A 123,150-nucleotide genomic window follows, 5' to 3' on the forward strand; every position below is an offset into this window, starting at 1 on the left:
CAGGATCCCCCCCCAGGAGCCCCTCCCCTACCGATGACGTCTTCCTGGGTCCCGCGTCCTCTCCTCCGAGCCACGCCCCTCCCCCGCCCCCGTACATGCCCCCCCAGCCCTCCATCGAGGAGGCGCGGCAGCAGATGCACTCCCTGCTGGACGATGCCTTCGCCCTGGTGTCTCCCACCTCCCAGGGCAGCACAGCAGGGATCACTCTCCCGGGGGTCAACACCAACCCCCCAGCCTCCAGCCCCCCGGCCCGCGGACCCAGACCCTGGGGTCCCTCCTACCCGGCTCTCGGCCCTTTCCCTGGCATGAGTAGCCAACCCCCAGACTGCCTCTATAAGGTCCAATTGAGTGATTATATCAAATCAGATTGCTTTCATATTGGGCTGTAGAAGATTGTCAGTTGATAACAAAGGGTTCTCCATAAGCTCTAAGCTTTTGCCGGATTGAGTTCTTCTAAGCTGTGTCCAGTCAGGTCTGTCCGTCTCTCTAATCAGGGGAAAGACCTAGAGAAATGGAGCCTCTCTTTTTTCATCTTTATAATAGCCAAAACAATATATGGACAGGTGTAAAGTAGTCCTTAGTATTCACTATCTCCTCCCTTTCTCCAGGTTTTCTCTGCTCTTTCTCAACATGAAACCTCTAGGTTCAGGTCTAATCATGTCCTCTTAGGAAACTAATCAGTTAAGGATTCCTCCATCTGTTGCCCCCCGTGCCGCTGTGACCTCACAACCCCGGTCAGCTCTCCAAAGCGTCTTAAGACTCTAGAGTAATATACCCTGCATATGCTTGATTTGCATTACCTCCTGTCTATGTAAGGCTGGTTTCAAAGAGAGGTAGGGTCATAGAAGTGCTCTGCTGTAGCAGGCTGCTGGAATAATGAGCCCAATAGTGCAGCTTTATTTTTTTTTCTACTTGACATTTATTCAAGGGAAGGGGTCTGTATAAACTACCACTGTGCAAAGACCAATAATCCAGTGCCACAGTTTGTTACACCAAATGCTCGGATTGCAGGACTGCATACACAATATGTCATACTTGTTATAACTAGAATTGCCAAGAGACAAAACATCTATAGAACATTCTCTGATTTAAAATTAATTTTGAAGGGTATGAACTCTCCAGCTGAGCTAAAATGAAATGTGAAATGTTAGGAGATAGCAGTTACATTAGCAGTGCAGGTCTATTTTTTTTTTTTGCTTTATTTGTTCCTCAGATTAGATTAATTTCAATCAGATGACTTGTGTTTGACATGAGTTTATGGAGCCAGCATTATGGCTCTTTTTTTTCAGTACTTTCCAGATGCAACAATGCGTTCCACACTCTAAACAGAAAATAGAAATTATGTTATTTTATACTTTGAGATATTTTTCAGGCGCATTGTAGGACGTGAGGAAAACCTACACCACATATCTATACTATTGGCATTTAAATATTTTATATATATATTAGAGTTATATTCAGATGTTTCAAATTCTAAATGAAATGACTGTCCATATCAGTCGTATTCATTATTTGAAACCCACCCTTACACCCTTATACTCTTAAAATGCATACTCATGCATTTTACAGCTGTGTTTACCCCAGGTGAAAGAGAGAGAGAGACTTAACGGTGAACAGTGGAGCCATAAAATCCATTTGCAGGTTCCGCTTTTGCAGGTTCAGTGCTTTAATATGCTATGAAAGGTCAACTGTAAAAAAAAAAAAAAGGCAGGATATCCAACAAAACCAAAATGCCCAAAAGCGGGTAAAAACAACACCGCCCAAATATGCATAGCAAGAGGTACAGTACTGCTTTGTAAATCATGAGAAATACCGAAGCTCTATTTGCATTATTGCATTTTTGTATCTGCTATATCTCAATACAGTATGTAAACTGTGTCATATTGTTTTGAATGTTTTATAAATTGATTACACCATAGGACTGCAAGTACAGAGTCTCCTGTAGTTTAGGCTTTGTCATTATTTTTACTTCACCTTACTTACAGCTTTCCTGACCCTGTATTTCTCTGTCTCTCCCTGCAGAGGTATAATGAGCTGGGCTTGTCCCCTCCTTCAGTCCAAGGCCTCATACCGAGGTGAGCAGACCAGCCAATGAGAATTGAGTATTCATGTATAAATGAATAAATACTACATCCATTTGCCACTCATTTCTTTATATTGATCAGTACAGCGTGATTCCCACCGCTGCACTGGGGGGAATGTTTTCCTTTAGCTCCATCCAGTGGGCGTCATGAATAATGAAAGGAGAATCATCTTTTTTTTATCGGTTTAATGGATCAGGTCCAAGCAGTGGTCTTTTAACTGGGTGGCAACGGCTTTAGCTCTTCCTATTATTGGTTTGGTTTAAGAGCGCAGGTACAAACACACACGCTGAATAAATGCATGCACTCACACACGCTCACACACACACAAGCCTGTGCACACACGCTGCCAGAAACTTGACCAACTTGCTTCTGGAAGTCCATTCATAGGGAGCCAAGCAACCAAAAGAAACTTGACTGATATAATAACGTTTGTCACCAACATCATCATCATCATCAGCTGTGGATAGCCAGCTAGATTTTTGTACTCGCTTGTGAAAACAGTAAACAGTAAAAAAAATGTATCATGAAAATGTATTCCACCCACTATACAGCTGATGAGAACGGATGAAGAGAAACTTGCAATTTGATAGTTATCACTGTTCCATAATGATTACACTAACATAAATTCAAAACATAATCTGCATAATAATATGATAGAATCAGGTAGATAGAATCATAATAGAATTGTCACTGAATGGGACCAATTTCAAGTCATCATTCATTTATTATCTTGGACCACCTACAAGGTCCTGTAGTGACCCAGTGACCAACGACCCCGTTGCTGGCAATATTGCGCACAGTAACACACACACACACACACACACACACACAAATACATACAAGAATATTCAGCATATTATGTATCGGCATATATAGATATATATATCGGCATATTCAGGACAACATGCAAATTCAGAACTACACATAATCACTCACACACATGCAATATGGTAGGTGTACTGTATCCGTGTACTGTATCAATTCCTTTGAATTTCTCAGGTCCTAGGAGTTGTGTTGATTAAATCACAGCTAAGTACAACTGGGGGCAGAAATGAATTGTCCTGTGTGTTCCAGACAAGGCCATGGCTCTAGCTACCTGCCGCCAGGAGAGCCAGCAGGGCCTGGGGAGCAGCTCCAACCGGACAGCCTGTACTCCAGCAGGGGCCTCTACACCGACGAGCTGCCCTCATCTGCCAGACCGCGACCAGTAGGGGGAACTACAGGTACAGTACCAAACTGCGCAGCAAAGCACACACACACACACACATATACAGATACATAGACAGACGTGGATTGGTTTTCACACCTACCAATACTGTTATATTCACACTGTTGCCCATGGTCTGCATACATCTTATTCATACTTCCACCTCCAACAGTCTCATTTAACGTAATAGCAGCATTTTCATATAAATAAATGTCTGCATTTGTACTCTGCTCTTCTATTTATGATTGATATAACATAACAGTGATTCAGCCTATGCCCAGTTCTGTTCCTCTGGTGCACATGGAGGGATTCATTTAATATTTTCAGCAGCAGCAACAGAGGTTTATTTGGAATAAACAGAAGAAGAACTTGGTAGTATGACCAGTGATAGCCACTATGGCTGAACAGACAAATAAAAGCTACACAAACTCAAACTCATTACAGTACTGGTGACACTGTTTGATTGTGAAGTGATCTCTGGGAAGTGCAGTGCAAAACGCCACAGCAATGACCACTTAGCATGAAAAATGTGGCCAAAATAAAAAAAACAAGAATCTTGAGTATTGCCACTTCAAATTCAGTAATCAAATTAAGTAACCAACTTAGTAATTATCTGTATACAGAGCATTTCTCTGTGGATACAGAGAGTGTCTTAACCCAGAGCGCTCACCTCCACCCCATAAACCTGTCAAACTGAAAGAGCCTTGTCTCTCTGTTGAATTATTAAAGGAGCTGGCGTGAGGCTGCTGCTGCTGTCATGTGACTTACACTAATAGAAATGGATTTTGGCATTTACCATATGGAGCGCAGCGCAGGAGAGACAGAGAGTGCATTTCAGACTGTAGAGATTGCATCAAAGTATATTAGGGGGCCTGCTGAGGATTGAGTGTCAGGTCGCTCTGATGTGATGTATTTGTGTGTGTGTGTGTGTGTGTGTGTGTGTGTGTACATGCGTTCTTGTATGTGCAGGTGCCCAGCTCCATCATCTAACACAGGTGGGCTTGTCCAGCCGGATCAATGGTTACCCAGCAGGGAGCAGGCCGTCCCCAGGCCAGAACGGAGGAGTCGGTTGGAACCACTACCATGACGACAACTTCTCCAGGGTGGGACCTGACCGAGACGCAGTGAGTCCAGCTCCTGAATCAGAGCTGTATATTTGTTGAGACTAAGGTCTTAGAAATGATTCCTATCTGTGTAAACTTGGTGAAATTTATAGATCCTTTGACCCATTTCACCTCTCAAGTTCTCTCCATTCTTTGCATGTTTAGTTTTCTAACTGTCGTGCTGCTCTGATAATCTTTTCTAGTTCTTTCTCACTTTCTAGTTGTATCACTTGCCACTTACAATCTGTTTTCCTTTCCCTTAAACTTTTTTCTTCCTTCTCTCCCTCTTTTCTTCTCCTTCTGTGTCTTCCCACCCTGCCTGGCCTCAGTTCCTGGACTATCCTGACTACTCGTCCTCTATCTTCCAGATGCCCAGGAGTGGTATCAGGGAGCCCTCGGCGCCCCCTGCCCACCTAGACACCCCCGGGCTGGGCTACCCGTCGGCCCCGGAGCCCCTGGATACCTCCCCTCCCACCCACTCCTCTGCCTCCCTGATCAAGGCCATCAGGGAGGAGCTGTTGCGGCTCTCCCAGAAACAGGCAGCTGTGCCCAGTTACCACAGCTGAAGCCTCCAGCCTCCAGCCTCCAGCCCTTAAACCCCCCCCAGCCACCAATCATGCCACTGACCCCGCCTGCCTGCTTCGCCTAACCTAACGATGCTTCCCATGGAAGTCCCTGAGCGTGTACAGGAGAGAAACAGTCCTGCTAAACTGAAATGAAGAGGTGGAGATTTCTAACTGAAGTGGTTAACCTTATATAAAACTGAGTGAACATGACAGGTTGGTTGATACAGTATTCCATGACTGCAGCGTTAATGGAACGGTATCATGGGACTGAGATTTTCTTTTGGTATAGCTTCTGGACTATTCAGAGAGAGAGAATACAGTATCTGATCAACTATTACAACTCAGAGACAAGTCTTATGACACGAAGAACAATATGAAGAGTGTTTGCTGGACCTCTGAGATGAGATGAGATATGACATGAGCTGTCTGAGCTCACTGTCCCGGCCCTGCTTCTGTCTCTGCCCTCCAGCGTGGACCAGGGCAAAATCTCTGCCAAATCCTGGCCACTACGGATCCACATTTTGGAGTTTTGTTTTATTATTTGAGGGTTTTTTTTTGCTGCATTTGCTTTCTTTTGATAACAGTGTCATTTGGACTTGGGTGTGTGTGTAATAACTACCACTGGTTTCATTCTCATGCTGCCTTCACTACACTAATTCTAAACGGAAATAACTACTAAGAGACAAGTCGTTTTTTGAGGCTTTTTTGCAGTATTCACACCTGATGTAAAAAAATGTTCTCATCAATAGTTTTCTTTCTTACATTACCAAACAGATACGTTTCTCTCTTTATCATCATCAGGTGCTACTTTTTTTTCTGCCATGATGAGCCATGCTATGCCTTGACACTGTGATCCAGTTCACCTGACACAATCTACTGTACAAGCCTACAGTAAGGTCATAGTTCACAGCCAGCCAGCCAGCCAGTTCAGACAGTAGGCACAAAGGGGTGTACCATAGAGACTGTAATACTAATAAGCACTACCTATTTGTTCCTTAACCATTGCAGTAGCACAGAGTTAGTCTGAGTTGATATCTTTGCCCCCTTGACTTACATATTTGTTTGTTTGACATCCTGCGTTCAAGCTTTATTCATGTTCAGTAGCTACAGGAGGAGTAGACACAAAGGGAACCAATGGCCTTGAAATGATATTACTGTAATTTTCAAACATGACAAGGGGCAGTTGTTACAGATGCAGGCACAAATGTAAACAAGAGCGAATGGAAAAGTGTTATATATGTGAGAATTATTTACTTGACAATTAGAGTATACTGTATGTACTCAGTATTTGGGTTGTAATTTGATGCACTGTATGCAGCTCAGGTCTTTCAAAGTGAGATTCCTAACGGTCAGATCAATAAAATGAAGGTTTCATAGGTCATGTGGATGAACTGTTGTGTTAATGAGGGAAAGTCATTATTGTTCCCTGGCAGAGACCAGGATGGGCGGTTTAACACTGATCTATCCAATATTGAATATGTATTGAATCATCATCTCTGTTTCATGCAGTATTGAAAGGTTGCTGTTATGTTTTTGCAACACGTTAACACAGAAAGGAAAAAAAAAAGTACTGTATATTTATAGTTTACTACAACTAGTCATGTGTTTTTTACCTTGCCTCATGTTATTATGTTCTCCTTAAATGTGTCTTTGTCATCCCACTGGTTTGAAATCTTTGTAGGTTGCTTCTTTTGACATGACCCTCCCCTGACATATTGTGATGCTTTGGGGCCTGAAGTGATATTTTATTTAAATGAAATAAAAGAGCAAATTATGGATTTTGAAAGCAGGGTTTGAAAACACATTTGTGGAGTGGCTACCAGTGTTATGAGGCGGATTCTGAGAACTAGTTTCCCTACGCAAGCACAAGCTAAACTCATTTGGCAATAAAATGAAACTAACTGCAGATGCTACCACTACATACGAGTTCCCCCTCTGCTCTCCATGTGCCTTTTGGACTCACCTGTACAGATTCCACACTACAGGAGATAGGTAATTAGGAATGAGTATGGACCCACCCTCCTGTGTGGACAGACACACGTATGTCTGTCATGCATCCTGTCTCATACCATCCCACCTGACTAACAGGGTGTCTTCACCAGCCTGATTTACACCAACAACAACTGTGCTAAATAGTTACTAATATAGACAACATCAATGTTCAAATCTGGCTATTGTCTGTTGGTGCTTTTGGGAGGTGAAATAAAGTCAAATCTAAGCAATGGTGATCAAACAATGACACTGTATGGAGTTTTCTGTGCTATATGCAAAGCGGTGGGTTAGTTGCCCGTTGTTCATTTCATCTCTGTGTTCTGTGTTCATGTTTTGTGTTCTCAATCTCACACTGTATGCCTCCATCTGCTGGTTCTGTACTGTAACAACAGCCCATCTGCTTCACTTCATCCTCTGTTGCTTTTTGTTTCTCTTTTTAGTTCAATTCATGTCTGTCTTGTTTTTTTTTGTGACTTTTGTTGGCTGGCCCAACCTTGAGTTTGATCAGTATGTTGCATGTTTAATTATTGTTATTGTATTTCTCACGTCTTGTTTGTTTTGCGCATGCTGTTCTTCCAAAATTCTTGAAATACAAATGAATCTGTCACTTGATGTGTCTTTGATTTTTACGTGCGCAGCTGAAATCTGGATCAGATTTGAGGCGTAGACACTCTCTGTGAACGTGCAGCTGTGCAGACTTTATTGACTGTTACATCAGAAGAGCTCACAATAGTACCAGCATGTTTTAATAAGCCTGTTTCCCCGAGGTGAGACTAACTTTTCCCAATTTGGGTCAAGTGATGAAAACATTTCAAGAATTCATTATGTCATTCATCTAATAGCATCAGTAAAATGCATTGTGCAACAACATGAGAGGTGTTACACCGTCTCATGCTTGGTATTGTACTTACCACTAGCAACCAGAGGGTGGCAGCACATTATAAGAAAACCAAATCCCCTCTACTCGCAACAAAGGCTGCTCTCTTGTTGCAGGTGTCAAGAATAATTCTCGAGTGGATGAGAGAAGGTTGTTTGTATGCACTTCACCTCTAATGGGGAACTATATTAATGTGTTGAATTAATTAATAGGTATGATGAACATTATCCCCCAAGGTATGGTTGTGTAATGTGTAATCAGTGTGAAAACAGGGCTTGTGGGTGCTGAGTTGTCAAACAGGTTTAAATTATCTCTGTAGATACACACAGGAAGAAGACTGATTCTGCTTTGATTAGAGATGCTTTTAATATAAATTGGATATGGTGATACTTTTGTCATCTTGTTACTGGCTACAGCATACAAACTAAATGGAAACAAGCATGTGCACAAGAGTCAAACCCACGCTTTTACCGAGAAGCCAGGCAGCTTTTACCCAGAGGAGATGAATGATTCGCCTCAGTTGTAGTTCACTTCGGTGTCAATCAATGTGATTGACTTCTAGCCTGTTTTGGGTTCAGACTTCCCTGTGTGGTCGAGGCGTTGTTCCTGGACAGGTATTGAGTCCTATCTCCTCCTGTCAGACACTTCTCCCCTCTAATCCCATCACAGGATCTAAAGCCACTGAGTGATGTAGCTAAAGACTCAGCAGACCCGAACGCAACTCAGCAAGTATCAATGCACCCACAGGCTCTAATAGTCAATAATAAGCATTCATGTTTTCACAGCGAATTTGGTCCATATATAGCAGTAATAAATGAGCAAACAAACTGCTATCCATTTGACAAAAAGACTGTGTTGACCCTAAGTGTAGACCTTTAACTCGATCACCTGAAAACTATTGACATCCAATCGCTTGATGACTTCAGCAACTGTTTTTCACCAACTCACACTAACTGATCCTCCTGGGCTGCAACTGTGCCAAGATGGCTGGACATAGCAGGTACTCTCTCTCTCTCTCTCTCTCTCTCTCTCTCTCTCTCTCTCTCTCTCTCTCTCTCTCTCCCTCCCTCTCTCCCAGGGTCTGATCTCCTGCCTCTCCTAAGCTCTTTAAGTCTGGTCTCTTCAAACCGCTCCATGTTCCACTCTGGCGCTTGTGTCCATGCACAGGGGATTACACTGCTGCACTGCCACAGCTATAGACTGAATTCTACATAATCTTGACATGTTGGTCAGCGGCAGTGACCGGAAATATGAGCAGATCCGTACAAAATCTCAGTGATCCTCTTTAATATCAGGTTTTCTCATCCCTCATATGAATTCTACAACTTTAATCTATGTCTTTTATTTATTTATCACAGCCTGCACCCACTAGAACTTTGCAGTCCAAAGATTTTCTTCAGTTTTGATATAGCTACATGTTTCCGTCTTCATACATGCATTTCTGGTTTTGATGGTCATGCATTCCAACGTCTCTCTCCCTCTCTCTCTTACTTTTCCCCTGCAGGACTTAGGAGTGTCCCGTCCTGTCCCATCCCGTCCCATCTGGCTGCCCCTGCACCTACAGCCTGGCCCCTGCTCCTTGTGGGGTCTGACATCCCGCCACCCCTCAGCTACATGTTTCCGTCTTCATACATGCATTTCTGGTTTTGATGGTCATGCATTCCAACGTCTCTCTCCCTCTCTCTCTTACTTTTCCCCTGCAGGACTTAGGAGTGTCCCGTCCTGTCCCATCCCGTCCCATCTGGCTGCCCCTGCACCTACAGCCTGGCCCCTGCTCCTTGTGGGGTCTGACATCCCGCCACCCCTCAACCCCCTCCCTCCCTCCCCACATTAATCCTGTCTGTGTGTTGTCCTGGCCCGGCCTGGCCCGGCCCAGCCCAGCCCAGCTCAGCGCGGGACAACGAGAGCACACCCAGGAGTTAATCTGGATCATGACGGTAATTACTGCCCTGGTGTCCTGCCTGTGTTGGGGGGGGTGAGGAGGGGTGGGGGGGTATTTGAGAGTGGAGTGGAAAAGGCTGGACAGCTCGGGAGAAAGCCGGTGCAATTGTCCGACCGAGGGAGGAGCCTGAGTCCGCTAGGCAGCTCTACCCACTGACCTTGGAGAAAACTGGGAGGGAGGGAGGGAGGGAGGGAGGAGAGAAACAGAGAGGGAGCGAGAGAGAGAGAGAGAGAGAGCAGATACAGGCATTAGCATACTGACTGAGTTCCAGCACTGCAGATCTCTCTGTCTTCTGCTGCTCTTGCTTTTTGCTCTGCGGGTGAAAGACAGAAAGACAGGAGGAGAAGAAGGAGGAGGAGGAGGAGGAGGAGGAGGAGAAGTGTGAAAAAAATCCTCTGGCAGACAAGCCATTCAGACAGAGGAAAGGAGATAGCTGCCTTTTCACTGAGCCTGCCACACTATTCAGCTGTGTGAGTACACCGGTTTTGTTCTCGCAGCTTGTGTGTGATTGTACTGGGTGCTTGCTCTGTGTGTGTGTGTGTTGCTGTATGTGTGTGTCCAGTATGGCAGTGACTCTAATGAGAGTCACGACTTAGGAATTTATGGATGCAATAGGGAGTGTGGCGTGTTTCTCAACTGGGAGGCAGTGTCATTCTGCACTTTGTTTTTGTAACCATGGTGTGTGTACACTTCATATGTTTGTACTGTATTGTGTGTGACTGTATCCCTGTGTGTGCATGGGCTTGTTTGCAGTATAGGAGTGTGTACTGTGTATGTATGTACTGTATGTGTGTGTGTGTGTGTGTGTGTGTGTGTGTGTGTGTGTGTGTGTGTGTGTGCACTTGCTCGCCACAAGTGTTGTTCCTCCAGACTATGTGGCAATTCCCTGTCTTGCCTGTGGCTTGATGACAGTGAATGAGCAGTGAAGTATTTTACGGAGGATGCTGGTTTGTGTGCAATTATGGCGTCCATCACAGCAGTAAACAGTGTTGCAGTGGTGTTACTGTGGGAAGATGTGGTCCTCGCCCTCCTTGTTTACCAGCGTGGCTTTTTTTTTTTTTTTTTTGTATTATGCAACAGTCTGCGTGCTGCACTGTTACAGAGCGTCAGAGTTGCTGCCTGTGAATAAATGGCAGCAGTACAGGTTGGCTAACAGAGACACTGCAGCAGCCGCTCTGCAGCACCCAGCTACAGTATATGGACTCTCTGGCACCGCTGTCACCTTTCGGGCTGTCACCTCACTCATGAAAGACATGAGCATGAGCATTGGCACACACACACACACACACACAGACACACAATCCCACCCTTGAAATTCCATTGCGGCTCGCCGTTTACCCCGACACAAGACTTGTCATTCCAAAGCAAAAGCGACGTCATCCGACCCATTCCCACCCCATCTCTTCTTCTTCTTCTTCTCCTTCACTCCTCTGGACCCCAGATCCAGCCATGATGTCACTGCCCCCCCCCCCCCTCATCATCTCTCCCCTCCTCATCATCTCTCCCCTGCCCCCTCTCCGGCACAGGTTATCTCTGCTCTGTAATTGGGTCATTTTCTCATTCCTCCGCTGGCGTCAGCCAGAGGAGAAAGGTGGTGCAGGGGGGGAAGTTATGAGAGGTTGATTTTTCTGAGCTAATCTGAGTGGAGTAATTGAATAGAGGTGCAGAAACAAAAGGCTCTGAAGGCTGCACGTATTGCAGGGTAACACACATGTGTGTGCCATGTACACACACAAACTTGACACGATAGAGGCGAAGCACGGACCTCCACCTCCTCTGTTTTCACAACAGATGGATCGGCAGTGGGAGAGAGGAGGAGTGAAGGTTAGGGAAGGGTAGAGAAATAAAATGATGGGTTTTTTTTTTGCCAAAGGCTAGAGCTGCTCCACTTACTGCTGCATGACACAGAACAATATTTTCTACTAGGTTAGAAGTATAACCTAGTTGCTATAATTACACTGTGTCATGTCAGGTAACTTGCATATTCCAACTTGTTCGCTGGTGGAAGAGCGCTGTCCTCAAGGTCACAGTGCAGGTTATCTCTCTGCCTCTCTCTCTCTCTCTCTCTCTTTCTCTCTCTCTCTCTCTCCCTCTCTCTCCCCACTCGGCTCTTACTGTATCAGAGGACAGAGTGTGATATTGTGCTGCGCTGTGCTGTGCTGTGCTGTGCTGTGCTGTGAGTAGGAGGCAGCTCTCATGTGATGTTCAAGGGGGAGGTGAATAGCTGTCATTCATAAGAGCTGCCCGCTTGCTCGGCAGCTGCCCTCTGCTCCGGCTTCGGACACTGATCCCGCCTGTCAGCTGCCGCCGCTCTTCTTCTTCTGCAGTCAAAATGTTGTCCCCCCTCGATCAGAGAGGTTAAGACTTGTGACGTGACCGTTCGTACACATTATGCTTGATGAAAAGCAATGAGTTAAGATTGAGGGGGCGGGGGATACAAGGGTATGCCTCTTCCTTGTTGATATAAAAGATGAAATATATAACATCCCACTTCGGAAGCATAGATTCATATAATTCACAGTAATTGCATGGAATTCACAGTCCAAGTGCAAGGGAGTCGGTTTTCCATGTTGTTCAGCTCTTTTTCTCCTGAAGGTTGAGTGTGAAAATGAGTTTTGTTAAACTTGACGAAGCTATACTCCATACCACCGCTGATCCGCTGACAGCATTAATCTCTCTGCTCTGCTGTCCTGCAAACCAGGGATGCTGGACGTTTTCAGGACAGTCAGCAGCAGCAGAATGCAGCCCAGGCAGGAGCAGACACACAACTGGTCATGTGAGTGTGTACATGGGAGCGTTTCAGTGTGTACAGTGGAAGCCATTGTAGAAGCCCCTCCTGCCATCCATTTAGTTTTACAAACAATTCGTCTTGGAGGTGTCTGCTAGTATAACAGCAATGCAGTAATCATCTGCAAGTAGGTGTCAGGACAGAGTGTGTGTGTGTGTGAGTGTGTGTGTATAATGCTTGTACATCTTTTTCTACAAACCCAGTACAGTTAGAGGAGCGTCAACACTGATGTTTTGCCTGTAAACCCTCCGGACGATAATCAGCAGATAATCCTGTTAAGCTATTGTTTCTCTAATGACTTTGTTTTGGTCAGCAGATGGAAGCTGTAGGGGGTATTTCGGGCTGGCTGTACAAAAATAGTCATGTGGATCAATGCTGACCACAGAAGAAACCTGCACAATATTGTTATCACATAAAAAAATAATAATTGTGAATTATTAACATCACATGACCTAAAATGTCAGTTTTGTTAGCCTCAAATCCCAAACAAAGAGGATTGTGTAATTTTCTTCTAACTTGTGCAACTATGGGAAATGCTTTTTTATTGCTGTTACATAAAGTGTCATTACTCTGTTCCCTGTAGACTTACTGTGGACAGGCTATGACCAAACATTGCTCCATAAATAATCTCACAACTACTGGGTCTGTATCTGGTGGAAGCTATCTGTGGAGAACCACACAGCCCACAACAGTTTGGGCAACATTGCCCTGAATATTGCTGGGAGTCAGTTTGAACAATGGTTAGAGACATTTTCAGCAACTCTGCTTTCTTTCTCTCTCTCTCTCTCTCTCTCTCTGTCTCTCTCTCTCTCTCTCTCTCAGAACAAAACCAGAAAACAATGCAATAGCAATAGCAACAACCGGGAACATGGAAAACAAACAAATAAAAATACAATATTAAAAGAGACATATGTGGGAAAAAAAACAAATGAACAAACAAACAAAGTGACTTGTCAAGAATCACTCATTGCCCCTCCTTGTTGTCTCCTTTTGTCCCTCTCTCAAATTCAAATTTAAATTCAAATTCAAATTTAAATGTGCTTTATTGGCATGACAGGACAGAAACCTATGTTACCAAAGCAATATATTATTTCAAATGAGGTAAGATTGCAACATTGACTAATAATTACTTAAACAGTAATCTAACAAATATCAATAATCATATTAACAATATAATCAAAAGCTATTAGTTCAGGTCAATTCTACAATTAAATTCAATTGACAGCAATATTGGAGTTTTTGAAGAGTAAATAGACAGAAATAGAAAAGGAAATGAGTAAATCTGTAACAGACAACACTTTTTCATCATTTATATTTTCTCACGCAGATGATGACATTTACTAACAAACTGAGCTGCTAGTTCTACAGTGTTTGCATTTCCCCCCAATAAATCCTATAGCTTTATTATCTCTGTAAATACAGAGAAAGTTTGAAAACTACTTGGTAGTTGTAAATCTCTGACTCATATCTCTGACTTATATTTTTCACAGTAAAGCAGGAAATCTCTGTTTTTATCTCTCCTGATTGGCAATGGCAGCATATTCTATTTTCTCTGTCCAGCCATCCATAATAATGGATAATCCATCATTTACAGGTTGATATTCTCTTTGTAGGTCATCATAACATTTCAACTCATTGTGTTGTTTAATTTCTTTTTGCCAATTGCAGATATGGTCAATTTTGTAATTGGGATCAATTAGTTTTTAATATTGTTCTCTGGGTGGAGTCTGTGTCCACAACATTATTCAGGGCCAGTTGATGTAAGGGGGTCACTCTCTGGGCAGGAACCCAGGAATGCTCTCTCTCTCTCTCTCTCTCTCTCTCTCTCTCTCTCTCTCTCTCTCTCTCTCTCTCTCTCTCTCTCTCTCTCTCTCTCTCTCTCCCTCCCTCCCTCCCTATTTTTCCTTTTTCCAGACAACTTGCTACCCATTATAAACAAAGCACAAGCCACAACACTCCACTGTAATAAAGAGCTGGGGATCTCAGTCAAGTTTCATTTCCCTCAGGCTCTGTGGGAAAGTGCCGATGCTGAACTAGATTTGCTTTACATGCACAATATGTAAAAAATCCATCCAGTTGAACAATTTGTTGTTGGCTTCCATATTCCTCCTGAGCTGAGAGTTGGAGTTCAGCTAGCTTCATCAGCAGACATCAGCACAATGCAGGCTGCTGTGCTCGGCATATACAAAGGTCAACAAAGAAACAAAAAAAAAACAAGAGAAAACGATAAGAGAGAATTGAACGGTGTCTCTCAGATCATTGTCAGTCTGTGTGTTTATCTACCTGGACTGAGCTGTGTTTTGGACTCAGATCCAACATGGGGAGAGATTACAGTGGTCACTATGGATCGGTGCCTATCTCCTTTCCCTGTAGCTCAGGTCCAACACTTCTCCTTTTAGTGTTTGGCTGATACCGCTGACCTTGTCTCACCCTCTTCTCCTTTGTTGTGTGAAACAGCACAGTTCCAATTTGACTCGGGCCATTTTGAAATCTCAAACCAACGTTGGTGCCAGGCTTACTGAATTATTTTCTGGCATCTGGCAGCCGCGGTGAAAAACTTTAGCCAACATCAACCGGAGTTGCGGTCAAGACCACCTCAGTCGAGTTAACAGCCACGGCACTTGCACTGAAGGAAAACACCGTATTGGTCACACTCCAAACAGAACTGTATGAAAATCCATATCAAATTAAACAGAAAATAAACACATCGCTTCTACATATTGATATACTTTGCTTGCTTTTGCTGTAGTATTTATTCACCCTGTAAACAGATTTCTTCACAAATGACACAACGTCCATGAACTCATTCTGTCAGGAGAGACAGTTATTTTAATGACGGGACCCTAACTCAGTTGTGACCCTTGTTAGACATCTATTTGACTGGAAGAGGGCTTGCACATTTACCCTTGAGCACTGGTGGCTGTTGTGAGCAGGCTGGGAGTGAATGGCATGAGCATCTGCAGCATTCTCAGAAGTCTTGTAGGAATTGACACTTACTTGTTAAGGAGATGCAGAAGGAGAGCGAGACCTTTATGTAACTGTGTTACATCATGTTTGATCAAGGATCACTGTAGCTACTGGAGATGTGTTATGTGTTAGTCTAACCATTGTAAAAGAAAGGAAATAGTGAGAAACCGACACGACAGTTTGCCCTTTTAGAAGAAGAATGGTCTGACCTTTTCTCATGCATGTATGTTCGGCGCACCGCATGTTGAACATATGGGCACCATATGATTATCTGATTACACTATTGACTCCTGTATCTGGTTTCTGCTTAGATGCAATGTCCAAGTTCCACAGATACGGTTTTTGACATGACACCCAAGAAGAAGGATGACACACTCAAGCAAAAACCATTAACCGTGACTGAGTTTATGCAAGGCCTCACGTGAGAATGAATGTGCATAGCAGCAAACAAATTCAAAGTCAACAAAGACAACAGACACCATGCACTGCTAGTTAGGGTTTGTTTTTTTCTCCAAGGCTGTGTCTAATGGACAAAGACACATCTGTTGTCGTTTAGATCGCAGCCGTGACTGTTGTGGTATTTTGCATTATTTGTCTTGGGGAAAGACGGCTCCAATAGATCTCCCTCTTGTCAGATGTGTTGTCTACTGCCCGCTTGTCCTTTGTGCACGCCTCTGCACCCTAACCTGTTTCAGATGTGGGTGAGCACTGATGAGAGGAAGGGCAGAGTGCAGCACATAGTGTAAAGAATACACAGTGTTTTTTGGAGACTGGCCCATTGGTCAGTGTAGGCTAGACTACCTGTTAAGAGAACATAGACAAAATAATCCATGTGTCCCTGTCAGGTGCTCCATGGTAACAATTTAGCATACACTATGTTTAGTGATAATAGGCGACTAGCATTATTTCAAAAATTGGAACTTGTAGCAGCTTGAAGTCTAAAGTAAGTAATCTTGAATGATATGTGGCCAAAAGTGGTAAAATTTTTGAATTAAGAGTTTTGAACTGCCAGAACTACTTTCCATGTTTACATGGGAGGTGAAGGTGGTGTGCAATGGGAGACTATGTATGGCTAAAAATCACAACTCAATGGATGAATACGTCGTTGCTCATCTGAAATAGTTCCAAAATAAACCTGGCTACATCAGCTATATTGAGTTATGTATATTTCAAATTCAATTTAAGAATTATAAATCAACAGGCCAAATAATAAGAACCACTAACAGCTTTATATTACTAAAAGGTCAGTCTTCTTACTCATAATGCTAGTCACCTGCTATCACTCACATACTGTATGCTAACGTGTTAGCATAGAGCACCGGAGTGAATGATCTACCAGGGACACATGGATTATTTTGTCTATGTTCTTATCACTTAATTGACCAACAATCTCCAAAAAACTGGGTGTATTCCTTTACTAGAATATGGTAGAATATGTAACCAAATATGATGAGGAGTGGTAATCTCTCTCGTCCTGTCTGTGTGTGCACATATGCATCACTATGTGCATGTATGCGAGTGCAGGTGGGTATATACTGTATATATGTGTGTGTGTGTGTGTGTGTGTGTGTGTGTGTGTGTGTGTGTGCCAGTGCTCCTGCTCATGTCTTTATGAGTGGGTGAGTGGACTGTGTGTGTTTGTGAATGTGTGAAGTAGGTCAGCAGGGAGTAAAGGCCTAAAGATCAGAGGCTTAGAGGGCAGAGAGGCCGAAAACAGGATGTGCCAGTGTTGCACTTTGAGAGGAGATGAAGGTGTGTGTGTGTGGGGTGGGGGGGGTGGGGGGGTAGGAGTGGCTTACACACCTCAACACATACACAGGCCGAGGGGAGCAGATGTGTGTGTGTATAAATGGGGTGTTGGCATGAGGTCAGACACGGGGTCAGGCATTCATAAATAGACGCAACACACATTTGGACATACAACTCACATACGCACACACACACGCATAGAGGGGAGGTAGTAGGTGGTGCAGTGAGTCCAGACTGGACTGATCCCAGCTCTTTACTGCAGCTGTCTCCCCGGGTTCTCTTCCCCAATCCCACCGGGATCAACTGTCGGACAGGCGGGGGGTGTCAGTTACACAACACCCAGAGTCACCCCACAACGCCCTACGAGGGGTTCCTCACGCAAACACACTTTCAGCAACACTCAATACTCTGATACATATCACTGGTGCTCATACACGGCACAGAGGGAGCCGGATGAAAAGCACCAAGCAATAATATGAGGTTTTTTCTTCTCAAAATCACACACACACTTGACAATCGGTGAGACCTGTAAAAAATGAGAGCATGAGAGAGAGGGAGAAAGAGAGAGAGAGAGAGAGAGAGAGAGAGAGAGAGAGAGCTTGACATGAGTCACCACATAACTATAAAAGTCACGTAAGTAGGCTGCCCAGGCTAATGTCCTCCAACACAAAACCAGTGACCAGGAACTTCGGAGTGAGTTTTGAAAGTGACCAGACTTTTAAAGAGCAAGTAAAGAGGCCAGTGGAGTCCTGCTGCCTAAAATTTAGAACAAAATCAAATATCAAGTTGTTTTCATCCCAATTATGCTCATCTATACTTACAAATATTTGGCCTTATAATGTAATAAGGTCTTATCCCTATCCCCTCTTATCTATACTGGCAGACTGTTGTGAGACAATTGGCCATTCCTCTACTTTTCATGTTTTGGTCTGGGCCAACATAACACGCTAACAGTACTAAATGTCAAAGTGGACTGGTGGACTTCGGTATGAGCTTGGCAGGAGCGGAGGTGTTGCGGGAATGTAGACGGCGATTTGAAGAGTCCCAGCACTGGATTAAAGGAAGTCAGTGTGACAGGGCGGGGAGTCCAGCTGGCCTCTCATGCAGGTTCAGCCCCCGAGGCTCAGCGGGAATAACGTTCATGCCATTTTTCATAATTCACATACTCTATACTTGAACCAGTTGAACTCTCTGTGCCACATGGACTGTGGGATCTTCTTCGCCCTGGATGTGTTCTGTTCAGTGTCTTATTCAGTGTGGCTGGGTGTGGCTGGAGTGTGTTTTTATTCTTGCCTTTCCCTCAGCAGGGAGGAGAGCGGGTTCAGCTCAGGCCACTGCATCAGGCTGTCTGCAGTACCACCGTTTGTCATTTCTCCTTACCTGCTTGTCCCACATCAGTCCTTAAATCTTAACTGGCTGTCTCACTAACTGATTGACTGACTCGCTGGATCTCTATTTTTTGTGTCTGTCTGAAGGTCAGAGAGGAAGAAGAGACGTGGAATTATAAATGATGCAGTAGCGAGACCCATGCGGCCGCAGCGCCCGTAAAAAACAGCCGCGCAGAGACGAGCCGCTGACAGGGGCGCTGTCCGAGAGTGCGCGGTTACCACGGTAACCCCGTTAAATCACGCCGCAACGGGCTGACTGCGGGCCTTGAAGTCGCCCAGCCCGCTGCTCCACACCCTCACTGGATGAGAAAATTATGGGATGCCTGCTCCGGTTGGGATGAGTGTTGTTCTTTTGGGTGACATCCAGCTTGTATACAAGACGCAGGCACTGTAATTATGTTCTCGCGCATTTAATCTAGCTGCGCGCCAGTGTCGCCTCAGTTTGATAGTTAAAGTACAATAAGTTATAGCGCATACTTCAACCGGAAAGCAAAGCTGTTATGTAATTTGGTTTCTCCATGGACTGACACTTACAGTGGATGCTGGAATGACTCACCCTCTTACAAAAGGTATAGTTTTCTTGAGGAGTTATAATAACAGCCGTTCCCTTCCCCTCTCTCAATGATGTGGTTCCCTGAGGAGAGGGGGAACGAGGGAGAGAAAACAAAGACATGAGGTCACAGATCAGAGCTGATGTCATATGAGCGCTGCGTGCCAAACATGATTCACACACATACACACAGACACACACACATATCTTCAAGGGCTCATAAAACCTCAACCCTCGCTCCAGCTGAAACTTACATCCCGGGGATATAACTAGCAAGGCCTTGCTTATGTACCCATACATGCATATATACACATACTGACATGCAAGTGCTGTATATACACATGCACACACATGCAACTGTGCAGCCACAAGCCGAGTTAGCTGCTATTTTCAGATTTAAACCATTTCATTTTGTTTCAATATGGAAAAGCAATAGAAACATGTTCTAAATGAATACCACTGGTACAGTAGACTCATGTGTCTCTGTGAATTGCCCTGGTAATGCCAGAGAGGCTTTTAAATAAGGCACAATTATACATCTTTCTGCATAGACCGGGACAAGTTTAGATTTTTCCATCAGCATGCAACTGCTTAGTTGTTCATTTGTGTCAGATTGCACTGCCAGATTTTGTGTGATTTTGGCCGGTCTGCCTGACTGAGGCTAAACCCTGTCTCTGCCTGTGAGGTTCTCGTATGAAGGGTTTCATTCCAAAGCGCTACACAGTATATACACTGTACATCCTTATACTCTGGATCTGTTACTGCCTGAAATTCATCAGTCGGTATTTCAAAATCATGGACGAGTCAATCCTCAAAGACAATATTTCAAGATGACTCAGAACTATAATTATAACCCATAATGTGCTTTATTTTCAAGCCAGCAATCATTTTGTAAATCAAGTTTTTCAAACTTAATCAATTTCAAATTAGGATATCTAATTTTGGAATGAAACTGTTTTTCCACTTCTTTTTTTTATTTACCATTTGTCCACCATATGGAAAGTAGTCTGATTCCAAGCTCTGGCCTGCACACAGTTACAGCTAAATGCTTGGATCAGAATATAGCTAGCAGATGACTGAACAGCAATACAAGATGTCTCTATGAATCCTGAAGAATCCCCTGATTTAAAGGGAGTAGTGGGCAAGTTGAAGATAATCAGCATGATCAGCAGACACTGAAGAGAGTGGGACTTTTGAAATGTTTCGTGAAAGCAGCCTGACACGAGTGCAGATGATCTCTACGAGGATTTCATGATGTTTGTCTCAGAGCCTCAGCGAGCCGTGGCCGGTGTTTGTGTAGCCTGGCACGTCGGAGCGATCCGAATGTGTGAGAGGCCCCGCAGATCAAAGCCTCAGTATTGTTTCATACCTTTGTGCCTCATGAAGAGCCAAGTCTGCAGAGCCTCAGCGGGCCGAGATGAAGAGCGGACATGACACACACCGTACAAGGCCTCTTCAGCGTGAGGTCATACCTCAGCGCTGGGATTATCAGAATAGCTGGACTCTGACGTGATTTTCTTTTCTCTTTCAGTGTATCCGCAGATCTGTTTTTCATTTTACAATTAGATGCATTTGGCTGCAACCATGTTCACAGTGCGTGTTCATTTTGCTCGCATAGCTTCTCGGCTGCGTAAAGGATCCATGCGTGACAAGTTTACAGGACCTCTCAGCTCTAAACAAGACTATACTGTAATCCTGCCGCCGCACATGTTTTGCAGCCAAAATGCAGATTTTTAGAAATTATTTGTCTTGATTCCAAACATGTTTTCCAACCTATGAACAAGCTTTATACACACTGAATGGAGTGTTTTGGATGTGTCAGTGGTCTTGAATACAGGCTTCAAAATCCCATGCAGTGCTTATGATCGAGACAGAAATCTTGGCAATCGATTCCTTTACAATTCAAGAGCTCTCAATAGCAATTTCACACTTGTTGCCCACTTAGACTTAATTATTTGAAATTGGACATTCCACCCTTTTGATTGGATGAACTTTTGTTTGTGATCCAGAAGGTATTCTAATTTAACACACTTTAGATATCCTTCTAGTAGAATTAGTTAAAATGGTAATCCATGAGTTCCCCTTATTTTTTGATTTTGGCAACATCTTTGGTGATAAGCGGTCATTACTGTGGTGTTTTTGCACTGCAATTCCCAGAGATCACTTGTCAATCAAACAGTGTCACCATTACTGCGATGAAGTTTGAGTTTCTGTAGGTATACTGGTCCTTTTTTGTCTGTTCAGTCCCGGTGGCCATGGTAACCGGCCAGTTCTTCTCTCAGAGATAAGAGAAAGGTGCTATATCGCTATCGTTCAGGCCTACATGACCCTGTCAGATGTTGGTACAGTATCAGCTCTAGGTGACAAGGGCAATGACTTAATTTAGGATTCAAAGAGATGTCAGGAGAGCTTAGAGACTGAGGCTTAAAGCCCGTTAGATCCAGATCTATGGTGGCGATAGAAGCTGCAAACTCACAATATAAGTGCTGGCAGTGGGCTGACTAAAGCACTCTCGCTGTCAGAGCGTCTTGTCAGGGAGTGACAAAGCAGAGCAAAGCGCAGAACAAAAGCACTTCTGTTCCGTTACAAGATAAAGAATTCAATTACTCCTTCTCCCTTTGATACGATTTCTGTTGCAGTCCGCCGCTCGATGTAATGTTTATTCAACACATGGTTTGTGTGGATAATGCTTCTCCTCTGATTCTGTGATTGCCGTGTTTGTTTTATGTGATTGTGGGTGGTATAGTGGCGACAGTAGCTGGAGCTCAGTGTGTGTGTGTGTGTGTGTGTGATGCCTGTGTGCATATTCCTCGGTATGCCAGTAGAGTCCACAGCACAGCACATTGCGCAGCACTATGTACAATAACTAACCGACACAAAACAACACAATGCAGCTCATTGGTGTGTGTGTGTGTGTGTGTGTGTGTGTGTGTGTGTGTGTGTGTCCAGAGGTGGGGACAGGCTAGAGAGATGAGCTCCCTGTTCCCCCAGCCTTTGTCTCCCAGTCTTTCTTTGAAAGCACTCTTTGTGCCAGGCCGAGATCACATGTCACAATATTTGAACAGCTGCAGACGATAGTTGTGTGTTTGCTCTTCTCCATCAGCACAGAGGGCAGAGATCTGGTCTGATAAGACGGAGTGTGAGAATTTGGAGAGGTGAACGGTGGGAGAGATACAGTATATATGTATGTGTGTGTGTGTGTGTGTGTGTGTGTGTGTGTGACAAAAAGATAGAGACAGGCTTAGGGATCTATATCCATCTTCTCTTCCTTTACTGATATGCTATCCAGAAGTCAACATTGTCGTCCTTGTATCATCTGTACATTACAGCACATTACACTATAACCCAGTACATTAAGTACACTACAGTACTACTGTTACATAGTACTGTACATTCCAGTACTCACAAATATACCACCAATAAAGACTTTCCTTTGTATTGACTGATAAGCGTCCTAGATTTATTTCAACAGAGATGTCTAAGAAACTGGCCCTTAGTGTATAACTCATGTCCAGTTGGATAAAGATCGATTTGTTGCCATTAGACACCAGTATTGGATTGTGTTAGAAACCCTGTTTGGAGATTCACTGACAGCTCCATCCAGGTTGTCACTTCACACTAACTCCATTAACCTTAATCTGTCAATATTAGCGCTAGCTGTGGGATGTATATACTTCTACTCACTATATAGCCTGCTGTATTCTTCTTCTTTTTTCTCTTAGTGGAGCACAAATCTATCAGAAATAGTAGTAACACTACACAGTAATATATAATGTGGTGGTAGTGGTGTTGGTTCAATGGTAGGGATACAATCTATTACCTAGGCAGAGAGATGTTGCCTTTCATGCTATCCACTTGCTTTAGATTTTAAATAACTCTCCGCCTGCAGCCACCCACATCTTGCAGACATGTCCTGTTGTGTTACTGACTCTCAGACACTGACTCACCGCCTGAGGGCTGGCAGCAGGAGGCTGCCGCGGACAAGCAGTACAGAGCGAACTGAGAGGGAAAATCATCACCTGAAGGACTACAGGAGCCAAGTCAAGCCTGATTTAGAGGCAGTTTGGTCTGATTGAGATGGTCAAGGGGAATTGTAGATTATAGGAATGATAGAGGCTGCTAAATGTAGATACCGTTCAGAGATAAATGCATTCATCCCAGTCCCTTGTAAGCTACAAGACAGGAGCTGCTGTTGTGGTAGTAGAGGGAGCTCGATATCTGCAACAACAGCAAACATCATTGATAACGGTGGATGTATGTGTGTGTGTGTGTGTGTGAGAGAGAAAGAGAGAGACAGAGAGAAAGAGAAAGAGGGAGAGTTAGAGAGTGTTAGAGTGAAGGAGCTTGTGTGCTGGGGTATTGGGTGTGCATGAAGGTGTGTGTGTGTGTGTCTGTGCCTGCGTGTCCATGTGTGTCTCACTGACACTGGATGTTAAGACAGAGGAGTGTTTGGTTTCTGTCCTTGGGCTGTTTGGGCGCAGGCTGTTTCTGAGCGCTGCTGAGCGTGACTGTCATGGCCACCGTGTGTCAAGTTCAAAAATCGACCGAAACCATGACCTCAGTCTGTTGTGGAATTACTAAGTCAACATTTTGCCGATATGAGATGTAATTGAAATGCGAAATGGGAACGTGAGAGGAAGCCTTGATGTTAAACCAACAGCGCAGTCTGGCTCATGTCAAGTCAAGGTCAAGTTAGTGTCAAGCATTTCTCGTATTTGAAGCAATATCAAAATACCACTTCAGCTCAGCTACTGTCGCGTTATGTGATAAGCTGAAGGTTTGCGGTTGCAGATGGACCAAATCTTATTGCAGACCTCACTGCAGATCTCTGTACTTGCACAGTGATTTGGACTGAGCTCTGAGGTCACGGTGTAAACTGCTGCTGAGCTCTGCATCGTCTCTGTGGCTGTAATGAAAAAGCTTTTGCCCAGGATCGTGTTTACTGACTGCTGATTGCAGCTAGCACTTACTGGCGGGGAATAGCCGCATCGGGCTTATGAGAATACTGCATTTTCATAGCCGCTCCGGAAAGAGAGGGGAGGGAGGGAGGGGGGGAGAGTGGATGGAAAAGGGGGCGATCCTGGGGAGATAGATAGAGAGAGAGAGAGAGAGAGAGAGGACAACTTGGCAGAGGAGAGTGCAATTAAAATTCTGGTCTCATACAGTGTTTGTTGGTAGTTTGTGTGATAAGGGGAACAGCTCCACTTCGTTTCTGCAAAGCCTGCCAGGTAACATCGTGTCACTCATCACACTTGACAGAGCAATCCACAGAAAAATATCTCTTACTTATGAATCATAGAAATTTCCCTCGAGAAAAGCACGTGAAATTGAATGTCATAAGTGTTACTATTACATAACTATACCCATGACATGTGCAGCCTAGAATAAATCCATTATCATAACTAATGAGCTTGACTAATGAAGTTAAAGTACAGCTCATGTAGGTTGGCTGGGTTTCCATTTAGATAGGATTGTGATTTTCACTGGGCTTTTTGCTGCAGATAACGCATGACCCAGAGAACTGAAGTGAACCATCAAGTCAACAGTCATACTGTGTACAACATAACCTACCGGTACGATGTAATGTTGCTTATTAGACCACCTAATGCCGTGGATTTGGATGTAATTATCCATCTCCATGCTCTGTTGTGTCTGGCCTGCTTTTACTCTGCCAAGGTATTAACTTTGGTTTAGAAGGCTTGATTGTTGATCCTATTATATTAAAATTAAGTTATATGACTTAGTCTGAGGTAGGAGCAAATAGTACAGTAGGAAGTCTGACTCAGCTTCAGCATACTTTTCCAGCAATTAGATTGGATGGTTATCTGTCGGAGGTATGTGGGCCTACCAGACGGGGCTCTTTGGCACATTATCTACACAAAATGCAGGACAAATGCTTTCATCCATCTTACTGCTTTTTCCCTTACATCATCTGCACGTATGTGAGAAGACGCCATGTGCTGTAGAACCAGAAAAATGTGTTTGTCAAGTGTGTTTGTATTGTGTATACATACAGTATGTGTATGCATGCTGAACAGTTGAGCAGAGAGACAGGTCTTAACACAGACTGAAACTCCAAACTTTGCTTTAAAACCCCAAAGTTAGAGGCAGCATTGTTGCTTTGTGTCTATATATATTTTATATGTTTCTATACTGTTTGAGTTCTTCACAGTGTTCTGTCTATGTGTGTGTGAGAGTAGGTGGGTGTGCATGAGTGTATACATGTGTGTGTGCGTATTTGTATATGTATGTAGATGTGTATGTGTATTGTGTGTATAGTGCAGTCTCCACCAATTTGCACTCCCCTCCCACCCAGAAATGTGACATCCTTGGCAATATCTCTGGATTCTCATATTGGCCAGGAGGGGAAGGAGATCTGGTTGCCATGGTGACTGCTCATGTTTAAAGCCCTGTTCGTGCCAGTCGGAGGGGAAGTGCAGTGATCTGAGGCAGACTGCCAGCCAGGGATTGGTTAGTTAGGACAGGTCCTAGAAACACTGTGTGCACGAAACCTGGCTTAAATTTCTATAACACAAAGGACAAATTCAGACACACACAGACCAGAATGGCTGAGGGGCGCCTTTGAGTTGCATAATTTGATTTTGCATTGATTTATTATAATTGAAAATGGACTGCTCTTCAGGATATTACACAGTGAGTGGGGGTAAATTGGCTGTCAGTATTCAATGCCCTGCCTGTTTGCTGAGATAGAAAGAGAGAGCCCCCATAAATCTCATATGAGAGAGAGAGAGAGACAGAGAGACAGAGAGAGGGAGAAAGAGATGCTCCTTATTCAATTAGTGTCTGTCCAACCTGTCTTTCTGCCAGCTGAGCTAAGGAGCGAGGGATTCTCCTGATCAACACACTGCAGGCACAACATGTCTCTTTCTCTTGCTGCAGGTTGGAGGAAGATATTAGCGATTCAGTCGTAATGAAAAACTGAATATAATAGTTTCATAAGTATATCATAGACTATATCAAACCTTATCAAAGAATAGCTTCATGACTAGAGCTTCTGCTTTCCTCCAAATCAGCTTCTTTGCACTCGACTATGTTTTGGAAAACAGTGCGGTGCGGAAATGAAGAAGAATAGGAAAGTTTTAGTCGTGGACACCTTCACTGCCTGGCATGGGAACCACTCAAAGCTAATCCAATACAGACATCTTGTTACCTTTAACCCCTTAACACCCCAAGTCATTACAGACGCAGCCATACTTAGACCGGGAGCGACCGCGCTACTTAGGATCAGGTGGGGGTCAGGGACACAGGGTCAGGACCGTGACATTTGACCCTTTCCATTTCTAGGAAAGAGTCGGCTTATAGTCTGCCATGCCAGCGGTTCACGGACACAGTGAATGGCTATAGCCGTGTGAGAAATGTGTCCAGCGTGGCGGCAGCCTGACCGCTGCTGCTGCCTCAGGCCTCACATAGCCTCGCTCTGAGGTCTCCTAAACACATACAGTTATATTTAGACTGGCTCGCACTGACCACAGACACAGCAAGACCTCCACAGATCTGAGATCATTGTCTGCCCTCTCGCTCACTCTCTTTTTGTGTTTTTCCCTTTCCTTCTCTTAGTACCTTTTGTTCCCTGTCTATGATTTGTCTGTCTGACCCCCCACTCCTCTCTCTCTCTCTCTCTCTCTCTCTCTCTCTCTCTCTCTCTCTCTCTGTCCCTCTACCCACCATGCTCAGGGGCAGCCTGGATCAGACTGGAGTTGATTTACGGAGTGTTTTCACAGGGTTAGTCCTCATCGTTCTGGAGGAAATTAAATGTTCAAGTTACAGCACTGGCTGGCTTTGTGTTACTTAAAATACTGATGTGATTCTGGGAAGACCTTCTTCTATATCAGTTGTTGAACTGGAAGTGTTCATTTTATGTGATACATGTATGGTCTTGAACAATTATCTTCTATATAAAGAACAATTACCTTCTATATAAAAGCTCTACATGTTCTGTTTGCCTTAGCGATCTAACAGAGTCTGTCTGTGTCTGTTAATGGTTGGCTTACTGTGAATTCAGGTATTATATTTGCAGTCAAACACCAGTACATGTCCAAGTGAGTGTTTATTTGGTTAAGTGAGACTGTCCACCCATATAGTCTTGAGCAGTGATGAAATGTCTACACCTACAAACCAGCAGATCACAACCAAACCTGTTATCCCACATTGTGCTACTGTGTGTGTGTGTGTGTGTGTGTGTGTGTGTGTGTGTGTGTGTGTGTGTGTGTGCCTGTGTGCCTGTGTGCAGCCTATTGCTTGTTACAGTGTCTGACGGTCACCTTGCATCATGCATTAATCCTCTGGCGTCTCTCCTGTGTCTCTTTAATGGCTAAGCAGTAAGAGACTAGACCAGGATGACCATTAAATTCTCTGTTATTCAGGCTATTTGCCACTGAAATTAAAATTTGTTGCTATTGTCTAATGTTGTGAACAAACACTCTTTAAGCATTACAGTGTAGTATATGGATGTATATGAATTAATATATCAGTGTGGTTACACATTGCAAAAAATGTCCATCTTAACAACTAATTTAGTCTCCTATTCAGTGAACTGCACTGTAAACTGCATTATAAACAGATTAAATACATTTGTTTGTGCTACTATGTGAGTGTTTGCCACTCACATTAACCAGGAAATGGACACATTTACCAGATTCCCCTTGGGAAGTGTCATAGATGTATACATTTACCATTTTCTCCCCATTTACCGTAACACATATTTATAGTTGTCACGTTTCTGTATTTGTGCTGTCGATGCATGAAGTAGTATCCATTCCACTAAGTGTCACATGTTGTAGTGGTGCCCTTGCTCTGCAGTAGTACTCTCTCTCTCTCTCTCTCTCTGTCTCTCTCTCTCTCCCTCTCTCTTCTCCTCTGCAGTCCCAGCAGCCCGGTGCTGTTGAGTGCTGGGCGCTCACTGGCCCGTAACAGGGTCCTGATGGCAGGCTGTGAACATGATGAGATCACCTATTAGTATGACTGCTCCCATCATCTCCCCCCGCCTCTTAATGCTCAGAGGAGGAGGGGCGGGGCAGAGATATGCAAATAAGACTTGACAGACGTGGAAGCGAGCCAGTGACGGGCTCGGATGTTGTTTTCGTTCACCGTGCATCACTGTGATACGCTCCGTGATGTTCCCTATATCTGGGACCCATTAGCTCAGGTCCATGTACTCCTATGACACCTCAGTCCTGACAGAGAGCTGGGTTTACCCTGCATTACCTGGTTTTAACCTACATTCAGCAATAACTGAGATGCACAAATCCTCATGCATATGCAGACACTTATGCAGGCACACACGCATACACAAACACACACACACACACCCACACACACTGTCTATCCTTTTCCTTTGAGTCTAATTAGAACATGTTTATGTCTTTTCAAGTCCCTCTACTCTATGTGAAGCAGTATGGCCAAGAGGACAACACTGGCATACACTCTGGTATACTGCATGAACATGCATAAAACTGGATAACAGAAATAAAACACATTGCTTTCAGTGATTCAAAGCCCCTTTGGCCTTCTCTCGATTCTGTTTTTAGTAACATGGTATGTAGGCGAATACTGTGAAGGGCTGTGATGGTTTCACTTGCTTGACGTGATCCTTTTCACTCAGTATGATGATTCGAGTGGATTGTTGACTCTGCTTGAAATTCCAGTAAATGAGTTTCGGCCCTATATGAAGAGAAAGGAATCAAGCTTGTCATCTGCAGTGGTTGTATTTTTAATTCAGCATTCTCTGTTATGTTCTCTTTGGTAATGTCAACATGAGCGTGGAAACAAGAAGGAGATCAAATATATACTGTATCTTCTCACAGCAAGGATGAAGCCTGTCTGTAAAAAAATGCTATTGTCATAAGTAGGAAGGAATTCATTGTAAAGGCATTGGGAAAGCAACTGGTGGCTTCAGTAAACCTTTTTTAACAATGACTTATATTATGGCAAATGTTTGTGTTAAGAATGAATAACACCTTTGTGTGGCCAGTTTCTGTCGGGGCTGGAGGAACAGATGGCTTTTGTGACATGGGTGCATGTTTTATTAATAAACCCCACATTCCCACTGCCCAGTTATAGCATTAGATGAAAAATGGCTGCATAATGCATGGGCCCGGTCGCCTTTGGAGCACGTTTGAGCTACGTTACTGATTGATTCAGACAGCCAAGGATCCACCAAGAGCCATGGCATTCTGGAAAAAACACATCAGAGAAAACAAGATTGTTGTTTGTTTCTGGGCCTCAGTGGAAATAAGCTTTGGATCCTTTCAGTGCTAACCTTCGTTTTTGTAAAAAACTGTAAATGTAAAAATGTATTATGTGAGTGATGTTGAGACCCTGTCCTTCATTTTTATAAAATACCCAGGAAATTTAGCAGGACATCTGTAGGCTGGTGGAGGGTGTGTGTTTTTCTTTGCTGGTGTGTGTGATTAATGAAGTGCCGAAAGATGGCAGGTCTCTGGATTGTTGTCATTCCCTGTTCAACAGTGCAAAGTGTCCAAATGTCAACATCTGTTTATATCTGTTAGGAAACACTAGCTGAATTTTACACTGTGAGATCAGATTAGTGGTATTCCCCTTTACTCTGACATGCTGACAAGACGTTTTGTGAGTTTCTCAGTATCTGGCGGAGACGTCGCGTCACATCACTTCAGAAAAAAAACATCAAATACTGCTGACAGACTGGACCGATCCCAGACCGTTATAGACCAGTGTCTGTAACATGGATAACTGAGGGAGCAGCCTGGACCGCGATCCCTCGTCATCATTGGGAGCGAGAGTGAAATTGACAGAGACCTACTTTCCCTCAAATGGGGCGTAAAATACTCCAGCTCTCTTTCCGAATTCTTACGTTGCCTCCATGAACACAGAAAGCGTTTTTTTCTCTCTCAGTCACCAGCTAAATGCTGCTTTTATTGCCGCTGCTCTTGGTCCAAGTTTTCCCCTCCACTTTCAAGTCTGTAAAACGCCTGTAAAATGTATAGCAGCAGGGCTCTTATCATTATGCAATTATGGCACTTATGCTGTTCAGCACATGCCTATGACGCTCTGTTGGTTTCTTGATCTTTTCGCTGTGAGTTTTGCAAAAGCTGTTGAACTAAACTTTGCATTATTAGTGTAATCTTCTTATCCAGGAAATTCATTTGGGTCACTTACTTGTTATCAGCAAGGGCAAAAACAGTCAATGTTGTTTTTGTCTATAGCAAACAGAACGTTTGGTTTGTACTACTGAGATATTGATTTCATAACTCTGTGTGTGAGTGTGTGTGTGTGTCTGTGTTCATGTTATAATCTCATTCGCTTTTCCTTTTTACGGTCACAATGACAGATAGTGACAGTGTAGGATATCACACACAGCTAAAGAGTGAATAGCAGCAGCCATGCATCTGTCCGCTTTCTGCAGCGCTATAAATAGCCCCTGCTGCCCCAGTAGGAGAGGCTGTGCTGTGGTAGGCCAGCAGGTCAAGCTGCCACATATGGGAGCTCTGGTATGTCTTATAACTGTTGTGTTATTCCTGTATCCCCGGGCCTCTGGCAGCTTAGAGAGCCGGAGCACATTTTAGTGGGTGGCGCACAGCAGCAGCAGCATCGCAGAGGAGAGCAAAATACAGTGGGAGACAGCTGAGGCAGAGCCAAGCTGTAGATATCTGATCAGCACGTCAGTCAGTCATTCAGTCAGTCAGTCAGTCATTCAGTCAGTCAGTCAGTCAGTGAGTTAGTCAATCATTCAAGTAGAATCAGTGTTTCCTTGACTGTCTAGTAGCTTCTCTTAGGCCTCAGTGACCCAACTCAACCCCACCTTAAAAAAGATGCCCATTGTGTCTGTGTGTGCTTGCAGGCAGCCTGAGTGAGGAGGATCCCTCCCTTTGTGAACCAGTGGGCGTGTGACATCATCTCTGGGAGGCTCCCGCCACCCACCCCCTCCGTCCCTCCTCCCCGCTTCCCCGTGTCTGACCAATCAGCGCCCAGGCAGAGCCGGTCACGTGGGAACCCCCAACCCCCCCCGCCCCACCCCTGAGTCCCGGTTGCCATGACAACGAGCACTGGTCCAGGCAGCATCTTGCTGTGGTGAGAAGGGGGGAAGAAGTAGGAGGGAGGAGAGAAAGACAGAGAGAGGGAAAAGGGAGGGAGAGGACAGACAGAAAGAAGAGAACAAATCCCAGCTAGTGGAACACCTTGGCTGTTTCAGCTGCTGCCTGTCTTCCCTCCACAGTAAGTACTATGGCTTTTTTTTTATCCTCTTTCATCATCATCACCAACACAGGAGAATGAATGAATGAATGCTTGATGCACGCCATTGTCATCGGTGTTTGATAATGCGATACGGCAGATGTGTCTTTGAAGATTTCAGGGATGACATCACGCCTCGCATAATTCTTTTGTTATGTTGGGAATGTGTGCAGCCCGCCTCACCTTAGGTAGACAATCCTTTGTCTGCACGCATCAGTCAGCTTCCACTGATCCAGAGTGAATAGGTGTTGACAAACCCCACCGGTGAACAGAGGAGTGGTGGAAACCGCGGTGTTCAGTGTAATTAGGGGCAGTTTCATAACGCGGAGAAACTCTCTCTGATGTGCTGTGAACGCTGCTCTTCTCCTTCTCTAATCTCCTATCAGCCCTGTTTTTTACTCCTCCGCCAAGTCTCTCTCTCCCTTTTTCTCTCTCGCTCTCGGTTGACATCCCGTGTCCCCCTGTGGTTTGTTTAATTAGCGAAACCTTCCAATCCAACTAGGTCAGCTTGTTCTGATTGGAGGCCTCAAATGTGGAATGTCCTTGTGATGATGGAAACCGTGCGCTTTCCTGAATACGAGTAAAACTGTTGTTGTTTTGACCTAGCTTCGGTTTGAACCTACTGCAATAGCATGAGATATGAAAGATCATGGTGCAATGTTAACGTTTTCATGTTCAGTTCATGAGAAAGAGTTGTTTTTCATTTTACACTTAACCTTAATTGCAGAAATATCTTCCTTTTTTTAACACAGTACTTTATAGACACTTTCACCCCTGAACGGACCAATTGTCTTACCCTGTTAAAGGTAACACATGTAATGAATAAGGATTTTTTTGTTTGCCTGGTAAGTTACAAGACATTATAGTGCCATTATGCACTTACACAGTCATGCAGCAGCACAGGACCCCAATTCACTGTACTGTGCAGGAGGAAGTCAGAAGGTTAATGTTTTTTCACCGCCCTAAAAGAAAGCATTACCAAGGCTTCTGTTTTTACTGAACATGTGGGAGAAGGTATATGGCCTGGAGCCCATATTCCACCCCGGCCCTTAATCAGATAATCCTCATAATAAGCATTTAATAGAGGAAATAGTTGTTTGGAGGTACACTAATGATTATTTAGTTTCCTACCAAACACAGTCTTTGTCTGTGCGCCATACAGCACTGTACTTATTCAAGGCAAATGACATTTGACTGTGGAACCAAAGGTGCATGACCCATTCATGATAACCTGGGTAGTGGCTGGTATTAAATTCCACAGATACCCACGTATCTCTCTCGTATCTTTTACAAACATGCAGGCTTGGAAGTCTGGAACAGATATTTTGTGCTCTATGGCACAGCACTTCTGACATCAGTTGTCGAGTGATATACGGTCTGCTATCATGTAACACTAGCAGCAGACTTAACTATTTCACTGCTGTTGTAAAAGTGTAGCGGTAGCAGTGGATGAAACCGATCCTTCCACAAGGCTGAATTCAAGTTGAAGTTCACGGAGTATCTTTTACAAATAGATTACAAATAGCTTGTGTCTCTGTGTGCTCTCCAAAGCAGCCGCAGCAGCCTATCTGTCCGGTGACAGGAGGTGACAGGAAGGTGTCCGCCTTGCTGGATGCTGGAGAGGGAGAGACAGACCCTGTAATGTGCAGAGAGCTGATAGTGGCGGAGAGCGGTTCCTCCTCCCAGCACACCTAACAACATTCAGCATGCGGCCTGAACACTCACCAGAGAGCAGATAAAACCCTATTTCTGACCAGAGTGTCCGAGCTTTATCTCAAGTGGTCACAATTGGACGATGCGGTGTTTCGCTAGCTTGCGGTTCAGTTGTTAGAAAAAGCACATTTGCTGCTGCTGTGACTTTGATAGTTGAATGGGCTTTAAGAAGGGCGTGCATGTCGTTGACCTTTCCCTCTAAACAGCCAAGACACTTGGGATAATTATTAGTGCTATTGTTATTGGGTTATTTAGATTTACAGTCTGGTTTGCTGTGCTGCTGGAGCGTAGGTTTACTCTTGATATGCTTGTTCTAAGCAGCATGAGGAGGAGTCTTGGATTGTGATCTGATTCAAAAAGGACAAAGGAGTCTATATCAGTGACAATGTGGATTTCTGTCTGTTGGCAGCAGCTACAGACTCTCTGTGCTACTGTTTCCATGTGATGTCTTGCCATACGAAAATGATTGTGCGAAGCCTATAATTTTCCCAAGTTGTAATCTTAAGACATTCTCCACAAAGTCAGACTTCAGCCCCTGTAAAACCGCTGCACAGTGCATGTCTAGACTTTGTTAGAAGACAAAGAAATTATGGGAATTCAACAGGAATGATATTTTTCAAGATTTTCTCCATGTATCAGACATGTAGACAGACACATGTGCAGACACAACAGACTCGCTGAGACTGAGAAATTATATCTTAGAATCTATTCATCTTCTTATGTCACACAACCATGTGGAAGAATTATGCCCCCTTCAAGTGCTCCTCGTACTTCTTACTACTGAAGCCATATAAACGCTGTGTCATGTGTTTGACTGCTTTTTGTCCATTACTCTGATAACTCAGGTGAAGTATTTGAGGTCAACCAGGAAGCAAGTTAACAACTATGTAAAACTTTGGGAGAGCATCTGCCCAGAATGCATTGTGATCTTTTTGTAATATCATGTAAATGAACCAACATGAAGTATATAACAAGCAGTATATAAGTGTAAGTAAACAAACAATAATGAGATAATTTTATCTTATTTATGAAATTAACTAACTGCATCATTAGATAGTCATTGGTCTGTGTAATTATTATTATTAATAATTATGATTAATTATTAGGTCTTATACATTTATCCATTTCAAATACACTCATGTTAAGATGTCAAAAAATGAAAGGGGGCTAAATGGAGGCTGTAACAAAAGCAGTTTTTAGATGGCAGTTTTATTTTACACATCAAGTGGCACAGTGCTATTTTGCAGATGTGACAGAATGAAGAAAAAAAACACATCTGCCATGCCTAGTTGATATTTCAATTAATCTAGAAGCCAAAAGTTGTATATTTGTTCCACTAGACATAAGTGTGCGTGAGTGCATGTACTAGAAAATGAATGCCAAATAATTACACATAATATTAAATTGAATACATCACTTTTAAAATCAGTTGTTGACATTGCATCCATCCGCCTCCTAAACGTTACATCTCGGCAACTCGGGTTCTTTCCCAGTCGTTATGTACAGCGCTCTAAATGTATGAAGTTGTGATATTTCCGATAGCACCTGAAGGCAGCATTACCTCCCCTGCCGCTGCGCCTACTGCAACGTCACGTTGGAAGAGACCAATCGGATTAAACTGAGTTGAAACACGCTCGCTCACTCCAAGGAGCGGCGGGGGTTTCTCTCTTTAGAGCTGTAAAATAATCCAATTATACTGCGAATGTGACATCGTTTCGTCCCAACTGGACAACATACGATGCTATACTGTTTATATAACGACGAGTCTCGATGAAATGAGAGACGCTGTAACGTTTGGGTAGCGTGTTGTTATTTATAGACTCGGTTGCGGTCCCCTCCGTACCGTCGACAAGGCTTCGACCGATCCCTCTCTGTCAGTTTCAAGTTGCGCCTTCTCTGCTGTGTGGCTGCCTCGTCTGGCCTTAACAAGCATTACCCGCTAAATAATAGGCCAGTGAATGCTGTGAATTTTTAGGGGGGAAACCTGCATTTACAAATGGATTCATCCTCGTGCTACACGGATGGATTATAAACACACGCTTCAAAGGTAAGAGGAGATATTCGTCCCGACCGCTTGCTAAACATGGTGCATTTTTTTTCTCTCTCTCTGGGATCCACGGACTGCACCTCTGCACGTTTGGGAATGTCACGCTTTGGTGATTTTCATTGGGCAGCTAACGACTCAACAACATTATCTTACATTAATTCCGACTGTAATATCTACAGATAGCATGTGCAATTCTCTAATGGTGCATCAGTGGCCATCTGTCAACCTTGCTTTTTTGGTGCAATATAGCAGCCTAGTCCAGTCGGGTCTAGTGTGGATAGTATCCTGCGGAATGCAGTGGATAGTGTTTATTTGCTCCCGATGGATTTTGCTCTTTCCTCATCTTGAACGAAATAATATAGTATACAAAGCTGGATTCCAGGAGATATGTGTTTATTGTATTGGCTAATAACCGAACTGACACATGTTATATGATATATTTTATATGAAACGCTTAGATATCTGCCTCTGTGACTCAGGTTGACATTTGAGCTTGTGAACTTGTTGGACTTGTGACAGTATGGCATTAATAACACAATAAGGAATTAACCGGCAAGGATAGGCTAATTACATAGTGTTTGGTCAGGCTCTTAAGGAAGAATGGCTATTGTTATTGTGGTTTTTGTGGTTTGGAGTAAGAACTGTGATGTTGCTGAGGGTACACATGTTGTGTAAGCCTAATTTAGATTTCCTTCTGTTTTTATATTTAGATGTTTACATATATTTATTGCTAAATAATGTAGCCTCAAATGTGGTTGCTCTTGCACTAGCAGTTCTAATAACAAGTGATAGCTGGAGCCACTTCAGTACATTATGTTTCTCCTTTTATAGCCAGTTCTGCTCCAGTGTCTGTTGGAAGTGAAAGAAGGTATCCAGCTGAAATTGTCTAATGGCTTCATAATTTACTTTGTGTAAACTACCTCACCTCTGTATTTTGAGTGTCTGTTTCTGTCTGTAGTGTCATGGAGAAGAGAAGTGATATGCTTTGGTAATTTTGCAGCTTATTTTCACTGTCAGAGCTCAGAGTCCCAAACTGAATTATGCAAATCTTCAAGGCAAACAAGTAGACTCCCATTGATGTTGCTGCTGTTAAGAGTTTGAGGGTTGCACTGATCTACTGAGCCACACTGATATGTGTACAACAAAGTTAGACCAACACCTGTTAGACCAGGAATTTTTCATACTGTGCCAGATATGCGGCTGTCATCTTTTGTTACTAATGTCCCTCTTGTCAGACCTGTCCTGTGCGCCTCAGTTATATTTGCTTTTATGGATGTTTTTGGTGTCAGTGTTGACTGACTGCACACCGACGGTCAACAGCAATACCATATGACAATACCAGCTGACCCAGATTTGGCCATACATCAACACACAGTAACAAGAGGCAGCCTGCGGCTAGATGGACCAGTCGGGTCCTGACCTGACAGGCGCTTCCCCTGGACAAAGACTCTTACCCTGTCTTTGCGGAATGATGGAGCATTTGTTATATTGATTGGTGATATTGAACTCTTGTCTTGTCTTGTTTGTTGCATTTTATCTGGTTTCTTTTTCGGCCGTAATGGCTCCAACGATGCTAGACTTTGTCTTGGCAACTTCTCTGGGGTCACTGGCTATAGCTGGGCAGGCAGACGTTTGTCGGGATGTGCTGCTCCGCTGCAGCTCCCTGTGTTATCATAACTCAGTTCCCCTCCCAAGAGATCAGGATGTGGAGCAGAGGAGGAGGAGGATGTTTGCTGGCTGGCTGACTCAGCACAAACACACAGATAACTGGAGAAGGTGGAAGAAGCTAGCTCAGACTAGGGCTGGGCAATATATCAATATTATGTCGATATTGTGATATGAGACTAGATATCGTCTTAGATTTTGGATATCGTAATATCGTGATATGGCATAAGTGTTGTCTTTTCCTGGTTTTAAAGGCTGCATTACAGTAAAGTGATGTAATTTTCTGAACTTACCAGACTGTTCTAGCTGTTCTATTAGGCTATTTGCCTTTACCCACTTAGTCATTATATCCACATTACTGATGATTATTTATCAAAAATCTCATTGTGTAAATATTTAGTGAAAGCACCAATAGTCAACCCTACAATATTGTCGCAGTATCGATATCGAGGTATTTGTTCAAAAAAAATGTGTCCATATCACCCAGCCCTACTTACAACTGAACATTTAGCCCACTTTGTAGAAAATACCGAGATATCATTTTTGGTCCATATCGCCCAGCCCTAGCTCAGACTTGCATATAATGTAACCTCTGGTCTACAACCCCCCTGCATGGATTGGAGAGCACAGTATAGGTGCAAGAACAATGACACTTCAATCCTATGTTTTGTAGATCTGTGGAGATGGGTTGGTCAGGCTCATGATGAAATGAAAAATGACTTTTTCACCTTGTTAGCTAATTCTCCATATCATACACTTATCAAACAATAAATGCCTCCCCAAAATACCCAAAAATTATTTTGTAGTATTTTTATATCAAAATCACATTGCTTTACTTGGTTACTTCATGCTGTACCAGAAGGACCGTACCAGAATACTCACAGATTTTTCCCCCAGATTTTCTGCCTCTCCCATCATAAAAAACCTGGAACCTGGAACACAACTTTCAAAGTGAAATGGGTGGCAACATGATTTTTGGGTGCTCACCCCTGAAAACACTTTACTTTTCCTAAGACACCATGGTTGCGATCCTGTCGGCTAGAATTTATTAATTTTGAAGAATCTGCAAATTGTGATAGTTCAAGATCATGTGCAAAGCACTGAGGTTTCATCCAGGTTTGTTATGCCCACTTTTGAACAGTCACTCCCTATGTTATGTCCCACCCAACATCCTGTTTCAACTGGAAATACGTTTAATTACACAAGACACCATCGAAATGCATGAACTCATGCACCATTGTGAATGTATTGAAACTGTCCTGCTTGGAATTAACAGTTTTGATGCTGGATGCACCAGTGTCATCCTCTTCATTTTGTGCCATGGAGGGTAGTGTGTGGATGAGTGCAGGGAATAGGTGAGGCGGACTGAGTCACTCTGACCCCTCACTGAGCCGTCTCTCAGAGGAAGAGAGGGAGAGAGTGAGTTCCTGTCTAGCTCTGACCCCCCATGGCCCTACAAAGTGCCCTGGATTTGGAAACACCGCCAGATGAAAGGAAAGAGGGAAGGAAGTCCTCTGAAGTCAGCTCCTGCTGTGTCACGAACAGCTGGATGTATCCCAACTGTCAGGTTTTGCCCAGAGGTCTGTTGCTGCGGTTGACTCATCAGAAGTGCGCTGGCCCCTGTGCTGTCAAACCAGCTTCGGCAGACATAATGGGCCGCACATTGGGAGAGCAGGTCCAGTCCGCTGTCTGTGTGCCCTTAAAAGGAGACATGTCTGTAATTGGATGCTCACGGTATGCTGTTAACCGTTTGAGGTTTATGTTCTGCAGCAATCAATTACTGTAAGGAATTCAATATATTGAGCCAACCGTCATGCTGGCTTTTCAAACGTTTCCTTGTCTGAATGAGGTCATGATGGTTAGCCTATTCCATAGTGCTGAGTCAGCCCTCTCCTGGGACCCCTGGAAAAGTAGGCTCTCACACACTGTAAAACCCAGCTATGTTTTTAATAGAATGATAATAACTTATAAAGAGAAATGGCAATACATCTTCAGCTAAACAGCCTCGCAGATGCAACAACATTAAGGTTATTATGTGTTTATTTTCAGAATAAAATGCAGCCCAAGACTGTAAAGTATAAACCCAGGACCTGGCCTTCAGAAGGTCAATCCAAACCGCTTTCACAAATCTCTGAGGTCCTGTGAGGGCATGGCTCTAGTTAAAGCTATGGGAGCAGATAAGGTGATACCCGCTACATTCTCCTTCCTGCCTGCCAAATACATGCAATAAAGTCTTGAATTTAGAAACATGACATTATGTCAAATGGGTGTGGAGAGCTGTTAACAAATGCATTGGCTTGAAGTTGTGTCTAAAGCACAGTAAGTGGTCATAGTCCATTCGCTGTGCCGATTTCCTCCAGCCACAGATTAAAGATTTAGTAGGAACTGCTTGGCTGTTTCTTATACCTTGCAGGTCAGAAGTGGGTCAGTGTGACAGCTGCATTCCACAGGCCAGTCAAATGAGGCTGTTTACATTTAGCCAGCCTACTGACCCTTGATCACTACTGTCGAGCTGCGCAATCTAATTTTTCACCTCTGTGCAGGATGAAATTATCTAGTATTAATACAAGCTTCAAAACACAGGTCTACATAGTTGTTGTTTCCAGGTCTCACACACAGCATATTAGTTGGCATGCTGGGTAGTTAATCAAGTGATTCATGAACTGCATGCATGATATCTTTCATATCTCTATTTCACCAGAAAACTCCACTCCCATGTGCACGTAGCACACTGTATTCTTATGACTCCAGGCCAATAACTTTGTGGAATGGAACTGGCTCTACTGGAATGTGTTGCCTAAGTCAGTTTCATGATGCTGAGGGCTACCTATGTTGGTACTTGGCAGACAGAGGGACATCTAAAATGACCTCTGGAATGGCCGTCATTAGTCACTGCCAACCTGGAATCCACTACTGCACTGGTGAGCTAAAGTTAAGTGTCCTTTCTCCTCTGAAACGCATCCTCACCTGTTGAAATCTAAACTATGCCAGACCCTGTAGTCTGGGATCCACATGATTAATAAACCATGTCTCTGTCCTCTAAGAGACTAGAAAGCAATAACACCCAAGGGTGTTGCTACCCAGCGCTGGGCTGATGTAGCCTGATAGATTGAGGCCATGCTGTTACTTTTCAGGTCTTATTCTGCCACAGCTTTATGTTCCCAAACCTGCATTTGCCATGTTTTTTCTTGCTAACAGCTTGTCCTTTTTAGCTATCAGGCATCAGGAAGCGTCTTAACAGCTGCTGTGCCTATAGCTCCCAACCTTCCTCCAAAGTCAGGACCTTTCACTGTAGTAAACCCTTCATCCCCCCAGAGATCACATCATATTTCACATTCACTCTCTGGTTGTGTTTGAAGGAGCCCCGGGGCCTTGTTATCTTCTTATCTCGACAAGAGGCAAATTCTTCTCTGGCAGTCTTGACGGAGAGACAAGCCCACTAAAAGTTCATTCCCAGAAGAAAGTGAAAAAGCTTACAGTAGGCTTGTCTCTCCCATCCTTTCTTTTGTCAGGGTGGGGTTGCTGGGCTGTCTCGGGGATGGCCAGCGCCAGGCCACAGCGACCCTGACACACATCAAAGCTCACGCTCAGGGGGGCACTTCCAAATGACCCACGCTTCCTTAGCAGCTGATGCTACGAGCAATAGAGGTCTAGTCTAAGCCTAATTACTAGGTTATTAGCATCATTAAAGTGTTATTGCTTAGGTGATTAGGAAAGTAAAACTGTTCCTGAATGTTGTTTTATAATATGCCTGTTTAGCGAGGCATATAGATAGAAATACAGTTTCAATCCAGTGGGAAAGGGGTTCCCTCCATTGCTGTTAATAAGTCCACATGGTTCCCAGCTTTGAAAGTTTGTGGATTTTAAAAATGTATAATAAGGATTTAAATGTTTTTTGAGAAGGAATGGGTGGTCTTAATTAAAGTATAGCACTAAATTCATCAATATGCCCTCAGCCCTCTGGATCCCCCCCCCAAAAAAAACAGAAAACCCAATGATGGCTATCTGCGCTGTTATACTGTAGCAGTTAAAAGCACATTAAAATGATTTATTTCAACATCATTTCTTGACTTCTTGAACAATATCATGTCTTATCCCAAAAGATGCCAATTTTGAGTCCATAAATGTTACCAAGTAAGACCTTAAAAGTCATTGAATAGTCCTTGAATTTGTGTCCAACCCTGAGTGCACTTTCTGTCACCTCCAACTCAGGCTGTCATAGCTTATTTTGAGAAATTAAATGAAACGTATAACATTATACAAGTGTTGTCTTTGATAGGCTACATCTTTCTACTTCTGTTGTCAGACAACTCCATGACTGTAAAATGTGACTTTATTCAGGATCACAAACAGGAATTATGTTGCTTAGTTGTGACGTCAGAAAGACAACATAACAGTGGCCAAGCTAACATTACCACTCGGTAACATTGTGTGGGTTGTTGTCTGCTTTGTGCAGCCAATTGTGCCAGAGTTGCTGTGCACCGTTCTGCACTGGATTTTAACATTGGCATTAGTGGGACGTCTCCTTTCATGGAGTGTCTGCTTTTCCCTCCTTTCTGGTCACGTTCTTCCCCCCTATTTGTATTTATTTATTGAAACATGACTTGTACCCAAATACTTTTCACCTACTGTTTAAACGTAGTCTGTGCTGCACCTGCCCAACAATTAATTTGTCTAGCGCCTGCAGCTTGTAAAATGTGACAGGGATTAAAGTGTAATTCGGGAGGAATCTGTTTTCATGCTTTCTCCGGTAAAGCTATCAGCATGTTTCATGGCTCTGTGTGGGTGTTTGGTTACCTTCCTACTGGATTAGTCTGCGGCTCTGCGCAGTTCACACAGGAAGGCCTGTCTTCCTACGGTCCTGGGTGTGCTGGACTGTTTAGTGGAGCTGGCAGGAGGGAGATGAAATGATTGAGCAATGCGAGGCTGGAAAGCAACCACTCTTGCATATTCTCACGCTATTATCTGTTGGATCCTATGTGCACAATCCCGGATTTGAATTCTGGGTGTATTCACTTGTTTTATTGACAGGGTTTGACTTGCAGATGGAAAATAAGCCTTTTGGAACGTTCTCAACTTATCACAACTCAAAACACAGGTGTGGTTTACTTCAGTTTTAACAAAAGTTACATTTCAGTGACCAAAGCGAACAAAAATTTGCCAGTTGTTACAATTATGAGTTTTAGTTGTGTCTGCTTCTCACTGACTAACCCTAATATCAAGCAAAGTATAGTCTTAGCTTTGCCTGCATGTTTACACCTACTCTCCTCCTATGCATCCTGGGCTTCACCCTAGTCGTTGGTTTGGTTAGAATACAACCTACTCAAGTGCAAGAGGCCCTCGGGGTTGTTAGGTTGCTGCAGCTGCTTTCCTGCGGCCTGGCAGACTGTCACAAGTCAATCTTTGGGTTGTTTGAGCCCTGGAGAAAGGTTAAGGCAACTGCAGCGGTAGGTAGGTGGGTAGTCGGTGTAATGGAGCAGAGCGGACTCCTGGTAGCTCATTCTGTCCGTTCCCCCCGTCTCACGATCTCCATACATCCGCCACTTGTTTACCATCTGAGCTGCTCACAGGCCCCACCCTCGCACTGGGATTAGAGAAAGCAAAGTGTGTGTGTGTGTGACAGGATTATGGCTGGTGCTGGCTGTGTCTAACTGTTGCATGTTCCATCTAAGCTTTTCTAAGCAGCCATTGATTCTTTGTTCTTGTCAAGCACTAAAGGGTTTTGACCCGGAGCCGCAATGGTTTGTCTGAGGCATTGATGTTCATAAATTTGGATTTAATACATCTAGTAAATGTTGATCTGAGCTTTTTACATAGCAGACTACTTCAGAGACATCATTCCTTTGGCAGTGTTGCAATGTTCCTGTAATCAGTTTGTTATCCTCAACTTTATTCTTGGTCTTTCATTTCTTGCTTGAATTAACTGTGAATGTCAGAATATAATTAGCTTTTTTCTTTGTTTTTGCACTTTTGTAACCGTTGACAACAGCTAACACCTGTAAATCCATATCTGACATCAAGACAGGAGATGGATGACAGTAAGAATAGACTGCGAATCAAAACATAGACAGAGTAGGAATATCACAACCAGTGAAGGCTTACCAGAACCTCTCAGTTCAACCCCACAAAGGAATCATAAAATGTCACACAGCAGTGGGAATATGAAGTTCACCTCTCAGCCTTTCGTAGGTAATTTTCAGCCTGGCGGTTATATTCAGCAGCCATCCAAACGGTCTGGAATTCTGTCTGTTTGCCGAGGCTCTTCGAAGTTTAAACATTGGCTTTGTAATTAATATGGGGGGGGGGGGGGGGGGGCTGACACGGTGAGCAGAGCTGTACTGTAGTTTCCCATGGCCTGCCAGAATAAGAAACATACCATGGAACTGGCCTACATGCATTGTACATGTTATCCAGTTATGAGCCACTAAAGTTAGTTATTTTAAGTCTTGGCCCAGCTGTTTATATTCCTGTCCATCATGTGTCTTAAAGTGAAGAGAGATGAAGGAATCAATTTGAACATATTTTCTTTGTTATGAAAAAATGGGAATCCACTGAGATTGGCATGTCAGGTATTGTTGGAGGTGAATCAGTTGCTGGTGTTGTAATATAATTCCTGTCTAGAGCTCCATATATTATTTTCTTTTCTTTTTGCTATTTGCTTTCTGCATGGTTACATAAAACAGATGGGTCACAGATGAAAAGGTGCTGTAGCATGCTGCCCTGTCTGAAGGCATCCTCTCCTTCTTTCTGTCCTTCATTCTTTCACCTCCTCTCCTCCTCCAGCCTCCATTCCGCAACGGTCATGACTAAGCCGAGGAAACTAGTCTCTGTTGGCGATGTTTGCACACCGCTCTCAGATTGCACTTCCTAGTTTCCTGGGAAGGATAGATCTGAGTATATGAGTAACTGGATACATGCCACCATCTCACTGCGCTCTGGTATGAAATATGCAAATGAATGACGGAGATAGCCAAATGGCAAAATCCCTGGAAGCTTGTAGCCAAATCAGTGGATTTGAATGGGCGATGCCATTGATAACAGAACGCAGGGATAGCTGTGTTTTACTGTAATCCCACATTTTCCTCAATCTCTCTCATGCTTGTTTTCATGGCTGCATAGCTGCGGTGCCTGGTCTAGTTTTGTTATGAAAGGCATGAAGGTAGACGAAGTGACGTCGGAGCTGGGATTTGAGAGGTTTCCTAAATCAAATAGCTCTGGCAAGTGCTGGCAGGCCGTTCTAATCGACCATGTTGGACACTCATAAACAAACGGTCCGGGCGAAGGCTCAGATTACCCCGCAGGCATTACTAATAGAAATTTGATAAGAGAGACCCTTTGTTGTCGCTAAATATTCCCCTGAGTAGTCTGAGAGAGAGATTTTGAGTTACTCTAGGCTAATTCTTTCACTGGCTGTGCTATTTGTACTTTGTAACCAATCCATTTGAAATCCCCTGTCATGGTTGGAATGAGTTTGATATAGGCCAGTAAATTCAGGAATGTAATAGTGCTCAAATTCAGTTAAGCCTTCTCTCTGTTGGACAGAATTGGAGGGTGCACATTGGCAGCAGAACTAAGCAGGACCAGTATTAATCAAGCATCTTGGAGCAGGACTGCCTCCGATCTGCAGTCACTTTAGACTTTCAGATTACATAATGTGAGAAGGTCAAGTGTAGCCGGTCATGGTCTCTTTCTTGGTTAGCTTTTCTATTTAGGCCCAACTCTAGCCATACATTTATGTACTGCACAATAAATAACACAATCCATAATTTAACAGGCTAACTAATCTTGAACAGATACCTGGAAAGTGGCTTGTACTGTGAGAAGGTGTAATCATCATTTACATTTTTACTTGTTGAGAGTTGAGATGTAAAGGCCAATAAATACCTGAAATATATTTTAAAATTGGCTGAACTAGCCTACATTAAGCAGTAAGCATGCCGAGCAGTAAAGAGGAATGCATCCTTGTTTCTGCTTTACTGGGCAGCATGCAGTGGAGTAACAGGAAAGATTGGGGAAGGGGGGGGGAGCGGGGCGAGGTTGATGACACATGGCACAAGTGATGAGCTGGTCTCCAAAACAGGATGCTGCATGCACATGGTGTACGTCTTGGTTCACTGAATCCCAGAACACCGTAAAAGTGATAAATTTGACTGGGTGCATGTCTCGATGTTATTCCAGTGGGCTGAGTATTAATTTGTCAGGCAGTGATTTTTCTGTGTAGTGTTTAAGTGAGGGCAACGTGAAATTCATATATTTGGCTCAAAGGCTCTCGGTTGCTGCCGCTGTCAGAAATCCGTATTGGTCGTGGGAATTAAAGCGAACGGCCCGGCGGCACGGTGTAGCCTAATTGTCAGAAACAGAAGCGATTCAAAAGACAGATGGCTCGGAGACGGGCTTTGCCAGAAGCAAGTTTAGTTTCAGTCAACAAATGTTTGCATGCTCACTGTGCTCCGAGGCTTTGTCTGCTGAAATCCCTTTGAATAGACAGACAACTGTCTCCACTCCTGGAGGGGAATTTGTGAAGATGAATAGGACAGGAGACCGCTCTCCCTGTGAAGAGCTCAGCATAGTGGTTTCGACAGGCTCACAATGGCAATATTTGGCCAATAACTGAAAAGAGAGAATAATACAGTCATTCATCCACGTTGTTGACTTCATATCTTTGTGTGATCAGATAATTATACTTGCACCAGTTTCTGATCCGCCGGTTAAGATGAACACGTTTCCTCCAGGAATGTTTATAGACTTGATTCTTGATAACTCTCCCATGTGATATTGTCACACTGCTGCTGTTGTAACAGACTTTATATGGGGCCAGAGTTTGACCAGAGGCTCCACAACCCCCATCTGTGAGGAACGACTTCGTAATAAGCCTAGTGTTTGTTTACAGCTATGGTTCATAGACTGACATGGTGAAGATGAAGGAATTGTCTGGGCAATTATCACCGATTGTGAATGGATCAGTTGCCCTCATAAGGCCAAGTATCAACCTTTCAATCACTAAGAAGAACAGAGGTGATGCTGTGACAATGTGATGACCACTGCCTGACTGCTTGTTGAAAGAGAGAGAGGGAGGGAGGGAGAGAAGTCTGTTATCCAACAGAAAGGATACTGTACGACATCATAACATCGCTGTGCATCTGTTCAGACAGCAGAGTGTGTGTTGGTGGTTCCTGTTTCTGCAACGGTCTCGGCCTCTGGAGGCTTCCCACCAGCTGCAGAGTTCACAGAGTCAACACACTTCTGTCTTGGAAAGAAGCGGGAGCGGAAGGAAAACGGAATGGGGAAAATAGTAGGAAGCAATTAAATTATGCAGGATTTCGAGGAAACTAATATTTTTATTGACTGAACTAACTTGATTTTGGTTTGCTGTTCTGTTAGATTGTATTGATTTCTGAATTTGCCTAGCTTTGGCCTGTGTATTCATTTACAACGGTAGTGAACTTTACCCTATTTCTAGCCTAAATAATGTGTACATAATGACCAGTGGAACAGAAGATACAGAAAGAGGAGATAACAACTCTGTCCAACCGTCCTCTTAGTACAATCTATTTACAGCCCACAGGCAGGCCCTGAATGCACCACACCTGCCACTGCATTGCACCGCAATTAGCTGCACAGTCATACTGTAATGTAGCCCTCTCCGGTGATTATCATAAATGAGTATGAAGGGAACATTAAGGTGATCAATAACTGTCAGCCATAAAGACAATGCAGCAGTCATTTGAAGGCAAACAGGAAGGAATGAGCTGTCAAATCCAACTACTGTTACAGGCATTTAGGATGGGGGAATTGGGCGGTCTAGGACAATAACAGGGCTACAGTTTAGAAGGACTAAATGTTCTGTTTGTACGTCCATTATTCTGAAGATATCCACCGCTCGGAGAGACTGATCACATTGCATCCTGTCCTCCCACCTCCTCTCTGCCAAGTCTCCTGATGGATGAAAGGAGGAGACGGGGCCGGGATATTACTTTCATCTCTAGGGTGCCCTCTGAACATCACTCATCCAAGAGCCTGAGACCCAGGACAAAGTGCTATTTAAGGATACAGGCGGACACTCGCAAGCTTCCAGTAGCCCAGTTTGTTATTCTGTTCTAGTCGGTAAGCAATTTAACTTGTATTTACGCCTCCAAAACTCTTGGTTGTTTTTTTACCGACTCTCCCTCCACTTACACGGTTCCACGCCAAAATCCCTTCAGTCATCTGTTTTCTCTCATAGTGACGGGGGGAAAAAATGACATCTTTTGGACACCGCATCATTTTTATACTTCTTTTTTTTGAGTCTCTGGCTTTGATCCTGGAATGAAAATCAAAATTGAACGCAGACAAAATAAACACGCGCAACTGTGTGAAACCCCAGATACGTTCTCCACAGTGGCCGAGCAGGAAAAAGAAAATACAAATATAGATCAGCCACCACTACTTGAAATATATTTATCCAGGTGGGTTCTTATTTACAATTTCTTGCTGACTACTAGTAAACAAGTACCGCGTGTGTTTAAATGAAAGCAGCGCCTTCCAACATGTTGCCTAGTGGCCTAATCTGTGAATCTATTTTTGGGTTAGACGATGACGTAATACAACCAGTAAACTACAAAGGCATGCCATATGTATGTGTGTGTGTGTGTGTGTGCGCGCGGTGGGGGAGGAGGAGGAGGGGTGTGTGGGCTTGCATGTATTCATGTTGCGATGTAATTCTTTAGAGTGTGAAATCCTGCAGCTCATCCAGATGTCAGGAGATTTTGAGGGTGCGCCGAGGCAAAGCTGTTTTTTACATTCTCCTTTGCATTATCCACTTAAAACTGCATGGTCGGGAATTTTAGTGCTGTTGGAGGAAATAGGATTTTGTCGAAAAAAGCACTTTTGTCGCTTATTTCATAAACGTCACCCTCCCTCACTCGATATTATCAATGCAGGGTTGCTACTCTTAAGCCACTGAACCAGCCAGCCGCCCAGCCACACCACTGTTTCTCTCCCTTTTCTTCGAGTCATAAATACAATCGGAGCAAAAATATACAATGCAGCATTTCATGTTGAGTGGACATATGAGTCTCTGCAGGAGGCTGCAATTCTGTCTAATTATAGGTCAAGTTGTCTCTGGTTGTTTAGCTGTGTCAATAGCATTGTCACAGCTGATCTGTAGCTGTACTGCAGCATCTTTCCACAACACACACACTGGTGACACAGCACATCCAGTCAATGATCACCCCCCCCCCCCCCCTTCAAAGACCTCTAAGGGTGTTAAATGTTTGCTGCGATCTTCCCCAGGAGTGTGCCATAGGGATGATAATATCTGCTCAATTGCCCTCCTTGGCCCTCCATGTGTCCTCCAGAACCCCCTTGCTTACAGTTAGGAGGAGAACAACCCACTGAGTGTTTGTCCCAGCTGGGAATGGGGAGGGTGGCAGCAGCAAGAGATAGAAGCTGTGTCTCCTATTACCCTTCTGTGACCATTTTCTCAAGCTCACGCTCTGTTTTAGGGCGCAGAATGTTTTCTTTTTTATTTAAGTATGGTTCCATGAGGCTTCAGACAAGATGTTTGACATGCCTATAATCGAGCTGTTCTGCCTTTTTGTTCTCGGCCTCATAAAACAGTCTAAATGCTGATGAATTGTGATCTCTTCCCTTGTGTCCTTTTCTGTCGCTAAGCTGAAAACCATCAGCAGGGTCAAAGAGCACAGCAGAGGAATTCCCTTCAGAACTTGACAGGTCTGAGCTTCAGGTTTTTGTTTTGTTAAATGAGTGTTGGTGTCATTGTCTTACCTCCACTGTCATACTACAGTATGTTACATGTACTACACTGAGGTCCTTCGCAGACAAAAAGAATGGAAGGTTTCATAAGGCCCAGTCTTAATTGTAACAATTTATTGAGTCTAAAATGGTTTCTGATTGTTTTTCTGGCCAGGCAAGACACAAAGGCAAACATAGATGTGCGTGGCTCCTACTTGTGTGTGAGTGTGAGTGTGAGTGTGAGTGTGTGTGTGTGTGTGTGTGTGTACACATACCCACAGACTTTGCACAGCTGTTGCAGGTGCCGATAGACTTCACAGTGTGCGGTTTTTCATTGTGAAGGTGAGAGTCAAGCCGTACACTTTCACTACCAGACTGTGCTGTGGGTTTGGGTGAGATAGAGGGAAGGGAGTAGCTGGTTATTTAAGTGACTGTGGTGGAAGAGGCCCCTTCCATCTTTGCTGGCACTGCACTTCCAGCGCTGGGCCTGACGGACTGAGGCCGAGCCAAACCCAGAGCCTGCTGTTTCCACAGCAGTGAGGAGTTGGCAGGGTGTGAAAGGGAGGCCCGCCGACCTCTGTACCTGCTTCCCTTTCATCATGTATCGCCACTGGGACTGGGACTGCATTGGTTTCCATGAGCTAGCTGGGCTTCCTGGACAGTGGTGTGCGGAGACCACTTCATAGTCACCAGTCAACCTTTTACACAGTAGTAGGCAGTTCATGTGTGATTTCCTCAGGAAACATTTGCAGCTTTCCAGTAATCTTAGGCGAACTCATTTCAGCATGTGACAAAGGTGTTCCTCTTGTACAGGTCAATATAAGGTTACGGAAGGATTTTTGCCATTGTGAATTTTGTGTCATATCTGATATGACACACATAGCTTTGTTTTACCCTTCTGTGTTTTTTTGAGACGTGAGGACCATGAACTGTGGCTTGTGGATCAAAGTATTGGGTGATGTCCTGCCATGAGGTGCCCCACCCAGTCCTGTCCTGTCCTGGCACCAGACTGCAACCCTATCCAGTCAAAGACAGAGCATAGGCCCAGTCCCTAGACAAAAACATTTAATAATTAATCTATCTCCATTGTTTACTAGCCATTTCCTTTCTGATTCATAGCGTAATGATTCCTGTTCGAAATCATTCGTCGCGAAAATGGAAATCTGCTTTCATTCTTTCTTACACACACTTAGTTTTCATGGTTTATTTCTTTTAAGCAGCCTTTGAAAGATCCTGATTCTGCGGATCGTCTCTCTAGAGGTCAAATGGCAAAGTGTTACATAGGCAAACCTCCATAAAATGATCCTGTCTTCTGAGCCACAGTGAAACCTCTAGCAGGCAAAGCGAGTTTCTGCATCGTCGCCCTGGGGAACTGATGCAAACTTAAACAGAGAGACAATGCTTGGCCCGATCCTCATTACTCAGCAAACAGACTGGATCAAACAAGGTTTTGTACAGTCATCGCCACTGACACGGCGGCACTTTGTAAGGTTTCTTTTATCCTCCATTTTTCCCCATTATCTCCCCTTCAACTTTGCATCGACATTGAGAAAAGCTGACCTTTAAAGGCTGCCTATTCTGCTAAAATCCAGTGTGAGAGTCGGAGAGAGAGAGAGAGCCCATAAAGACATTCCAGGCCTGACAGCTGAGCTACAGACGCCAGACGAGCAAGAGTGATCTCTTCCCCCTGGGGGTGAAAACGCAGAACACACAATGGCTACACTGCTGCATGTCATAGCAGGTAAAAACAACAACACAAGTCAAACTCTCACTCTCGCAGTGTTCATACAGGAGGCAGTAACACACCAGGGGGCAAGTACAGTGATTGTCATCTGAATTGCAGGTAGCAGTCTATGCACTGTCTGATCTGCGAGGATAGAAACACTGTTGAACTGTCACCAAATTATTTTCTTGAATGAATCTGATTGTGTTTTGATTCTTGGTGTTTTGGGATGAACCGGATATTTCCTGTGTCTGGAGCAGGACTGTGTGGAGTGATTCTGTGCCGCAGTGTTTTGTGTACACACACTCATGCCCCGTGTGCTTCCTGTTTGGCTTTGTGCGGTGCAGTAGTGCGCTTCCTGTGTCCGGCAGCCCCCGTTCCTAGACAGATAAGAGGCTGTTTTTAGGTTGTGTGTCTGCAGAAGAATGGCAGTGAGACCTGGAATGACCTGCCTTTTATCGTCAATTGCTCCTTCGATTGCTTGTCTGACCAGGCAGCCATGTTACTTGTAGTTGTTGTGATGGAGCAGCATTTTAATATCAATCAAGCTTCTGAGATTAGGGGCACTATTCCACTGTCAGACAAAACTGATGCTTAATCAGTATTTTTACAAGAAACTTGATAGTAGACTACAGTATATCACTGATAGAGGAAAGGAAGGAACCAATCATGGGGATTATAGAGATTTGAATCAAAGCACTTTAAATCCCCACTTGTTTCTGTGCTCCTTCATCAAGATTGAATTCTCCTTTATCATGATTGAATTCTCTTTACTCTCTAATTAAACTTCTGTTTATGTTAAAGTGGAGTGTCTTGATAACGTTCCAGGCTTAAAAAGAAGTTTTGGTCTGTAAAGTCTGCTTTTCTGTGGTAATGTTTGAGACAATACTTAACTTTGTAACACATGGCTTGATTTTCTTCTCATGATCCACTCAGTTTTACCGTTCTCCTTCTCTCGCTCTCCCTGACAGGATGAGGATGCCTGAGGCCGGCAGTTAGAGGCCCCCCCACCCACCGGAGAGACAGAGGCAGTTCCAGGGCTGGGGCTGGACCCAGAGACCCCTGTCTGGGGGTGAAGGGACCCTCACAGCCCTGCTGGAGTCCGGACCATGGGGGATGGAGGCGTCGGTGCGGCCGGGGGAGACGGGGTGAACCGGTCCCATGTCCTGTTCGACAACTTCGTCCAGGCGAGCACTTGCAAGGGCACGCTCAAGGCCTTCCAGGAGCTGTGCGACCACCTGGAGCTCAAGCCCAGCGAGTACAGGGTCTTCTACCACAAGCTCAAGTCCAGACTCAACTACTGGAAGGCCAAGGCGCTCTGGGCCAAGTTGGACAAGAGGGCCAGCCATAAAGAGTACAAGAAGGGCCGTGCATGTGCCAACTCAAAGGTAGGTCTAGATTATGGGAAACGGTATTATTCCTTTTATGACTCATTTAAAGCTGCACTAGGCAACTTTGTACATTGGCGGCTCCAAATGGCAGTGAGAGCCAACAAAAATGTGAACCTCAATAATCAGAAGTCATGTAGTGTGATGTCAGTAAGCTGCACACAGCATGCTCATGATTACCAACCTGGCCTTGTTTTATACTAAAGGATACCAAGGGGATGACGGAGCCCTTGATTGCTGCTGTTTAGGAGACAATTTGAACTTAAATTAAAAGTAAAGTTTACTTAAATAATTGCCTTCATAGCTTTTTTACTCTCTTCTATGTGCATCTCACCTTTGCCTGCATTTATATCTTCTTAGGATTTGTCTTCCATGTGTCCTGTGCGCTGCTGTGTGCTCCTGTACTTCTTGTAGCCTTTGACGTCTTAGTTTCTTCCTCTCTCACCCCTAGTGTCTGATCATTGGTGCGGGGCCATGCGGCCTGCGTACAGCCATCGAGCTGGGGTTCCTGGGGGCCAAGGTGGTGCTGCTGGAGAAGAGGGATGCCTTCTCCAGGAACAATGTGCTCCACCTCTGGCCCTTCACCATCCAGGACCTCAGGGGCCTCGGGGCCAAGAAGTTCTATGGGAAGTTCTGCGCCGGTGCTATCGATCATATCAGTGAGTGGACATCACAGACTTTGGCCATCTCTCCTGTGTTTGCACTACCATTGTCCAAATGCCCTCTTGGTAATGGAATTTGTTGTTAGTTTTGCAGTTTTGATATTATTGTTTTCTCTCACTCTCTTTCTCTTCATTCTAGGTATTCGTCAGCTTCAGCTGATGCTGCTCAAAGTGGCTCTCCTCCTTGGCATTGAGATCCACGTAAATGTAGAGTTCAAGGGTCTGATCGAGCCACCTGAAGACCAAGAGACTGAAAGTAAGTAACTCAAACTGCTGCCAGGCAAAATGACCCTGTGTTTCATCAGAGAACTGTCTGTCAGAGAGTCTTAGCTGGCTCTGTTGACGTATTTCTGTCTGATTACACATGCCGTGTTTTCTTAGGGATAGGCTGGAGGGCTGAGATCCACCCCAAGACACACCCTGTCAGCGAGCTGGAGTTTGATGTCATCATTGGGGCAGATGGAAGGAGAAACACCCTACCAGGCAAGTACACATTTACTGACTGGGTGTAATGCAATAGTATGAAACGATTATAGTACGACACAGTTTTTCCTTGACTCATCGAGGAAAGCAAAAACAAGAGTTTTTCTTTTCATGTTGACTTGGAGGTCAATCAGAGAAATTATGATCTCACTTGTGCACAGCTGTGGTCGGGCGCCTGACCTCACTGCATTCCTCACGTGCGCTTAAGAATGTGTGTTTGTGCACATCTGACTGTGTGTGTGTGTGTGTGTGCATGTCTAGCTGCTGCATCCATCTTCAGAGAGTAGGCCTGCTCCCGAGTGATCTATTGGCAGAGCACAGCAGAGCAGGAACTGGTGAATTGGCTGTCTGTTTCCTGTATGAGTGTATGGGCCTCACAGGCCGCCACACTGGCATAGCGAACCCCTGTGGAGCAGACTACCATGACCCCTTTCAATTCTGCTGCCTGTTACATCAATGAAGGGAAGCAGGCTCCCTCTGGGACATCCATGAAGTGCACTCGCACAGCTTGAAAAAAATAGAAAGTTGTTTATGTTGTCATGATACATCTGGTTGCATTCAGGATGTATGCATTTACACGGTGTGATGTGATGTAAAAGCAAATACGGGTCGAGGCATTTAAAGCAGTAGAAAACCCGGTGTGGAGGTTTGACGGATTTGCGCTCTCCGTTTCGGAAACCTTTGAAGATTTACGGTGTCACAGTTCACCGTCTATGTAACGATCTGAACCCGCCTGACTCCTGACCTCGAGATCACATCCTCTCTGCTTCCTCCTTCCACTTTCCTTTTCCCCAGGGTTTCGGCGTAAGGAGTTCCGGGGCAAGCTGGCCATCGCCATCACGGCTAACTTCATCAACAGGAACACCACGGCGGAGGCCAAGGTCGAGGAGATCAGCGGCGTGGCCTTCATCTTCAACCAGAAGTTCTTCCAAGACCTCCGAGAAGCAACAGGTCTGTTACATAGAAAGCTGTAATTCCCAACCGGTTCCTCTATTTGGAGGGGTTTTGCAAGTGGATGTTTTGGTAAAATGAAGGAAAGCTAAACAAAAGATCTGTTCTCAATGTGTCCGATCGTCCAATTAAAATGCTTGACGTTGGGTTTGATGCCAGGCCTGCCATAGGAGTTTACTGCTGACATGGCAGTGTCCCGAGGCCTTTGGTTTTGTGCTGTGAGTCATGTAATTGCCGCTGTTGTCCTCTAATGATGACGTATGCAGCGGGAGGGACGGTCGGCTGCAGAAATAGGGGAAGGGATTGTTCTTTTCGAGAACGTATATAACAATACTTTTATTGGTCTTTTAAGGAATTGACCTGGAAAACATTGTCTACTACAAGGATGACACGCACTACTTTGTGATGACTGCCAAAAAACAGAGCCTGCTGGAGAAAGGAGTCATTCTGCATGTGAGTGATCAAAGGCTACAGCGCACTGTGTGTTTGTGTGTGTGTGTGTGTGTGTAAGAGACAGAAAGAGAAAGACAATTGTTGAATCTGTCAGTCTTTCTCTTTTTCTCTCTGATAGACATGAATGCTATATGCACATACATGCTGACAAAATCACACTTCTCTTTCTCTCTCTCTATCGCTCTCTCTGTCTTTCAGTCCTTCTCTGTTTCTGTCTAGTATCGGCCTAATGGTCTATCCAAGCCAACAGTGTGCAGGAACAAACTGCCAACTCAACCACACTTGCTGAGAGTTTGCGTCCTCATAATACACGGTAGTTTCCTTTGCCTGGCCACTTTCCCCAGGAAGCCGGAAAAAGTCATTAGGAACTCCACTCAGGGCTTTACATTTCTGGCTTCTATATCCTAAGGTTACTGAAAGTGCAGTGTGGTTGTGTGGTGGCTTTTAGATTGCAAATTCTTTCGAAAGTGTGTTTTCGCCAACTCAGTCACAGTCCCTACTCTTCTTCCATTACTTTGGGCTTTTTCTGATTTGACACAGAATGGGAGTGTTGATTTGTCATCGATTCAGTGTTTAAGGTCCACTGCCCACAAATGAGTAGCCTGACCCTCCGAAAACACACACACACACGCACGGTTAGCAGGAGTCACTAGGCACATGTTCATGAAAAGGCGCAATTTACTGAAGTACTACTTGCACAGTAACTTCTGTAAGGTTCCCTTTAATGCGATGTCCTAGACAGATCCTTTTATAGCAATGGAAATGACTGTGTCCTGCTCCTGGGAACGGGGTGGAGGAGGGGTGGGAGGGCTGGCAGACGGGTGGCGAGTCCACACAGTTCCTCGGGCAGCGCCATGAATCAGAAAACAACAGCCATTCAGATCTTCCACTAGCCCCCCCCCCCCCCCCCAAACTACCTCCATCACCTCCGTTGAAGAGGGAAAAATGCGCCTCTCACCGCCCTCTTTAAAAACATGTCACTTTGGAAGCATGCAGTGATTTGACGCTACATGTCGGAGAGACTTGCGAACAACACAGTTCAGTCCATTGCAACTACTAGATCTCTCTGTAATACAGTGAAGAGTAAAAGAAGCTGTAACCTTAAAATATATTTTTCACAGGCACATTTTGGAGGTAATTGGTAAGGTTTAGTTATTCCTGCAGCATACTGAAATACATTTTTTAAATACTTTTTCCATCCTACCGTTTTCTTTCACTTATTTTTTGTGAATCTTAAGTTGCCATCACACATGAATACGTAATAGTGACAGATTTACTTCTCAGACAAAGGTAGCGAGTCTTTCTTGTTCACAGAACCAACAACTGTTTTCTCAGAAAAACTATCAGATGAAGATAGGGCCAGTCAGCTTTTTTTTTTTATTGTAGAGACTTTTGCTGTAAGGGATTTCAGTCTGCTAATTTTCTAGGATTTTTGCCTTTTATCCCTCATGCTCAGCTCGGCTAAGGAGGCTAGTTATTCTGTCATAACCACATCTCTAACTGTCCATGACAGCTGCTGACAGATTCATGTGCTTGTATTTTGGCATAGCTTCAATTTGAAGATCTTTTTCCCCCATGTACAAAACGGTTAAAGTCCCCATGAATTGAACTCTCATTACTTTTACTTCTGGATAACAGAGTATCTTTAATGGTGACCTCATACTGCACCAATAGACGGAAATATAAACTCTAACACAAGGATACAAAACATTTTAGTAGTTCCAATTCTCAGCATCTTCCCCCGCTTTTCATCACCACCTTCTCCTCTGGTCCGTCTCCCAGTGCCCTCTCTCGCTCTTATTAGTCTTCATGGCCTCTTCTGATCTAAGCCCGTTCCCTTGCCTCTGCTCCTCTAGGACTACGCAGACACGGAGATGCTGCTATCCCGGGCCAACGTGGACCAGACCGCGCTGCTGTCCTACGCCCGCGAGGCGGCGGACTTCTCCACCAACCACCAGCTGCCCACGTTGGACTTTGCCATCAACCACTACGGTCAGCCCGACGTCGCCATGTTCGACTTCACCTGCATGTACGCCTCGGAGAACGCCGCCCTGGTGCGCCAGCGCAACGGCCACAAGCTGCTGGTGGCACTGGTGGGAGACAGCCTGCTGGAGGTGAGCGATATTGTATAGCATTGTTCTGTTCTTTGATATTAGAAGTGGTTTAGGCTAGAGGGGGGAATTTGTATTAGATGTACTCCCACCTCTGTGGAAAGTGATATTGACCAAGTGAGAATTGCATAAGATTCACACTTGACAGAATACTTTCTTCTTTCTGGATATATGCATTGTGTATTCTGTCAATGCTTATTTTGATTCAATTGGATATCAGTGTTGTTTGAGAAGGGATTTTTTCAGATGGGCTTTAAAGCTGTTGCTGTTATAGTGCGAGAGAAAGCGTGAGAAACTAGGTGATCCCAAAGGGTAAAAGCTGCAGAGAAAAAGGCGTTGTGGTGGAGCGATTTCAGAATAGTTCAAGTTGTTCCCTTGAAGCTGGCTTCACAGTTCCACTCCTCTTTTGTTTTCTTTTTCCTATTCCTCCGTGGCAGCGTTTGGTTGTTGAATGTGTTTGTTTACTGCTGTCTCCAGCCCTTCTGGCCCATGGGCACCGGCATCGCCCGAGGTTTCCTGGCAGCCATGGACTCGGGCTGGATGGTGAGGAGCTGGGCTCAGGGAAACACCCCTCTTGAGGTGCTGGCAGAGAGGTGAGGGAGTGGAAACACTGATGCACACACACTTTAGACTCACTCTCCCCCTCTCTCTCTCGCTCACACACCCAAACGCTCACACACACACACACACACACACGTTCTCCCTCCTCAGCACACCCTTTTATCTCTGAGTGCTTTACTAGGAAATGTGCCGGTATTAAATCTCGGGCGTCAGCCCCACCTCTGGTTGTACTAATGGGATAAGAGGTTCTCATAAGAAATGAATGGAATGTGACTCCTCTGTCCTACAGCAACTCTCATGTGCCTTTCTATAACAAGGTTAACGTGGTTTCAGCCTCTATTGCCATGGTTACCCCCCACTAATTAGACTCTGATTATGGTGTATGTGAATATGTCAGATTTTTAAGTTCTTTCTCTCTTTACTCTAGGGAGAGTATATACCGTCTGCTGCCCCAGACCACACCGGAAAACGTCAGCAAGAACTTCAGCCAGTACAGTGTGGATCCTACCACACGTTACCCCAACATTAGCCTTAACTTCCTCAGGCCCAACCAGGTGGGTATGAGAGCAAACGCTGCCTCTCTGTCTATTTATTTTCTTAATTTTATAGATGGAACTATTGTATCAGTTTGAAGTCAGAAGTAATAAAGTGAAGGATAACCTGTGATCAGATGTATAAGACTTACAAGAACTAAGTTTGTGCTTCGATCTATATTTTTGTATAAACAAATGGCACTGACAATTGACTTTAACTCAAGTACATTCTGTTAATGTGGACATTGCAGCTCCGGCACCTCTTTGACACAGGAGAGACCAGGGAAATGCGCATTGAAATTGAGAATGTGATCAACGCATCGACACCCAAGCTGGCCAGGAATGGTTTGTAACTTTTACATACTCAGTGAAAGGAAACTGTAATCTGTTTCATTAGTGTGATTTTAAAAAAGACATTAGTTGATATGCTGATTGTTAGTTTCTACTCAGTGTGCAATCACAATTGCTGAAATGTAATAATGAACTATTTTCACTCTAGAAAATTACCTGCTTGACAAGCAGTTGCGAGGTAACACAAAGTCTAAATGCATGGTGTTGCTTTTCAGGGATTCCTAATGGTTTTAACAGTTATAAAGTTTATCTGCTATGTACTCATGAATGTGTTATTTTAAATGAATAGAGGAATGATGGTACGGTATGTGGATGGACTGATTGCAGCCTCTGAAATTTCTTTTGCGTGCACTAACTTGGTCATCGATATTGTAATTTCTACTCACTAGTTACGTTCAACATAAAATGTCACATCTAACAGTTTTAAAGGTTTGAAGAGTTCTGCATCTCCCCCTAACCTCTCATTTGCATTCCTTCACTCCTGTATATCTCAGTAAAACATTTACATCTCACTGTTCATAATTTGTCTCACAGGCTGGTTAAAACTGGGACTAACATGGATGTTGGGACCGTGGATGAAACAATCTTATTGCTCTGTGCTCAACCTAGCCTGAAAAAGGCCATGTGATTGCCTAGCAAGAGATGTATACCGCTCCAGAAACGGCTTACATTTCTTGTGATGTGTAGTCCAGGCTCTGTTCAGCCTCCTCTTTTAGCATCAAGTGTCTAACTTTCTCTTTCCTATCCCAGAATCCATAGCTCGATCCAGTAAGCTGCTGAACTGGTGCCAGAGGCAGACGGAGGGATATAGGAATGTTAATGTAACAGACCTGACGATGTCTTGGAAGAGCGGTCTGGCCCTGTGTGCCCTCATCCACCGATACAGACCGGATCTCATGTGAGTATTTGAAAGAAATACATGCAGCACAGACATGGCAGAAGGGGAACAGATTAAGCCATGATGGCAAATTTGTTTTGAATTTGTGGACTCTTGCAAAAAAAATTGTCTGCAAACTCTGTGAAGCGTATCCCATTATGGTTACCGTGAAAGGGTTAAAGCGGCTGCGGTCCGTGGCATGGCTTGCCTGCTGTGTTTATGACCGCTTGTTGGTTACGAGTGATGTTTATTGTCTGGTTGAGACCTTGGTTTAGGTTCGTATATCACTGCAAACGAGGTGACAGCTACCAGTCACAGTGGCCCCTCAGGTCCCTTAAGGGAGCCCCCACCCACACACACACACACACAGAGTGCACAACTCCCCCCCTTCAAGCCCTCTATAAACAATACACCTTCCATCCACAATGCCTAATGCGGGTTGTTACTCTCTGAAGGCAACACAGCAATTAGCATTATAATCTATTAGTGTCTGTGCCCTGCCTGACCTTTACCAAGTGGTGTTGGAGTTCTGCTCTGCTGCCTCTTAATAGGCCAGATGATCGGAGGAGGGGAGGGAGACCGATAAGTACAAGCACCATGGGAAAACTGGATTCACATGTGCACACATCCAGTACAAGGTTTCAACTATTATTGAAGCACTTATTTTGGACTCAGTGGAGGGTCCATTTGACTGATATAATGTTCCCAGTGCTAATGCTTTTAAATGGGTTATATGTGATGTTAAGCTGTATTGATGAGCCATGTTAAATGGCATTTGCAGCCATAATGGCATTTACAGTAATGCTACCCGCAACATGTAGCCTGCTGTACAGAAATGCTTCATCATTAGTGTTTGCAAGTAATACAGGCTCAGTATTAGCAGGGTCAACATCCATTATATCCAAAGCTGTTTAAGTGGCTCTGGCTGGTCAGTTATGTGCACATGTGCTGAGATTGTGACTGCTGATATGAGCACTCAAGGGTTGTTTTCTATTTAACATTTACTTTATGTCCCTTACATCACATCCATACTTACCTCTCTTTGTCCTTTCACGTCTCTCTCGCTTTCTCTTGTGCTCACTCTCTCTCTCTCCCTCTCTCTCTCCCGCCTTGTCCTCAGTGACTTTGACTCTCTGGATGAGAGGAACCAGGAGAAGAACAACCAGCTGGGTTTTGACGTGGCGGAGAGAGAGTTTGGCATCTCGCCCTGCATGACGGGCAAGGAGATGTCTTCTGTGGTAGAGCCAGACAAACTCTCCATGGTCATGTACCTCAGCCAGTTCTATGAGATGTTCAAGGACACAGTGCCCCCTGGAGGTAAGAGAGGGTGTTGCAGAAGGTCGGTTCGTTTCATAACCTGGTTTTTGGAGGCGCATGCATGAGAGTGTCTGGATGGGATTCTGACTGTAGTGCAGAAATGTTGTCTTCCGACAGATGTTGTGAAAACTTACTCATAATCCTGAGGGCATTTTTAAACTGCTGTTTCTTCATCATAATCTTTCATTTTTTTATGTATTTATTTTCCTATGCTGTTTCTGTTCAGATAACCACAACCTGAGTCCTGAGGAGAAGGCGGCGCTGATAGCTAGCACCAAATCTCCCATCTCCTTCCTCAGCAAGCTTGGCCAGAGCATTGCTATATCCAGGAAACGAAACCCCAAGGTCAGTGTCCAAGAAATTCCTGTCAGCACCCCTGAATTCTCCAGCATTTCATTGTTGTGGTAGGAGTTGACCTCTGTCTGCTTTAAAAATAACTCTTGACATGTCATCAACAGGACAAAAAAGAGAAGGATGTGGACGGTTTGGGGAAGAGGAGGAAAACCAGCCAGGCGGGTCACTCTGAAGATGTGAGTAGCACAGAAAGTAGTCAGAAATGGCTTTCAGATGTTGAGCTTGTGGTTATTATATTAACTGTTGATTCAACTATTCCTGATAGCAGCAGGCTAAAAAGTAGGCCAAAACTTCAATGGCTTTCCCTACCTTCTCACAGGAGGAGGTATCGAGGAGCAGCCGTGACGACAGGCCGTCTGCCTCCACTGCCCTGTCGGAGAGGAAGATGGACTCAGCCGCTGTGGGGAACCACAACAAAGTCAAGGTCATGGCCACCCAGCTGCTCGCCAAGTTTGAGGAGAACGCTCCCGCCCAGTCCAGCGGGCTCAAAAGACAGGTATGGAGAGACTCACATGGCTCTCTGTGTGTGGTATTACAGTTAGAGTCTCTTAAGTATTCGTTTGGAGAGAGCTTTCCACCAAGTGAAGATGGATGACTAGGGCAAAGATGATTGCGGTGTTCAGATTTGTCTGTCTCGGTTTTCTGCGCACACATTGTGTTGCGTTTGTCCTGACAATGAATATTCCGATGAACATGTAGATTTTGTGGCGTCTTGACAGGACCTCCAGTCTCATGATGGACGAGCCGTAGGCCACTGTATTAATGTGCTGTGGTCCAGAATGCTAATTTTGGTGAAGCTGCCCTTGTGGGATATTGTTCTTGGTTGAAGTAGGTGGCCTCATAGTGCTGACTGGGCTTGCAAGGCCTGGGTGAATAGGTTCACAGAGCTTTGGGTTGCTAGCTACCGGGGACCAACAGAGCCCAGGCAGTGGGAGGGAGGTGTGGGCCACGGGAACACTAGACGCTATTGTTGACATAGAGAGAAAGACGGCTCTCAGTTGTTGTCGTTTCAGAATACATCTACTCTGTTCGTCTGCTGTGTGTTTTGGAATAGCTGCTTCTGATATGATCTTTCATTATAGAAAAGCTTCTGTTTGGGTGTTGCTGAATGGTGTGTGACTTTAAGGTTTATGGGGAAGGTTTGGAGGATTTAGCTATGAAGTCTATGCTGTATTAGTAATTTGTTAAGTCTTCATCACCTACAACCAACCAGCCCATTAGAATGTGAGATGTAATCCAATCCTGCCTATGCTCTTATGCTATTCCTGTGTTGGCCTGTATGGCATATTGGGTAATATCACACTACTACAATTGGGTAACTGTATAGCAGTTGTGTGGGAGGGATACTTTATGTATAACAAACAGTGGATTTCATTTCTTTCCCTCTATCATTCATGTGTATTCTGCATGACATTTCCTGTCAAAAATTTCCAGGTATTGTTATAAATGCATGTCATATAATACTGTAGTATTCTTTCTCTGCATGTTTTCCTTATGACCCTTTGTCATTTCCTTTTGAGTTTCGAACAAGGTCGCATATTTTCCAACCACCATGACACCATCCACCCATGATTCACTTCCCTCTTTCTGTCTCTCTCTCTCCTCTCCTCTCCTCCCATCATGGATCATGACTGTGACTCATGGTGGCTCGCATGGTTGTTCGGCCTCTCATTGGCCACGCTTGCTGTCACTCATCTTTATTTGACCACAAAGGGGGACTCTCTGCCCAATCTGGACCGCCTTCTGTCCCCTTCCCCGCCCCCAGCCCCCCTGAATGAGCCAATCCGCCTGGCGCCTGTCCCGGCATGGAGAAAGGTAAAGAGTGGACCCCCTCGCTTAGAGATTCTGGTTCTAACCTCTAGACTGACCATCTAACATCTGTCTCTCTGGTGTGTGATAGTGGGGAAAGTTGCTTTGTGTCAGAAAAGTAGCTATACTACTTGAGCCGTACCCTCCCTGCAGACAGACTGTAGATCTGTTGGTGTGTGTGACTTTGGAGCAACCAAGTCCGTGGCCCAGTTGCTTGAAAGTCTGTTGTGTGATTAATTTAACTGAGAATCAAAATCTGCAAAATGTTCTAACCTCTGAATCAGATAGCTGTTGTGCATCTTGCAGTGTGTGTGTGTGTGTGTGTGTGTGAGAAAGGTGAGAGAAATAAACAGATGAGTGTGCGGCACCATCATGGTCTCTCCTGCTTGCTTCTCTTCTCCTGGTTCAGAGGCGCACTCAGCAGCAGGAGCAGCTCAGCATTCGCTACAGAGAAAGGGTCAAGTGTCAAACCCTGCCCGACAGAGGGGAGCAGGTATGGTTAGCCATGCTGGCCTGGTACGCCCCCAACCCCCCCATCTCATCCCCACCCCTGCATAAACTCTAGGTTCTTCCCCACCTAGAGAGGGAAACGGACTGGAGTTCCAACCTGGAAGCGAGGGGAAGGGAAGGGAAGGGGTTCTGACCATTAACAGGAATGTTAAGAAGCCCACTTTCTATTACCTCCTACTCAGTCTGTCATCGCTCATTTTGAGTGTCAATCAAACGTATGACCACAAGTGTCACATAGCTTCCGAATTTTTATGTTTCTGGTGCCAGACAACTGCACGACCATGAAAACATGACTAGATTCAGAGTCATAAATGCTAAAACGCCGGGAATTATTTTACAGTGTTGTCTGGTTAAAAAGATAAAACGATAGCCAAGCTAGCATTAGCACCCAGTAACATGCTGGGTGCTAAGTCCTTCATGCAGCCAGTTTTGAAAATGCAAAATAGCTGTGCTGTGCCCTTTTCTGTACAACAAATACATGAAACATTCCAAAAAAAGCGTAGGAAAATATACAGTATGTTAATGTCATGTTTTTCAACCAGCTTTAGCCTTTGTTAGCTAGTTAATATCTCAGTTGTTTAAGACAAGTGGGTTCTAAGGGTTAGGCATGTGTTTTCTGGAAAAACAACAGACACAATATGTATACATTGCCGAAACACAGGAACAGTTTTAGCAGCTTAAGCAGCAAGAGACAGAAAATATGAATTTTAACTTTGGTGTTAATGGGAAGCGTCTTTACATGGTGTCTGTCTTCCCCTTCTTTCATGTTGCGTGTTTTCCTTTTTCTGTTTGGGCTCAGAGTTCCAGTTCAAGCTTCCCTCATATGTTTCTAGCTTCATTAGGGGACTAGACACAGTTAAGCTTGCTATCTTGATAGCCACCCACCAGCCTGCTTGTAGGTGCACCCAGATGTAGCTTGCAGAGAAATAAGAGCCAGCCCTACATTAGCTCCTGCAGCCTCAACAGAAGACCAGCTGTAGCCAGCTCGCTTGCCTGGTTGACACCCTGCTTTACCTTTCTCCCATGCGAAATACACAGTCAGCAGTGCCAGCTAGTTTTCTCCTGCTTGATGCTTAGATTAGTTGGCTTTTTCTTCTCGTCAATAGATTAAGCGCTCATTATCCTCAAGCTCCACTGTTTTAAGGGGATTTCATTCACAGCTGTTCTTGAATGACCTCTCACTGTTAATCTTTAGCCAGGCTAATTAGCTGAAAGTCAACTATAAAGACTTGAAGTAGGCATATGCATAAGTAATCTTAAGTAGTTCTCCACATAAAGTGGATGGGACGGACTCTTTAATGCCACTTTTCCATTTAATGTTTTTTCTTGTATATTAGTTAACTCATTATAGTCGCTCCTTAGCTGCACTCATAAAGTAATGCTCTCTTCATTATGCTTTTCTTGCCCCATTTTTCTCCATTACCTAAGTGCTTCCCTTTAGGTTTTTATGAGCAGTGAGAAGAAAACACTTGCTTCCCATAGTTTCTATAGGCCAGGCTTTAAACTTTATGACGGGGTTAATTACTACACCGGTGGATTATTTTTCTTTTTGAAATGTCTCTCTGACAGCCGTTGGACTCTGGGTACACAAAGTGGTTTATTTAGCCTGTGTTTCCACATACACTTTGTGGGTGGTCTGTGTGTGTGTGGGTGTGTGTGGGTGTGTGGGTGTATGTCAGGCATCGCTAACATGAGTGCGTTTGCAGTATAACGCACCAAGTGAACCTAATCGTGGGTAGTGGGACATCACACTGATTGCATTAACCCAATAGATTAGTTAATTGCCAGAAACTGTTGATAAAAGCAGAACTAAGTTTGTGTTGAGTTCATGTCCAAATAATTATTTTTTTGAGATATGTGTGTCTCAATTTTACAAGCTTTTTAGAGTAAATATTGCAATTTAGTATGCCAGTATCAATGGAGATGAAAGAGGGTACGACGTATTTACTCTACTAAGTGATGGCTCGCCATCATCATCTTCGTCATCATCTTCATCGTCATCATCATCATCATCATGATCTTCCACTCATCCTCCTGTTCCTCATCTCTTATCTCTTAAGGCCAGAAGCAGCACAGACCAGCTGTCCAGCTCGGGCACTCGGAGCTGCCCTAAGAAAACCATTCTGCTCCCTTCCTCTTCCTCCACCTCCTCGCTCTCTCTCCACTCACAGGTGACACGCAGTCTATCTGTCTGTCTGTCTGTCTGTCTGTGCCACAAATCCAACTGTGCCCCTCCTCCCTCCCCTTTTGTTCTCTCTAAGCCGTCTCCCTAATCGGGTCCCTACCTCAGCTTTTACCTCTGCAGTGTGTCGCCTAAGTAGAGACTAAATCATGTAGTGATGTCATCTTCCTCTCCCCGCATTAACTTCCTAGAGCGGATACAATCTTGAGAAAATAAACTCTGTGTGGTTGTTTGCTTCCCTGTGAGTGGGAAGTCTAAGTTAATATGAGAGGAGCCCCTTGTTTTCAGGCTGACTGGTGTGTAGGTGGGATGTGGCGCCTTACAAGTAGATATAGACTCAGGGGATCTTGGGTAGTGTCAATTCATTGTCATGCACTGCCAGAAATGGTGCATATAATCTGTATTCAGACACAACAGTCAACAGTACCATCATTTTCTAAGGTCCTCTTTTCCCTAGATGCAGACCCAAGTGTTAATATGTCTCGTCTGCTCATTTCTGCCTTCAAGCATTCGGGTAAAAGTCCAGAGGAAGACAAACCAGAATACGACCAGATGCCTCTGAACTACGGGGTAGAGTAACCGTTGTCGCATGGATATGTGTTCAGCTTGTCACTACTAACTCGCACCGTTTTTCTGTGATTGGTTCATTTTAATGAGCTAATGGCGAACATAGCTTTTAAGCAGACCAGAGTGTGGCACAGGCACAGCCAAACCAGGCTTTTCCATCAAGACTCAATAGAGTTTCCTCGACAGGAGTGGGAGCCACTGCATCTGGAAGACCCAGGACCCATTCACATCCCTAGCATACAGGAGAGGGCTGACTGCCTAATCTCCAAGTTTAAAGGCAAACCTGACAAACGCCCAAAGGTGAACACCATGCATGGGCATGTTGTGGGAGCACGGTTTCCTGGAGTGGTTTTGAGATGTAAGCATCATAGCTTGATGCCGTTTTAACAGACCGGTTCTGTTTTTCTATGAGTGGTGTATGAGTATTATTTCATTCATTAGTTTGAGTTGTATCGTGTTGGGACATACCTCTGTCTAGATGCCTGAATTCACAGAGTGTCATATTACCTACATACTAAGCACATGGTAGTCTCTGTATGCACATCCTCTCAAGTCTAATTCCCTGTTTGAACCATCCTTCTTTCCTGTCTCTTTCTCCCTGGAGCCAAAGAAAAAGCCGGCCCGTTTCTTTTTAGAGCAGTGGCACTTATCCCGAGGCCAGACCGAGAGCTCGCCCCTCTCCTCTCCCGACTCTCCCAGAAAGGTTAGGGCTTGGTGCTGTGGAACTGAGATTTTAACAGATTACCAAGTACCTTACTTAATCATAGCCTCTTATGGAAATTTCACTCTGAGACTAAGACCTTATTGGTAGGCTTAATTCTTGTTTGTTAACTCTACTACTCAAGCTTGTTCAGTTCATTTAGCCTAAGTGCGGTGCTGTCTTGCTTTATATTTTTGTAAGAATGCCCTAGCTGCTAACATCAGACATTGGCCCTTTTTTCCTCGGAGAATATACCCAACTAAATAATTACATTGGAAATGACAATATGACTTAATTTGAAACAGGTCCCCTATAAGTGCTAGATCCCCTTACTAACTGCTGACAATTCTTTTCATAGTTTGCTTATTCAGACTTGCATTGCTGCCAGGGTGCATAAATTAGAAGCTGTCAGCCGAAACTATCAAAACAATGACTAACAACCCCTCTATGGCCTTGACCACAATAACAAGCTGTTTGGAAGGGCGAATGTTTTTGGAAATCACTAAAAAGGCAGAGCACAACTGCCTCTCATTATATCTCCTTTGTGATCTAATAATGCATTTCTCTGCAGGAGCAGGCAAGGCCTCTGCGGTCTGACGACCAAATGCCCTTACATGTGCTTAGTATTCAGGAGAGGGCTGAGCAACTTGCCTCTCAGTTTGAAGGCAAGCCAGCCAGACCACAGGTGAAACATCCCCATCCACCTTGCTGTTTCATCAGGCAGCTTATGTTTAACACAGACACCAAGCTTTCTTCTCTATACATATTGTTAAAGGAATACACCAACTTTTTGGGAGACTTCATCCATGTGTCTCCAGTAGACTGTTGGCTATGTTGCTCCATGCTAACACTTTATTCAGTGATAGTAGGTGACTAGCATTGAAATTAGAACTTGTTATGGCTCTAAAGCTAAATTGTAAGTGATCTGGAATCATGAGATAGGTAGAATTTACTTGAAATATGATTACAAAAATGGCGTACTGTTTTGAACTACCAGGAACTACTTTTCCTGTTTATATAGAGCGATGGGAGACTGTGCACGGCTAAGAATCACTGCACAGTAGCTACATCAACTATATTAAGTGAAGGATATTTCATTTTTTCATTTATGAGTCTGCAGGTAGGCATAATAAGAACCACTAACAACTTTTTATTGCTAAAAGGTCAGTCTTTCTTACTTTGGCTAATGCTAGTCACCTACTATAACTCACATACTCTATGCTAACGTGTTAGCATGGAGCACCAGAGCGAATGGCCTAATGGGGACACATGGATAATTTTGGTGTCTATGTTGTCATTGCTTAATGGGTAAGTTGACCGACAAGCCAATCCCCAAAAAACGTGGTGTGTTGTATTGCAAATACAAAGTGAAACAGAATAAATTAGTAAAAAGCAAAGAAAATGCGAACGGTACAAGTGAATTTTCACATTAGGTTTTTCAGTTGTCTGCCGTATCTCTTTCCAATCTTTCATTTTCCAGAAGTAACTTTATTCCTAACTATATCCCCTCTCTCCTTCCTTTTCCTGGAGCCTAAGAGAAAGCCCTCACGTTTTATTATGGAACAGTGGCACCTGGCCCGAGCCCAGAGCCCCCCCGAGTCTCCCCTCTCCTCCCCTGACACTTTCAGACAGGTAGCTCTCTCAGTCTGGCAAGGAATGGAGAGTGTTGACACTAACACACTGCACCTGCACACTGCAGGAAGATATCTTTTCACTGTGTTGGTTGACTTGACTCAAGCTCTCTAGAGACTTATTTTAAAAACTGTCTGTGAAATGTGAAGCAACTCACTTGCAACCTCTCTCCTCACAAAGTTAACTGTGAATGATTTGAATACCTTATCTCTTGCTTATTGTGGTTGTTCAGCTTAGTATGTGGGCGAATAATCAGTCCCAGTGACTGTGAGTGATTTATTTTCGAACAGATATCAACATTTTCTTAGGCGGGGCGTACTGTATCTGAATTCAAATTTTTGCAGTCGTTTTGCCTTGGGAATCCAAAGTAGTTGTTTTGGCTTGAAAGAGCAGTTTGGCAGGAAAAAAAACCTGATCTACTGTAATTCCCATGTGGACAAGCGCTGTTCCAACTGGGGTGGAGTAATCACAACTTTGCAATGCGGTGGGACTGCAGCACAGCAAAGTGTGCTCAAATCCCATCCATGATAATCATAGTTTTCATGGCTTAGGACAGCTCTGGACTAAATGTGACCTCAATTCTTCCTCTAGTATAAAATGCTGTTTTGGGATTTTAATAGATCGAAGTCTAATCCTGTGGTAGACCAGTTGAGGATTTAAACTGAAGAAGGTTTCATATGCTACATATTTGCTGAATTCAATTGCTTGCATACCAGTATGAACAATCATTTCCTGCATTGATTGTGAAAGAGTCAGTGACCATCACATTTTTTAATTTTATTAGTCACACAGCAGTGCAGCGTGAAATGTGTGTGCATGTGAGTGAGTAATTTCAGTGTGTACATGGCTGTGTAAGCCTGCATAGTAGTTTTCATACAGGATATTACTGAGGCACAGAGCCACCCAGCAGCTGTCGCCTCTCATTAAAGAAGTGGCATAGTTGATGGCTTGTGATCTCTTTTGATGTCCCAAATCCAATAATGCTTTTTTGTGGGCTACTAAATGCACTTATGGAATGGAATGGATGACTTATGGAATCATTTGTACATACTGTATGACTGAGGGCTGAAGTTATTTAATCAGCTTTGGAGTTGTCTTTATGAGCTATGTTTGGTTTGGCTCGAAGTCGTATCCATTAGGCGGGGCTGCCAACACATCTACACGCTTGATCAACCAAACATGCAAACGTGGCTTTGTTTACCCTCTCATCTCTCAGTGTGCTGTCAGACACTGTTGCTTGTGAGCACCGCCCATCCTGTAGCGCTTGTTACTGTCTCTCCTTCCGCATCCTCTCCTCTATCTCATCAATGTCGTTTTCTGTTTTTCACTCCTTGTACCCATGTGTTGCCTTTCTTCTTCATTCATTTTTTCCTAATTTCTCTCAATATTCTGTCCTTTTTCTCAATGCTGTTGATAGCGCTATGTAAGGATGTACACAGGGGGAGTTGGCTCATTGACTGAGCAGATAGCCAATCAGCTTCAATCTCAGGAAGACCCCAAGCCCCTACTTGAAAAGAGGGAATTGGTAAGAACCACTGTTGTGTCACTAGGGTAGAAGGCATGCGGTTGCTGCAAATCAGGATCTCTCTTTCGTCAGAGAGTGCTGTTTTGACATAGTAATATGTGGTGATGAGTTTTCTGTCACGGTTTAACCCTGATCCGTCTCCCTTTAGCGGTAGAGAACTGTGTGTTTGCTCAACAACTAACTGTGATTTAGGAAGCTATTCTGTTTGTGAATAAATTGTACAATAATGAAAGATGTGTTTTCAAATCCCTGTTTCTATAGATAAATAACTTTTGATTTGTGATCCTACAGATTAGCACCAAACCCAATATATCTAAAATGGCCTCGTGTGAGCTTGTGGTCTGATAATTTCCCTCACATCTTTGTTGCAGTCAAGGCTCTCCTCTCCTCTTCTTCTCCCTCTTTTTTGCTTTTCCCTTCTGTTCCGACTCTGATCCAGTGCTCTCTCCCTCCGCAGGGCTCTCTGAGGAAAGAGTTCCCCGTCAACATTGGGGGCAGCGACGTCTGCTTCTTCTGCCGGAAGCGTGTGTACGTGATGGAGAGGCTGAGCGCAGAGGGCAAGTTCTTCCATCGCAGCTGCTTCAAGTGCGACTACTGCGGCACCACACTCCGACTGTCCTCCTACGCCTTCGACGTGGAAGACGGTACGTCTGACATTAAGATAACTTGCTTTTTCTTCCATCCTTAGTCCATCTGTCGTATAATTCTTAATTGTCAGCAGCGGACATTGCTCATCTTTTGCTGAAATGACATGAATTGCAGAACTAGAATATAACGCAAATGATGAGAATGAATTATTACTTTTAAGGCTTGGACTAAAAACCAAGCAAAAAAATGTATGCTATGAATTGTATTATGCAGCATATTCTATGTTCTAATAATGCATATGTATTCAGTGTTAGCATACAATATCAAAGATTGTTTGTAAATGCTCCACCTAAAATGCAACATAAAGTGTATTGTTATAGAAGACATGATTATCTGCGATGGCCCCGGTGTTATTATGCTTTGGTCCATTGCCCTCACAGCCCAGAGCAGCCTCATGATTTCATATTTTTTCCTGTCTGGGAGGTGTCCATTGTGCTCATGGACAGACACCAGATTGTTAGATGGGACAGAGTGGCTGTTTCTCCTAGACCAGTTAGCCGTGGGACTGAAGCCCACTGGTACAGCATGGCTTGTTCCTGCCCACTGGGGGCCTGAACTGAGACGGAAAGGAGGAGGATTTTTTGACTATGAATGACACAGTATACTTCTGCAGAACAGATTCTATGGAAAAATGCTTAAGATTTTGGACTCTGTGAGGTGATAATAGGAGAATGTGTCTATTATTAGAGATTATGCATTCACTTTGTTTGCTTAATTGGTTTGTCTGTCTCCTTTATCCTGCAGGGAAATTTTACTGCAAGCCCCACTACTGTTACCGTCTGTCTGGCCAGGCTCAGAGGAAGAGGCCCGCTCCGGCCCCTGCTCCACTCCCTGCTAAGGTACCTGCTTACATTTACCAGAATAAATGCTGATGAAATTCGTTATAAAGTAATTAATTCACTGATTACCGTTAAGGTCAGGGCTCTTGTGTCTCCCACCGCCTTGCTGGGTTTGATGTCTTCTGTCTCTTCACCCCTGTAGGAGAACCAGGCACCCCAGATCCCTGCAGTGACCGTGGACGCCCCCGGAAGGGCGATGGCAGCCGCAGCCCCCTCGGCCGAGCGCCAGCCCTCAGGTACCCCACTTTCCTCTCTTGCCGCGGCGGCCGTACCCCGCCGTCTGGCCCGGGGCGTGGGAGTCCCGCTGCGTACCCTCCGCCGCACGCTCTCCTGGACCTGCCACCAGGTGGCACACAACCCCCTAGACTCTCCCTTCCTGTGTACCTACTGCATCTACCTCTTCTGCTGTTTCACCATCAATGTCCTGCTCAACCTCCTCTAGCATGACTCTCTTGTCCCTTCCTTCCTTCCTTCTTTCTTTATTCCTTTTACACTTTGCCAACTAATTTCAAATGTATAGATTTAGCAAAAGCATTCTCTTCTGACTGTACTGACTGTAGCTTGCTGAATGGTCATGTAAATCTTGTGATTCTCCATTTGAGTATATGATTTATTTCTTGAAGATGCAGCATTCTTTCTGTTTCTGTCAGCATCCAGCTTTTTTGGGAACTGAGAGGATGACTTGCGATTGGCCTTGGCCAGTTAAGCGGCTCTCTGGCAGCTCAATTTTAGAATTGAATGCTGCATCTTAAATCTCTCTCTTTCTTGGCTTGGAAATTAAAAAGAGTCAGGCAAAGTTTGGAGCTTAACTTTTCTGCTGCTGTAGCTGCACTCTAGACAGCAATAATAACCATTTGTAGACCTTTCTTGCAGCTGCTTATCCTGATTTTATCGGCAGACCTGGCAGTACTTAATGCCAGCTTTCTTGATGCAAAATATTAACATATAGAGACATATAAGTTGTTTGTGTACCTAAAGATAATTATTTTGCCTGCCTATATTTTAATGAAAGGCCATGCTTTATTCTATTGTGATTGTAGCCTCCTGTGGCCTGTGACTGCTTTCTTTTACCTCTACCTCCTTCTGTGTGATCTGCTCAGTTTAGAGCCTGCTTTGTGATGTGTGTCTCTCTCTGTAAGCTGTTTTGCACCTATCCCTCTTACTGAAACTCACCATACTGTGATGAAGTGCCTGTATCGGTGCTCGTGATTGGTTCCTTTGTAAGCTTTACCTTTCCCCCCTCCTATCAGAGCAGCTTAAAGCTGAGAGCTATCGTAGTGCTTGAATTAGTGCCTGTGATTGGTTCTCCTGCGATATTCACTCCTCCTCTCTCAGACCTTCTTGGCTGCCCGGTCCTCCTGCATCCCTCAACCTCCCACCCCCAGCCACATTGCTGCTAATACCCACTTGTGTTTGCTCAATATACTGCATCTTTGCTGCATTAATTGCATTGCATATTAAATTTAAATATTGATATTATTAACAATAGTACTAGAAAGAATTCATTGACTAGATTGGTAAGACTCAGAGAATGACAGCAATCTACTGGAATTAAGTAAGTAATGTGTAGGCCTGCTACATTGTGTGGCAAGTGTAGTATATCATGAACAATGGAGATAGTTACTTGTAAATATTGGAGCAAATTAATATGACCTCAGTTCATCATACATGACAACGTTTGGGAAAGACTTTGAATACAAATTACATCTACTAAGTCGTGGGCTATTTTGGTCTAACTTAGTCTTAATTTCAGGGTTAGTTTTGGAAGATAAGAAGACTAACCATAAAATTTTAACTGATTGTGCAGCAGGGCTTTTCTTGTCTTGAGTGAAACAGGTGATGCATTAGGCGCTTGCATTTTCAGTCATCTTGCATAGTTCAGAATACCTAAGAGAGAGGTACCATAGCAGCTGTTTGACCACATCCTTCCATCTACATAAGGTAACATAAGCCACAGTATCAAATATCACACATTCACTGTCTCACCAGTCCTTGCTTTGGTGGGGTTTGCATGGGGTCATTGCTTACAGCATTTTCAGTCATTTTGTCCTAGTTGGAGGGCAAGTTGATCTCTACTCAACTGAGTGGAGAGACAACATGTTAAGTATTAAAAAATGGGCAGAATGTGTTAAAAAGCATTTCTATCTGACCCATTCCACTCTCTAATCTCCAAGTAAATCCTAAAGACTAATTTTAGAAATAATACAGTTTTAAGATTTTGCTTCTCAGGATGGGAAAAAGGCAAGGCACCAACCTTGTACCTATTAACACAAGAACTATGGTAGAGGAATTATAGAGTATTAAACATATTTGTGTTTCACGATACTATTTGCTGTAGGAAAATGATCTAATGCAATAAATTCCTTTGTAGATCTTAATTGGTGTGTCTTTGTCGATTTGTCCTTAGAATGCAAGGTGTCTTTGGTGGGAATAAGTGATTTTGCGACAAATGCATGAGGAAATACTTATGCGCTAGTTTTATTGTTGGATATTGATCCATTGATCATTTGCAATGTGTGATGGATTTGATGGTGCTTATAACAGATTGAAATGGCCATTGCCAAAATTCATTTTTATCCATAAATTTATCATTGCAGCACTTTCCATAGATGTCATACAGTAGATATGTTCCAGTCCAGTTTGTGAGTCCCAGCTGTTACAGTTAGAAGCCTAAACGCGTCCTTTCAAGCAATGCTGCATGGCTCCTGCACTGCAGAGGGTTATGTTCCAACTCTTCTCTGCTCCTCCCCTCTCCTCTCTAATGTTGTCCCTACCTGATTCTCAGTTGCCTTTTTTTTTTGTACCCTCTCTCCTCCGCCGTGGGTGCTCTGCCTTCTACCCTCCACCCTGGTCTATCCAACCATCTGGTCCACCCTGGCGTCATCATTTCTCCAACCTGGGGTCTCCTCCTTATGCTCCAATCTTGTGTTGGCAACCCCAGGTCCGGAGGTCAACGGGCTGCAGGAGCCCAGCCTACCTAAGCGACTGAGGGGAACTCCAGAGCGCATTGAGTTGGAGAACTACCGCCTCTCCCTGCAGAGGGAGGAGGAGCTGGAGGAGGTGCCGGAGGAGACGCTGGCAGAGCACAACCTCAGCAGTGTGCTGGACAAGGCCACCGATGCTGACCTGGGCTCCAGGTAAGAGCGTGAAGACATATATGATATTCTCTTTGGCAAGAAAGGTGGTCAGCGTGGAGAATTCTAGGATTTCTCATTTGCTGAAATGATGATGCTGAAAATTGGAATTGATCCATTTGTTTGGTGACATTTTATGTTGCTGATGTAGGGGTTAAGGTTAGGGTATTTTTTAACTGAGGTAAAAAAGCAATCATCTCAAGGCAGCCAGCACTCTTAATAGAAGCAGGTGTGTGGTGTAGATTCGCAAGGGAAGAAACCGTTTTACAGTCACCACTGAATTCTCATATTTTTCTCCAAATGTCACTTGAAGACATTCCATTACATTCAGTGATACAAACAACTCCCTCCTTCTTCCTCCGGATGGCCTTGGTGTACATTTCAGTTGACTCCTCAGCACCTGATCTAAGAAAACGGCCCACAAGTTCACAGGAGAAGCACATGTAAAATCCAAAGTGCATGGATTTATACAATCCTACAGAGAATGGAAATCGGTTACTATCAAATATGGATAGGCTGAAATTCGTTCCTTCACTGACTCCTACCTCTTCTAACTTTTACCTGTGACTCTTCCGCTGTTTTCCAACAGTAGTTCAGAGTCGGACATGGAGGAGGAGGACGAGCAGGAGGAGCAGGACCAGGAGGAGGTGGAGCAGCAGCCCCTCAGCCCCTCGGACCTCGGCGGCGTTCCCTGGAAGGAGGCGGTGGAGCTCCACGCCAAACTGAAGGGAGACGGCGACCACGGGGCCGAGGGAGAGGGAGAGGGAGAGGGAGATGCTCTGGCCGACGCAGTCAGCAGGGACGGGGAAGTGGACGAGGAGGAAGACGAGGAGGAGGAAGAGGAAGATGAGGAGGAGGACGACGATGATGACGAAGAGTCAAGCGATGGTAAATTTAGTTTTTCACTCTGGGATTATTAAAGGGTGCTGTTTCAGCATGGTTCCTGTAAATGTTTACACCCTGTCCACACGTCATTAGACCTATCAGGACGATCTAGAACTCTTTTCATAGAAATCTGTGTCATCTGTGGTGTCACTGTTTCAAACATTGGTCTCCTCATCCTCTGCCTCTTTTCTTCTCCTCCTCGTCCTCACGACTCCCCTCTCTTCTTCTGTCCCTCCATGTGTCCCACCTGTCCACTGTGTGTGTGTGTGTGTGTGTGTGTGTGTGTGTGTGTCTGTGTTTGGGGGGGGTATTTTCGGGGCTATGTCTCCCCCCTGCTGGCAGAGGGGGAGTACTGCCCCTGGGAGAGGGAGCTCCAGTCAGGCCTTTGGCTGGAGAAGTACCTCACAGATGAAGAGGATGTTGGTACATTTAAAGGTAGCAGCACTGCCTGTGGATGCGTTTGCAGTAACTCTGATATATCAGCCTGATATATATAGATATACAACCCCGGTTTGGGTTTCTTTTCCTAGGATGTCTCCAATAAGAGTGTGGCTTTCATTTTTGTTGTTCTTGTTTGGTTGTGATTGTGGATTTTGTGTTCTGTTTCAAATGTGTGCCTTTTAAGATTTAAATATTTCATCTCTTTTTACCCTGTTGTTTAACACCTCCATTTTGTTAAATATACAGCTTTAAAACACTAATCTGATGAATGTCATAGATTTGTAGGTGTTTGCATTCTACTTATAGGCAATGCGGTTGTGGCTTGGTTGAGAGTGACAGAATAATTTGGTTCAACAAATTGATAAGAGTTTTTTCCCTTAATCTTAAATGTTTGATGCTCACTTTTATGGTTTGACTTTTGTTGCAGTTCTAGTGCATGCAGCCTCAACCTCTCCTCTCTGGTGATTTTTTTTTCATTGCCACTGTATTCTAACTGGCCTTCTTTCTTCTATTCTTGTCCTGTCTTTTCCTTCTCCCTCTGTTCGTTCTTCTGTCTCTGCACAACTGTCTCTATCTCTCTTCATTCCTCTCTCCTTCCTTGGCTCATATGACTTCATCACACCCCGATACACAACATTATCACTGCCTACCATGTACTGCACGCTCAAATCTCGACACCCACATATAGCCAGGAACCTACAGATCGAACAAGTCCTGCAGCCTGTGGACCCCCAGGCCATTCCAGGCTTGGTCAGAACACACCTGGACTCGGAGGGAGACAAGGAGGGCCAACCGGCCTCAAGCTCCCAACTCTCCCAACCCTCTGAGCTCACGCAGCCCTCCTCCACAGGTAACCCACCCAGAGGAGCTGAACGCTGGGAAGGCTTTGCTGGGCAAGTCCCAGGCTGTAGGCCCCGGGGGGGACGGGGGAGTAGGGGACCGTGGTATTTCACTGTTAACCAGTGTGGCTGCTGCTGTTCTGTTTGTGTGTCTGTGATAGGAGGAGCCACCTCCCCACTAACCCACCTGTTGCATATAATCATCTGTGATTTTGGTTCATTTTGTTATGTTGCTTTTTCCGTGGAATGTCTAATTTTGTGTTCAGTCTTTTAAGTTGTCATTCAGTGTTGCTGCTGGTTCTCTGGGGTGAACAGAACGTTCTCCAATCACATCCCAGTGCACCATAACCCCCTTGTTAATTCTTTTGAATTTTGTTCTGCTTTGTTCTTTTGTGTTCTGCTCTGTTCTTTCTCATGTGTCTAATTACTTGTCTGTTATTTTCCTGCCATCTCTCCCTCGTTGTTCTATATCTCCTGGTTTTAATGTAGCCCCTGCCCACACATCCGCCCGACACGAGGCAGTGAGAGTCTGGTTGGAGTCCATGTCCGGAGGTAGCACAGACTTAAAAGGGATCATGAGATCCCATCTTAGACTCGTATTCTATCTGTCTATCAACTGGCCTGTCCTGGAGCATGCAGAAACACATGCGGAGACCAGTAGACTCACAAGCATGCATGCTGTAATACTGCGACACTTGAGAGCTCAGCTCTCTTGGGTTCAGATCAACACCTGCATTTCACTTTTCACAACCTGACTTCTCACCCTATCCTGCCAAGTCCCAATAGATGGTTACTATGGTTATCTCTTCAATTAGGAAGACAGAAGGTACTTAATATCACTGGGTTTTTTTTTTGCCTACAATGCTTTCAGCAATTTTGGCCCAGATATGTAGGGTGTATTGTATTAGTGAGTACAGCTGTGGCCTCTGTTACAGTTACTATTGTTGTGGACTAACCCCTTAATGGCATTTGTACTTTCCTGAAGTCCAGGGAATGGGGCTGTTGAGGTTCTGTGTTTATTGGCTTAAAAGCTTGATATTAGGTTACCAAATGAATGGAATGTGAGCCCTACACCTACATTTCTATTCTTGGGCAGCGCTTGCAGGTTTTCTGGGTTAAAAGTTTCTTAAAGTTCTGGTGATCAGACTCACTTTAATCAGATGTTTTTACAGTACGTAAACCCACATGAACAAAAGCATATTTAACAGTTTACCCAGAAGTGATGGTTAATGTTGTAATATTAGATCAATCTTACTATGTCAATAGTTGCATGAATTAGATGTGTTGGTCCTTTCCCTGTCCGAGTTTTTCGTTCGAAAAACACTGAATATTGTTTCAGAGGAGGGATTCCTGCTCATCTCTTGACCAGTGTCATTAATGCCTTTTGATTGCGCAGTTGCCTGATTCAAATGTCATCCATTTGCTAAAGCAGAAATGGATAAGTGCATGTATCTAATCACTAATGCTATTCTGTGCTTATTTTTTTGTTTATGTTTGACAGACCTGTATGACTTAATTTTTATGCTAAACTAATGTCAGTATGATTTTCTTGCAGAAGTTTTTCCTTCAAGTTTCAAAATTGGACTTTGTAGAATTGGTTTTGAAGCCCTTTTCATCTTCTTTCAACCTTTTAATCCCTTTCTATATCTGTGCTCCATACTCCAAATTGGTCTTGATAGCTTTTTTCATTAATTGAATTAATTAATTCATCTTTGCGCCTTGGCGCCTTATTTTCTGTTTTTTTATTTTACCCTGCAGCCAGAAACCTCAGTAAGGTTGAGATAAGGTTAGGTTGTTATATAGCTGAGAAAAGCTCTCTCTTACTCACTCTTTTTATTGACTGAACAGAGCGCGTAATAGCCAGCTGACTCATTTCTCGCCATTTCTTTGTCTTACCAGAACTGTGTGAGGATGACGACCCGGAAGCAGAGGCAGACAGTCCAGATTTGGAGCCTGGTACAGAGATGGATCAAGGTGGGCAATCAAGATAATACAAATAATGAAATGATGAATAAACTGCATTGGTTAGTTTTATACATGCTAAATAACTTTTAGTTTACAAATAACAATATTCCCATCACAATAAAGGGCGTGAGAAAATAAATGCTGTGAAACTGTATAACAGTGACATATTTCATAATGTTATGTTTATGTTCCAGATGACATTCCTTCAGATGCGGAAGCTGAGGCTCGCTTGCACCAGTCTGAGCACACTGAAGCATTTCCTAAGGAGGACAGGAAATCAGAAAGTCTGGGAATGGCCTCTAGTGTTGGTAAGCAACTCTAACAAGTACAAACTGCTACATCTCACAAATCAGTCCTTCCAATGTATCACTCATAGATGTAATAATTTTTATGTAAATGAATGGCAGTACAATAGTTCATTCTGTGCATTCAGGACCATCCAGCATCAGCCCTATGCAGAAAGAAGATGATGTTGTCTTCTCCCCAGTCAAACCATCTCCAGAGCCTGAGACACAGGTAGATATCTCTACATTTATCAAGTTGCAGTATGTGATGCTTGTTCTGACTGAATCCTAATCTTCCCTGTTTGTTTTCCAGATAACTCAAACATCTCCTTCCTGCTTGGTAAAATCTCCTGCCACGCGCTTTTTCCCAGAACCTTTTGCACCGGAGGAAGTGAAGCCTGAGAGGACGACTCCGTCTCCAGTTGCCAAGAGCCCGCAGTGCCCTTCCCCTGCTCTTGCACACACTCCTTCCTCTGTCCCTTCTCATGTTCCTTCTACTGCTGCCGTCGTTGCTCCTGCCTCACCTCCTCCCAAGTCCCCCTCCAAATCACCCATTGGCTCCCTAGTCAGGTCGCCAGTTGGGTCAGCAGGCGGGTCACCAGTCGGGTCACCAGTCAGATCCCCAGTCAGATCCCCTGTCAGATCCCCTGTCAGGTCACTAGTTGGGTCACCTATCCGCTCCCAGCCTGTCCCTCTACCAGAGACTTGCACACCTAAATCTCCAGTCTACCCTCAGCGCTCCATCTGCCCTCTGACAGGCAACCCTCTCTCCCCCATCTGTTCCCAGCCCTTGCCCTGCCACGAACCCTCCTCACCCCTCACCTCCGACTCCCCCGTCAGAACTCAGCCTGTCCCCGCAGTCACTTCCACGCCCATGGCCAAAACGGACACGCCCGAGCCCTCAAAGGACATGGACTCTTCCCTAGAAGAAACCCCATCTAAAAAGACTGATATCATTGAAGAGTTTTGGCTGAAGAGTGCTGAGATCAGGAAGAGCCTGGGTCTTACGCCTTTGGACCGCAGTAGTAAAATCCTAGAAAAGAGCGTGACCCAAGACTCTTCCTCTGCCAAGTCCCAGTCTCCGGACCTGTCTGAGGAGCTGAAGCCTGCCTTTACTGGACGCTCTGTCATTCGCAGGCTCAACATCACTCTTGAGGGTCAGGTCATTACTCCCATTACTCCTGTGGAGCCCAAGAGTAATGGCTCTGATAAGAGAGACCTGAGCAGCAGCTCTGGCCTGGGCCTCAATGGGAGCACGGCCACCAGCCAGACAGCAAACAGTGACAGCTATAACACCTCCGACTCCACCATGCTCACCCCTCCCTCTAGTCCACCACCACCAGTGCCTGCCAACCAGTCTCCAGCCATGTTCAGGCAGCAGAGACACCAGGTGTCCTGGAGTAACGGAACAGAAAAGCTGGCATCTGAGCCTGTCAAGGAGCTGGCACACACGAAAACTAAGACCCCTGTTCCTGCGCCGAGGACCCAGCTGAGCCCTGTGTCTGCGCCCAAGCCTGCCCCCAGGACAGTAACAGCAACATCACCACTCACAGATCCAGGAACAGCTCCAGTGGTGGTCATGAGGGAGAAGAAAAAACCTCGGCGGGAGGAGGTGAGGAAGTCATTTGTGGAGACTGTGGAGGAGATTCCATTTGCTGATGACGTGGAGGAGAGCTTCGACGAGCGGACACCAGAAACGAGCACGGACAGATTCTTTACTCCACCCACCAGCAAGCCCAGCAGGGACAAACCCCCCCTCCACCTGGCCCTAGCCATGGAAAACGGTAAACCCAACATCCCTGTCAACCCAGCCTCAAAGCCCCAGAGGGTGACTCAGTTCTCCCCAGAGGCCAAGGAGATCGCTGAAGAGAGAATGAGGGCCAGAGAGAAGTCCATCAAGAGCCAGGTTCTAAAAGATGCCATGGCCAAGCAGCTGAACAAAATGAAAGAATCTGAAATAGCCAAGGGTGCCTCAGCTAAAGTGGCCTGGAACGTAACCTCCGATGCCACTGGAAAGAGTAAGAAGTCAGCAGGATCTCCAAAGACGTCAGCCGTGAAAGCTCTGGAGTCCAAGAAGGCCGAGACGCTCCCCGAGCGTTTCTTCAGCAGCAACAAGAGTCTGGACAGCTCTGTAGCTTCGTCCGACGCCTCCTCTGGGAGCAAGAGCAAGAAACGGAGTTCCCTCTTCTCTCCACGCAAGAACAAGAAGGAGAAGAAAGCGAAGAATGAGAGCAGTAGGACCTCTGGCACGGACACGGAGACGCCGCCCAAGCACAAGTCATTGTGGAAGGCTGTCTTCTCAGGGTACAAGAAGGACAAGAAGAAGAAGGATGACAAGTCATGTCCCAGCACGCCTTCCTCCAGCTCCACCACTCAGGACTCCGGGAAGAAGAGAACATCACCTGGGAAGTCATCAGGTGAGAATGACGATCAAGAGTTTTACAAGAGCTTAAAATGATTTTTTTTTTATGTATTATTCCATACTATTAGGGATGGGACGATATATCGAAATTCTAATATATCGCAATACAAAAATGTGACAATATGTATCGTGGGCAGAAAAATGAATCGCGATATTAGCTCCATTTTATTCTGCTGTAGTAATCACAAATGAGACGGCTTGCCCATCACAATTTCACAAGCTCTTCATCCAAATTATATTATTTGCACTTTGTAATGACATTTTTAAATTGTTGTTTACTTTCTAGCAAAGCAATGCCATCGCTAGAAAGATTTGTGGCTCAGAAATAAGCTTAATTCTGCACAGTCAGACTTTGTTGTCATTCAACTTTTATTTATTGCATGGTATCGTGGTTGTACCGAATCGTGAACCCCATATTGCTTATCAAAGCATATCGTGCGTTAAACAGATTGCCCCATCCCTACATACTATGCTTATGTGCAAGAATTCCACAGAAAAATAACACAGATGCTATTTATTTACTTTCTTTGTTTATTATGCGTTACAGACTTGAAATCACGCAGAAACCTGAGCTTCTCCGAGGACTCCGACCTGTCCTGTGATGATGTTCTGGAAAGATCCTCCCAGAAGTCTAAGGCAGATGTGAGTAACAATAGACACAATTAGAGGTGTGGCATCTTTGTCACTAGGTGGTTAGACATCTCACCATCATATCTAGTGCATCCATTTGTTTTTCTTCTTTTAAAGCCACTTTCCTTTGAACAATTTCTTCCATTTATAGCGGCATATGGACATCTTTGACCTAGTCTCAGGCATTCAGAAGGAAGCGATAAAGGAGGAGAAACTGGAAAAGGAGAGGAAGAGGGAGTTAAAGGAAAGAATGAGGGCAAAAGAAAGACAAAAAGAGAGAAAACGAGAAAAACAGAGAGAAAGAGAAAAAGAGGTTGATCGAGAAAAAGCGAAAGAAGAGGATGAGGTATTGTGCGGCAGAGGGTTAAATGGTTTTGAATTTCATATAAACATCATAGTGAAAATATTGCGAATGAAATGTTGATGAATGATATTGGACTCACTGCATTTTTTAACCTCTCTCACTGGAATGAATAGTAAAGTTTTATTGGCACAGATCAGATTTTCTACTTCAAGTTAATGTAGTTTGCCCCTAGCTATGGAAACATGATTACAGGCTCAAATGCATTTTCAGAAATTATTTTTCCGTTGAAAAGTAATATTTGTATTATTTATGATCAAAAATAATTTCTTTCCTTAGTGGATCAAACCAAACTAAACCAACAAATAGTGACGTCTGTTAGCAAAATGGATAAACATTCTTCGATTGATATTATGAATGGATTCATACGTTCTAAAAGATTTGATTCATTAGATATGCTTGTGGTATGAATCCTATTAGGAAAAAAATTTGAGAGATGCAGAATTGGGCACAATAAACAAAACGTCTACAATATGAGTCCTATTTATTTGATTCCATTTGCATTCATTATGTTTATGGCTGAAATTCAAAAGTATTCAGTCTACTGCTGCTCGTTCTGTGTGTTTCTGTCGTTCTGTGGAAGTTTAGATAGATACATTGAGTCCAGGGCCAGAGGCATGCATTCATTATCCAGTGTAAACACATTCAAAAAAACTCAAGTCAACCTCCCATCATATCTTCTGTTTTTCTATTTTTTTGACAATTTGACTACATATATGAAGAGCATGGTGACTTAAAGATGTTGTTAAATACTGTTATGAATTCTGATTTGGCTTTAATGTCATAGAGGTTTATACTGCTGTAAACCGGATCCTAAAGCACTTCCATGCCTGCCTGGCCTTGTGTAATTCAATAAGGACCAACAGGAGTTGCGTAGTTTAGTCTCTACTAGTGTTCTGTGACAGATGTGGTGTTTATAGCTGTGAATTCATTAGCTCTGTTCTAGTATAGATCGTTTCAGAAGTCTTACCTTTGTGACCAAATAATATCTGTGGTCTTACAGTATGATTAGTAAATTTATTTTCTGGTTTGACTAATTAATGATTAACATAGAGTTACAAAATGTCACTGCACCCTATCAGACCTTTTGTGCTGGTGTGGGACATTAACATTGCCTGTTTTGATTGTACCAGTAATTTAGCTGAATGATTACATTTTTTTATGTTGACTGATTTTAACATAATCATTAACCCATTTAATTATATCATCTGTATCATGTTTGTTTCCTCCTTTTTTGTTTTGTCTTCCCCAAGTCTGTTTATGTCCCTCACGCACTGGCGTTCAAGAGATCGTACGCCACAAAGGTAGTATCACATACATTCCCATTGATAACCCTTGTCACCCCCCCCCCCCCCCCCCCCCCTTCCCCTACGCGCATGTGCCAATTCACCGCCATAACCCCCTCTGTGCGTCTAGCCTGGGCATTCAATTACTGACTAACCGTCCTCTCTTGGATGCATGTGACAGCCGGACCACAGCGCCCCACACTGCTGGAGGTCCAGGCTGTTAAAACACGACTTTACAGCACTACTCACCTTTCTGGCCACAGTGATCTCTGCAACTCTTGATATCAGGGGCTGTTCCTCTCTGGTATAACCTGCCTATCTGTCACTGTGGCACTGTTCCTACTGCAGTGCGGCTGTTGGATAAACCTGGAATCCTGACATGTTTGCTTTCTCAACACTATTCTCTCTTTCTCCTATTTTGCTCCAGCTTTTTGATATCTTTACATGAGTCAAATAAGGGGGAAGTAACCTTGCTTATTCACATATTGCATATTATTATGAAAGATTGAAGAACTTTGCAATAGGAAGGATTGTTTTTGTTATTTTATGAGAGCTGTCAGAGCTGCAGTGATGTGGTGTTTTTATGCCACATATGCATTGTTAACTTGTGTTAGATTCCTAATTAAAGCCCCATAGAGCCCCAGGAGAAGTCTCTAGACATATTGTGAAGTCTTGAATCCAGTGCATATTCCAAGGTAGAGCAGGTTGTGTTAGTCCATGTTGTCTCTCACCTTATAGAAGATCTACTGTGAGTCAAGTTTTCCCTTCCTCTCCTTTTTGTGTCTGAAGGGCCCGGGCCCCATGGAGCCAAGCAGACCGTGCTGACAGGCGGATGACGAGGTTTCTCTTACCCGTGTTTTTGTTGTTTCACCAGAAAACCTACACAGAGGAAGAGCTGAATGCCAAGCTGACAAGAAGGGTCCAGAAAGCTGCACGTCGCCAGGCCAAGCAGGAGGAACTCAAGAGGCTGCATAGAGCGCAGGTAACTGACCAGTAGGAACTTGTCCTTAAACATTCGAATAAAGAAGTTACTGGCTGAAGTTCACATCTTTGTCCAACTGCTAAACCTTGAAAACTTTTAATTATTAATGTATTTTTTTGGGCAAGACCCTAAAATGATGTCTTTGATGATCATCAAAACAGGCTCACACACAGATCAAGACAATTCTAATGAACCATTCTCCCACAGCGTTGCTAGAGATTAATGTTTAATGAGGGTAAAACCTAGAACCAATTAAGAGTGTCGGAGATAACCTCTCCAACCTTCTCCCTAAGAAAGTTTTCAGATAAGTAAATAGTTATTAGCAGTAAATTTGATAGGTGCTGTGTGTCTGTGAGATAACTTGAGGTGTTTATGATCTATTAGTGCCTCTCTTTGTATGTGTGTGTGTGAGTGTGAGCGCTTCGTGAATGATGGGAGTCTAACCTTCTTCTCCCTTCAGATTATCCAGAGGCAGCTGGAGCAGGTGGAGGAGAAGCAGAGGCAGCTGGAGGAGAGGGGCGTGGCCGTGGAGAAAGCCCTGCGAGGGGAAGCAGGTAACGACCCGTCACTCATACCTTCACCCCTTCTCATTGGTTTTCTCATTAAACTGGCCGCAGCCCACGTGGTGCGGTCTCAGGATCATGAGATAGTTTGGAGATTTCCATCCATTCCACATTACTGGTCTGCAGTTTCAGTCTGTCCTCTGGGCCTGGGTTTTATCTCTATGGGATGTTTTCCCAGAAATGGGTTAAGAGCCCCTTTGGGAATAATAATAATAATGCTAATGATGATGATGTAGCCCAGGACTACATCATGTTAGGAAAGCCCTCCCTGTACGATCAATTAGATTGTTGAATTCACTGGTTGCATGCACTGTATTTATTCAGTTGTACTGTAGGCTATTTCAGAGTTGTATTACTGTCATTATTGAGATGTAAACTTGAGCGTGGAAAGGCATATTTGTTTCTCCAAAGCAATAAATCCAAAACATGTTTGACAAGGGACTATCACAGACAACACACTGACGCGGTGGAGAATACATTATTTGTTAGAGAGCAGTACAGTTCATTATTTGGTAAATTTTTTACAAGCGTGTGAAGCATGAATGGCGCTCAGTAGCAATAACAATTTAGTTACGTGATGAGGGTTTGGTATGAATACAGTATTGAGTTATTTTTAGTGTTGACAATGCATTCCATCCTAATTTATTTAGTGGTGATGCTTGCCCAATGAAACAGAAGCTTTTATAATGCAAATGCATGCACATAGTTTTTGGATGCATTGTATAGTGATGAGGGCATTTCTTTTTATCTAGTCTTTAATTAGAATTTGGCCTTTTTTCCCTCTGACTAAATAACAGTTAATTTTCAATTGTCTTTCTAATCGAATGTTTGAAGATGTTTTAACCTGTTTACTACTCTACTCTTTTAAAGGGTTGTATAAAGGTACTTATACATTACCCAAACAGCACAAAAGAAGATCAGGTATTAGATTTACTGTAGTTTCTTTTTTTTTTAAACGCCATTTTTAACACTGTTATGTAGGTGCCATCTGTGGTGACACACTGCAACAGTTCTCCATCCTTGAACATTTTGATCTTTGTTCGTTCATAACATGTCCGTCATCGTCCGTCCAAGCTGCATGCGATCAGGAGAATGTGTGTCCCGACATAGATTTGTGTGTATTCATTCTGGATGTGGTTTTGTCTCAATGTGGAGAGTTTCTGTTCTCTAATCAAGACTCGGATCACGTTATTTTATTCTAAATACCTTGACAATGTAAGAAACTAGATTTGAATTGGTTTGCAGGTGCACAATCCCTTTATGAAAAGCTGAAAATATTTTCTGCAAATATTTGCTATGGCTGAGTGACATGATGGGGATACTTGCTGAGTTCTTACCCATTACAAACTCAACTATTTGGTATTGTTGGAAGTATGTAACAGCAATCCAGAGTCATTTCTGACTTCATCTATATTACTCAAAGGTCACACTTTACACTCAGTTGCCCTTTTAGTCTGTGTAATGATTATTAAAGCACTACATCATTGTAAGCGACCATTGGTACATGGTTTTGAATGTTATATAATGGAATGGGGAAGTTATTTTCCACTTCTGTGATAAAAAATCCCTTCCTATCCTCATTACAACTTTGTAAGATTAAATTAAATTTCATACAATAATATACAATTGACAATTTGTTCTCAGAAAGAGTGGCTATGTGTAAAACGCCACTCCTTCAAATTAAGCATACAGAGCCAGTAAACAGCAATACAGCAAATCTATGTAGCAGTCTCATCATTTTGGGAAATGCCATGTAGTTCTGCACAGGCTATTCTTTACTGCATTATGTACCGTGGTGAGTACTGATGGACTCTCTTTGTTCTGTGTGTTGCTGCAGTCTGTATGTGTGTGTGTGTGTGTGTGTGTGTGTGTGTGTAGGTGTGTGTGTTTGTGTGTCTGTGTGTTTGCAAGAACATGCATGACTTTGCTGTTGTTGGAGAATTTTGTGTGCGTGCCCAGTTTGGGGCTGTGTGAAATAACTCCTATCTCTAATATATCCCTGTCGTTGTAGACTATTGGGGAGATTCTAATTACAGTGAAATCCTGGACTTGCATCTGGGCGGTATGTATTTCAAATCTGTCGCTTTCAACTAACTAACCTAATGGCTAACCCAATCTGTCCTTCTCCCCTTGACTACTTGAGCTTTGTACCCCTTACATCTACCCTGGTTGGCTGGCTGGCTGGCTGGCTGATTGGCTGGCTGGCTTTAGCCTTGCTGCAATACTTTCTGCTCCTTTGCCCCCACCTCCCCACCCCACCCGCTCTGATCTCGCCAGTTCAAACACCACTTGCATCAAATGCACATCACACACTCATGTTGTCTCATGTTGTCCTCTTAAGACCCCCTTTGATCTCTTTAAGTGATGTGGTCTTACATTTTTGGTTTGTTGATTCTGATCTGGTCTTACATGGATGCTAGGAAAGACACATTTATACAATTTGGACTTCAACATCCAGCTCAATTATCATCTCACTGTAATTAGATTTTATTGTATGAACAAAATTAACAGATGAAGGTCGAACTTTGACAGTTACTGGAAATTTACATACAGAAGAGACACATGTTGGAGCATGCACACACGCACGCATACATACAAACACACACACACACACACCCTGGAAAGTATTGTATTATAATTTCCCCTTGACTGACCCCTACTAAACCACTGGCCTGGCGCCTGATAACCAGCTTCCCCTCACAGCTGTGTGCTGCTGTAGTTTCGTCCTTTAGTCCTGGCTACAGCTCCCCTGACTCTCTCATACCTGCTCAGTTGCATAACTGCCCCAGTGTGTGTGTGTTGTGTGCTGCTGAGAAGTGGCGTTGCGACCCTTGACCCCTAGCCGTCCTGTCTAAACTGTGACTGGCCAACAGTAACAGAGTGTCCCCCCACGTCCCATAGTGGATGAGACGTCTTGTGGTGTCTGGTGTTTTCTCTGTGGTAGACTGTAGCCTTGTTTGAATATGACTGAAATGCATCCTTTCCTCCTAACTTAGCTTTGTATTAGACAACTAGGTTTGTTTATTGCAATAATTTCTGGTTCAGTGACAGTGAGGTGAGGAAAAGGTGCACTTCCACGTATTCGAGCAGGGCCTGTGCTTCTCTGTGGTTCTGTCCCGCTGGTTGTTGTTGTTGTCACTCATCAGACAGGAGATTCCGTGGAGTTTTGTCAGGGAGAGGTGCATACTAACCCAAAAGAACAGAAATATGGTGTTGTGTCAATTCTTCTTACCTCTCCCGAAAGCTGTTTACCTAACTGGTTGATCAGGCATGATGATTCAGTTGTAATCAACTCAACTCTGTTTGAGTTAAATCTCTAAGTCTGATACGGCTTCTTCCATTGCATGCGGTAAGTATGTGTGAACCCTGAAAGCAATGGTTTGGCATCTTGCTTTGAATGTCATAACTGGATGCGTTGTGTCTCGAGACTTTGAGATGAATTATGGAGGAGGAACGCTGCCTATGACTTGCAGGTGGATTTTTATCAGTGTTACTTTGTGTTACCGTGTTTGGTGGAGTGATAAGGAATGGTTGCATTTTGACTGAATACCCTTCAACAGAGGCTGTAAGGAGATGTATGCTTTATCAGCGTGGCAGTGTTCAGGCCTGCAGGGGGCGCCAAAAGCTAAAGCCAGGGAGTCTCTTTTATAGGTGCTCAGGAGCTGCTGCTGCTCTAGCAACAATACATTATCTCTGTTTATTACTTTAATAATCTTCAATAATTACCAGCATTTTTATAATTCACTGTAGCTCAGTGCTACAGATGCATTTCATAGTCATGTTTTTATGATTTGCTGAAACCATAGGCCTTAAAATCTTAATGGCACTCAGGCATGCTAGCCAAGTTTGTCTCAGAACAGATATTCCACATTGCAGTTTTCCCAACAACCTTTCACTTTTTTTTCTCTGTGATAGTCCCTTGTAGTAATTACCCAACATTTCACACTTCCCAGCTCTTTCACTTTTCAGTCTGTGCGTAACAGTGTCAGTTTCCTCTGTCATGTGATGATACATAATCCTTTCTCATGTGTTTCTATCAGAATCTGTTTACCCCAGTTATCTCCATTCAGGTTCCCCCTTCCATTTTTAGTTATTTCTATATCACTTTCTACTTATTTTCCCGTCTTAATTTTGAGGAGATGGTTTTATTATGCTACTACTCACTATCCATGATCTCATTTTCTCTGAGAATATCCATTTGGAGGTTCAGAATATTGGTACATACTCGAGGAAAAAAAAAAAAAAAAAAAATCCTAATTTGCACTTCAAAAGTAGCCACACTTCAAAAGTACCCACACTCAACAAATTTGAGCGGGGCGCTCTAAACAGAGCTCATGTAGTGTTCACCTGGAGGAGCTGAAACATCTTAAAGATGAAGTAATTATCTTCTACGGGGGAGATGCGGTTCTCCTCTAGTGATCAATAATGGCTTTTATAATGGGATTAATCCATTTGGTGGAGTCTTGTAAACAGCAGACCATGTTAGTCCCTCTCCAGACAGAGCTGATGGCGGACGGTCACGTTCCCACCTGTTTGAAGAGTACAGATACAACAGCTACAGATGAAAGATCAAACAGGAGGATTATTTTCCCTCTCCCTCCTTTTAAGATTTCTTTCCTTCCTATTTTTACTCTCCCTTTTCCCCCTCCCTCCCTCCCTCCCTCACACCACACACAGCTGATCTTTCCCATCTCCTTTCTCCAGGTGATTTGTCTTCTCCCTATCATAGTGCTCTCGCCCTTTTTTTGATTTTCTCCTCGATGTTTTCTCTTCCTCATCGCCCCTCTCTTTCCCCCCGCTCCTCCACCCTCTCTGTGTCCTCTATACTTTTTTTTCTCTCTCTCTCTCTGTCTGTAACTTCTCTACTCTCCCTCCTCCATTATTTCCACACTTCTTTCTCTCTTCTTGGCCACCATTACACCCCACCCACCCACCTACTTTGCTCCCTCACACTGTCTCCCTTTATCTTGTGGAAGTTGAGCCCTTTGTGGGGATTCCTCGCCGAAGACCTCTGTCCTTCTGCCCCTGCTGTTCCCCTGAAGGTAACGTAACCTCGCCGCCTCCGCTGACGGTTGTGGCGGGTTACCATGGCAACCGTAAGGACCTGCAGAACCCCCCTCCCTTCCCCGTCCCACCCTTCCTTCCCCCGCCGGTCACCTCCCAACCTCTCATCCTCTTCCTGTCCTCGTCCCTGTGTGTGTGATCAGGCTCAGTAGATTTCCCCAGGATGTTCCCCAAACTCAGTGAACTGTTCAGGCGTTCGTCCCGAGGAATGAACTTTAGTATATTCATTAAAAATGTTGCGAAATGCATCGTTTAGAAACAGAAAACGTGCAAATAGCATCGCTGGATGCTGTAAGACTAAGTTAACCTTGTCAACATTAGGTTCACAGAATGCACACTGTGCCAGAATATAAAATATTTTGGAGATGGTGGTCTTCTGTTTTTTTTTTTTCTTCTCTTTTATTTTTAAGTACCACAACAGCACACAGAGACTTGATCATATTCTTAATCTTGGCTGCATTGTTTGAGTCAACAATTTAATATTTCAGTTGGCTTTTTAGCTGCCTTCTACACTACTTGTGAGGATTAACATGTTTTGAGATTAGCTGTCTCTAGCCTATAGCTCAACAACACATCACAAAAGCTTCCAACCCAAATCACAGAATACATTTAGCTGTGATGTGCTGGAGTATCCTCATGTAACCCCACAAGCATAGCAACACTGAAAAAGGAAGAAGATATTTGATATTTCTCTCATTATTAGTGGGTAGCGGCAGTCAGTTAAAGGGGAAACTACTCTGCTGTAGTGTGTGTGTGTTCAATCAACAGCATGTTATCTGTTTGCTGTTCAACTAATGGAAAATGAATAGTTGTAAACTATGCACAACTCTAGTTTTTCAATTTTTTAGCAATTCTGCCCCAAAGCTTAGGATCAACGTTATAGGTGTGTGAAGTAATTATAAAATAATAACAGAAATGAGTGATGAACACCTGAGAAATTGCTAGCTTGCGGGCAAGTTTGCAGTTCAAAGAGTGAGAAACTTGCATGGTGTGAAGATTTGTTATAAATATTCTAGTCCTCGACAAAACAAGGATGAAAAATTAATGGATCATCTGGTCTGTTCCCGTATCTAAATTCTGCCTGAGCTTCTAATCTATGTAGAGAAAAATGCTTTTTTTTTATTGCTGTTGTTGTGTTCTACCTGTGGCTCTTCTCTCCTTTGTGCTTGGAGCCTTGGGCTGAGGGGTGCTGGTGGTGGAACAGATCGAAATAGAATAAGAGACAAAAAAAAAAAAAAGAACACCCGTTGCAGGATACGTTGGAAACTCAACCTTGCTTTTTTTATAATTCCTCCTCTGTCTCCACATGTTGTGTTCTTCCCCTGTGCGAGGAACTCTCTCCCCAGCTTTGCCTCTCTCTCTTGTCCCTTGTCTGTTAATTAGCGAAAGCCGGCCCCCGAGACCACAGCCATGCGATTTATGTGTGTACCATGTTTTTCCTTTTCGTTTTGCAAGAGCCTCCTCTTCCCCAGCTAAGTATGTCACGCTGCATCGAGGTTTGCCTTCCGGTGTTTCATTGAAACCGCTTGGCTCCACCTGCTGCAGTCAGATAATGAGAGAGGGAATGCGACGCCACAGCAGCGGTAGACCTTTCTAAGCATGCCATGTGGACTGGTCTCCTCTGTAGAGTCGGGACTACAGGAAAAGTCTGTGGCTGACTGATTGCGCTGATTGCGATACCTGCAGTACTGCAATGCATGACGCCAGTAGTACTGAACATGCTTCTCCCTGAGGCAGACTCAATAGAGGAGTGTGAACTTCGCTATTGGTCTCAATGATAAATCATCCCATGTACATTTGACCTTGTAATTGACTATGTAAAGAGGGGAGAATAATTCATGGATTTTTTTTTTCTCCCCTCGAACCGCTCAGCATAAATAGGATCTGACAGGATTTTATTTCTGCTGGTGGGTCAATATGTGGGCAGTGGGAGGATGAAGAATTTCCATAGGTCCTTGGGTATAGTTCTGTGTTATGTCTTGGCTGCTTATTGGCCCTTTTTGACTTGCCACCCACTCTGAAAGGGAAAAAAAAAAGATAGGAGGAGGCGATTGCTTCCAAATAGCAGCTGTGTCTGACACCAAGTCCAAACTGGGTAACACAAACTCTCAACTTTGCAACAACAGGTATTGGCTGTGTGAGAGTGAGAGTATATATATGTGTGTGTGTGTGTATGTGTGTGAGTGTGTGCGCACACGGACCAAAGTTGATACCTGTATCTCCACGCCATCTTCTGTGCGTCATCAGCAGGATGGCATGGTGTTGAGTCCATCCTGCCACCTCACCATGCCTCAGCGAGGACATCCTGGCTTGGCTTTCATTTGCACATTGCCTGCGTCGGTCCGTGTGTGAGTCAGATTCAGTGTCGCCCTCTAGCCGGCCGACCCCTCACTCCCACTCTGTCCTCCCTCCTTCCCTCCAGGCATGGGCAAGAAAGACGATCCCAAGCTAATGCAAGAGTGGTTCAAGCTGGTGCAGGAGAAAAACGCCCTGGTGCGCTACGAGTCGGAGCTCATGATATTGTAAGTACATTACTGAAATCTTGAGATCGATGCGCTTCTAGTTGTTTTGCCCGACGTGGACTAAACTTAGTTAGACAAGAAGTGGTTTCAGTCAACTGATCTGATTGGTCAAAGATTAGTTCCAACTGTGCTGATAATCTCCATAAAGCACATCTTTTATTGGTTGCTATGCCAACTCTTGGACTGATAATGTAATAAGTTCAAGTTCATTTATTTATATAGCCTTTTATCACAAGCATGTCTCAAAGGACTTTACAGAGAAGGAGCCTAACTAGATCTAACTGAATGATGTAACACAAACACAAGGAAGCAGAACAATGCACAAGCAAATTTTAATAACTTGTCAAACTGTAACAAAAAGTTAAATCTAAATGGGTCAAAAATTTAATAAAACCTGTTAATGCAATACATTTCCAGATAATGTAACAACATCACATTATTACATTATCAGGTAATTATTATGTAATAAGGGGTGTACCATTTTTAACTGATGATGTAATAATAATATTGAGCAATAATGTGGTATCTTGTAAGAATAAGAATATTACATTACTGTATTATTATGTCATCTGTTAAAATATAATGATGTAATAACAGTATCGAGTAATAACAGAATATCTTGTAAGAATAAGAACAATATTACATTATTAGTCAGCATTATTATTACGTCATCAGTTAAGAATATGTTTCACCCCTTATTGAGTAATAATTAACTGACAATGTAATAATGTGATGTTAATACATTATCTGGCAATTTATTGCATTGCATTTATTGCATCACAACAAGCATCACAACATCTGACTAATGGTGGCTTGTAGGTGTAATAATGTAATGTTATTACATTATCTGACAAATATTACATTATCAGTTGCCACAACACTGCTTGAAATCTTTTCAGAAATGCTGAAAGCTGTAATTCACCAGTGAAACAAACCTTACTGTCTGCTCTCTGCTCTCTCCTGCCTTTCTTTTTGTCCCTAAGTGCCAGAGAGCTGGAGCTGGAGGATCGTCAGAGCCGACTGCAGCAGGATCTCAGGGAGCGAATGGCTGTGGAAGGTGAGTACTGAAATCTTAATTAGCTTTCTCCCTTGTCCCCATAGCTCTAAACTGCTCTCTTGTCTCTGTGTATCATCTCTTCTCTCTCTCTGTCTTTTAAAAATGTTCCCACATGCACTCATGCTCCTTCCCCCGTCTTTCTCTTTTTTTCTTCCCCTCTTAATCCCTCACTCTCCCCTTCTCTTTTGTTTTTTTCAGACCACCTAAAGACGGAGAAGGAGCTGGCTCAGGAGAAGCAGATCCTGAACGAGATGTTGGAGGTGGTGGAGCAGCGCGACTCCCTGGTGGCCCTGCTGGAGGAGCAGAGGCTCCGGGAGAAGGAGGAGGACAAGGACCTGGAGGCCGTCATGCTTTCCAAGGGCTTCAACCTCAACTGGGCCTGAGGGTTTGGCGAACCAAGTCCCGGGGGGAAAAGCGGAATATGGTCATCCAGGGTCCGTGATCAGAGCGGTCTATGTTTTCCTCTGTGATGAAGACGGACACGGGCCTCTTCGGTCCTACTGTCACACCTGCAGCAGTGAATGTGTAGAGTTCCCCCCCACCCCACCCCCCCACACACACTATGGCTGTCACTGACATTGCAGTTGAAGCGGTCTGTAACGTTTACATATCCCAGTTATCACCTCGCCTCACTGTCTCTCTACGGGCGGGAAAGTCGGGTACAGTCGCAACTTGATCATCGCAAGGCTTGAAGCGGATCCTCTTGAACAAGGGGGGGAACCTCGGGAGAATGTTTTGTAAGACTTTGAGTTATTTCGATCTCGATCATCTAAAGGGAAGAATGCGGTTAGGTCCTGCTGATGTAAAGGAATTGTAAAGATTCGTGTTTTTGTGTATAGCTGTGTAGAGCGTCACGTTTTCAGTGGTTGAGGGTGGGGGGTTTTTTCGGAAAGGACTGCTACAGAGGTGTGTTTGAATACCGGAGGGATGAGGCGGTCTCACACTCTCCGGGTCTCCTGTTCAGCAGTGACTTCTGACTGTGGGAGGGACTTCCTCTGCTGAAGCTGCCTTTCTGTCCAATCACAAACTGGCTTGGTCACAAGGACGCCATGAAAAACTCATTTTACTTTTTTTCCCCTCTCACAGAGTGTTTTTTGAGTCAACACTAAGAATCCGTTGAATCTGGCCACGTGTTTTTTTTTTTCTCTTTTTTTATGTATTTATTAGCTTTGTTTGCTTTTAACAGATAAACAATTTTTGATTTTCGTTTCATATCCTCTGCATTCACAGGAGAGTGCCCAGAATCTCATTAACTTGCACTTATGTCTATTCCTATTGAATACTCCATCACCATTGCATGTCAGGAATGAAGACTGCAGGCTCATAAAAATGAAAAAAAAAAAGTGCATCTACATTGTGTTACATTGTCTTTTGACTCTGAAAAACACTAGTGAGCACAGCTAAGGCTTAGAATACCTAATAATATATATATGGACACTTCAGCATCTCACTTGACACTTGCATTGGTCTGACTGTGAGCGAGTGCGTAATGATGGGGCCTCTCCGTTAGATGCCATCCACTGTATATCATACCGACCGTTATGTTTACAATCACTTGTCCATTTTCTATATTGGATGTGTAAAGTTTCAATATTCCTAGTATAGTTAACGGTGGCAAGAAAAACCAACTGTTGAAGTGATTCATCTGGGAAGGAATTGTCTTTTCAGGTTCAGATACGTTTCCTACTGTGTAATGGTGTTAACATTGTGATGTCATCATTTACAAAGCCGATTTCTTTCCGTTGTCGATGGGAGAAATCGGTGTAGCACACATCGCTCATTTAGTGCCACAGGACTGTCTCCGCTGGTGGATATGCTGCAATATTAAAGGAATAAACCACAAGAGCTTACACACTACACAAGAACTTACATCAGTATATGGCAGTGTTAATACTTTGCCCTTGAACAAGATGCCTTTTTCATTTCATTGTCGATACTTTACAGTTTTTCAGATTTTATTTTTTTCTCTGAGTTTACTTGTTTTTGAGGTATTCACGTTTGTGTTTCCCACTGGAAGTCAGCGTTTTTGTTTGTCTTTTTTTTTTTTTTAATCAAATACTTTTATACAACAGGTCTTCAAACAAACAGCAGATTTTAAATGTAGAGCTGAAGAGATGCAAGATGCGCTATGAACAACTTGCATTCGATCTGTAACAACAGGAACGTTTGTCGTTTATCTGTTGGGCATTTGAATCTAATAATAGCCTTTTTGACAAACAGTAAAAATCCAGGTGGTCTCTGTTTTACAGCACAGAAACATTAGAGCAAGAGGCTTTATTTATGACTTGGTATGAGCTGTGAATAAAAAGTTACACGATTTCAAGGCTTTGTTGTTTTAGATGGTGTGTGATAAGTTTGACATGATTGTATTGATATTTATTAACATGTGTGCAAAACTGTATTATATGTAAAGAAAATGAACCCTAATTTTTAAAGTGTTCTGTTGACATATGACCTGTAATGTAAATGCTTCATGTAGCTAAAATGCATAGGGGTGTTGGATGTATGCTGAAATGGCAATAAAACAATGCAGTTGTTCTTTTAACTCATCTCCCTATCTTTCTTTGTCCATACAATGTTTTTGAGGGAACTGGCTGTAGGCACGAAGGTCAAGAAAATGCATTTTTTCCGCCCAGCTGCTATCAGCTGATAAAACTAAAGAATGTCGAAATAACCATCTGTCATCTAACCAGCCAATATGTGCAAACCTCCGATCCAAATTTCAAAATAAAAGCCTTTCTGCTGAATATACTTGATTATAGCCTACTTGTTTTTGTGTACAACGCACCCAGTAACAAAAAATAATACATTTACAAAACATGTGTTAAGTGAAAATACATCTGTATTTCGATGTTTTTGTTATTTTGTATAACTCGGTGCTTTATTATGGTTTTTCCCTAGAGTCGCGTTTATTTTGAAAGTACTTTATGGTAGTTCCGGTGTTGTTGTGGCTCACTGTGTTTGCCTTGACGCACCTGAGATAACCTCTGTTCCGAAGAGTCTTCAGGCTGGAGTAAAAGATGATTGCTTCAAGTTTTAGGGACTGCGAGGTAAGTGAGGGAGCTTCAGCGTTACTAGCACAGTAAAGAGAGAAACTTTTTAGCAGAGTGTCCTACCAGAAAGTAAAAGCCTTCCCACGATAGACCGGCCAATGTCTGAGTTGGCGTTTATGTAATTACTATCAACGCTAGAAGGTATCAGGCGTGCGGACGTCACATGAGCTTAATGCGGGGCAAAGTGAAGTGGCGCTATTTCTGCATTCTGAGTTCCTGTGGGAGAGGGAGATGCTCCAATTTCTACCAGAGTCTATAAGGTTTAGCTGACGGTGCATAAGGCAAAATTTTGGAAAAAAATACCTATTTTCTGGGGGGCAAACTATCCTTAAGTTTTTAGTATGATTTTATTAACTACACTTATATTTGGTGTTAAATAAAGTATACATATAGATAGGGCTATAGAAAGATAAGATATAGAAAATAGTTCAAATTCCAGACGAAAAATCACTATAATATTCCTACACATACTGTGTACTCTTGATAGTTTACACTTTTTCGTGTGTTCTACTCTCACAAACCCCAGGCCACTATACATTTCATTTGCATACAGTAATTAACCTCTAGCATTTGCTTCCTGAGCAGTGGGGGAAAGAAAATTAAAAGAAAGTACAAGTAAAAAGTAGCTCATTTAAAATCAAAGTAAAAGTTACTGAGTTACTTTTCAGAAAAGGGAACGTTGTCAGATGTGATATTTCCCATGCAATTCTAGAAGGACGAGAGGACAGAGTTCAAGCTTGATTCATTTAATTGTAAAAATGAGAGATTACAAAATGCACAAAGTAAAGCCAGATTACTCTTCTCGCTGTGAATGGCTCCACAATTTGTTTACACTGGTCCAGTTTCTGTTGCTGATTGAGAGCGACAAAATCTCAAAAGGATGTGATTTAAAATGTCAGCAAAAATGTATTTAAGTAAAAGTAAAAATACTGACTTTAAAAGATACTCAAAAAAGTACAAGTACACAAAAAAGCTACTCAATTACAGTAACAGGAGTAAATGTAATTAGTTACTTCCACCTTTGATCCCGAAGGCAAACTTGTGCACTAGCCCACTGTACCTTCCATAATCTCCCCAGCTCACCTGAATCAATGAGAAACTGCTATACGGCTACAGTATATCTTTCTATGTCTGAATACAGAATTTGCCTTGACATGTTTATGTATTTTGTAAATACTTGCGTTCACAACAGGCGTGGAGGGCAGAGGGTCTTCCGTTGTCCACCAGCAGCAATGAGGCTTGCAAACTGTATGATGCCATACTCACTCAGGTAGCCTAAATACTCACCAGGTGTCTTTTGCTTTCTCTCTCTCTCTCTCTCTCTCTCTCTCTCTCTCTCTCTCTCTCTCTCTCTCTCTCAGTCACACACACACACACTAACATTGCCTGCAGACTGTCTCCAATGAAAGTAATACAAGCTAATGCTAAACTACTTCCCTGTTTTGTTTGGCTCCCAGTATGTGACCTGGCGTAATGATGAAACCCTTGGAGGAATTGAAAGATGCATGTCTGCGATCCAGGCTGCTGATCCGGACTTTGGTAACTGGAAATGTGGTCAAACAAGTAGCAAACTCATGAGACGAGTTGTGGTTCGATTAAGATAAAGATTGTCTAAAGTTGCAAGTAATATGCTCATGTCATAATACTGAATTCCCTTGTTACACCATTAGTGTCAGCAAGCCTAAAGTATCTGCAAATGTCATTCACATTCATACTTAACTGTAAGCTGGATCCCTAGTAGAGACTGTCTGATTTGGACTCAGTGCTGCAGCTGCCTCCTCTGCACTCTGCTATCTAGACTTCCCTGTGCTTGTTAGCCCATTATAACATTGTTCATATCTGGAACAAACCTCAAGTCTGAAGTGAAACACAGTCAATGAGGTGACGTTTGGTGACGTGCCAACTCGTCGTTTCATCACCTCACCAAACCAGCTATTCCTGCTGTTGCTGTCTCGTCAGTATATCATTTATCATCCAAGCACATAATGGGTGATGCCCTTTGTTAAAAGAAAATATGAAAGGCATTTCTTTATTGGAACCAATAGTTCATGAGTCATGGAAAAGCTTTCACTTCCCCCCTCAACTTTTGTTAAAGTTTAACAAAAGTTGAGCAGAGGGCAGGGAGCGTTGACTTCAGCTGAAGGTGTTTATTTGAAGGTTTCTTCCTATTCGGCTGCAAAGCACAGGGAAAACCTTTTACCAGCGCGGCCAATTTGGCATTTAAACCGGTGTGCTGCAGTGACCAGAGGCCAGAATGAAAAGACAATTGTTGTGCTGTTCCTCCCCCTGCAGTTATGGGCCATGTGATCGGCACAGGACTGGAGCTGGCGGGAACGGGAAGCTCCGTCCGGCTGAACGAGCGCCTGGCCAGCGCTGTGAGGCGGACGGTGCAGCTGGCCGCCGCTCAGGACCTCACCCCCAGAGAGAGGCTCCACGTCCGGGCCATGGAGCTCTTCTCTCGCGGGTGAGAACCGGTGTAGCCACTGGAAAGAGGGATAGGGTTAGGGAGAGATGGACCTATGAGTAGGAATTTGAATATAACAAGCCAGTGGTTTGCAAAGTGGGCTCCTGGGAACATGAGAAACAGGATCATTTCACCAACAGGTATTAGATAACACATGTGAATTTGCTTGTTTTAAACATAGTTATCACTCTCAGCTACAATCCCTCACTTACAATGTAGAAAGGTGTCGAATTCCCCCCTATATCAAACATGTTCTCAGACATGACCAAATCAAATATCACAATATTTTAGACTGAATACCTCAATGAGGGGAGTGAGTATTTGTGCTTTTATAAGATATTTACACTCAAGAGCATTTTGAAAATTAGTAATGATCATTAGTAATCAGTAATAGTAATATGGATTTGATGAGCAGGTAAAGTTTAGGTAAAAATTTTACTCAGCCAGAACAGCATTTTATTTCACAATATTACAATAATCAAAATCCCAGACGATATCTAGTCTCATGTCACAATATCGATATTATACGATATATGGCCCAGCCCTAGACATGGGTCCATGAGCGGTGCGCTCACCAGTGGCTCCTACCAGAGAAAACATCAGCTCTGTTTATCTTCATGGAAATAGGCCTGCAAGGGAATGGCACCTGGTCACACCACAGAAAACCACAATGTGTTTGCCGTGTCAGGCGGCTCCTCTTCCTCTTTATCGCTCCCTACGATGTAGCCTCATCATTCTGATCCAGAGTATTCATCTCTCGCAGTCTATAAGCCAAAGACATTCCTCTTTTCATTTTCTCCCACAGTCTGGCCGGTAATATTAGTATTTTATCTTCGGTGTCTTATTTCCCCGTGGTACTGTAGGATATATTATACGGAGAAGACATGCCGCTTCTCAATATTGTCTCGTTGAAAACTGTTATATTTCAAGCTCTTCTTTTCTGATTCCCTTCATCCGAGACGGGAGCGTACTGGTATCTCTGCGATTCTCATGGCAGATGGATTCTATTGCCGCTCGGGAGTTTATTGCTTCACAGAACTGGTACCGGTATTTAACGGCTACTGATGTTCCTCGCAGGAATTTTCCCAAAGCCTGCGATGTGTGGGAAGAGATTCTGCTCGAGCACCCCACTGATCTGCTGGCTCTCAAGTTCGCTCATGACGGCTTCTTCTACACCGGAGCCCAGACCCGGATGAGGGACTCAGTGGCCCGGGTGCTGCCTCACTGGAAGCCACATATGCCTCTATATAGGTACAGAAGATAACACATTACACATCACTTGTTATTTTTCTCAAAAGTAATGAATTACTTGACTAGTTACACTACTTGTGACATTATTACTTTTGCGTTACACCCTAAAACAGTTGTGCTGGGCTTACTTATGTTCATTGGGCCATAAATAAATATTGCAGACCTAACATAGCTCACATTACCAGCAGAAGCAGTCTAAATAATGACAGACACAAAATCTTTCTTTTAACTTTTAATGAAGACAGAGCCTACAGTGTTAAATTCCGACTTTCCGAGTCATGTTTTCCATTTTGTTGGCTCGTTCATCTGCGCTCTACTCATAAATTCTCATATTTCCGACGTGACTTGAAGGCAGGAGAAGACAAGGGGGATCTTTTGATAGATATTATGCCATTAAAGTGGTTGCAAAGGCAAAAGAATGTAACGCAAGTAACAACCCAGATCAGTAACTGTAATATGATTACTGAAATTGGAACAGTAATACTCTGTTACAGAAAAAAGTCCTTTGAGTACAATAATTACCTCCAACACTGGTTATCACAGAACGGGACACATAAATATTCACATTTTAAGACATTCGGAGCACTTAGTGTCATTGAGGTAGGTTGTGCAAGTGACAGTGAGTGACACAAGGATGTGCCAAGAGTGTAAATACTAATATAGCCTTGCTGCTCAGGGTCACAGAGTCAGCAAATGAGAACTTTTATTGGTATGGGTGGGTGGGTGGCAGTTACTTATTGGTGCTTAGAAAGTAAACAGTTGAGGAAGAAGCCGGCGGTGATGGAGCGCCGCCGTCCTCCAGAGCGTAATTCCTCACACGGCGAGGAATTAAAGCAAACACAGCCTCACCCTGCAATCATGCAAATCCTTGATGGGTGAGAACTGGCAGAGAGTGATATTGTAAAAACATAATGTGCTCTTCCACTTTATGTGTCTACTTGAAGTATAGAAAGGAGTCAGCTTATGTTTTAATATTCAAGCCTCAGTGCGATTGCAACATTGATATCTCCAAGCTTCGCCTCTGTGACAGGGCCGCTTATTTATGTCACCACATTCCCCTAGAGAAAAGAAAGGCCCATGTATTATTATTTTTTTTTTTCTCAGACAGTAATTACTTGTGGAGCGATCAAAGGTTAGCGATGGCACTTGGCGCGTGAAGCACGTCACAACAGTCGATTCCAATCTAATGATCGTATCGACTATTTTAAAAGCAAATCGGGGTCTCTTCAACTCTGCCCCATTTATTCACTCTTAACTGTCTTTGTTGTGGCTCCAGGCATGTGGCTCCCCACAAAATCAATACATGCTTATTATCGCCCTGGAAGATGTAATAATCCCATCATAAATTGAACAGGTAGATCAAAGGTTCTGTCTGCCTATATATTTTTGTAATAAGATTTTTTTTTGTATTTGTGCTACCAGCTACTTGAAAGGACTGTATTCGTTTGGTCTCCTGGAGACTCGTTTCTACGACCAGGCTGAGAAAGTAGCTAAAGAGGTGAGATTTTCTTCTCCATTACAGTCTGTTGTACACGGTGTTGCTATTATTGTGATCAGGAGGTGCAATTTGTCTCTGCCTGAAGTCATTTTGCCGTAGGAGTCCAATAGTAAACAGCTCACTCAGACCTTACAGGGATGACTCCTCTCTGCTGAATACTTGATGCAGAAGAAGTCGTCATAGCGACATTAGGGTGACTGTGCAGCAGCACAAGCCAGCCACAATGTCAAAGATGGACAGAAACTGAGAGTTAAGCATGCCGATATTGTTATTTTGGCATTTTCTTGTGGCACAGAAACATCTTCCTTTTTTCTGCACCCGTGCTTCTTTCTCCTTTCTTCCAAATCCTCAGTTTTTCTTCTCATTCTTCCCTCCGTCCCTCCTCCTCCTGTGCAGGGCCTTGCTCTGACCCCAGAGGACGCCTGGGCCGTGCACTCTGTAGCCCACGTCCATGAGATGAAAGCAGAGGTGGACAAAGGCTTGAAGTTCATGGAAAGCACCGAGAAAGACTGGCAGGTACGGTCAATCGTTTTTCTTTTTTTTGTCCCTTCGCAGTGAATTACACTGATTAATCACATGTCATCACCTTCTTACAAGCTCCATCTTGGGCGGCGCACACTGAAATAACAGCACGAGTTGAAATGGCTCTCAGAAAATTCATATTTCAGTTGTGTGTTTGCTTAATTTCAGGGATGTGACATGCTGGCCTGTCATAACTATTGGCACTGGGCGCTATACTTCATCGAGAAGGTGACGATTATAATGAGTTTTCTCAGTCAAGCGCATAGCTGGCAGTAGGAGTGTTTCTGGAAGTTCTATTTATGATATGCTCCCCCTCGGGTTATTTGAAGTGTAGAGTTGATTATATTGGGAGATTAATTTGTGTTTGCATCTATGCAGCAGACTTTATCACCCTTGTTTATCTCTCGTGTCTTAAGTTATTCTGATTTCTCTTTTTCACTCTCCCCTTCTCCGTAGGGACAGTACGAAGCCGCTCTGAACATCTTCGACAGCCAGGTCGGTTAGCGTTGAGAGGTTTCATCAAAACTTTAACGCTATCTCTGTCTGAACACATACAGAGGCCTTTCGAGAGCGATGCCTCTGCCGATACACAGGGGATGCGGAGTAAAAGCAATGTGTTGTGCCCCTGTGAGTTGAGAGGGCACGTGTGAGCAAATGGAAGTCAAATCCATTAGACGATACATATCACATATGGTGCGAGAGCCAAACGCATCTGTCCTTTCCAGTGTCGCCTGTCACATGTGATGATTTATTAATTCAGTTGTTATCCAGAAATAGAAGAGAGAGATGTAAACCTAAGCCACATGTTGTCCTGGAGCAAATTTCGTAATGATACTTACACTTTATTGATTCTTAAACCAGCTAAATTCTTGACTGTTGAACCATTCACTTTGGTGGAATCTAGCAAAAATGTGTTCTATCTCCTGTCATATCTAGTCTACAGTGTTTGAGGTGGATGGTAAAACTGTGTTCCTTTCCCATAAGGTGTCCAGACGCTACAAGACCACTGGAGCCATGTTGGACACTGTAGACGCCTCCTCTCTGCTCTACAGGCTGGAAATGGAGGGTGAGATCCAGTCTGATCTGGGCGTCCACAAGGCCTGTCAGCACTAGGATCATTGTTTTTTTTCCATTCGCAGTTGGATATCCACCATATATCCATGTCCTTTCACTGCAAAAGAAATGCTCATTTTGAATAGTTATACAATCTAGCATTGCCTTACACTCTTTTTTTCTTCCCTAAAAGCAAGTGTAAAAAAAAAATCTCCCAATGGACTGAGATAATTGCACTTGTTTTCAGTGCAAATCAACTGCGTTTTCTTGAATTGAACCGAAGTGTTATTTTCTCAATAGTAGCAGTGGAGTGTTCTGTGTTATTCTGCCTTGTTTCAAGATACTGACACTCGAAAACTCCTGAGACAAGTGAAACTGCTTTGGAAACAAGTGGAATTATATCACCCTGCTGTCTGAAATGTTCACTCGATTTAAGGGAAATTGCACTTTCATGTGATATCTGTGTGTGTGTGTGTGTGTGTGTGTGTGTGCGTCAGGTGTGTGCGTGAAGGACCGCTGGCGGGAGCTGCTCCAGGTCACAGGGCCTCACACGGACGACCACGTGACCTTGTTCAACGACCTCCACTTCCTCATGGCGTCGCTGGGCGCCGGGGAGACCGCGGCCTCCCAGCGTCTGCTGGAGGGCCTGCGGGAGGCGGCTAAGTAAGTTCCTCCGCACCGTTTCTCCCCTCCTCACCGCATACCTCAACACACTTTCAGCGTTACATAAGCGGAGCTGAGCAGGCCTTATGTAAACCTGAGACTGCAAGGAGCGTGAGCGTAGGACGGAGAGAGAGAGAGAGAGACAGAGAGAGACAGAGAGAGACAGAGGGGATGCAATCAAAAAAGCGAATTCGGAGCTGCAATCCGTCACAGAGAGCAGGGCTTTCCCTCTCTGACAGGCGTTGTGCTAGCAGCCGCTGCCCCTGTGGATGTGTGTGGTTGTAATGTGTTCTGGCATCCTGACCACGGGCAGCCTGAGCTCTCCATTTTCCCTCGCACACAACCCACAGAAAAGCCACCGCATTTAAAAACCAGTCCTCGGAAAATGTCATGTTTTTTTTTGGCTGTTACGTAACGTAAAGAACGTCAGCAGAGTTTGGGGGATGAAGCACCTTTGGGGCAAAAGCGGCTCTTGAAAGAGTGAAAAATCAATTCCTCAGTGAGGGATGGAAATTTTCTCCTGAACTCCGCTCTACTTGGAATCATCAGGCAAGGCTCTATGAGATGTTTGAGCTTTGCATTCATTTAATTCCATCACTGACTTATGCCATGTCACGTGTATTACCTTGGTTTGGAAGGTTTGCATAGTTTTGCATAATCCACATTTTGCTATAATGTCATTTTACATACTTGCTCTTGCAGTCAGAGGCAGTGGCAGCCTTTAAGCATTGGCTAATCCAAAAAAGCCTTACAACTGTATGGGATCCTTAGCCTCAGAATAGAGTGAAACCCACTCAGATGATTATGCCTTTCACAGTTCAGTCGAGTAATGCTATAATACCCTTTTCACACTGTAAAATAAAACAAGCGGGAGCCTTATCTGTGGAATTTGTTGTTGATTTTCATAATTAATTTCATCCTATGATGATTTTGGAAAATGAAAGACATTACATATTAGTGTCAATCAGGAACAACAAATCTCCTCAATTAAAAAAAAATATGGCAAGAGCCTAAATGTGTTGAACAGCTAAATTGGAACTAACTATGTATCTTTTATCTCTTCTGCTTTCTGAAACGCTCTCTGTGACAATCCTGTTTAAAAATCTCTATAAATGAACTTACTTGATTTAAATCAGAGGCTTGACCCATTTAGCAGCAATTCAGCTGCTAATCTGAAAAATATCTAAGCAGATCTGGGTGAAAATCCTGCCCGTTTTCCTAGAAAATCTACTCTAGAAAATTGTTTGGCGCTTTCATGTGAATTTAATAAATGTGCAAGCCGTGACTTGGTCTCTTTCCACCCTTGGTGTAACAGCTTGGTGAGTAGTAGATAGATGTGCAAAAAAAAAAACAGCATTACCCTCCTTGCCAAGCAAAGTTTACTCTTCCGTACTTCCGAACTTGCGTGCCAAAAAACACTCCATCTTCTGCCCAAATTTCTTAACCATCCTCCCTTACCGAGACGTGCCTTTTCTTCCTCACCGTACTCTACCTCGCAGAGAGCCGGGGGACAATTACCAACATCAGCTGGCGGAGACCATCGGCGTACCCATGTGTCAGGCTCTGGTGGAGTACGACCAGGGCAACTACAGTGGGGCTGTGGAGCTGCTGCACCCCGTCCGCTACCACATGACGGAGATGGGAGGCAGCGATGCCCAGGTGAGGTCCACAGTGAGGGGTAATCGTGGTTAACCCTCAGCAAACAAGCGACAATTAAAAGCCAAACCGAACTGCAGCTCTCCCAGCCACACTCAGACTTGAGGCTTTACTTTCTCCAGATATCACTGATCCTACTGGACGGTGTGTTCATGTGGAAGACACTGAAATCCCTATTATTGTGAAAGTAGGCCACTCATTTCAGACAGCCGAGTTAGGCCAGAAGTGAAGAACGGGCTGCATAATAACAACTACAGCCACTCGGTCCATTAATACACACATCTATAGAGTGTGTGGATGTACAGCACAATGCATCAATATATGAATAATGGATCTCTGTGATGGATGCTGATGGACTTCATGCATTGTGCGTTAAGGAAACCATCCCTCCAGGGGCAGCAGTGTACATATAACACTAAAAAGGTAGAGGGAATCTATTTTGAGTGTTGCTAGTGTTTTGTGTGTTTCCTAATGGTTTTGCTTGCTGTTGTTGTATTGTTTGCAGAGGGACGTCTTCAATCAACTGCTTATCCATGCGGCCATGAAGTCTGAGAAGAAGCAGCACCAGAACTGGCAAGGTAATGTACAGCAGGGACTTGAAGTCAAACACATGGTTCTGCCTCTCTGTCCAGTACGATTTCAGTCCTGCTCCCAGCTTCTTTTTTCTTCTTTACAAGCTACCGAGGGACTAGCAGAGGAAAAATGATGATCTTGCGCAATCCGTACCACTGGATTTCATCATGATGCTGTATAAGTCACTGCTGGGGCCGCTGCTCGCTCTAGCTCTCTTTGTGCCATGCTCTCTCTGTGTGCCTACAGAACATGAGCTGTATACCCCCATTATATAAGTAGCACACCATGTTACACTTTTATTTATTGATCAGATTAGCCTCTCAGCCTGTAGTCTCTCCGAGTCTATGTTCACGTCTTTGTTCTGTCTGTGTTCTACCGAATTCCTCCAGATGTCTTCTGGTGGAGCGTGATGCTGTGAAGCCCAACTCCCCGCTGACTGATCGTCTGATCCTGAGAGCCCAGGCTCTCCATGGCTAGACTGGCTGCAAGCTGCACAGAGCGGTTCCTCCCCAAAAAAACATCAAAAGCACCAAGACAATCCAGTTGGTCAGATTTTGGACAGGGACTTGGGACTGTTGTGAAGACGGGTGACACTTTCACACTGCCCTCCCTGGCTTAGTATAGGGCTAGGTGCTGACCTGTTTAGCCTTACAAAGCTAACAAATTTGCTAATTCTCACAAGGCGTAGGGCTAAAACCTTGAGGTAAAATAAACCCTGTGTTGCCAATTTGCATTTTGAAAATCCTACAACTCGCATATACATGTAATTAAGTGCTTTATGTGAGTGCATTCTTTTTGCTGATATTGCTGTCATCTCTTTAATCAGTATGGATGAGTGGAGTCTGTTATTTTGCAAATGTTGAAGCAAAGATTGTTTCTATTGCTTTCCTTATGCACACAGGTGATTTGGTGCACAATAACATTCTTGTTATGATGAGCAGTACTTCATTAACCAAATTTTATTAGCAAACATCACATTTAAATATAAATAAATACTTCTCAGAGATAAAATCTTCATGTCAAGATCAATACAAAAGTCATGTTCAAAACCAATAAATATACACTTTGCATGTGATGACTTGTTGTTGATTGGCACAGAGAAGTGCACCACACTATGCCCGCAGGCAACGGCACATTAAAGAATGAGAAATGTACTTAAGAGTTGCCGCGATACAGTAGCAGTAAATAAGATGTCCTTACAGATGTCAGCGGAGCTGAGCAGAGTACTGTTGGTTCTTTTCTTTCCCATCTTCCTCTTCCCCTGTGTCGGGCCGCTTCACAACACTGAGCCAATCTCATCTTGGATCTGAGAGATCAGGATCTGGGACAGCACAATGCCTGCAATCTAGAGGACAGCAGCAGCCACTTCAGATTACAGAGCAGACTCTCAGTGACTGTACAGCCTGTACATCTCAAGGTCCCTCCGGAGGTGTGTTGTAATGCTCATTTGGCACAAGAATGAAATGTCTAAACAATGAGATAAGGCTGCTTGGCCAGCGTTACTTGTTGCAACACTGTAAACTCCCATTTAAGTGATCATGATACACGACTGCTGTCTTTCTAGGTCGTAATTCAGACTAGATACAGTTCGTATGATAGAAGATCCTATAGACCTGAACAGGGAAGCAGTTCTCTCACAGAGATCACCCACAGCTTGACTTAAATTTGACTTGTGCAGACAAAACTAGAAATTTGTAGTTTGATCGTTACTCTAAAAATAGTTTTTAGTGCGAATATGATCCCCATCATCACATGTGGAGCAAAAGAGAGGGAACATCCTCATCAGATTTACTGCACATCAAAGCAATTGGAATACTAATGCAGTTGTTTTGACAGGACTCATGGGTAATTCACACACATTCCCCTCTGTGGAATCTTTGGGGACTCAATCAGACAGATAGGAGAGCGACAACATTTCATATCAGGCTAAAGATGCATAAGCAGAGCTCAGCTGCTCGCTGTGTGAGAGACAGTCTGCAGGGCGACAGTAGCAAAAAATAAGTTTGACAAGTAAGCCAAGTTCTTGATAAGTGCAAATTTGATTTCATGGCCAATCTAAGATTTTGGCATGCATTATTAACGGTAGTTATTGCCATGGGATTTGAGGTGTGATTTGCAGTGCTGTGCTCAGTATGTAGGAGGGAGTAGTCGGTTGCCTCCTTTGTTAGCTATACTACAGCACGTTATCTCATGCAGACTTCTGCCTTAGTTGCACATTAACCTGCACTTTCACTCAAGAGTAGCAAAGCAATAAATTAATCACGTGTGCAGTTAAAGTTTCATATCCCCTGGATCAACAGTGTGCCTTGTTATCTCTGTCTAGGCATATACCTCCATTTTAAGTTGATTTTATTCAAACAGCCTCACATTAACCCTATGTAGGTTTGTTTTGGGTAAGGTAGAATAGCAGATGTATTTTTCCCCAGGGATGGGGATATTCTAAGTCAGGCGAGCCCCAGACTGTGCAGGGCAGTGGCTGGAAGCTCTCCAATTGATGTTTGCATATGGGTTGCTTAAGGCAAGGTGATGGGTCCTGATTGATGAAGTGCTGCTCAGAGTATTTTGCAACCCCGTCCAATGCACCCCGTGAGGTTACCTACGAGGCAGCAGCACCCATCAATATGTTGATTACTACACACTCAATCTGGTGAGCTTCCAGTTGGTACCTGTATTGACCCACGTGTGTGTGAGTGAGTTTACTTGAGGCAAGATGAGACCCGTGTTGGCCCATGGATGTGTAGTGTTAGTAAGGCCCATACTGAGGCAGAAGGGAATGGATGCGTGAGGTTACCTGAGGCAAGGCTAGACCCAGGGCAAGAGACCCCACCAGCAGTAGATGAGACTCGATCCACGTGACGGCTCTGTCTGCACAGCCCACTGGGTAGATTGACTTAGTCGCTTCCAGGTAAGTCTGGGTTTGCATCCCAAAACCGCACATAGTGTTGATCACCGCCTGCATGCCGGATGGGCACCAGCAGAGAGAAAGAGAGAGAGAGAAAGAGATTTAAAAATCGTCCTTAACCTATTGTTGAACTCTTCTCTTCTTTTATTGACAACATAAACCAAAAATATTGGAAAGAGTATATTCTGAGGATACTTTTACAGGCTGCTGTTTGAAGACTTAGTGTTAATTTGGCCTTGACACAGACATTAACTATTGTGACAGCCGAGGGTGACTGTTGCAGAAGCCTGTTGTCTGTAAGGGCTTGGAGGAAGAAAGAGGGAGGGAAAGGGCAAGAGAGAGATAAAATCCAACACAACCAAATTAATTGGATGTGACAATGTAGACTATGTAATTCCTATAATAACCGTGCAGTTGCAGTGCATGGACAGCAGGCCGCAGCACCACATCAATCCTTCTCGTGTTTAATTAATTGATTTTTCAGCCATGTAGAAAAAGGTTGCTGTGAACTGTTCTCTGTCTGGCATGATGTATAATCAATATGAGTGTGATGGATCTACATGCAGCCTTTAGTTTTCTGTCTCCGCACAAACGAGGAGGAATTGTCAATGGTGTCCTGTAAGCTGTGCTGCTGTGTGTGTGTGTGTGTGTGCATTGGGGTCGGTCTGGCATTCTGTGTGCGTCTGAGTCTATGTGTGGGAGTGCAAATGTGTGCATGTGTGTGCAACCATGCATACATGCGTAGCCTACAGTATGAATGTACAGTATGTACATATGCAGTATTCTTATCTGCACACGTCGGTTTTTATGCATGTGTAGGTCCTATACTGTGTGTGTGCATGAGCTCTGCAGAGAAGAACCCACCTCTCCGGAAACAGGGGTGCAGCAGGAGTAAGGTACAGCACAGCGCTCTGAACTGGGGTTCCCCTGCGTACAATTAAAGTACACGTTCCAAGACCAGTCTGTGTAGTTGTTCCACCCACAACACTTGAACTGAGAGAGAGAGAGAGAGAGAGAGAGAGAGAGAGAGAGAGAGAGAGAGAGAGAGAGAGAGAAGAGCACAGGTATATATTTAGAAACACGGTCTTGCACTGTACTGTACATTCTGCCAGTCTGGGCTTCTCCCGGGGGAAAGTCCAGGCTCAGAAGTGTGCCAGTATGTGCAGATGGAAGAGGAACACCACATGAGGAGACCCGCAGGGCACAGGAACTGTATATCGCTCTTAGTCTGTCATGTGGAAAACCCTCGCTGGGGTCAACATAACATACATAAGGCTTACTGCTCTGCGGCCACTGGCTGTGGTTTTTTCCTGGTTTGTTGATCTGACATAAACTGCTGGCTGTGATCAGTTTGGTGGCAGTGTGTGATGTGGCTAGCTGCAGAAACAAGCACACCGGAGCGGAATGGACCGCAGCACCTCTTTCTGAATGTAATCCATCAGGTTCTGCAGATCCAAGTCGTCCCTGTAGTGCACAATGGCTTTCTTCACGAACTTCCCCAAAGCATCTCGAGTCTAAGACAAGAGAGAGGAGAGAGAGGGTGGATTTTCCACAGCACAAAATGACATCGGCACATGTGCGAGTGGGACACGTAACATCTTGTAAGCATTATATGAGCATCCAGTGGGATTCATCTTGACAAGACAGCATGGCGAAGGAGCAGGAGCTCCTAATGCAGTGTGATGGCTGTAATAACATGCTTTAGGATGATAATCAGACCATTCACTCCTTAGAGATCAAACACTCAAACACACATCCCACACTGCTCACCCACCCACACACACACACACACATACACACACACAGACACACACTTATATACTCAGGCATGTACTCACACACACATACACACACACACACGCATTTGAGTGTGTATACTCTTATACACACAGCGCATATGAGCACACACAAAGTTTTAAAAGTGATTTCAGCTGCAGTGGATAATTATTTCAATTTATCACTTAGTTGTCATAATGTGTTAATTGCCATTGGCTTGACAGCATGTTGAATAAACAAACCTAATTTTTTACATAGTGGCAGATGAAATATGTTGCTTTAATGGTATAATGTGTATAAAGTATTGATTTAAATATAAATGGGTTTGATTCAGATATTAACATTGTGTGCTACTATATTTCGTAAGCTCTCAGCATTTATAATTGGATAAGGTCCATTTTATCCATTTATTCTTACTTTCAGGGTATTAGTAAGCGCTTACTGTGCCAGTACCACCCTCTCAGCATTCATAGAAGTTATGGGTTTCATACATATTCATCTTTTAATTTTTCTATTCTCTATTACTTAGAAACAAAGTAGAGTACAGATAATGGCAAGTGTCTTTCCTTTAAAACTCTAAAAACAAAAGGGAGGCATGGCATTACAGACTAAATTCAGATTTGATACATGCTAATAAACCCACTGTATGCTAATGAACTGACTGCAAATTTCATTAAACTTGAAATGAAGTTCTATGAGCAGTTCGCTGAGGGCTTTGTGAATTGTAATTTTGAGTTGCAACTCTTGTTACAACAGGTTATGTTGATAAATACTATGGGCTTTATCAAAATAGAGTGATTTTTCATCATGAATTAGTTTTACGAAGTCATGCAAAGGTTTTTACAGTGCACTCTCCCTCTCTCTCTCTCCCTCTCTCTCTTTCCCTCTCTCTCTCCCTCTATCTCTCTCCCTCTCTCTCTTGCCTCTCTCTCCCTCTATCTCTCTCTCTCTCTCCCTCTCTCCCTCCCTCTCTCTCCTGCTGCCTCCCCACACGGTATGGTGTGCTCGTGGGCCTCAGTGCCTTCCGTCACACCTCCCTGTGTCATTAGCGGCAAAGTCTCCTTGAAGGGATCTGTTGAAATGGAACATTTGGTTCCACTTTGAAGTGCCGAAGCATTTGAATCATTTAGCGAGGAAGGATGCTGGGAGGGTTGTTAAACTGCTCTGTTTAGCAGCAGGCAGCGCGAACGCTGACAGAGAACACAAGGGAGAGAGGAGGAGAGGTGTATCATCAGGCACCAGGCACCTCGCCACCAGACGCCGGTGTCAGGGAACGCTGCCACCGCTCGCTGTTGTCGTTTTATTCTCTGCGGAGCCCTAATGGGAATGTACTGTAGGAGATAAGTGGATACTAGAGGGGGGATCCTTCCCTTCCTCGTAATCTGCAAATCAATCATAGGCTCATATAGGGGGCTCTGACACACACTCTGACACTTAAATCCACACACAACCACGTGTACAAACAGTTAAAGGGATGCATGTTCTCATGCATATAGAAGCGCACACAAGCACATGTACATTTAGACTGTACACAAGCACATACATGCTCAAATGCAAACACACACACACCCTTGTAGGAGGGTAAAGTAGAAAGAAAGTGAATGCTAGAGAGACAGAGGGGCAGTTTCCTTCCTTTCCCGGTAGTGTACAAATCAAACAACACGTTGTTTGCAGGGCTCAGACAAACACACACTGATTTCTACTGAAGTGATATTGTGTGTATGAGTGCGCGCCTATGTGTATATGTATCTGTTTTTGTACATGCACCCATTTTTCTGTGTGCTCCTTCAAAAGTTAAACATTGCTCAGACATAGACGAGGCAAAGTTTTATTTAAGTTGTATCTGTGTAACCACACAGTTTACAAATGTACATCCCAAAAAAGTTGGAAAATATATCACAAAATCAGTGGAGCTCAGGGGCATCCATGGTCGATGGTGTAGTTCACTGTGGAAGAGTTCTGGAGACCAATTCTGAATGATGGATACATAAAATTCTGCCTGATACTGATTCGCTGCACTGCCTTCACATTATTGAAGGCAGTGCAGCGAATTATTATTGAATCACTAAACTAGTATCCTGAGTGCGGAATAGTCGATAAATGCAACAATACCTGATCCGAGTAGAAGAAACCCAGAACTGCTATGGCCAGCTGGGTGAGGAAGACCAGTGTCAGGCTGAAGGAGAACTAGAGAGACAGAGAGGAGAGACATGTTGAAACACACGCATACACACACAGTATGACATACAGGCAGTATCACAACCTACTTTCAGATTTGTTAGTACACATGAGATTTATACAGAAGAGGATTATGTGAAAAATTGATTTAATTTCTGAGATGAAAGTCAGAATTATGAGAATAAAGTCAGAACTTTATTCTCAGAATCCTGACTATTGCCCAGAATTCTGACTTTAATCTCAGAATTCTGATATTAATCTCAGAGCTCATTTGTTTTACCATATGTGGCCCTAATCCTCTTCCGTACGATATAAGATTTGGCTTTGGAGTAATTTGAGGTACTTTATGAGAAGCAAACTAAAGCGTCAGTGTTAGTGATGCGTCTGTTGTGTCTGTTACTGTCTTGAGGAGGCGGATGTTCTCTCGGAGAGCTCCGATGCAGCCGCAGAAGGTGATGAAGAACATGACCACCCCCACCACAATTAGGATGATGGCCGGGTCGATCAGGAACGTGTCCCGCACTGTGTCTGACAGGAGCAGACAGAAACAAACCCTGTTTACATACATTTTCTCCTCCTTCCCTCCCTCCCTTTTTTGTCCCCAGAACAAAAACCCAGTTTAGGTACCTGTTCTCCTTCCTTCCCTCCCCCTTTTTCTCCTGAGACCTCTCTGTTCCTCGCATATTTCTATGTTTCGTTCCCTCCTTTCCTTCCCTCCCTCACACCTCTTCCCTTTCTCCTGTCCTTCATTCCTACTTCCTTCTTATTTCCTTCCTTCATTATTTTAAATCAATAATCTGTTGTGGAATATAGAGTACGATATATAATACAGGCAAAGCTTAAGTAGTGGGATGAGCTAAATCTTTTGTCCGCTCCTCTACAGTGCAACATGGACTTCATGTTGATATACACTTCAGCATGGGTCTTTATTGGCCTCTGCATACAACTAAGTTAATATAATGATGCCAGCAAACAACCTTAAACTCATTGACCCGCTCATTTTAAATGTGTTCATGATGTGTTTATGACACGAGCCAGCGTGACTCAACGTGTGCAACTATAAAAAGGCCTCCATCTCACACCCACACAGCTATAGGAACTGTAATGTATGCAAGCAGCAATTCCTCACAGTTCTCGCTCCCTTGTTTTTTTTTCCCCCCACTGTGATGGCAAAGCAGGAGCCGAGGTGACATTCAAATATAACAAAAAAATATTCTGTTTCAACAGTCAATGACTACAGGCGCTTTCTCTAGAGTTTGGAAAGTGTACTTGGAGAAAGTACGTACCTGTTGCTTTCTGGACCTTAGCATACACCCCTATCGCAACAATCAACAAGGAGAAAACCTGGGGAAAAATGGAAGGATATTCTGATTTTCCATTTGAGAACACCCACATCAGAAAATGAGGAACACAAAACTTGAATCTAATGGCATGTTGGATAGGCTATTGATTTATTTTTTTCTCCTATGGTAGTTTCAGGCCTGAGGCCTATATGAGGAGAACCTTCAGAAGTCAATACTCCTTTCTGCAGTGTTGAACATGAAAGTATTGCCTATCTTAAGCTCTCTGCTAAGTAGAACTTGACCTTGGTTAGAAAACCATGGTTACTGTGTCTGCCCAGCCTTTACTGAGTTTTTTTTTTTTTTGTCGATTATGGTTGAAAGCCTACTATAGAGAATTCTTTTTTTTCAGTGGGATGAAATGCAGAGGCAGAGAGAAGATAGAGAGGGAGAGAAAGAGAGAGAGGTGGTCTGTGTCAGCAGCTTGATGTTTGGTCTTCTTAGTGTAGGTGTTTGAGATGGGTCTTTGTGCGCTGTTGTTGATCTGTCTGAGACTACAGCGCTGTGCTGGGGAAAAGCTTTAAAAATCATTACAGTAGCAACACAAGCTCCTACTGTGTAAAATATTTAACGCCAAAGAAGTGTTGACAACCCACACTATGCATACAATGGATGAAGGAAAGAGCGCTTCACTAATGATGCCTCGAAACAGAGAGAACATCCAGGTAGCACAGAAGAGTGGAGTTGTAAAATGACTGTAGGCTATGTGATGCCAGCCATGTTGTTAGTTGTGTGTGTGTGTTGGGTGTTATGAGATGATGTAAATTCCTCCATCCAGTAACCAGGGTAGATAATGGGTGGAATTAGATCCTCCTGTTGATTGGATTGTCAACACTAATTTTCCATCCATGATTGTTTGTCTCACCTTGAATAACCATCTGCATGGCTTGGCTTTCATTTCCAACCTCCAAATTCACACACATTCATCTGATTGGCAATTGTGTGTGCATGCATGCAATCGTGCCTTTATGTGCGTGTGTACTAAATGCATTTTGTTTAGTTTTGGTAAACGTGTCTGTTCTGTTTCTTTCTTACTACCCAGAGTCTGTCTATCAATAGCTTCAAAGGCTTGTTCTGGATCTTTTGGAGGTCAAGAGGACCCATGGTCGATGGTCTAATTTGCTTTGAAAGAGAATTATCAAACTTTTCCACGCTACGGAGAAAGTGAATTGTTACTTTGAAATGGCTTGCTTTGTCTCCCTCACATTTCTGAATCAATAAACTGTTGACATGACAAGACAATAGCTAACAAAACACAGCACATCGATGACATGTTTTCTCCGGAGCGGCGGTATTTTTTCAAGGTTTTTAAAAGCAATACTGTAATTTCTCTCGGGCGCTTCAAGGTGCAGAAAAGAGGAATATTGGCTGAGGCTGACGGAGCGTGTGCGCCCGCACTGTCATTTGCTACTGTGTGTGTTTGTGCGAATATGTGTGGCAATGCGAGTGCAGTCGGAGTGGAGCAGACGCACAGTGAATGTATCCAGCTCTGTTTTTCAGGCTTTTCAAAGGGATGAATCAGGCTTCTCCTGGTGGATTGTGCGGGGAGGGGAAAGCCAGCTGAACTGAGCCGCGGGGACAGGGGGACAAAGGCCTGATGGATTAGGGCTGCAGTGTTCACTTCTGAGCCCGTCTCTGATAAACAAACACAGCACAGGCCGGGCTGTTTGGCTGGCTGCATTTATTGTTGATTGGCTCCGCGCGCAGTAAGACTAGAGCACAGTCTTTGCAAAGGGCGTCCCTCACTGTGTTTGTGTAGGATTGGATGAACGGGGATATGATGGAGGTGTAGGGACGTCTCGGAGCTCTAGATGTGATCCATGAGCTGAAAGTGGTATCTGTAGTAAGAAAGTGAGTGAGTCAGAGTCTAACTGTGTGTATGTATGTGTATGTATGTGTATGTGTGTGTGTGTGTGTGTGTGTGTGTGTGAAAGCCACCAAGCTGAGCAATGGTGATGGGGGACAAAGACCTGATGGATTGTTTGATGGTTGCATGAAAGTGTCTCCCATCCTTTTATGTCGTCTTCCCTAACAATCCCAGTTGTCGCATGGCCACCCACTCATGAGAACAGCCAACTGTGGAGCTCATGTGTTTTGGGACTGCTTCACACCCACAATATGCAACAAGGACTTAAAATCTGCACCATACAGATCTCGTGAAACAGTGCAGGAGACAGCACATTCAATGTATAGCTGTTGTCCATACAGTAGTTAATGTCTTTGAAGTTGCAGTGTCAGAAAATACATCCAGACTTGATTATTAGCCCTCCAGCAAACCTACAGGGTTGCCAGGTGTTTGATGGTTCAGCATGAGCCAGCACTGAAATGATTTGATTAGCATCCCAATGCACCATTCAACATGTGTTACACTGATGTATGGGTGGTCTGAATGTGCATGTATTACTATTGTAAATCATATTAAAGTACTGTAGGTAGCAGCGGGGAGGCTGGGGTGCTCCTACTGTTTACAGCTTAGGATACTATCTGATTTATATTTCTCAATCTATTATTCATAGGCTATTTTCTTTTGCCTTTATATATTTGTTTCTATTTTTTCCCCTTTGCTTCACAGCAAATATCTCTCTCTCTTTGTTTTCGGAAAGCTACAACTCCCTGATTTCTTAGTGATTTGTACACTCAGAAACATTCAGACTACGCTGCTGTCCCAGGACTGACAACAGCAGCGTTTCTCTCTGTACTGCTTACAAAACACATTCCTTTCAACAGAGCAACTCAACTTACCCAGAACAAGAAGCTGAAGAAGAAGAGGAAATATCTGATCCAGGGGTTGATGAACGAGAACGTCTCTGCTCGGTTCAGATTCAGTTTCCTGTCCATTGTCGGTTACTTTCGTACAGTCCGAGACCCAGAGCTACGGTGACTTTTACTCCAGAAACGCTCCCCAGATCCAGCCCCACCCCAGAGATATTTGGCCACCATGCGACTCAGCAGCTGTGAAAAGAGGTTAAGTTTGCGATGAGCTGCGGGCCGGCTAAAAAAAGGGGGGCACGGAGCTGTGACACTGCCCCGCCAGCGCTGGTAGGGCCCAGAACTGTCTCTGCTGCCCCACGAGTCAGATTACACAAAAAATATCTCTGGCCTGACTGCAGCTGAATGGCGCGAGAGCTTTGGAGTATTGTCGCCCTGTCACTGGTTTGTAGACCTTCTCTCTCTCTCTCTCTCTCTCTCTCTGAGTAAAACTGCTCTCTCTGCTATCTCTCTCTCGCTGTCGCCATTGCCTCAAAGTTCCCAGATCCTGCTGCTGTGTGCAGGTCCCACAGAGGCCTAGCGCTCTAGTTGGGATCATGTCAATAACAGCTTCTGAAAGGCTTGTGCCCCATTCTAGAAAATTTGTTTACTTCCCCTCAGAGAGCCAGTGATTCTCTTGAAGTCCACCTGGTTGCTTGCATCTACAAAATAGTATCAGATCTTCAAAGACAAGATGCACACCTGCAAAGAAAAAAGCAGCTGACAAAGACAAATCTTAGAGGAGAACATCTGATGTTGTTTACTGATATTGTCCAGCAGTTCGTCCCTGTGCTCTTACCGCTGATGTAAATGTAGTGAATTTCAGCATTTCCATAATGTTGCATAATGTTACATAATGCCCCCACTGAATGAAAGAGCAAATAATGTCAGGCCAACTACTGTGTAATGGCACTGAGACGTAAAACTCAAAGTTGGAAAAGCAAAGTTCATCTGAATGTAAAAAAAAAAAAAAAAGATGGAGGCCACAAATTCAGGCTTTAGTATAGTGGTTCTCTGGTTTCTAATGATGGGAAAGAGTTGCTTAGAATTCACAAACGTCGACCGAACTGTCCTTGGCAGCGGGGAATATGTGAATACATAATCAGAAGGTTTTTTTTTTATTATTATTTTTATCTTTACATCAAGTCTCTCCTGTGGAGTGACAGAAGGACATGAGGTCCCCCAGGTTCTGCCTGCCTTGTGTCTACCAGAGAGACATAAAGGCTTAATGAGATTGATCTGTGTTTTTGAGACTGGATAGCAGCCTGGTCCCACACTGTGTCCAAAGGCGTAATTGGGAAGAGTTAGATGCAGGATGGCTAGACACAATAAAGGGTCATTCTAACCCAACACACCGATTCACTAGAAACCCTCTGTCGTTTTCAAGGCTTTTTTTTTGTTTCACCTTTCATATGCTAAAAACAATGCAGCTTTTCTCCATCTCTGAACATTTCTTCAGATCTCTGAATGGTCTGAATAGTTTTTAGTTTAATTGCATTTTCTGTGATCATCACAGCACTGTGTGTCTCGCACAAATGGACTTCAACACACAATCCAGTCTCCTTCAGATAGGAATAACGAGGGACATTTAAATACGGTACACTTTAAAATGCGGGCTCTGAAGTTTTAAAAGAACAAATGGTGTGAAGCGTAGCCTTCAGCGGTATTAGTCATGCCGTTTTGACATGACTGCATGTCAAAACAGCATGACAAAAGAATAAGGACAAAAAAAAAAGACTAGCTGCGATTGAGTTAAAAAGAGACTGAGCTTTACTTGGGGAGACAGAAGACAGATTGAGAGCAGATAGCTGCTGAAACATTCTGCGAGGCACCTACGTTAACAAGCTGAGCCATGTTACGTGGGGACATACTAAACTGTCTCATCAAAACGAAAGCTTCCCCAATTTGGGTTAATGAAATGGGTTTCTGCCGGGGATGAGGAAACAAATGTGAAATGCTGTAAAAAAAAAAAAAAAAAAAACGACCAGGGAGGGGGAAAAAAAAAAGTATTCACCTTTGATTCTATTCACTTTATTTCAGTACATGTTACTAATACAAAATAATCTGTACAAAGGCTAAAATAGGTCATATTTTTGCATAGAAGGAACAGTGATGTAAAAGAAAAGCCAGGATGGAATGGCACAATAAACTCCACTCACTATCACACAGGGGGCCTGATAACAATTAGGAGAACCAAGGGATAAAGCTCAGTACAAAAATACTCTGCTGCGCACACCATGCTGTAGAAATACTCGACAAATTGGCCGACGTTAGCACTTTCATCATCTCTCCTTTCTCTTCGTGGAGCCTCTGCTCAGTTGGCCGACGACTTATTAGTTGATCTCGGCGTCTGAGGCGGGCGCTCCCTCAGGTTTTGTTATCTTAAAAAAAAAAAAAAAAGAGGCCATTTGAAGGGGGGAGACGCCACTCTCTCTTTCATATAGCGCACCATGGGAACTGCCGTGACACCGTTTTCACTTCGCTCTTCATGCCAAGTCCTCCCTTCCAAACCCCCCCCCCCACCACCACCACCACCCAAAAAATGATTTCACAAGCCATTCAGCTTCAAACACTATTTAAATACCGTCTATATAATTGACAGTGACAAGAAAAAAGGGAATACATCAAGAGCGTCAAGTCATAAAAAACATGAAAGGCAATGAGCGTACGGTATCATGGGGTTTTTGTGACACTCTTTTCCTTTATTTAAAAAATAGTTATGTTTTTTTTTTTTTTTTTTTTAGAGAATGAAGAGAATGTAGTGCACCACCTAGTATAGATATTCAGAGTGCTTTTACATGTAGCAAAAAGAAAAGAACTCCACAGGACGAGGCGTACAGGTATCAGATAGTGGCACCCAGCAGAACACAACATCAAACACACCATGTCAAGAGCGTACATTTCCACTGCTCAGATTCAGCTTTGGGACCAGGGGAAGGATTAGGAGGAGATTATTGAAATAATATGTCAAAGGTGGTTAAAGAAAAAAAAAGATATAAAAAAAGAAAAGAAAAACAGCTGCTATGTCTCAAAATTCCTCACAGCGGACAAAACCCAATTACTGCATGTGCGTTCTTCCTTTTCCATCTTAGTGGCTTACTGGGTGCTTCCATGGATGAGAGGGAATATTTTATACTCAAAAAAAAAACAAACCCCAACAACCTTGTATGAAAAATGCGTCTTTCACAACAAGATGCAAATACTGTAAAATAACATATGAGAAGCGTACTAACAGAAAAAAAAAAGAAGATAAACACAATTTATATATAATTTACACTGCTCCTGAACTTATAAAGTACAAATGCAAACAGGAAAATGATCAAACGGATGAAAGGATGGATAAAATGGGAGGGGTGGGGGGTGGGGTGGGGGGGTGTTGGAGTCACGCCTGGAGATGAGAGAAACATGACTTCCACAAATGTACATACACAGTCAAAAGAGCATGGGCTGATGGGTAATTCGAAAAATTAGAAGACGGCAATTAAGTTAACGTTAATGCAAATGTAAGTAGGCAGAGGTACAGTTCAACAGTAAATCACATCAGCTGTAAAGTGAGTATATTTACATCCGGGTGCTAAAGGTACAGGAGTGATAGTGAGATGAGCTCTGTCGTACGGTGTCATCTAATAGATCACACTCTAGAAGATGAACAGTTGGCATTTACATAATGGGCCTTACACTGGCAGTTTTAAAAGACATACTGCAGCTAATACTAGCACATCCTAATTTAATTAAAAACCCCATCTGAATATAGAGAAGCGCGGCGACAAGCGTGCAGTATGTCCTTTGTGGGCTTCACCCGACGCTGTATGCCAAATTTCCCTCTCTCTCTCTCTCAATTCTGACTAAATTACTTTTAACTGCCCGTGGCAATGTTAAGACAGAAAGGCATTTTTGCACCTTGTAGAGGAACATCGTGGAGACTAATCCCCTCGGAAACAAACGCTTAATGGTGTCATGTTCTCACACTGAGTGACATTGAGCCTCTGTCGTGTGGCGCGGAGCCGGGGCGAAAAAACATCCTAAAAACAAAAAAAAACAACAACAACGGCATATCGTATAAAAACAAACAATGACACAATGACGACAAAATGTACAAAAATAACATCATTAATCAGCTTTCGGTAAAGCGGTAGGCGTTCATCCCTGCGTTCTAATAACGCCGCGAAACAACACTGCCTTTGATAACACAATGGGAACTAATTGACACTGGGAGAGAGGCTGAAAAGTGAAGTGAAGACTTATAACACAGAGCGAAAGCACAGTGTGAGAATGGCATCAGCGCAATCTCCTCAGATCAGCGAGGGCAAAGACGGTGTGAGTTTCTGAAGTATGACATCAGATTTGTAGACAGACATGAGTTTTGCTTTTCTTTTTTTTCTCCCCCCTGTTCTTTCCGTATTCTCATATTTGCTTTGAAATCGGGGCCGCTCTGCGCTCAGTCGCGTCTCCACCCCCGTCTGGCAACGCCAGACGTGATAACACAACAAAAAATGTTTATCCACCTTCAAATCATATGGGTTTCTTGTGTAACTATTGCCTGCAGTAAGGTGACAGCGCAACCTGCTTTACAGTATTGTTTATGGGTGACGCAGGTAAAGCGATCTTTCTCCTGCCTTTGCTCTCTCCCTCACCGGGGGGGGGGGGGGGGGGGGATGGAAGAACAAGTCATGGGTTTTTTTTTTTATACAGAAAGTACCACACAAGTCTCCAAAGAGCACGACTGTATTTCTGCGGCGTCAGTGCTGCCAGGTACGCGGCGCCGGCCCTCCGCTGACTGAGGCAGTAAATAGGGGGATGTGTCGGGGGTTTGCGGAGGCAGCCGAGCGGAGGAGATCTGACCGCTCATGCCTGCACTGCACATCAGCAGCTGTCATGTCCCCCCCACACACACACACGCACCAGGAGAACAGGTGGAGCATATGGGGGAGGGGGGGGGGGGGGGCACGCAGCCAACAGGGCCACTGCTCATCAGAGCCCAAAATCTGTTGATGCACAAACCCACCCCCAAATGGGCTCAGACAAGAAGTCATTGGAAAGGGAATAAAGACAAGGGGGGGGGAAATGATTCTAAGAATGACTTCAGGTGATTCTCGAAGGCTTGCAGGCTGCCAGAGTGAAAGAATGCAAATTACTTTCAAAGTCATGCTTGGTTAATTTTCGTCGTTGACTCCCCCTCTTATGTCGCCTGTTGGCCCGTGTAGCAGCAGTGTGCCGTGTCTGACTTCTTTTAGGCTTCATCCACAGCAACATCTCATCCCATTTACGACAATCAGAACAGAGCCACTTCTGGTCCCAATGATTACTCGACCCAATTTCCAACATAGCAGTAAACAACTGGACAGTTTTTTACCAGTCATCTGTCTCTCTCTCTCTCGTCGAGCTAGTCCATTATACCTACACCTCTCTCTCGTACACACACACACACACACACGCATGAACATACACACATAGAGGTGGGCTGCCATGAGCAGAAAATGCTGTTGGAAAGCATGATGCACCGCAAAATAGAAAGGCAGTTTTATCAAAGTCGCCAGACCAGATGCACAGTGTTCTCACTCTTATGGAGCCACGCTGACATTCAGGCCTCCTGCAGAGAATCAGTGGTAAACACACATAAACAGACGTGTCCTACATGGCGTGCTGCCATACCTATCTGTCTCGGCTTTGATCTGCCTACCCCCCTCCTTCCTCTGTGACTGCAACAGGAGGAGGCGTATAGAAATCGGAGAAGTCGCAAAAAAAAAAAACTAGAGGTATAGACGCGTGGCGACCGCGTTGAGCAGGAATGTCAGCAGAGAGATGCTCGTTGCTTTCTGACACGTGGGAGGAAAATTGGGAGAGAAAGAAAGATGGAGGCAAGAGGGAGTTGAGGGCCAGAGAGAGAGAGAGAGAGAGAGAGAGAGAGAGGAGGAGGAATGGGGAGAGCAGAACAAATGGATGAAGAAATCAAGAGTAAAGAAGTGAAAGGCTCTTGCAATATAGGCTTCGCTCACACAACTGATGGCAGCACTGACGCCCGGAGACATCGTGTCTGCTCTGTTCTTGCCCCCCCCCCCCCAACCCCCACCCTCCGGCTCATGCTTCTCTGTGTTTCTATGTGCTGTTTTTCTCTGCAGCTCGGACACACACACACACACACACACACTCACACACTCACACACTTCAGTCTCTCAAAGGGGGAACTACATCACCTAGATCTCCTCACTTGACAGTCCTGGTGGGGCACTAATGAACAGCCATTTTTGCACCATTTGTAT

General features: G+C 43.8%; 4 protein-coding genes across 5 annotated transcripts in view; 3 read left to right on the plus strand and 1 right to left on the minus strand.

Moving 5' to 3' along the window:
• LOC139649874 (UPF0606 protein KIAA1549) overlaps positions 1-4,960 on the plus strand; it is a 40,344-nt gene extending 35,384 nt beyond the window's left edge. Inside the window, exons 20-24 of the mRNA XM_071526388.1 lie at positions 1-304; positions 2,022-2,075; positions 3,159-3,307; positions 4,261-4,415; positions 4,724-4,960. The exon at positions 1-304 is cut by the window's left edge and continues 19 nt beyond it. Coding sequence (XP_071382489.1) covers positions 1-304; positions 2,022-2,075; positions 3,159-3,307; positions 4,261-4,415; positions 4,724-4,960 — 899 coding nt within the window. The remainder of the gene's footprint in view (positions 305-2,021; positions 2,076-3,158; positions 3,308-4,260; positions 4,416-4,723) is intronic.
• A 30,094-nt stretch (positions 4,961-35,054) lies between these two features.
• On the plus strand, positions 35,055-95,941 carry mical3a (microtubule associated monooxygenase, calponin and LIM domain containing 3a). The gene is made up of 47 exons (XM_071526257.1): positions 35,055-35,204; positions 51,297-51,713; positions 52,165-52,372; positions 52,515-52,631; positions 52,757-52,858; positions 53,654-53,809; positions 54,162-54,262; positions 56,119-56,376; positions 56,851-56,966; positions 57,362-57,488; positions 57,719-57,812; positions 57,967-57,996; positions 58,569-58,716; positions 59,816-60,012; positions 60,239-60,357; positions 60,471-60,542; positions 60,686-60,862; positions 62,080-62,181; positions 62,585-62,668; positions 64,746-64,856; positions 65,621-65,734; positions 66,039-66,137; positions 66,709-66,819; positions 67,665-67,766; positions 69,184-69,291; positions 69,749-69,935; positions 70,684-70,778; positions 70,921-71,014; positions 73,720-73,915; positions 74,502-74,800; positions 75,140-75,232; positions 75,927-76,088; positions 76,567-76,629; positions 77,977-78,051; positions 78,237-78,350; positions 78,476-78,558; positions 78,640-78,951; positions 79,012-80,743; positions 81,296-81,390; positions 82,993-83,043; positions 83,900-84,007; positions 84,468-84,561; positions 85,441-85,452; positions 86,582-86,632; positions 92,057-92,156; positions 93,140-93,213; positions 93,412-95,941. Exons 2-47 carry the CDS (start codon positions 51,435-51,437, stop codon positions 93,594-93,596), a joined length of 7,407 nt encoding a protein of 2,468 aa, XP_071382358.1. The 5' UTR covers positions 35,055-35,204; positions 51,297-51,434; the 3' UTR covers positions 93,597-95,941.
• Positions 95,942-96,167: 226 nt separating this feature from the next.
• On the plus strand, positions 96,168-107,178 carry ttc38 (tetratricopeptide repeat domain 38). Of its 2 annotated transcripts, XM_071526405.1 has the most exons (14): positions 96,168-96,263; positions 97,459-97,536; positions 97,724-97,805; positions 98,559-98,730; positions 99,808-99,981; positions 101,404-101,479; positions 101,876-101,995; positions 102,170-102,229; positions 102,458-102,496; positions 102,986-103,067; positions 103,552-103,717; positions 105,217-105,376; positions 105,879-105,919; positions 106,288-107,178. In XM_071526405.1, exons 1-14 carry the CDS (start codon positions 96,234-96,236, stop codon positions 106,421-106,423), a joined length of 1,416 nt encoding a protein of 471 aa, XP_071382506.1. In that variant the 5' UTR covers positions 96,168-96,233; the 3' UTR covers positions 106,424-107,178. The 2 variants fall into 2 exon arrangements, with proteins under 2 accessions (XP_071382506.1, XP_071382497.1); XM_071526396.1 differs by having other exon boundaries at positions 105,879-106,396.
• A 44-nt stretch (positions 107,179-107,222) lies between these two features.
• tspan33b (tetraspanin 33b) lies at positions 107,223-116,980 on the minus strand. The gene is made up of 8 exons (XM_071526413.1): positions 116,885-116,980; positions 114,089-114,146; positions 113,203-113,330; positions 112,737-112,811; positions 110,267-110,362; positions 109,713-109,841; positions 108,738-108,899; positions 107,223-107,291 (listed from the first exon to the last, which is right to left on the minus strand). Exons 1-8 carry the CDS (start codon positions 116,978-116,980, stop codon positions 107,223-107,225), a joined length of 813 nt encoding a protein of 270 aa, XP_071382514.1.
• Positions 116,981-123,150: the final 6,170 nt, after the last annotated feature.

Source organism: Centroberyx affinis, unplaced genomic scaffold, assembly GCF_046629955.1.
Source record: "Centroberyx affinis isolate AG114_WGS23_722 - 3 ecotype Tasmania unplaced genomic scaffold, CSIRO-AGI_Caff_v1 ptg000111l_1, whole genome shotgun sequence".
NCBI classification, from domain to species: Eukaryota; Metazoa; Chordata; class Actinopteri; order Beryciformes; family Berycidae; genus Centroberyx; species Centroberyx affinis.

What these genes read in the sequence shown, in the direction of transcription:
- mical3a (XM_071526257.1), top strand. Translation starts at nt 51,435, where the DNA reads ATGGGGGATGGAGGCGTCGGTGCGGCCGGGGGAGACGGGGTGAACCGG. An exon ending in CTTGAGGTGCTGGCAGAGAG is followed by an intron (nt 56,967 to 57,361) that starts GTGAGGGAGTGG and finishes TCTTTACTCTAG; the next exon opens with GGAGAGTATATACCGTCTGC. An exon ending in CGCTCTCTCTCCACTCACAG is followed by an intron (nt 64,857 to 65,620) that starts GTGACACGCAGT and finishes TTTCCTCGACAG; the next exon opens with GAGTGGGAGCCACTGCATCT.
- ttc38 (XM_071526396.1), top strand. Translation starts at nt 96,234, where the DNA reads ATGATTGCTTCAAGTTTTAGGGACTGCGAG. An exon ending in CAAGTTTTAGGGACTGCGAG is followed by an intron (nt 96,264 to 97,458) that starts GTAAGTGAGGGA and finishes CGTTCACAACAG; the next exon opens with GCGTGGAGGGCAGAGGGTCT. An exon ending in CGCTATACTTCATCGAGAAG is followed by an intron (nt 102,230 to 102,457) that starts GTGACGATTATA and finishes CCTTCTCCGTAG; the next exon opens with GGACAGTACGAAGCCGCTCT.
- tspan33b (XM_071526413.1), bottom strand. Translation starts at nt 116,980, where the DNA reads ATGGACAGGAAACTGAATCTGAACCGAGCAGAGACGTTCTCGTTCATC. An exon ending in TAAGGTCCAGAAAGCAACAG is followed by an intron (nt 113,331 to 114,088) that starts GTACGTACTTTC and finishes TGCTCCTGTCAG; the next exon opens with ACACAGTGCGGGACACGTTC. An exon ending in GCACCCCTGTTTCCGGAGAG is followed by an intron (nt 108,900 to 109,712) that starts GTGGGTTCTTCT and finishes TCCGGCATGCAG; the next exon opens with GCGGTGATCAACACTATGTG.